Source organism: Embiotoca jacksoni, unplaced genomic scaffold (genome assembly GCF_022577435.1).
Source record: "Embiotoca jacksoni isolate LCO1_2020_lvr unplaced genomic scaffold, fEmbJac1.0.p SCAF_14, whole genome shotgun sequence".
NCBI lineage: Eukaryota > Metazoa > Chordata > Actinopteri > Embiotocidae > Embiotoca > Embiotoca jacksoni.
In genome coordinates, this window is record NW_027185274.1 from 17244550 (window position 1) to 17388728 (window position 144179).

The 144179-nt window shown below is 40.0% G+C and overlaps 5 protein-coding genes across 5 annotated transcripts; 4 read left to right on the plus strand and 1 right to left on the minus strand.

Annotated features, from left to right (window-relative positions):
* The first annotated feature begins 1668 nt into the window (after positions 1 to 1668).
* On the plus strand, positions 1669 to 71737 carry ncam1b (neural cell adhesion molecule 1b). Its single transcript, XM_069148365.1, is given in 21 exon segments — positions 1669 to 1946; positions 31431 to 31505; positions 32255 to 32464; positions 33715 to 33858; positions 34834 to 34971; positions 35329 to 35446; positions 37874 to 38034; positions 40430 to 40572; positions 53085 to 53235; positions 53393 to 53580; positions 53908 to 54004; positions 55362 to 55532; positions 56516 to 56644; positions 57797 to 57829; positions 60894 to 61018; positions 61467 to 61647; positions 64073 to 64271; positions 65809 to 65925; positions 66708 to 67698; positions 67700 to 67770; positions 69559 to 71737. Coding segments are annotated over 21 exon segments (3609 nt in total). The 5' UTR covers positions 1669 to 1894; the 3' UTR covers positions 69674 to 71737.
* A 4128-nt stretch (positions 71738 to 75865) lies between these two features.
* On the plus strand, positions 75866 to 95122 carry LOC138197491 (zinc finger and BTB domain-containing protein 16-A-like). The gene is made up of 7 exons (XM_069148366.1): positions 75866 to 75965; positions 77306 to 78550; positions 81054 to 81151; positions 83523 to 83609; positions 89930 to 90100; positions 91191 to 91358; positions 92578 to 95122. The coding sequence occupies exons 2-7, from the start codon at positions 77379 to 77381 to the stop codon at positions 92805 to 92807; spliced, it is 1926 nt and encodes a 641-aa protein (XP_069004467.1). The 5' UTR covers positions 75866 to 75965; positions 77306 to 77378; the 3' UTR covers positions 92808 to 95122.
* Positions 95123 to 105374: 10252 nt separating this feature from the next.
* On the plus strand, positions 105375 to 113509 carry tmprss5 (transmembrane serine protease 5). The gene is made up of 13 exons (XM_069147340.1): positions 105375 to 105430; positions 106239 to 106377; positions 106742 to 106822; positions 108009 to 108122; positions 108501 to 108636; positions 109335 to 109448; positions 109556 to 109599; positions 109724 to 109886; positions 110033 to 110217; positions 112306 to 112404; positions 112522 to 112664; positions 112783 to 112935; positions 113398 to 113509. The coding sequence occupies exons 1-13, from the start codon at positions 105428 to 105430 to the stop codon at positions 113404 to 113406; spliced, it is 1383 nt and encodes a 460-aa protein (XP_069003441.1). The 5' UTR covers positions 105375 to 105427; the 3' UTR covers positions 113407 to 113509.
* A 323-nt stretch (positions 113510 to 113832) lies between these two features.
* On the plus strand, positions 113833 to 116699 carry pih1d2 (PIH1 domain containing 2). Its single transcript, XM_069148367.1, has 5 exons — positions 113833 to 114110; positions 115160 to 115280; positions 115362 to 115601; positions 115720 to 115988; positions 116115 to 116699. Exons 1-5 carry the CDS (start codon positions 113928 to 113930, stop codon positions 116250 to 116252), a joined length of 951 nt encoding a protein of 316 aa, XP_069004468.1. The 5' UTR covers positions 113833 to 113927; the 3' UTR covers positions 116253 to 116699.
* dixdc1a (DIX domain containing 1a) lies at positions 116678 to 118617 on the minus strand (the record flags this gene model as incomplete). Its single annotated transcript, XM_069148403.1, is given in 6 exon segments — positions 116678 to 117226; positions 117490 to 117598; positions 117963 to 118071; positions 118267 to 118333; positions 118455 to 118565; positions 118567 to 118617. Coding segments are annotated over 6 exon segments (531 nt in total), but the record flags the coding sequence as incomplete, so codon positions are not given.
* Between the last annotated feature and the right edge of the window lie 25562 nt (positions 118618 to 144179).

A 144179-nucleotide genomic window follows, 5' to 3' on the forward strand; every position in this document is an offset into this window, starting at 1 on the left:
CACTTAAATGTTTCAGATCATCAAACAAATTTAAATATTAGTCAAAGATAACACAAGTAAACAGAAAATGCAGCTTTTAAATGAAAGTTTTTATTATTAAGGGAGAAAAAAAAAAACAGAACACATGGCCCTGTGTGAAAAAGTGTTTGCCCCCTCCTGTTAAAAGATAACTTAACTGTGGTTTATCACACCTGAGTTCAATTTCTCTAGCCACACCCAGGCCTGATTACTGTCACACCCGTTCTCAATCAAGAAATCACTTAAATAGCCCAAAGTGAAGTAGACCAAAGTGAAGTAGACCAAAAGATCCTCAAAAGCTAGACATCATGCCGAGATCCAAAGAAATTCAGGAACAAATGAGAAAGAAAGTAATTGAGATCTATCAGTCTGGAAAAGGTTCTAAAGCCATTTCTTAAGCTTTGGGACTCCAGCGAACCACAGTGAGAGCCATTATCCACAAATGGAGAAAACATGGAACCGTGGTGAACCTTCCCAGGAGTGGACGGCCGACCAAAATTACCCCCAAGACCTCATCCGAGAGGTCACAAAAGACCCCACAACAACATCCAAAGAACTGCAGGCCTCACTTCCCTCAGTTAAGGTCAGTGTTCATGACTCCACCATAAGAAAGAGACTGGGCAAAAATGGCCTGCATGGCAGAGTTTCAAGACCAAAACCACCGCTGAGCAAAAAGAACATTAAGGCTCGTCTCATTTTTGCCAGAAAACATCTTGATGATCCCCAAGACTTTTGGGAAAATGCTCTGTGGACTGACGAGACAAAAGTTGAACTTTTTGGAAGGTGTGTGTCCCATTACATCTGGCGTAAAAGTAACACCGCATTTCAGAAAAAGAACATCACACCAACAGTAAAATATGGTGGTGGTAGTGTGACGGTCTGGGGCTGTTTTGCTGCTTCAGGACCTGAAAGACTTGCTGTGATTAAATGGAACCATGAATTCTACTGTCTACCAAAAAATCCTGAAGGAGAATGTCCGGCCATCTGTTGGTGACCTCAAGCTGAAGCCAACTTGGGTTCTGCAGCAGGACAATAATCCAAAACACACCAGCAAGTCCACCTCTGAATGGCTGAAGAAAAACAAAATGAAGACTTTGGAGTGGCCTCGTCAAAGTCCTGACCTGAATCCTATTGAGATGCTGTGGCATGACCTTAAAAAGATGGTTGGTGCTCGAAAACCCTCCAATGTGGCTGAATTACAACAACTCTGCAAAGATGAGTGGGCCAACATCCCTCCACAGCTGTAAAAGACTCATTGCAAGTTATTGCAAACGCTTGATTGCAGATATAGATTCTATCTATCGATCTATCGATGTGTGTGTATATATATATATCTATATATATATATATACATGTATATCTATATAGATAGATAGATATAAGGGGGGATGGTTCACCAATGATGTTGACAAGATAAAACATATAGCCTAAAAATATATTTTCTCACAGAAAACAATTTTAAATTAATATTTTTGTGTGTGTGTCTTTGTTAGTGTATCTTGGGACAACGTTATGATTATTTTTGTTTTAAATGCTTAAGTATGCAGCCTATATTGCGGCGCTTTCCCTTGAGACCCGCGCACTAGTTAACGCCAGGTCCTTTAGTCCGCCCGCGCGGAGTAATCGACGCGTGCGAGCAGGCTCGGCTTGTCAGTCAGACTTTGAACTGAGCACTGGCGCTCATCACCGCTAATCTCTGACCGCTGCTCGTCTTCAGCGACGCCGCCGCCGACACTCATCACCGACGAGCTCAGCCGTACAGATTAGGATGAACAGTTGCTGAGAGAGGGACACGAAACCCGAGCGGCGACACCGTGGGGAGCGAGCGGAGACTTGACGTTTGCTACGCCGTTTAAAACCGCTCTCGGGAGTTGCGATGGTCCGGTCAAGGGATGTTTTTTTAGCCTTGCTTCTCGTGGGCTTCACAGGTAAGAAAAAAAAAATCCCACACTTTCACTCCGAGGACGCGTTTTTATTTTTTTTTTCTTCCAGATTCCCCCTTTTTTTTTTTTTCTTTATTTTTTTTTATAATGTTTTCGCTCTGCTGTGAGTGAACGTCCCGTTAATTTCCACCCTTTTTTTTTAATTGCGGTGAGGAGGACCGCGGGCATCGCCTCCTCCGCCCGCAGGCACGAACCAGCAGGTGCGCTGGTTACGGTGCCACGACGGTTTGCTAATTAGCTTACTGTCGAGCTGTTGTTTGTGAGTACGGCGTCTCTGCTAATGTGTGACGGTGCTATTATCCACACACACACACACACATAAATACACACACACACACACACACTCTCTCTCTGCGGGGCTCTGCTCTTTTGCCTGCCCATCCTGTACGCTGACTTTGCATTATTGCACATTTTAAATAACATGTGATTCCCAAAGCTTTGAACGTGGTTTTAATCTGGATAATTTTGTGTGAATAGAAAGATGTCGTGGGTATTACATTTTTTTTTTTTTTGCTGCGTTTGCAGTCGTGTTGATGTGGGCCGTTGGTGCCTGCTTGGATGGGATGTGTTTTCTTGTTGATGGGGAGTGATGCTCCTTGTATTTGTACACACACACACACACACACACACACACACAAACAGCCCTCTGGCCGGACTTTCAGCCTCTCCGTTAAAGATATGTTACGCAAACTACAATTGGCATGCACCTGTCCGCGCCTGTGTGCAGGTCCGACGCTGCTCCGAGGTCCGGCGGTGTTGACGACGGACGCCGGCGTGGAAGTCCGCGGAGGGTCCATCGGGGACATTTGGTGCTTTATCATTTGGTCCCTCTGGCACGCTGATGCACAGCAAAGCACAACTTCCACTCTGAATCATCTGTTATGTAATCAGATGCCCACGATAAAGGCTTTGAAATCAGATCCTCTAAGTTGGTGAAATGTGTCGTTACGCAATTGAGGGGATTTTGTGTGAAATTGCGTTTTAACAGCATTTGCACGCCCATTTTTTTTTTTTTTTAATTTTTGATTAACGTCGGTGGCTCGACATGTGAGGTGCTTTAACGTTTGATGTCCTCTTAGCCACGCTCGGGTTTAGGTTTTGTTTTTTTGTTTTTTTCGTGGGATAGCCTTTTAATCCTTTATGTACGGTCGGATGTGTGCAGGGGTGTTCCTCGGGCAGCAGAGGAAAACGCAGTGGGAGTGGAGCCCTCACTGCATTGTAATGGTAATGCAATCTCTCCTGCGTTCATTGGGAAATATTCAGTAAAAAAAAAAAAGAGTTTGCATGACCTCAGGTATTGGGATTATGTTTTCTAATGTGCTGTAATCTCATGTAAGAACACTGCAGTAGATCTGACACTTTAAAAACAATTTTTTTTTTATTGCTTTTTAATGCATGTACTTTGAGTTACTTGTAGTATAGCGTGGTCAATTATGGGCTACTTGTAAATAGCCTGTGATCTAAAAGTGACGAGAATAAACGGAGAAGCTTCAGCCTGTAAAAATTCTCTATTCTGTTTGAGAGCGAACATCTTTCTATGTTTTTGCTTGCTGATATTCGTGTCTGAAGCTTTGAGAGATGTGCAGGGTTTGAGTCTCTCCAAATAAAGTATCTTTATACATCTGTGGAATATAGCCCGACAGAAGCTAATATTGATATTTGTAAATACAAAAATATCATGTAATAATATTGTTTTTGATCAGGATTCCTAAAATGTATTTGTTTTATTGCCAATATCAGGGTTTCTCCCAGTCTCAGGAAGGCCTGGGTGCTGTAGTAGTGTTGGAGGGCTTGGTGTTTGTACTTAAAACTCTACTTTACTTTCATGTAATATTATAATTACAGAACTAATTAAAAAAAAAATGGACTGTCTGCCTTAAATACAACGCTGTGAAAAGAAACCCGATTGGATACTGCTCCTAAGTGTCATGAAGGTCGAGAAAACTTTGAAGAGTTGTAATTAAAATTTTACTTAATAGGACATTTTGTAGTTGAACAATATAGTTGTCAAACTATGTAACCTAATGGTGACACCATTTCTAAATGTCCTCTGAGATATCTTTGGTATTTTTGTACTGCAGTTTCTTGTTATGTTGGTCAATATATCAGCCCCTCGGGTGTAAGAAGATATTGATGTGCTTGAGTATCAACATATGTTTTGTGACAGTATTGATCCTCTTTATGGTATGTTCTTCATACTGTGACAATTTTCCTAAAATTAGATCTAAAAATCACAACATATTGCTTTGCTTGCAGCATTGCAATATATTTCATTGCAACAACTGAGTCCTAATTCTTTATGTATTCTTGCAAATTCACAGTCCAGCCAGTTAATTGCATAATTTGGAAGGAAAGTGGAGAATTTGAGGTTTGGTTTTGGTTCATATTATTCATGATAACTTGGTAGGCTTAAATATACAGTTATGCACAATATTGGACAATGTGTTGTTTTGTTAAATACAGATATAACGGAGCCGCGTCGTCCACATACTGACCTTTAACGAGGGAGACTACCTTTAATTAACTGATCACTTTCTCACATAATCGTCACTGAAGCTAAAATTTAAAGGTTTTCTCTTAACTAATTTGACCTTTTTAGGGTTTGCAAAGATCGTCACAAATGTCAGAAATGGCACTTTAGAAAAGGCACTTTTAAACCTGGAGTCGTCGAATGGCCGGAGATCCTAATGTATAGATGATTATCATGGTAGGGTAGCAGTTTTAATGACCGATCTGTTACCGAGGAAGGATTAACCCTCTTTCTCTCCCATCTCTCATTCCTGATAGCTGTGTGCTCACTGAACCCGGTAAGCCTCCTGACATCATTATTAATTGATCCTCTTTGAACTGATAACTGGAATATGAAATCATTTCAGAAAATGAAATATAGCCTGTGGGAGTTAAAAAGGGAGAGAATTGAAGAAAAGCTAGGCGAGATTAAAAAAAAAAAAAAAGATGAGTTCCAAATGTCCTCCAAAATGTGAGATTGGTGAATGAATCCTTTGAACAGGAAAACGTGTTTTCTCTACATTACAGTGGGATTGTTTTACTCATGGTGTTACATCATCAGTCAGGTCAGGTTGAAATCATGACGTAGCTCCATGCTGCTCCACTTGCAGAGCAAGATGGAGGCATGGCTGACCGCAGGGCAACACACAAAGGGCTCCAGACCTTTTTACGTCTGACTTAGCTTTATTAGGATGGAAGTCAACACTGCCAAAAGCAATGGCTGCAAATCCAACAGCCCCAGCCTAATAAAGCTGGGCCCTGTGTACTGGCAGAAGTGCTTCCAATATGACGAATTTACTCGGGAGCTCCACCAAAATGGATTTCTCTCGTCCAAAACACACTGCTGTAAATAATGCCGATTTCTCCTCAGTCACAGACAGAACCACAAGCAATCACTTTGCACAATTACTGCATCCGTTTGAGCATGAAGAGCTTTACACTTTGTCCCCTAATGAGACTCACAATATCTCTGCTCAACATGTTTAACCTTGCAGAGAGGCCACAGTGGAAAAGCATATAATTAGCGCTGCAGCTTATTTTTTTTTTATACTTTATTGATTAATCTCTTCATTAACATTTGTGCGACTGATTGACCATGTTTAATTTACCTCTGTTGTCAAGTAAAACACCCAAAAGGTGTTCCATTTACAATAATATAGAACAGGGACAAGCATACACCACTCACATTTGACAGCACATATGCTCACGGCTCGGTGTTACACACAGCTGCCACAGTGTTGTATCGGACCACTTAAGCGAAACACATTTCACCATCCTATTAAAACCACCGGGGACAGAAAATGTGTTTGTGTGCGAACACTTAAAAATTAAAGCAGCAAACACGAATGCATGTTAACGTGCACATTCAGAATTATGCTAAACCGCACCGGCTTCTGACGTCTGGTGTCGAGCAGCACTCTGACAAATTGCATTAAAACCTTACACTCGGAGATCCAGCGGAGAAATCCATCCAAGAACATTTCTTTTCACCTCCAATTACTTTTATTTTGTCTTCTCAAATACCTAAACCTGCCAACATCAGAGTGTCTACTGACAGGCTACTGCAGCGCTTTAGAGGAGATTTATTGAACCAGGATTTGTTTCAGACTGTAAAAGAAACACACAACTACTGAACCGGGAGACGTAGATCAGCTTTTTATATGTCCAGTGTTCAAGTACTTCATCTATTCAGACTAGTAATTTCCCAAAATGTAAATGCTGTGAAACAGTGAGTGATAAACCCATTTTAGGGAGAGAGAGAGAGAGAGAGACTGTGGTTGTTGTCACCAGGACTACTTGACTCTTTGGTGATGGGGAGTGGATCAGACAGATCCGGGTCTGAGAGGACGGAGCAGATTCACCGCCTAAGGAGGCTAAAAAGATGACATTACACGTGCACGTGACCCTGTGAGGCTCTGGAGGAGCAACATCCATCAACATCCTCTCCCGAGGGCTGGCTCACACTGGGGGCTTAGCAGTGCTTTTCTTACTGATTAGCATCTGCCGTGGTGGTTGAGTCCTGATGCTGTTCCCGTGAGGTTTGACTTATTGTATGAAGGACTGACGTTAATCAGCCGTAATTTAAAAGTATGAAACGGGTTAAATGCACAGAGCCCAGACAGCCCTGGGACACGAGCTTGGTTTGTGTTTCTGTCGCTGGTGTACGTGAATACTGAAAACCTGCTTCAGACGCTGCTGTTTACCCAAAAGTTGCAATAACTTCATACTAAGACTGCTTCGAATCTGAAAGCACGCTGAGATCCTAGCTCTGTTAGGAAATTAGAGCAATGTGCCCTTCATCAAATTAAGGGGAAAAAAAAGAGGCCATCGCTGTGACTACAGGCTCCCTGCGGACATGTAACCCTAAACTGACAAACCTTCAGGCTTTTAATGGCGTCTCACAAAGCTTTCGCTTTGCGGGACAAAAGGAGTCAAGGAGTGTTGCAGACTGTCAAAGGCCAGACAGCTTAACACGCCAACACTGTAATTGTATGTTTTGAGTGCTCCAGTTCTACTTTAAGCACGATAAGATTTTCTGTTTGTAAACAGCTGAGTTTATCTTGTGATTAAATTGACAATGATGGAAACAACTTTGAGCCATTTAAATGTGGCTGTTTTCATTCCTCTCTCTATTTTTTTTTACCAAAGGTTTGACCGGTCCCCTTCAGTGGCGCAAAGGCCCGTGTCACCTTTTCTCCAGGCTATTTGCTTGCAAATAGAGTGATTTCTCTGTTTGCTTGTCGGCCCTGAAGAGAGCCGAGAGCACCTCCTGGCTCCTTTTGGCCTTTCTGTGTCTTATTTGGCAGAGAGAGAAGCAGGGAAAAAAAATCAGGGCTGCTGTGACCCAAACGAAGTCATCACAGCCTTGTCTGAGGCTCATGTGGGCCCTGAAAGAGGAAATGATCTTATAATCCTGTCACTTCCCATGCTGGAAGGAGCTGTGTCCCTCTTTACAAGAGACACAGATGAGTCTTCTCAACTCCAGCTTACCGAGTCTTTTTGATCGTACAGTACGTCTAATTTAAGAAAATGAGTATCTCATCTCGCCCCGATAAAGCAACATGCTGTTGGCGAGGGTTTAGCTCTCAGTTTCTTTTGTGAAGAGTGAAGAGAAGCAGTGTGTGTGTCTTCTCATGCATCCATGCACATTATGGTGCATTCATTACTGAAACCCTGTAAGGCGCATCACCATCCGTAGAGCAGGGGAAATTCAGATTGCTGTGCTTCAGGCTTTCTTTTTATGCAGTCACCATAATGTGTCATCGTTGTGCTCCTCTACAGGCGGAGGTACTGCCGTCAACTTGTTGTACTATTATGAACAACAACAACAAAAAAATCCATCGTGGGGGGAGGCTGCTGAAGGTGTCTAAAGCCTTGTTCAGACTGACAGCACAAATCTGGGCTTTTTTTCATACCCAGATTGAATCCCAATTGATTTTTGAATGTTGGCCAGTAAAAATAAAAACGCATGAAATGGGATTTTTGCAAAACGCATTTAAAAGTGGTTTGAAAACGAATAAGAAGGAGTGCCTTTAACTGACAACACCGAGATAACCGGTGTAGATCTCTTGCGTCACTTGCAACACGACACACAAGAGACAACGTCATTTTCAGAGAGACGGAGTGAGCAGAATCTGTGCTACCGCTATCAGAGCTATCACAGAACGGAGACTTTGGTGCTGTGGAGGACAACAACAACAACAACAACAACAGCAACACTCCACAGACAGAAACCCAAATATATTGTCAGCTGACACTTTTGTGCGGGCAGCTTCCGTGTTGGAAAGTGTATATTTTTACCACAGCTACCCATACAGATAGGTTGGTGATGTTTGGACACACCAAGTCTGATCTGCTCCCTTGTGAATAACAGTGCAGACAGTCCGTCCTAAAGATCTGATTGGAGAGACAAATGTGACTCGCCTGCAGTCTGAACAAAGCCTAATGGAGCATGGCAATCTAAAACGGGGTCGTAAAATTTGAAGCTAAATCCAGCACAATTTTTAACTGGAGATGTATTTGACCTGTTTAGAGATGCACCTGACCGACCAATCAAAACTACCGCTGGCTGAACCAGTGACGCTACCGACACCCAAGACATGCTGGGAGTTGTAAAGGACGTGATCTGAGACGACGTTGGCTTCCTTAAGACGAGAAAGCAGCTGGTAATTGCAGCGGTAGCAGCCAAATGAGATGTAATTGACAATACATTGCCCGCTAATGGCACTTAAACTCCCTGGCTGCTCGAGTTTATTCACTGCTACATTCAGCTAACTAGAGACGATGCCAAACTGCACATCAAAACGTACTGCTGGAGAAAAGCCTTCAGCTTCCGACGAGCCTCGTATCCCCGCCATTTGATCTACCCTCCGTGTATCTGGAGAATGCCAACACTTATTCCTTTGTAAAGTTCACTTTTTACAAAATGCAAAAAGAAACAATGAAACTTCAATTTCAATGCCAGAAAGGGAAGTTGAGCTATAATGGCAACGAGATTTTCAGCTCCCTCGAGTACAGTGCAGATTTGTGGAAGAAGTAGAAGACAGACTTTTTAGCTGAAATTGGGGTACGTATGATTAGATTGTGAACGGGCTGCACTGACTACACTTCTCCAGTTTTAAGTGTATTTTCATCAACTTCACAAAACTAAAGAGAAGTTAGATGTTGCCTAATATGAGGTCCCTGCGTACAAAAATCCAACAGGGACCCAATTGTAGACGTTTTAGATTTTGCCCGTCTCTCGATGAGATCGCTCACAACCCCTCTCCACGAACAGCAATATTCAGAGGAGCCGTTGAAGAAGCTAATCTTAGAAAATAAAAAGGATATGGTATCGCCTTTCTGTCACTGATGGCTTGATGAATAATTCTTCTTAAGTAGGGGATGAAACACCACCCACCCGTACTCAGAGGATTAGAGATCTATTGCAGATTAACTCTAAAGGGTATCTGCTGACTAATTTTATAATGCCTGACAGTTACAAATTGGAAATACCATTTAGTATGATAGTATCTGGAAATGAGCATTTAAGAGTTTATCTGTTATCATTCGTAGCATAAGACGTCATGTGTTTCGACACGTTAGAACAGTTTTTTTTGTACTACTTTTCCAATACGTCTCATATTTTCTTTCTACTTTCTTATTTCGAACTATATATATATATATCACTCATCACTTAATTATTTGATGGATTCACTCTTTCTTTTACAGTGATGATATTAAATAATATTTTTTGTGACTGTTTTAGGATTAGAAACCAGAATGTCTCCAATACAATAATCCAGTATTGAAGTAGTGCAATGACACCCATTCAGTTAAAAAAAAAAAAAAAAAAAAAAAATAGCGTTTATTTTTAATCTCTAATTAGATCATGGTAAAAACGACACTTTCTCTTGGGGAGCGTTAGCAGCTATAGCTCTGTCACATCCATTCAACATGCAAGGGTCCACTCCGAAATGAAGGCAGTGATTCCCACAGACGAGCGATCCTTAGCCGGGCGGCAGAAGTCTTTATAACAGCCTCTCAAGTGTCGTTGAGCCCATTTAACAATTTTACATGTGACAGGTTTTGTCTGATGCAAGGCCTTACCTGTGGTAAGCACTGCATGCGGAGTATTCTTTAAGGAACTCGGACACAAGTGACTCTCACAATTTGCATAGAAATGGTTAGCTCTTTCTTCTCATAAAATGTGCCTACTCGCGACAACATGCTGCTTAATAATCACCTTTTTGCAGACTTATTAGCCTACAGCGACAGGGAGGATCATTATGGAGTTGATTATATTTTATGGTCAAATGTCTCCGCATCAGGATTTCTAGGGAAAATTTAGAAGGGGATATCAGTGGGGCTGGAAATTAACCTCATTTCACTCTCATTCATGCACAGCAATTTCAAATTATGTAATGGGCATGTCCAAAGATAGAAAGAAGCCTGCACGTTAACACGGAAACTCCTTTAATTTGGGAGGAAAACTCCTTGTAGCATAACCGTTTCCATATTGTGTTAAACATGAAATATTTAGACCTATTTTTAGAGCCGTTTGTACAACCTAATTGACCATTATTGCTTTATCTTCTCAATTGCTGTAATGCTTTGCTGATTCCTCTCATTGAAAGTGGAACATTGTATGAGTGTAATCATTTTGACACGTAACATCCCCTTTGACCTTTGTGATCCAGGCTGCTGTGATTGATACCAATGAATAATGAATGAGGAACGCTTTGGAAACATTCAACCATCTCTCCCACATTTGCCTTCTCCCTGCTGGCACATGAGCGTCTCGCCACACACACTTTGATGGGCTCGTCACTTCAAACTGAGCTGTTTGTAACTGCTAACTGGAATATGTTCAGACATATTTCCTCTGACATTCAAAGTCATAACGACCTTCCCCCCCCCCCCCCCCCCCCCCCCCTGACAGAGAAGCTTCACTAGGAAGGTGTAACGCACATAAAGAGATTCAGTCCATCTCATCCCACACACTGTAGCCAATCAAAAGCAACCACTGAAGTTTGGGTGTGGAAGCAATTTTCTGATGCTATAAAGGACCAATTTGGGTAGTTATTTACAGAACTGCATTCCTGACATTAACTGGCAATATCTTGGAGAGCTGAACAAACCTCTGAGTGTAATTTCTGAGCCGGACACACGCACACGCACACGCACACACACACTGGACAGAATGTGTAACTGAAAGATTGAAGAGTCCCTCTCTGAGTCAGAGGTCACTGGAGTACCACGGTCAACTCGTCAGTGGCCCGGTGCAGCTGTTGGATTAGATTTGTTGTGAAATGTTTGGATGTCATCGGGCTTGGTAACAGCTCACCACTACGCCTCCGTTTCTGGACCGTTTGCCATCGACCATGTAATAGCAAGTTTGTCTTTCTTGACACCTTGTTTTAGTGTGCTGGACATTAATTCCAGGCCATTGTCGAGCCTCAGATTCTGCTGTGTGAAACAGTTAATCTGCATTTAACCCACTGATGGTGTTTGGGAAGGTTCATGGCAGTGTGAAAGTCATACTGCCCTTATGAACTATTGTTACATTTTCAGATTTGCCGTTAAACCTCTTGCTGCTGGCCAAATTTTTTTTAATCTCGAGCAGATACACGATATTCTTCAAAATCATAGTAATTTTAAAATAATGAAAGAAAATGAGTTTTTTTTTTTTTTTACGATTATTATTATTATTATTATTATTATTATTGTAATAATACATAAGTTTGAACTGTTACTTTCTTAATACCTGGCTACCTGCCAGCATATGTGTGTGTGCATGTCCGTAGGCTGGTCACTTTCTCAGTCGCCATCGAGTCAGCGCAGCGAGGCAATTCCTCGATAATTTTTCTGACAGTTAGCATTTTCCAGCCAGTCATTTTGACCTCAACACCAGTGACACTGCTACGGTAATTGTTGGCTCTCTTGCTGTTTCCTTTCTCCAGGGAAAGAAGCTATGAACTTGTTGTCACTCACTATTAATTTACTTCCTCTGTGTCAGCAAAAACACCTGACACGAGTCCTCAGAACTCCTGCAGGTTAAAGTCGGCTCACGAAACACTTTTAGGCTGATTTTCCAGAAACAGACTTGAAATTACATGCTTTGAGGATCCGTTTTGGTCGCCAAGGTGCACCTGAAATGTCACCGGTCTGCACAGCCACCAAATGGGTTTGCAGACTGTCCAGTTGAAATCAGAGCGTTGCCGTTAAGTGGCACACAGAGAGGGAGCTGGTCAGGACTCGGTGGCCGGCAGCAGAGCTGTCTGTGGAAGGGTAAACAAACTTGTGTTGGTAACTGTAAGTTCAGGACAGAAGGTTTTGTCAGCAGTTGTGTTTTAGTTCCAGTGTGCAGGCCAATGGCAAACAATAAACTAGCGTAGCGATGGCGGTGTTTCTGCTATCAGGGCTCTGATCGGCGCAGAGCTGAATGAGCTGCATAAACTGAAAGTAGCTGTACATTTTTATTGTGATCAGCATTTCATGATAAGAATAAATGTTGTAATCTGTTGAAAGGGGAAGTAAAAGTGTGTCCGAGCTTTTCAACCAGCTGTGGAGGGTGAAGGAGAACACAGTTTGAATATTCAATAAAAAATTTTGAGTGCCAGTGCCACCAATGTAAAACTTTCGCCTGGGTACAAACAACCCATAATGCAATGCTCTGGTACTCTCTCCTTATTCAAAAAGAATATCCAATGTCATGGACACGTGGTTGTCTTGTTCAAACGTCTAATTTCCAGAAAAAAATGGTTGGCTTACATTTGGGTCAATACGCTATCCAAGTGTAGAGCAGTAGAGAACTATCAGCACAGTTTTCTCAGTTTATTCAGGTGCAGAAACACTAACAAGTTTTATCGTAATAGCCAGTGATGATCACACATCATTCTGCGGCCTGCAGACACTCAGAGGGATGCCAGTGGGGAGGAAATTGGTCAATTTTGGGAGAAAAGTGGGAAATATCTCCTGCATACGCATACAATTGCATAAATCATTGGGGCGGGAATCTTTGGCAAGCCCATGAATAGATTCAGATTCTTGGTGTCACGACTTAATTCAAAAGTATTCTTGATTCAGAACTGTTCTCATTTCAGTACAAAGAGCTGCAGTGCAGCAAACCATTTTTGAAATTGAATTGTGCCACAAAGCTCGTCAAAGCTTTCTATTTGGTATATATTTAGATTTGGATTAAGATTTTAGACTTTATTAATCCCACAGTGGGAAAATTTGGTCGTCACAGCGGCATATGTTTCAATTAATGTGACCAAAAAAATAATCTTACTACAACTAAATGATAGCCGTAAAGGTTTATTCATACATCTAATTTAGTATTGAATAGCGAGGTCCAAAGATCAACTGAATAAAAAAGCAACAAAGTGTTGGAGTCCTCCGTAGTCTAGTATTTTCAGGCAGTTTTGTCATTGAAACTGATGTCGTTACATTTCATATCTAAAATTGTGCCTATTCCAAGTTAAAATAAAATAAAATAAGAGGATGAAGGACAAATGAACATGAGCAATTTTATAAATCTGACAAATGCTCAGTGAATACATTATGGTTACCACTCTGTTTTTCTTCAAAAGAGCAGACTGAAAATGAATGCCCAGAATGTCTATAATACAGAGCCATCTCTGAGTCTAACTTTTTTTGTGGGAATCTGGCATCTTGTCTGCCTGGGTCTGTTTTACCATGTCTCTCACGCTCCTCCCTGAAGGATCTCTCAGTATGACTCACTGATTCCACTGACTGAAAGCTGTCATCCTTTCTTCGCCAGCAGAAGCCGGATGTGTCATGAACCCCGTCGTGCATCTTTTCCATAGAGTGCAAGAGCAGATGACAAGCCCTCTGAACTAAAAAAAAATAAAAAAAAGTATCCCACATCAGCACTCACAGTGACTAGGCCAGTGTCGACCCAGGTTATCGATGCACCCCCGAAATGTTTAAAAATGGGATCTCAACTAGGGATTGGGCACGAATTTCTACTATTTGAATAGTCGTTATAATCTACAATATCGATGCATCTAAAAGCTTCCTGCCAGCCGTCATTAAATAAGATGGAGAGAAGAAGAACACAGTCCGGAGGTTTGCAGGTAAAAGATGTCCCGGTGAGGACATGGGGAAACATGCGAAGACGACTGCAGCCGTCACAAAGTTCGGAGTGGAACTCTTTCAAAACATAAATAATGAAGAGTTGCAGTGCAAATAATGCAGGTGAATATTCGATTAAAAATTCATAGTTTAATGCGAATTTCGAATAGTAGTTTTTCTTAAAAATGGCGATCCCTCATCTCAATGTCTGGATGAACAGATTACCTTCATCGTTTTACTAGTGTCTTAAATACTACAAAGTATTTCATCATTCTTCTGCAGCTGCAGTTTAAAACAGTTCAAATACTTGTATTCTAGGTGGTGGTCAAAATATTTACAAAGCAGTAAAATACTGTTTATTTACTCAACCAAACCCAGGCAGGTTACCATGGTAATATACCATTCTTCTGGTTTCTAGTCCTTCTCAAGCTATAGACATACCGAAGAACTGTGACAAATAAAATGCATTGTGTAAAGCATGTTTTTAAAAAAAAAAAATTTGAGTAATAAAACATGATTACAGTGAATCCTAATCTAAAAAAAAACATAAATCTGTGCCTGTGCTGCTGTTAGAAAACAGTAATTATCCACTGTATCCTCCGTGGTACTAGTGGCTTGCGCACATACACCCACTGGAGATTTCTTCACAACAACCACCATTAGTGGAGAGCGGGGATATTCCTGTGAAGGACTGCTCTCTACCTTCCGACAGCGCATGGCTGCTTTCTCTGCCTGAGTGGCCTCAGTAACACACAGTTAAAACACATTTTGACTGAACAGGGTCAGAATACTGTTGTAAGCCACCATACCGGAGCATTAAGGATGTTTGACATCACTTGTTATGACATTCAGAGCATTGGTTAGTTTGAGCATAATGGAAAAAATTATTCACACAGGCTTTCTGGTGTATGGTTTTAAAAGGAGCGGCAGATAGATAATCAACTATTTCTGTCATATTGTGTGTTGCATTGACTTTAAAAGGTTTTATTTCATTCATGCTTATCACTCTTCTCAGCAGTATGTTTGCTGTAATGTTAGCGGGCCGGCCCAGCCTCTCCCAAAACAATGGTAGGGGAAACACTGAACCTGGCGGAGGGGTGTAGCATGTACCAAGAAACAACCCATTCAACTTTAGCCTACTAAATGTCATACATCTTTTGAATCCAGTAGAAGGAAGTCAGGTTCAAAAGTGACAAAACATTGATCATTCTAGAAATACAACTTCAGTAATCCTCTGGTATATACAGTACATGTACTTGCAGTGGATGCAGGGACTGTGGTCTCATAGAGGAGAACCTTCATTCTTACAATCATTCTAATAGTTTTTGAAACATATCCAGTCATATAAAGTGGTTGTACTTGCAGATTTGCATAGAAGAGTGGACTATCAGCCTCAGCAGAAGTATGCGCTCTCTGAGTGCACTTCTGGTTCCTGTTGATATTGTACTTGGTGTCCTGATCTCAGTGATTTAACACCTGACTGCTGGGAATAAATGTTGTGATTGTCAGTATAGTGATATACTGTATGTTTTCTGTCTATGTACACAAGATGTCCAACACATACAGTCACACTAAGGTGCTTCCCTCATCATGTAAATCTCTTTTCTTAAAATTGCTGCATATCACAATTGAGTATAATATTATTTTGGTGAAAAAAAGATTGATTTCAATTGGATTGCAGTATCTGTCTGAATCATGGTAATTTAATGTGTTGTTCACAACAGGTAGCCCTGTTTTCATCCACATTTTCTCAGAACTTAATTAGGAAATTAGCATGGGGGAACACGGTGTTGAAATTCTTCTGCAACATGAGAAATTGTAAGTGGAGGGCTGCACCGTGGGAGCTGCTGTATACCTTGAGGTTCTGGGATATTTATTCAATGATAGGGTGACATTTTTTCCTACCATTCCAAAAATACTGTGGGCATCTGTGGTTAGTTTGCTGGTTCCTCAAAAAGATCTTGTTTAAATAACCCTGAGGACAGTTGCTACCCTATCCTACCCCTGGTTAATCACTTTACATGCACCTTTGATAGGCTGTGACTGGGTCCCTTCGCCATCGGTCTACTAATACTTGCAGAGTTCTTTCTTGCAGAGAGGTGCAGTAACCGTGAAAAATGTGTAGCCACTGGCTACTGCCCCTCACACCGCCCTGCCCCCTCGCTTTGAGCTGTTGCTCTAAAATTTTGGTATTAGGCATGAATTCAGGGGGTAGTAATAAAATAATTTGTTTTCACAGTGCCACAGAGAGACTGCACACATGATCTTATGCGGTCTCCTGAAGGAAACTCTACACTTGTTGCAAACAGGTGATGGCTTGATTGAATATACTCACAATTCGTTTTTAGTAAATGATTATACAAGAGTGTTGGTGTCAGCAGCTTTCTCTGATGTCAAGGTCAACCCACTGAGTCCTAATTTTCTATGAATTTCCAGGCTTTGTTTTTTTGCTTGCCGTTCCTTTTTCCCCCTCAGATGAATCTTCTATTCGACCTGGAAGGGAGCCTCGTACAAGTTCAACATTTTCGGTTTTTGAAAATGTCATCTGTCGTGTTACATGTTAAATTGTGTTCTAGAATTTGTAAACCAATGATACATGAAAAGTGAATTCCTCTGAATCCCTTCTCCTCTTTAGAAGAAAGACAATTTCTGGAAAAAAAAAAAAGATTAGAAATTACTTGAATTTCTGACTTCATGCTTTTTACTCCTGACAAATGTATTCCAATAGTGCAGCTTACAGGATTTGTAACAGAACAGTCAATGAAATGCGCAGTGTGTAATGTCTTAGCTCTGACTCACTGAATTTCATGAATTTTAAGGGAAGATGAATCTGTAGCAATCAGATACCTTGACTGGTCGGTGTAATTTGAAGGTCAAACACATGAGATCCACCAACAACATATCAGTATATGCACCGCACTTCAAAAACCAGTCAAGATTATTTTGACCTTCAAGACAAATATACGCCCACTAACATTGAAATGAGTCCATTCCACTTAGCCGAAGCTAGAACGTGTTGAGAGTCCTACATGTATGATGAGCAGGCATGAAAGCAGAAAAGGGCTTAACCCTGTCTAATTCACCATAAACCAGTTTTCTAAGTGCCTGGATTAATGGCAGTGGGTCTCTTCCCTCTCAGTAGATGTCTCCAGAGATCCCAGTCCTAAGAAATAGAGTACTCGACTCTCTGGAGGCTAATGATGTCCCTGGGTCTATTTTTACACTCCAGCCTCTGATTAGCCAATTGTGTGTGTGTGTGTGTGTGTGTGTGTGTGTGTGTGTGTGTGTGTGTGTGTGTGTGTGTGTGTGTGTGTGTGTCATAAGGTGCCTCCGTGCCATCTGTCACCCTCAGTGGAGCTGTTGGGAAGAACGACCACACCTCGTCAGTCTGTCTCAAAGAATGCAAAACACAACCCTGGGCCTGCTTTGCTCTTTGATACCGATATCTATGACGAGAATGCTGGAAATGAAAACAAAATTGTTTTCAAGTGGAAAAAGAAATTCCTTCCTTTGTTGTTCTTTCAGGCAGATAACTGTATGTGGTGTTAAATCAAGTGCAGTGGAGTGTTTTTCTGAGAGATTTCTTTAACGTGCATTAATGCGTTGAATTTTCAGAGAAAGGAGCACTTGGCATTACGTGCTAACAGTAAACATGAACAGATTCCCTTAGCAGGTGTAGCAACAGGTTGTTCATGAGTCACTGGTCATCTGGTCGATGAGTAGAATATGAATTTGTTGTCTCAGAAAAAGTGCTAAATATCTGAATCACAGCAGTTGTGTTATAGAGACTTGGTTGACTGAAAGATAACACGAAACCGTGGACTTCATGAAGTTCACTGACCATAACGTCCTTTCTGCCTAAATCGAAGCCACATTTACAGTAAATAAAACAATCTGTTACTAAACCTGTATAGATTGTCTGAAAAACAAACAACAACAACAACAACTTGACACGTTCCAGCTTTGTCAGCAGCACCGATTAGTCAGCAACTGGAAATATTTTGGAGGAGCTTGGCACTATTGCTTAAGAATGCAAATCTCCCATTGTTATGGCTTAGCACAATTAGATGTGGCGTGGATTAATGAGGGACATCAGTGATGGCCTTGAATAACACAAACATGCTGCTGGAGTATCAAGCATGTCCTTGTCAGAGGGCGCAGTAGGCTATTTCCAATTTATGGTTACAAGCAATAAAATATTGGTGCTCAAATATTAAAAACACGTAAAGTATTTTTTTCACCAATGTTTTCTTCTTTAAAGATATTTCTCACTCTTGCCTCACAGTAAACAGCACGGTTTTCACGCTCTTCTCCTGTTGCCATGCGTTTCCTCTGGCTGGTTTCCAAGCCCACAGACATGCACATTAGTTATTAAGCTATACCTGCTATTGCCCCTGACCATGGTATTGGCCTCAGGGCTGCACTTGGTCCACCAAGGCCCCCTCCAGTGTGGTTGCACAGCCCTCATAATTGCATTAGGATGGGTCACATTCAGAGGGCAAATTCCCTGAGGGGAGTAAAGTACGTTCAATTTTAAATGGGATAAAATAAATGAGGCTGCGTCTTGTGCATAGATGACTCTTGTGTTGCGATCATGGGGTTTTTATTTTGATTACGTGAGCGAGAGGCCTGCAGGGAGATGTACTTCACGGACTCATCGGATAGATTTAACCAAACTGAAGGCTTTCATTCAGAGGTAGCTGTCTGGTTAGAAAGATAGGGAGCGATCCAATGTATATAGATCCTATAACGGGAGGAAACATCGTGTTGCATTCCCTCAACTTTAATATAATTTTTTTTTTTTTTTTTTTTTTTTTTAACTGCCACCAGAAAAACCTGATAAACAGACTATACATTTGTCTTTTACTTAATGAACACTGAAAGTGTTCAAGTGTTTATGATAATTACCCATTTAAAATGTCACTGATTAGGTCAAGGCTGTCTCTTTCTACAGCGCCTGTCATGCTTTTTCTGTCTTTTTTTTTTTTTTAATTATCTGTCTCTTTGATGAGATGACTGTAACACTACTTACTCACTTTCAGTGCTGTTTCATGTTCTGTAAAGTCAGGAACGTTGTGAAAAATTTAGTAATGAGGGGCGCAGATAGCAGCTGTCATTTCTAACTTGATTACTGAGCTCCACGACGGATCTTTCAACTAACTTCTTTCTGTATTTAATCATACTGGCTGTCTTTGTGTGGTTTTCTTTAAACCAGCGTTTGGCTGGTTAACCATTGTAATCGTATGGTAAATATTAGTTTGGCAGTGTTTTTGTGGAGACCGTTGATCAGAGACCTGTTTGATACAGAGCCACTGTTTTGCTTTGGTTTGATTGGGTCGTGGTCGGAGAAAGTCTATCGTGGTCAGCGGGGATATAATCTGAGGACAGGAAAAGGCCAGCTGGGCATCATCATCTTGGCCACTGTGGTGGGTGACTCTTGTTTATTTACTGGCAAAGACAGATTTTTACTGGCATTTGATACTTGGCAGGTGTTTCGGACTCCGTTAGTATGGAAGGCGGAACATCCTCATGTGATTGACGGCTGGTGGGTGATGTCCAAAAATGCTCGGCTGCAGCCAACTGTTTCCATGCCAGCAAGCGAGGGGGGGGAAAAGATGCCCACGGTCAACATTGTCCAATATGTATCTGGTCATGGGATGTCGTGTGTGTCCCCCACCCCGCGCTCTTGGTGTGCTCACATGATTATCCTCCTCAGCTCTGTAACCTTGATGGAGACGGGCTAATGCTAGTTTTTATTTTCATTAGTGCTTTAATCCAATTACAGTGTGATCCGCCCTCATCTCCGGAGGGGGCGTGGGGGGAGGGGGAGGGTTCGCGTCGTTCTCCTGCCATTCATAGATAACTTCAGAAGTGGCTGCACACACTGTGTCATCCTACACAACATAATGAGTACTCAAGTGCAGCTCTGCCTCTCCGCCCTGCCCCTGTCTCTGTCTGGCCGTATCCGAAATGGTGCATTCCCTCCTATTGATCCTCTTCCTGGTGGCGTCGCAGGCAGCCTTATCCGGCTCGTCCCAGCTTGTCTGCCTTCTGAATGGACACACAGAGAGAGCAGTGTGCAGCGTGCCAGGCTTCGGGGTTCTGTGTAGTCACAGGCATCTTGTGGCTGAGTGGTGATTTTGGCTCCCTCCCCTCCAGTCCTCCTGCCCTCCTGCCCTCCCAGTCCCCCTCTTTGCTGGTACAGTAATTATTAGAAATGCATGGAAGTCTGCCCAGTTAGCACAGTCTCAGTGCGTTATATTCCGCTAAACCTTAAAAAGCTTTCAAGCAAGTAGCGGGGCGGCTGCTTTGTGGGCTTTTTTTGTTGTTGCTGTTTTCATGGGAGCGTGTCGTGACTAGCACTAACAGGGAAGTCACTTGGGACCCACTGTAATGATTAATCTGGAGGAATGAGCAGGTTTGTCTTTTGTGACAGACTGTGGTGATTCATTGTGTTTGCAGAGATGTTAACATTTCAGTCATTGTTCATGCCACACAGACTCTCTATTCTTGCATGTAGCTGCCACCCAGGATTCAAGCCGAAAATGAAAAAAAAAAAAAAAAAAGAACCTTTGCAGGGTCCTCCGATTTCAGCCTCCAAGAATATTTCCATTTCACGGATTATGCATGTCTTTTTTAGACATAGTGACAGACTGCTATCCCCGCACAGGTTGTACAGCACCGCTAGAGCCCTAAGCTGGCTTTTAGCCATAATTCTAAATTCAGGGCAGGACATTATATGTGTGTCGTAGACCACAAAACATTCTTTGTTCTGAATTGTTTTGGGATTTTTTTTTTTTTTTTTTTTTTTTTGCCTCCGAATTGTTACAATTATTCAATAAGCCACATTAAACTCCTCCCTGTGATTATCCAGAAGCTTCGTTCCCCCCATAGTTTAAGTGTCCCTGGCAGCCCAATGTCTATATTTCTGTGTGGCCTTGTTTTCCCCTGAATACTGACTCATTACAGGAGCACACAGCATGGTATGATGGGTCACAGACGCTCAGCTCTCCGCCTCCCTAGGCTTTTGTTATGTGCCGCACAGCTGAGGCAGATGCTGAGGGGCACTCGCACTAAATTGCCTGAATGAGGGCAGATTCTGTCGGCCACTGAAGTGGAGTGCACCGTAGCTCATCGAGTCACGCGTGATCTCGAGCACAGAGAGGCAGAGCAATGTAGCTCAAAGAGGCATTAGAAAGAAATCGTTTCACCTCATATTTTTAGTGGTTTGACTCATTGTTTGACTTAAACATCTCATTGTATTTTATTTGTTCTTCTCTGTTCTCTGTAAAATGCATTTTGGAAATGCCAGTCGTGGTAGCATGTTACATTCATGTGCAACTGGCTAAACTGGAAAAATAAGTTCTCCAGTTGATCAAATTGATGCACTGCGCTCCACTTTATGCCATGTTTGTCTTTAAATGTATTATAATCCTGCATTGCAGTGACTAATACAGGCATCTTAATGTTGCAGAGGTCAGTTTTGAAAACCCAAGAAAAATGTTTGGCACACTTTTTATATGGGGTACATGTAATTTCTCATTCATATTTATACAGATAATCTAGAAATATTAATGTTTTAGTTGAATCCTGTCGTAGCGCATGAGAATAAAGAGATCTTTTTGGCCCGATGACAATATGATAAAAGTAGTGTGGCACGAAATGTGGCACATTTTATGATGCGTCATTATCACAGCCAAGCACCTTCAAACAGACACTCTTTAACAACCGTTAGGAACCTGAATCATCTCCACTCTGGCAGCTCAGCTTCTCTTGCCTTGCCCTCTTATTCTAATGTGTGTTGCCCTATTATATAACTCATAAGTATGACCATTACGTCAGTCTTTCAAGTGCTATTTTACGCCCTCGTTTTTCCAACATGTTGCCCGTCATTCTGCTGCCATAAAATAAACCCTGTTATCTGCGGACTGGGCTTGCAGAATATTTTTATATCTTAATCAATCAGTTAAAACTTATGAAAAGGATCTAAGTACACATAAATTATGTTCTAAGCCTACTTTAGTGTTATAAATGCCACAGAAATAAGATTTGGGATTAAGATTTAAATATTACAAGGGTAATTTGGACTGAGAGCTTTGAAATACATATTATTAAGAAGCAGAGTTTCTCTGCTAGTGGTTCCATTTTTAAATTTTTTTTTTTTTTTTAAAGATAATGCACAGATTTAGTGTGAGCTGCTGGCCATCTGTTATGCAGTCTTATGGTTAAAAAGTAATGCCCAAATGTAATGTCTGAAGCCTCGCAGATATTGAAGCCGCAGCTTGGGGCTATAATTATAAGACCAGCACCAGATGAGTTTCAGATGAATAGTTAAAATTCATTGAATACAACTGTATAGAGGGTTGACTTCATAACTTTTGTCTATATACTAATACACCTTTCCCTCACGCCTCCAGGCAAATCTGCAAAGAAGTGTGTTTTTAGCTTCGTCTTTGAGAAGACCGTAGTTGTTTGTGCTGCACGCCCAACATCAAACTTACTTTGTCTGGCCATTGATTATTGATCTGTTGATGGATCGTTGCCCGGTGCTTCACTTCAATGACTGTGCATATCTATGGTACACTTATAAGCTAGCTCTACCTGCAGAGTTTGGTCTGCACCTCATCTTTATGTTTTGAAGTAGTTCCACACAGAAAGTTTTGACGGCTGCGATCGTCTTTGCATGTTTCTCGTGTTCACACCGCGGCACATAATCTCCCCGCGCCACACAATTTTGCTCGCCTATCTGCCTGGTAGCCAAAGACTATGTAAAAGTGGACGTAGTATCCGACTCTGAAAAATGAGGCAGATGCAGAAGTGCCTTAAGCTGCGATACCACCGGGTGCCACTAGAGGTCGGCGCCAAAAAGCCTTCGGCACCATAGACTCCCATTCAACTTCTCTCATAAAATTCTCAGTCAATAAACTTTCCCCAGCAGTTATCTCGATGTTGTTGGCTAAAGTCGCTCCTTCTTATTAGTTTTCTGGAGGTCCATCTGAAAATAATCCATCATTAATTAGAAAATAAGGCTATGTCGTTCAGTCAGGTTACAGCTATCGGTGGATGGGATGTTGTAATGCCGGGTTTCCAATCAGATCAGTCAGATCCACTGCTGGCTCCTCCCCCCAGCTCATCCAAATATGGTCACTTCCTGCTCCAAACTGCTCCCAATGGCGCCGGACACATTCCAGACTCGAGGCGTCCTAACGGCCGTTCACAAACCGACGGGTGACGTCACTGTTGGTTGCCTTTCTTGTAGAATGGTGTTCTTCTCCCCATGTTGTGTAATGGCAACTGACAGACAGCTTTTACCGCCACCTTCTGACAAGAGTAACGCATTACAACCATGTGCCGGTAGGAATTGGGGAAATAAGGCAGGATAGTTGCACATATATAATTTTTTTTAAATATCTGAATGACTATTCGAATATTTGAAAATCATGACCCATCCCTATATACAGAATGTGATTAACTGGTGAAGACATTGGAGTATCGTATCACCAATGGCCCAGCCACAGAAGGCAGTAACGGTGATCGGTTTAAAATGTGCATTGTTTTGACAGCCTCATCAGTGTTAACAGTCACTTCTTCGAGTCTGCACTGCTGCGTCCAGACAGCCATAAAGAGGAGGATGAGGAGGAGGAGGAGCTGTGATGTCAAAATAAGGGGAGAGGGGAGCTGGGAAACACGTTTCCATAGCAACTGCTAGAAATGAGTATAACTGCGGTTGAGAGGCATGAGCAGCAAGCAAATACTCACTTCTTCATTAAAGCTAGGAGGTCCTGAATGCAAGGACTGATGGTATGTATTGTCACTTCAAGACAAAACTAGGTTTGTTTGTTCTGAATGAAATGCTTCCCTGTTAGTTTCTCGCTGCGTGTAGATTTTCCACCGTTACTGAGGCACTTCCTTCCCACAGACATTTGCAGTCATTGGCTTTCCATTTGTTTCGACTCTACCAGTTAAAAGCTGTTTTGATAGTGGAGCACTGGTTTCACATACGTGTTCATGTTTCTGCTTTCATTCATTTTAGCACACACTTTGTTATTTCAGTAGCCCTATAATCTACATGACACTAAAAGCTCTTAATGCAGTAAATGAATACGGTAGCAGTTTTATTCCTGCTGAGTAAAAAACAGTTTGTCTTCTAAGAGGCAGGTTTCGATAGAATTTATTTTCGGCGTATGTAAATTTGGAGAAACCCCTTCATTGTTTCAATACTGCCGTTACCTTGGCCAAAATATAAATATGTATAGTTTACTCCAATATCTTGTGTTGTGTTCATTTGAAGGACAGATCCGATCTTTTGTTTGTTTTAGATCACAGATAATGAGCGGCGGTTTTTAACTGTGACTGTCAATTTGGCAGGCTTAAGGTTTAACTGGTTGTGAATGCGCGTGTTTGTTTCACATCAGCAGAATAGATAATGAGCTTAATCCTACATGGCAGGCGAGGCGAGTCACAGCTTGAGTCGAGGTTTACTACAACAGCACCACAGCACCCGAGGTGTTTCGAGATAACTCCAGAAGCAAGAGGAGAAAGACCCGGCTTGGCAAAAATTCCCCTTTACCTGGCATCCCTCGCCCTTCATATCTTATCTGTTAATTCCAAAATAACAGTGTATTCCTGTGGGGAATTTACGTGTAAGATATAACCCAAGCTGGAAAGGATGGTTTCGGCTCCATGAGACTATTTAAGGTCCTCCAACTGTGACCACTGATTGCTGCAGCCCAAGCACATTAATGTACATCATTTCCATTCATGAAATACCTCCCATTCCCCCACCATCATTACACACACAGACACAACACAAACACACCCATGCACGTGCAAGCACATGTGCACGTGCTGGTGTCAAGTAGTGTAGTACAATGCCTCATGGTTGTGCAGAGGAATTTAAGAGCATGATGCTTAAATAGATGCACACAGACTACTGCACGGTGTCCACTGGGAACCGTTCAGTCACTTCTGCTGCTAAAGAACAGTTATAGACAGATAAATGATGCACACCTTTTTTTTCATTTTACTGCATCCTGCTGTGATCTGCATCCAGAAGCAGCAGAGACATCGACTGTAATAAATGATATACTACCTATGATAATGTAATATTTTTCTCCATGTTACTATAAATTTAATGAGATTGCTCGAAGACTACTAACGCTAAGGTTTTTTTGTGTGTTTTTTTTTTTTAATGAACTACAGAGACATGAATTATTGACACTGCAAGCTGTCTTCTATAGTGACAATCAGCCTGCATCCAAATGTGACATTGCCCACAGCTAAAGTAATTGTTACATCACAAATAAACTGCTAATGTCAGAGCTACAGTTCCTATGTTGCATTCAGAATTGCTTTGTGCTTTCCTACTTTGACGCAGAAAAACAACAGACCAACAACTAGATTTATCACTGGTGGGATTTCTTTTAGTATTGTGGTGTAATTTTGTCTTGCACTGCTCATATATCATGTCAGGTTTATTTTTTTTTTTTTTCATGGAAATAAGGCTAGTTTTCCATCTCCGATTTCCTTAGTCCATTTTTTTGGCAGCTGACCTGCATATTCTGCATCCATTATTGGCAATGTGTCGAATTTCTTGAGTCCATCTTCTTTGATCGAAAATGTAATTATTGAAGTGAAATTTTTGACTTGCATTGCTACCTTTCTTTCCCGGTTTAATTAGTAGGAATAGTAGGCAGGTTGATTTTGATGGGACCCTCCCCATTGGGGAAATTATCATAAATATTTTTATCAAAGCTATAAAAAGTTCAACTGCAGGGAGATTCATGTTTGCCCACAACTAGGTCACGCTTAGGCTATCTGCTTGAAAAGTGAATGTCTCTGTAGGTCTCGCGAACTAAACACAGGTTTGGATATGTTACTCCTGTTTGTATGCAAGTTTTACGCGCCTGAGGTTAGGTTTGCCAATTAGTGGCACGTAGCACCTCCTCATGCTCTTCAGGCCATCTTCCTCTTTCCTCATTTCTAGGTGTTCCAGTTTTAATACACACCAGCCACACTTTGAGTCTTCTTTCTTTGAACACTCTTCTGCAGTTCGATGATTAGCAGTTCACAGCCTGAGCAGTATAGTTTTAAGTTTAATATTTCCAATACTACAATAAATAATAGATGTGAAAATATACTTATATAGGTTTTTGCTTTTATGCATCAGTGAATTTTGTTTTAAAATATGAAAATGTATATTATTCTTTGTGCAAAGCCGTTTTGGAATTGATAAATAAAAAAATAGTAAAGAATGAAGTAGTAGTAGATAAATATCAGGAATGACATGGGGAAACAGCAATGCTTTCTTAACTGAGCTCAGCAGAGTCACTGACACACCCTGAGTATTGATTGACATATGAGTAATTAATTATTTGTCAAATACTTAAGCAGAAAGACCAAGTGTCTCGCCATGTTAATGGCTTTGTGGGACTGTACTTACTTTTGCACAGCACTGATCGAGTTAAATGCTTAAAAAAAAGCATGCTAACAAGCTCACTGTGACGATGCTAACATACTGATATTAAGCAAGCACAAGGTTTAGCATGTTCAACATATTAGTTTAGTGTGTCAGCATGCTGACACTGCTTGTTCACTTGTTTTAAAGCTTAGCTTCTGTGACTCATCACATTGTTGTACACCTTTATTAAGTCAACATTTAAAAGACGGAAAAATTAAAGCCGAGGTTGATGGGACTGTTATACGCTTCTCATCTATTATTCATAAACCAACGTATTGGAGATATACAACTTTGGATCTGATGGTGGTGTTATATGAAATGTTAAAGGATCACTAACAATATCTGCGCTAAATTTAATGGCAATCCAAAGTCGGTGAGGGACGTTCTTCACTGAACGCTACGAATGCAGTGCTACAGGAAAGAAATGACCCAAAAGAAAAATGTCAGATTCCACGTCCCTGGAGCCGGTCTACGCCACCAGGGATCGGCACCCCAACCCGGCCTGCCACCTGGCTTGCAAAGACCCCCATCCCGTTAACTTGTACCTGCAGGTGTTGGGCCCACAGGGTGATGGCTCCATGTCGTCCCTGTGCTCCGCCTTGAACCAAAGTCCGGCCACTAGATCCTCGTCTTTGAGCTCCCCTCCCACGTTCGTCTCCTAGAGGCTGTCCATGTCTCCCTAGTCGAGGCGAGCTCTGACGAGTGCCTTCCGTCAGGGTGTTTTGAATCTCTCTCAGTCTGGCTGAAATGAGTTTCCTCCTCCCTTTCCAGGGTGGCCGGGCTCAGCCTTAGAGATAAAGGTGAGGAGTGTTGACATCCGGAGTAGAGCTGTTGCTCATTTGCATTGAAAGGAGCCACTTAAGGTAGTTCGGGCATCTGATTACGATACCTTCAGGGCACTTCCCATCTGAGGTGTTCTGGGCATGTCCAACTGGGAGGAGAGCTCGGGGTACACCCCAGAACACGGTGGAGGAATTATATATCTCATCTGGCCTGGAAAGACTTTGGGATCCCCCATAAGGAGCTAGAAAACGTAGCTGGAGAGAGGGAAGTCTGGGCTAACGTGTGCAACCTGCTGTCACTGCAACAGACCTCGGATAAGTGGCAAAAAATGGATGGATGGATCAATAGATAAAAACAGTTTTTTTTCTGCCTGCCCGCTGACAAAAATACCTTTTGCGCCAATCCTTCGTGTGGAGATTTTCCACCGGATAAGTTATAACCTGCTGGTGGCACTAGATTTAGAGTACAGGAAGTAGTCCGTGGGATTCATCCTCTGAGCATAATTCCATGACAATTTACCCAGCAGTCGTTAAGGTATGGACCACGGTGGCGGACTGACCGACTAACACACACCCTGAACCCTGCTCGCGGCATGCTGGGTTGGTTTCAGGGGTACCAGTTTATCACATTTATCAGGATACCATACTTGAAATTTGTGCTACAGGCAAAATTGCTTTTCCTCTTTGAAAAAGCCATTTTTAATGGATTAAGTTTAAAAGTAGTGTCTTACTGTATTTTCCACTTACACTTTTCTTATCTACAGTGCGTCCTCCTTTAACGTCTATGATGTGGAGATCCCCAAGCAGCTTTACTTGGTTTTGAAATGGACATATCACCAGGGATACACATGCAGATTAAAATTTTTGGACCACACGTTTGTCTTGTAACGTGAACACCCCCTGATTTGAGAGGGATTTTTCCCTTTAACAAGTCTTGAATTACAATAGCTTATTAGCCTCTTTCATATTTGAAGAAGTGAGCTGTTGGTGGTAGAGCAATTACCCTGTCGTCATAACTCAGCAAAGAGGTGCCATGGCTCTGCCTTCATTGTGAAAGACCCAATTAGTGCCGGGCCTACAGGATAATTAAATTTGGAAAACTCTCAGAGTGTGCAGGTGTCTTGTTGTTTGTATTGTAATCCTCTAATGAGGGAAGAAACATTTGGGGAGGGGGAGATGGAAGATGATATGGGGCGGTCCTCCCTCAGCATGTCGGCTTGCTCGGAGGATATGAAAACGGTTTTGCATTGTTGGTTTTAATGGGAAAAGCAGTGATGTGAGGTACACTGACAGGTTTTAGAATCGGGCTCGCTGCTTTCTGACTTCATGACGTTGGTATAATGCATCCAATTGATGCAGTCATATGAAAGTATGTAATAACCGTATGAAAAATCTCCCATGTTAAGAGTTTAACAGTTAACAATTTATATTACCTGTTCCTTCATTTATGTAGGAAATATACTGCAGACTCATTTTCCAGTACGGCGGCTGTGCCCAATTAAAGAAAGTCTGATAAATGGCAAATGGTTTGCACTTGTGTGTATATTCTTTTTTTTTTTGTATTCTTTTTTTTTTAATTGCTTCCCATTCACAGACTCGGACAGAGCATCCATGCCATTGGGAGCTATTTAGGATTCTGGCAATAGCAGTAGATCCTACCATCATGAGGGTTATAATTTGTGTGAAGTGTTGATTCAACTTTACCAACATGTGCTGTGCTGTCAACACTCTTTATTTAAATGGGAGGGTCCAAAAATATTACAGACAGCTCTCCGTATAACCTGCTGAAGTCCATCGGCAGCAGAAATCACAGCCTCTAAAATAACCGTTGAAATAAATCAACACCTATCTACCTCCAGATTGAATTACAACTAACTGTTATAAAGATCATGAAGGGAGGATTTATCCCTGGGCTGTTGTATTATACTTTAACTCCCAGTCATTTAAATTTTTATAGCTGACTGGTGGACAATTCATAGTCGTAATAAACATTAGAAGTCACTTGCTTTTGCTTTTAATTTGCTCCTCGAACACAAAGCTATGTCAGGAATTTATTATGGATGATTCGGAAGCCTCTGCATTTCTGACATATTAAAGTTAATCCTGAGATGATTATGGGACTTCATTTTTCACAGTTCTGTTAATGTCTCTTCCCAGCTAAAATGTCATAGGGCATAAGAGTCGGACCAAAAAGCTCTGCTTTAGATTTCAGGGGTACAAAGAACCGCAATATTTCACTAATTAACACTAGTAGATGGTAGTGATGGAAGTGTAGCTGTGACTTTTGTGGGAATTATTTCACTCAACCTTTACTCTGACTTTACTTTTACTCAACTGGTCTTCTTATATGGTTTTACCACATTCGTGCTGAACCCCTGTTTTTTTTTTTTAATTTTCCTGCGGAGTTGAAAATGGTTGCATTTATCGTTTCTTAGAAAGCTGCTACTCTCCACTCTGGCTTAAGACATTATTTATGTGTTTAGCGTGTTTCTGAAGCTGTCTTTACTGATATATCTCTGTCTGGTTTGGAAACTATTTTCGATGTAAAACCCTTTCATACATTGGACGTGATAACGGGCCATACAAGTAAACACCTCTTGACTTATGTTCAGCAGCAGCATACCTCCCCTGTAGATGAGTTGTCTATGTTTGACTAAATGAGTATAAACTTTTTTTCTCGGCCCAATTAAAACAAAATCCATTAACTGATCCATAAATTATCTTAACATTGTTTTGTGTTAGTAGGCTGTCGAAAACGGTGTTGATGTCTGCGTTTGATGTTCCATCACTTTGAACATCAAATTCTGATGATAAAATGAAACGGTTGGCTCATTTAAATAAATAAAATTTTCAAACAACTGAATAAATGTCAATTATAGTGCTTTGAGCTTGGTGTTAAATTGACTCAAATGACAGCAGACACAGTGCAGTGATTTGTACCTGACACTTCTGGTCTGGTTGGATCACAGTCTCTGGAAAACATCTTAAACACTCGTTTGTTTTTCAGGTTTATTCTTTACAGTATCAATAATTTCATCTTGTATGCAAGATTTCGAGGTTGAAAGTTCAAGAGCTTAAGTGATTTATCGATCAGCAGAACAATTATCAATAGCTGATCTGTTATTCAAGTAATTTTCAGGCAAAAATATCCAAAATTCACCAGTTCCAGACGCTCAAATGTGAATATTCCGTCTGCCATCAACATATCAGAAGTTAGCGGCCTATGTTCCCCCTCTCGCCCTGACAACCGCTGTAGTGCATTCACATTCACTCAGCCTCACTCAGGCCCATTTAGTCACACTGCTTAGTCACCCGCTAGAGCCCCGACTGCCCCCTTTGGGACGTTCGACAGGAAAACAAGTGACGCTCTGTTTCTAATTAAGCACAGCCGTGTCCATATAATATAATAAAAGTCTGTCTTTGTCATCCGCTCATCAAAAAGCAGGAACACGCTGAGGTACACGCTGCATTGTATTTCCTTCTCACCAGACAGAATGATTTCTAAGCATTTTAAAAATAATTTATCTTAAAAGATGCTGAGAGAATAGTCTCCTTAGTAGCAGCAACTGAATTTCAACAGCGTAATTAAAGTGCTGGCTTGATGTTATTTCTCTTGAAGGAACAGGAAGACTGCAGGCGAGAGAGCAATAGGAAATGTCCAACTTTTCTCTAATAGGGCTGCTTGACCAAAATGGCATCGTCAGTGTCTTGATGTGCGTGTACATTCCTTTTGCAGAGATTTCTTGTTCCCTGCTGCCTTTTCAGTGGCAGTAAATATATTGATATATGTTTAGAGATGTGCGTTTCATCACCTACAGGCATTGGATATTGGAGCTGCTGCAGGGCGATGTGCAGGAAATGAGAAAAAATAAAATAAAAGCTACATTGTTCATTACTTGTACCAACTGTTAACTAAAATCAAAAAATGAATGAATGATTTGTTTCACACCAACTTCCAGTGTGTGGTAAATATTCAAATAGAAATATGTAAGTCTCCTTGTGACAATAAAAACTGTGAGTGCAACTGCAAGAAGACTCTCAGTCCTGGAGGTTTCCAATAATTAGAAAAGCTTTCTTAATCAGTGCTTCGCTTTGTATGTTGTTTCTGATCATGTTTTGTGCCTTTTTTTTCTGTTGCAGTTTCACTGGAAGTGCAGATCATACCAACTCACGGCGAGATTAGCCTCGGAGAGTCCAAGTTCTTCATGTGCGAAGGTATGTTTATTCTACTTTTTTTTACCTTTTAAACCTGCACCATGTTTTCGGTTTTACACTGACATTTTTGACGTTTTTGTAAAGATGTTCCATAAAGTGATCACACAAAAAGATCTAAATACAATAATTTGTTCATATATAAAAATCAACTTAAAAAATGAAATGTGGAAAAGGTCTTCTCAAAAATTGTTTTTTTTTTCCCATCTGTTTCAAGCTGGCATGTGAGCTCTATTTGTGCACACTGCAGAGATATAATTATAGATAAATGATTCGCAGTGCGTGAAAAAACAATAGAATTATATAAACCACTTCGTCAACCACACGTTGTGTTCTTCAAGGGTTTAATTGTAAAACTACATCACTTCACAAAGTGGTATCCTGGTTACCCAAAGGTCCAGTATGTGTATCACATATGTATGTAGCCAAAATGTTCTGGTTTTCAGTTTCATTAATTCATTATCTTTGCCAATGATATGTTATTTGATGTCCTTTTTTTTCCTTTTTTTTTTTTCGGTTTTCCTTCATGTTGAGACCAAAAACATTTTTGGGGGATTATTATTAGCTTTCATTTTTTCATTTGGTTTCTGCAGACAGCTAAAATGCATAAACTGCTGGCTTCCGTCTATATAGGAGTGTGAAACACCCACAGTATTCAGTCTGTGGGCAGCGGCTGACTTCACAGATGTGAAATGAGGACATTATGGATACCTGTTTTCTTACATGCTGCTCTGCTGTGTCTCTGCTCTTAGTTGTAGGCGTTGCTAAGCACATAGACTGGTTTGGACCGAGTGGGGACAGGATAGAGCCGAATAGACCAGACATAACGGTAACCCGTAACGATGAGTCATCCTCCACCCTCACACTGTACAAAGCTGGGACTGACAACGCTGGGACATACAAGTGTGTCGCTACCAACGGTGACCAGCAAGTGGAGTCAACCGTCAAAGTGAAAATCTTCCGTAAGTTTTTTTTTTTTTTTAACAGTACGCTGTCTAAATTATTGAGTCTAAACAGTGTAGAAGAATCCTGTTTATTCAAGTCATACCATTTTATTGACTGCTCAAGGGCAACACATTACTCTTTTTCTTTTCAAGTGAGGATGGATTTTTCATCTGTTCAATAAATGGTCGGAAGACCATTAGAGAGCTGCTTAATGATCCTGTCTGTTGTGCAGTTCTTGTGAGTAATGGCTTTTATTTTCCATGAATGTCAAGCAACAGTGTCCCATCAGAGAAAAAAAAAATATTTTCCAAACAGAACTTTTCTGCTACTTCAGTGCCTATTCTTGGTCTTTTTGAAGTGATTCCCTGTGAAGACACTGCATATTTAAATCAGGATATTGTATTTTGTACAGGATTTTACAAAGTAAGATTGCAGCTTTATTTTTTTGGCTTAGTAAATGTAGGAATAAATGTAACCGTTTTAAAAAGTATAGCAGCTCATGAAAGCGGCCCGCGGCAGTCTCTTCAAGTCCCAAACTTCCACCGGCAGCAAGCTACTCCCGTTGTCATCATAGTCATACACATGCCAACTTCTGCCATCTGAAGGAATGGAAAGCAGCAAAATGCAGCAGTTTCCATACATAGTGCAGTGTCACCCCCTGCAAAGAACATAAATCATACCATATACAGGAGCAGGTTTTACAGTAAAACTTTTACCTGTCATTGCAAGAAGATAATCTCTACGTGTTCATATGTTCAGCCCTGATGAGATAGTTTCACGGCCGGAAAGTTGAATGCGATTCTGTAAGTCGAGTCTGTCCAGTAACGGTAGGGCTTGGTTCCATGTTGAATAGAGCTCCCAACATATTCCATTAGCCAATTAGTTTTAGAAATGGCTGCTTCAGTTCTGGTAACTGACACCATTGGGGGAGTCATGGGAGCTCATTCGGAGTGATAGTAAGCCTTTGATTGTAAAGTAGTTCAGAATTGGATTTTTCAAAGCTGAAAAGAGCCTTGATTGGTAAAACTGATATTCATTGTTGCAGTTTCAACCTTTTTTTTTGCTTTTAAATTGTGAGTTATTGGGATAAAAATGACTCGTGTCATTTTGAATATACTCTGTTGCTTGTCGAGCGCTATTTCGGAACACATGCTTCAAAGATGCTGTGAATAGAAGTGTATTTTACTTAACAGGAACACAAAGCGAAGGGCGTTTTGACGAGACTAATTACATCAGGGAGTGAAATTTTTTTTTTCTTTTATTGCAGAAAAAATCACTTTCACAAACGCACCCTCACCACAAGAGTTTAATGAAGGCGACAACGCCAACATCGTCTGCGATGTCGTCAGTTCACCTCCACCCACCGTCCTCTGGAAGTACAAAGGCACGAAAATACAGATGGAGAAGGATGGTAAGATTTGCGTGAACAGCACAGGGATTTCTATCTCGGTCTCAGCTGCTATCATTTAATCTGACACATCATTTCTAGTTTAACAAATCTAGCTACATGATGTTGAATAATGAGGCCGAATTAGGACAATTATGTTTCATTTATGCTGTTGTTTGCAGAGTGTTGTTCATTAAATGTCTATAAATTGATCATTTTTGTTGTACAGTGTCTAAGTCGTGAAGATGGTTACACTGTCTGGTGCGTAAAAATGGTCAGAGTGTGATCAATATGTAATAATATCATCGTAGTATTAAAGAGTTAACAGCTGAAGCAGAGCATTTAAAAAGAAAAAAGTTCAGCCTAAAAGGCAAATTGGAAATATTAGTTATTTAATGAAACTGTAGTGAACATTGTTAGAATGAGAGGACAGAAAGGCTGCATAATAATGTACATGCAGATTTACTTGCAGTAAGACTTGAATATTGCTCGTGCTCTGCTTTTGTTACCGTTCTTCTCCGGGGTTTACCCCCACGCTTCCACAGGAAACATTAATTTGGTTTTGAATTTGAAAATACAATTGACTCTCTGTTATTCACCCTTGACACTGAGCAATATAATATTGTGTACGGTAGTACTGGTAATACTCAGTGAAAAATAATAATAACACGCTCATGTGTGGGTTGTAATAGTATTTTGGATTATTACATGATTGAATTTATTCGCTTCACATTTCATCTCAAACTGAAGGAGTTCATGTGGGCTTCGTTTTCGTTTTCTGGAGCTGGTGAAGGACGTGCTGGATATACTGATATGAAAAAGTGGAAATAACATGATTTTAGAAATGTTGCAGCACTATCTATCAGACTAATAAATATTGCATAAAGCTCATCATAATCTTTTATTGGTCAGTTAATTCGGACAAAGGTTTCTCTTTTCTTGTTAGCACAACAAATGCTTGCTCACCTGATGATGCATATCTCTTCTGCTTCCTTGCAGTTCGGTTTAAGGTACTGAGCAATAATCACCTTCAGATCCGCGGCATAAAGAAGACAGACGAGGGCTTGTACACCTGCGAGGGTCTCCTCATGGCCCGCGGCGAGATAGATCTGCGCATCATCAAGGTCGTTGTGAATGGTTAGCAACCTTCTCTCCCTTCCGCTATTTCCCTTTTTAATGCGTGTTTGAGTGCATGATTTTGTGCGGCAGGTGTCCCATGACGCTTAAATAAGCCACACATCCTTAGAGGCGGCCAAGCTCAGCATTAATGTGGAAACTGTTGCCCAGAGCAACCGTGAATCAAAGATGTTCCATGCTAATGAAGTCTGTTTCCTGGAACTTCTGAGGCTGGCTCATGAGTGTGCCCGAAATAAGTGTTCTGAATATTCCACTGCTTCCGTTTCTTGTTGTTCCTCCTGCTACTGTACGTCTCTTTGTATCCGTGTGGCAGTCTGCCTGTATGTTCCATGATTTATATACCTCTCTGTGTGTCAGTGCTTCCGACCATCAGGATATGGCAGTCTGAGGTAAATGCCACAGCAGATGTTGGGCAGCCTGCCATGTTGACTTGTGCTGTGGATGGCTATCCTGAACCCATGGTGACCTGGACAAGGTAAGACTCTGCTAGTTGGAGAGTAGAACGCTTTCAGCATTTTAAATATCTCTTGGATATCAGTGCATTGTCCTAATAATCAGTTGTTATTCAAGTCACCCGCAGTTAGACCTGACAATATATACACCGAGAACATGATCCTTCATCTAGTGAGAAAGTGATTGCTGTTGCATGTAAAGGAATATTTGCTGCGTTCAAATGGAACTCATGAGCTCGTGGTCACAACATGGGAAGTTGCGTGCACCGCATGCTTGCCGTTCAAGTGGATAAGTCTTAAAAACACTGTTGCCAGGCAACAGCAACATGGATGGTGTCTAGAAGCCCCAGAGGCTAACGGTTTATTAAACTAACAGGTGGGTAACGTAAGCCTAACCTTGATTAGATCAGCATATAAATGATTATTTTGGCATAAGGGATCGAAATAGACTAGTAATGCCAGCAGGATATACACAGGGAGGCTGTAGCTCAGTCGGTAGATTGGGTTGCACACTAATCGGAAGGTTGGTGGCTCGATTCAAGCTCCTCCTGTCCACATGCCTAAGTGTCCTTGAGCAAGACACTGAACCCTAAAATTGCTCCCAATGGTGTACCATCGGTGTGTTGTAAGTCGCTTTGGGTCAGCTAAATGAAATGTAATAACAGGCGTGAATACACAGTGGTGTTTTAGCTTAATTGCAAGCATACTCACAATGACGATGCTAATATGCTGATGTTTAGAAGGTTTAATGTTTACCAGCTGAGTTCAGCCTGTTTCGTGTGCTAATATTTGGTAAAAGTACATTTGATGCTCTGAATGTCTTTAGTTTTGCATACATTTTGTCATAAATCAAAGTATTGGACAAATTGAAGTTTTGACTCAATGACATCACCAGATGACGTTCATCCTGAGGGTGACTTTAACGTACAGCAAATTTCATGGCGATCCGTCCAATACTCATCGATACATTTTGGTCTGAACCAAAACAAAACGTCATCTGAATCAGTTGAGATATTTGAGTTGGAATTGAACTGAATGGCAGAGTGACCGAGTGGTACACCAACGTTTCACTCAATAGCACACAGTGTTGCGAGTGCACCTAAGAACTAGGGTTACACTTTGTAATGCCCATTATTGCAAAAAAGGCAAATGATTGTTGGCACGTAGCTTCAGTAGAGAAACAGACTAATGACACAGGGCTAAAATAAGTGAACATGGGTTCTACATCTTTAGATTTTCCTTTTTGATAGTATTTCTTTTCTCAAGTGGCTTATTTCACAGCATCATCACAAAGAAATAAATAAGCATAACTGTAACCTGTTATATTTCTGTTCCATTGTTGCCATAGCTTTCTGAAATGCAGCAGGATTGCATGACAAATATATATTTACTCTAAGTAATTTGCAGCTTTAATAGCGTAGTTTGACTTATTTGTATAATCATGTAAGTATGGCAAGAATATTACATAATCATGAATAGTAAATGGTAAACAGAATAAATATGCTGAGCATAAAAAAACTGACATTTCAACCTGGTTGTTCATTTTCTTGTCAAAATATTATATTATTTAGTATTATATAATTCTTTAGTGTACTGCATATCCCATCCGGAGCTCGTCAAAATAAGAGGGATGATGTTGTCATTAATGGGATAAAATCACATTACAGACATTTAGATACTTGTGAAATATCTATGCAGTATCACACCTGCCGTAGTAATGGTGTTGGGATATGTGCAACAGTTTACTCTCTGTCAAACTGAGGGTCAAAGTGTTGGTGCTCTGTTCTACCCGCACACAAGACACTTAGTTATTAGAGATATGCTGATTTATTCATTGCAATAGGACACTTAATCACAGGGTATCAAAGGTGCATGTAAACAGTGAAACCTGAGCACCATTGTAGCAACAAAGGCCACGCTATTCAGTGTATTCGAATAGGGCCATTGATAGGCTCCTGCTTTGTTAAACTGTTCCTGTTCTTCTTGTTTCCAAGACAGCGGTTCACTCCGCAGACAACAAGAATGGGGGTCGTGAAGTCCAAACCGCCCAGGAGCAATTGTTGGCCTTGTTTTTCTGCATTTTGTTAGCCTCGCAATCATTTTTATACTTCTGCTGTTAAAGAACAAGAACAAGTGATCCCAGTCAGTCAGGTCAGATCGAAGAGAAACCCCTCTGTCCTTTATAGGGCTGCAGTGGTGACAAACAAGTTTTACTCTCCTGGAATAAAATGAAGATAAACTAGACATTTGTGTTAAAATCGACCGTAAACACCAAATGTCAAACGGCCTGCAAAAAGAAAAACATTACTACCCTCATTTAACAAAAACATATTTTGCACTGTGATTTTCAGCTTTGATCTCTTGTTTAAAAAAAAAAAAAAAAAAAAAGGATCTTGTAAAATGGTGCAGGAAAAGACTAATGCAGTGTTTGACACTTGTGTATTCTGCAGGAATGGAGTGGACCTGGAGGCAGGAGAGAAGTACAGCTTTAATGAAGATGGCTCAGAAATGACATTAATGGATGTTGCCAAACTGGATGAAGGAGATTATACCTGCATTGCCAGGAACAAGGCTGGGGAAAGTGATGAGGAACTCAGTCTGCGAGTGTTTGGTAAGGCTGAATGTTGACATACAATACATACATTAGCTAAAGTGGTAATAAAAAACTGCTCCAAGTGTGTGGGCATGAAGTATATGAGCATGTAGGTGGGGAAAGAACAATAGTCGGGTTTTGTGTGTGTTTTCTAAGGCATACAAGATAAGGTGTTGTTTCAGTGTGGGTTGTCACTGTTTCATGTCGGGATGGAGCTTAAGGATTTAGAGAACTGGCCAAGTGGGATGAGCTCAGCTGAACTCTTTGAAGTTTTCTTTGGTTTTTTTTTGCCTCAGAGGTTGTTCTCATAGTTTCAGTCCCCATCATAGTATCACTTCATTTCATCATGGTGGAAAAAATAGAGAAATCTACATTGAATTATCTGATGCTGTTTATTTTGCTAAAAAAGAAAACGAAGCATCCATTACGAGTACACAATTACCATAAAATGACTCAACAGCTTTCAAAGCACACTGTTTACCTCATTACTTCAAAAATGTTCTCACACTCACAAAGCTCTGGCTGCCTTAGATCGATGTGGAAAAAGCCACGATCACAAGTTTCTTTGTGAAAGTCAATTTCTGCATATAAAAACTGTAAAGTGGGATTTTAACTATCATTGTTCACATTTTGCTGATCCTGATTTCTTCAGTATTTAGTTCATGTCAATACTGTGTTTGACTGAAGATTTATTTTTATAACATGAGACGGCGGCACAGTGTACACCTTTAAAGTTTTGTATGTTTCTACAACATTTATCAATAATGGTAATGTAAAAACAAAAAGAAGATCATATGTTTATTCATCAAGACTTTAAAAGTAAAAACCCCAGCTTCATGCAGATTCTGTGTGTTGTTTTTGATCATTTGGATTGAAGTTTAACCTACAGCAAACACAAAAACAATTAAATCAGTGAGAAGAACACAGATATAAAGAACAAATTAATTTGTCATTTAAATGTGAAATAACTAAAACTGGTCTGTCTTTAGAAGAAGACTTTGGGTTCATGTACAACCTCAATGAATCTGATTGAGAAAATGTTTTCAGAGCTTTTAAACTGGGTTACACTAAAATGAGTTGAACTAATTGCTTTGAGTGCTCAAGACCTCAGAACACATAAAATATGAAGTACTATATTTTAGTCGTGGCTGCAAAGTTGAAGGAGAATTTAATTAGTTTGTGTTGTTCAAGGTCCTTTCAATCACAGTGCTGTATTCCAATGTTGTAATTATCAGGGTTTACAGAGCTTATACAGTCTGTTTACAAAATATCAGCTCTGATTCCAAGCCTACTGATTGTCTTGTGACATCCATGGCTGTAAATATAAATAGTTACATGTTCATTCCCGAATTAAGAAATGACTAGAATCACCGCCTCCAGGTTGTCTGCCTCCACCAAACAGACAAATCCTATTTAATAAGTGAATGAATGAATTGTGGATTCATGGCCACAAATGTGTTTTGTGACCTCTGACCTTTGGCCACAAAATTTGATCAGTTCATCCCCGTGTCCAAGTGAATGTTTATGCCAAATTTGAAGAAATTCTGTGAAGGCAATCCTGAGATAATGCATTCACAAGGACAGACTTATGGGCGAGACATGAGGCCGCAGTGCCCTTTCACCACCAAAACCGAATCAGCTCATTCTTGTGAACATTTCTGCCAAATTTGAAGAAATTCCCTCGGGGTGTTCTTGAGATATCGCATTCAAAAGGCCGTGACGAATGGACACCCTGAAAATATAATGCTTCCCACTGTGCCTAGCGCCGCTGCGAAAGCATAACACGGCAACACAGTTGTTCCTTTGTTCATGTAAAAATTAACAATTGAAATAACAGCAGTTTAAAACAAGGCTGCAGTTGGTTTTTGTGCAAAATTTAAATGATATTCCCTACGCTAAAAAGGCTTCCATTTATCAAATGTATTGCTTAATACTTCTCCTTCATGGAGTGAAATGAAAAAGAGGAGAGTACAGAGTAATGCTCAGTCACATGCTTCAGAAGTAGCACTTCAATTTGCTTCGCTCTGCTCCTGTCATGTTGTGGCACCCTGCTGTGCTTTCAGGTTAACTCAGAGGTGTGCTGAAACGCGACAGTTTCCTTCAAATGTAAACAAAAATGCGGGCCGGCTCCTTTGAGATAGGCTAAATAAATGAATGCACAAATTACTTTGGGAGCCACGCATAGTTATCACAACTTCACCACTGCGGGAACTGGGGAAGCTTAAATACCGTTTAAAAAAAAAAAAAAAATGATGCCATACAAATTCTCCAAACCCGTCAACTACTCATCCTCCCTTTGAACTCACCCCAAATCCACAGCGTCGCTCTGTTACTTATTGTTCTCGTGCTGCCAAAGCACCTGGCTGTCTAGTTATGCCGGAGAAGTTGGGATGACTGAGTTTGTGTTTTACAGTCAAACCTAAGATCACATACACCGTAAACCAGATCATCTCGGAGATGGAGGAGCAGGTGACTCTGACTTGCGAGGCGTCAGGAGATCCGACTCCCACCATCAACTGGAGCTACGGCGAGCACGTCTTCACAGAAGGAGAGCAGGTAAAATAATCAAATCCGTATGGATTAAAAGGTTAATAACCGAGTATCTCAATGCTGGTCCTTCGAGGGCCGGTGTCCTGCATGCATTTTTCCTCCTGTATTTAATGAGCCACACCTGATGCAATGGATGCTCATCGTCTGTGGCCCCGTTGCATACTAGCTGTAAAGCTATAAATTCGAACCTTTATGTTTTTATATAACTAGTACACACTGGGTTGAAAAAAAGTAACGTAATTGCACACGGGAAAAAAATTAAGGACAATGGTATTGTAATGTCTCTGGTGACACTAGTGTTTGTATTGTATTTATTTTATTTCCCTAATTTATGAGCTCCCTTTTCTTTTCAGCTCGCTGCGAGAGTCTCTGCTGCGTTTTGCAGTCATTGATAGTTGCGCTAGTTTCTGGCCTTTGATCTCTGTGTGCTTAACCTCCATTGACGCGGTGCAGAGCACACACAGCTGAAGGAGAGCGAGGGGAGACTGTCAACTTGTTTATCAATCGCGTTGATAGGGTCGTTCTCTGACAGATTAAAAATAAATGAATAAGAAGTGCTGAAATGGATCACCCAACATACCCGAGCGGCCCGCCCACGTGTGGGAAACACTGGGTCACCGCACAGAAAATGATTTTCCTAAAACATTTTTTTTTTTTTTGCAGTTTGAAATATGTCCAATTAGTTATATAATTGTGACACGGGTACCACTTTATCTCGTATATCCTTTAAGTATTCCTGTGTGTACAAAATGACAACAGACATTTCTTACATACATGTAGCCTGTCTTGTATTGCATTTGTATGCGACGTTAAATTGGGACACAATGAGTCGTAATCACCAGGGAGGAACCGGAACCTGCAGGACACCGATGCCTCGAGGAGAAGAATTGAATACCCCTAAACTAAATTCAAGTGGTGTATTGATCATGTGCAGGTGGGGGACTTGTGCACTTCAGTTGCAAAACAGCCTCAACAAGGTTTGTGTTGTGCTGATTATTTAGCCCAAATTAGCAGCTCCTCTGAGGTGCCCCAACGGATCTCATGTAATTAGCTCAGAGATACTCAGCCGGTAATATAGAGTAGACTCAGATTTGACTTGAGTTTTCCCAAATGTCAGGAAAATCAGCACAAGAAACCCAATTATAACATTCCCAGGATAAGCATGGAAATGAAGGCCATAATTAAACTTTGTCTGCTTCATATCGTATTTGCTAAAATGAACACTTGAACGATCAAGTGTTTGTTTGGCATTTTCAATCACTTTTGCCATTATTCTGCTCATGCCAGTGATTGAAAAGTTTTTATATTAAGTGTTATAATTTATATAATTTTTATGAGGGGATATTCTGCTGCCATCTTGTAACTTTGTTTTGGCGCTGTGGCGCTTCAGAGCCAGCGTTTTACTTTTCATTACATCCTGACACACCTGTACGTTCCCTCTGTAATATATTCCACATTTTCCCATGTGCAAACCATCAGAAATAATGAATACCTGATTGGTATTCTTGTGCATCTCCTGGCCTTGTTCTCCAAGGTTTTTGTGTCTTGCTATAGTTGAGCGGTAATGAGGGGGAAAATGCTTCAGAGATATACTTTTATTTCATCGCAAAACTTTGGAGCCTGTCCATTACATGCGCTACATTTTCTTCCTACAGGCACATCTAAACAGGATCTATCAGGTATGAAATCTGTGTGGCACAGAAATGTACTGAAGTAGCGTCACAAAGTACGCCTCTAGATATCCTCCCCAGAAAAGTCCCACTGAAATCAAATCATCCCTTTTCATTGAAATTTTTCCCAGCTGCTTTTTGAAAAATAAAACCCCAAGGAACGATCTCATCAGAGTTTATGAAATTGATTTGACTGCTGCATGCTTTCCAAATACAGCTGGAAAACTTCACTGATCTCGTGTTAGAAAGTGTGTGAAGCTCATCTCACGAGATCAGATGAAAATGTGGTTAATATCTTAATAAAAGTGAAGCTCCATTTCTGTGTCGCTGTTGCCTGATCATTTCAATCTTTCCATCACAGCATGAGGTTGCCTGGATTCAAGCCCGGCTCAGTCTGTCTGTCATCTCCATAATGCAGTAGATTGTCTAACATTTATGTCGGCATCTCTTGAAAACTGAGGGGAGGAGTGCGCTCCACCTAAAGTCTATCTTTTGAGTATCAAACACTCACCCCCTACAGACAAAAATGAAAATACGAGTGTGAAAAACACTGATCATACAGGTGGCCAGTGGAGAGGTGGATTATACTGCAAGAAGAGATTTAATGGGCATTTTTCCAACTGTCAGAACTGCTATGATTTCAAGCAGGCTGCAGCTACTGCTCTCCACAAAAAAATTTAACTTAGCAGCCACCTGTCAGGCATACAGACTGTTTGATATTTCAAAATACATTTGGAGTGGAGCCTCTCAAGTGCAAAACACACGACCACGATATGACGCACGTCACGACAGGCCTGTGTCTCCCCTCCCCCCCTTGCATTTCCAAACACCCACACAGGCAGGGCACACTGACACAAGTGGACGCACTGCCTCCAAACAGTTTATACTTCAGACCTGTTCACAGGAACGACTTCCAACGAAAGGCTACCATTATTTTGTAGAACATGTTTTCCAGGTGCTAGATTTATACTTCTGTCTGTCATAATAGCATAAAAAGAGGCTCCTCAGTGGGTTAGAAAAACACTCAGAGCCCGACAACCTACAGTTTCACCATTATATGCCAACAGTGATTTCCTGCCATGCCAAAGTGGAGGTGTGAAGACTGACTAATGGTGCAGAACAGAGGAAATGACACACAAAGGATTCTAAAAACAAACAAAAAAAGACAGGAAACGACAATACACCCTCATTTTTTATGTCGCGCTTCACCGTCGGTCATGGCAGTGTGTTTTGTACTGTAGTTGGCAGTATGCTCCTTGATCTGTGGCATCTCTTCACAGCCATCTTTAAAGAAATGATTAGCAGCCTCATTGAATCCTGTAGATTTTTTTTTCTTCAGTTTATTTATTATCGGGGAATGATTTGTGTGGTGGGTCTTCAATGAACGCATGAGGAAACTGCTGCTAATTGTTTTTATTTGTCTTGTTCTGTCTGCTCGTCTGGTGTCCGTCCGTCACGCTGCCCGCATTCATCACAACAGCTGCATTTCATCAAGGATGTGTAATAAGTGTAACAGCATTCATGTGGAGTGGACATGGTGAATTTAAAATATGAAAAGGATGTCAAGGGAAGCCGGTTTCCATTTGATATAATGATATGAGAGTTTGACATTGGTCAGAAAACCAGTACAGATCTGTATTGTGCCTATTAGGATGTGTGATGGTCGTGAATAGAAGTTTATTTAAGCATGCTTTCAGGTCTCTGTCTCCCTTTCATTTCTCATTGAATAGCATTAGTTATATGAAATGAAGGACTGAACATGGACGTTCATGCAGAACCCTCTGTTCACAAAAAGATTAGTTTTACTCATTCAGTTCTTTATTCATACGCACTCTCAGTGACTTTTATATGTTATAAGTTTATCTGGTAGTTCTATGTGACAGGAATACACTGGCAGTCTGTTAAATAAGCATTTTTGTCATCTTTGCTGTACAGTAAGACAAACAGTTGCACTTTAACTGCAACTACTCACAGAATATTCTGCTTTAAAAAGTGGATTGATTAACATTTTGCATTGAAGAGAAGCTGTACGTTATTGTCGTGGTTCAACACGAATAAATGCAAACTTTGAAAAGTGTCAGAAGACATTTACGTCTTTATGTTTCTTCGGCGCTCATAAAACAAAACAAAAAACAGCCTTGCAGGACCCTTTAGGGGTCGTCGAAGGTGCGCTGGGGAGTTTCTGTTCCCATTGAGTGCTTGTCACCCAAACGCATTGTGTCACCTGAAGGTCTCACGAATGCGTTGAGTGCATCTCCTTCCTCGTAAAATTATTCAAAGGCCGCTTTTTCTGAAAGCGTGTGTGGTTTACAGCCATATTTTCTTGGTTTTGTTGCCGTGTTACTGCCACCTACGGATCAACGAAGCGGCAACCAACGGTGACGTCACCTGTTGGTTTGTGATCTGCCGTTATGGCGCCTCGAGTTCGGATATTAGCCGATGCCATCTTGCTAGCGGTTTGGAGTGACCATAATTAGATGAGCTGGCGGGAGCGAGCAGTAGCTCTAACCTGACTGCACCACAGGCTGGTCAATTAAAACAGACACGTCCCAAAAAAAAACCCACAGATTTCTGAAGCTTATTTTCGAATTAATTACAGATTATTTTCAGATGAACCTCCAGAAAACTGGAAGCGATTTTAGCTAACAACACAGAGATAACTGGTGGAGACATTTTATTAACTTTGTGTTTGATGAGAGAAGTTTAATGGGAGTCTGTGGAGCCGCAGGCTTTTAAGAGCCAACCTCTATTGGCACTCGGTGGTATTGCAGCTTAAGGCACTCATTTTTCAGACCCGGAAGCTATGAACACTTAATATACAGTCTATGGGATCAACGGAATAACAGCCATGTATATACTGTCATCTGCATGCCTAAATGGGTGCGTGTGTCTTCAAGCGTGTGCGCGCACACACACACACACACACCGTTGGGGCCATTAGTGGTTAAAAACTGCACAGTGTAGCTTTAAAGCCAACAGTGACACTTTCATCATATTAAGCCTCTCAGTTACTTTAAAGGAGACTTTTCTGATAAAAAAAAAAAATTACTATTAAACACGAGGAGATGAAAAGAACAGAGCACAGGGGTCAAGTTTATAATCGCGTTTCACTTTCCGTGTGGAGACTGTGATCTTTGTAACGCAGCAGCTGGATATAGTGAACTGCAGTATAATGTTCAGGATTAGAGAGGACGTTTCGATACCGTTCAATCATGCGAGCAACCAGGACGGGCTGTGCTGGGGCTTAAATATGCTGTCGCAGATTAGCCATGCTTTGTCTCTTTGATGCTACAAAAATTGTAGCCTGTCTCGGTTTGGATCCGCCGCCATCCTGCCGTGGTCTTTCGGGGGTTTTAAAGGTTGACATGAAGAGCAACTTAATTCGCTCTGAATAACCTCCCACTCAAAGTGTTAAGCGTCGGCAAACAAAAGCGCCGTCTGATAACCGCTAGTGAAAGGGGAGCACAATGTCAGGATTGAGGAAGATTACTGTATTTATACAATTGAAAGCAGCGGTACTGTACATGAAAAAGACGGGATAAAAGGAGAGTGTTGAACAAACACTGTAGACTTGTGGGCGTCTGCCTGCTTCGAGTTAGTTCTCATATTCAGACTTGTGCTCATCAGGGGATAGTTTCTGTTTATACATCTATTTAAAATGAACTCTTTATATTTTTATTTCACTACTTAAATCAACTTTACATGTGGCGTTTGCTTCTCTCAGTCCTTTGAATGCATTTCCTCCAAGTCGCTGCTGATAAGTACTTCTGTTTAATAACTGAAAAAATGTAAATGAACTATTTAGCCGCGCTTTTGTCCATTATCATCATAATGAATGTTTTTGCTTATTTGAATACATATTAAACATTCTGTTGGATGAAGACTTTTCCCGGCTGTAATTATCTGGAAATATTCTGAACAACACAGAGGGAGGATGTTGGCAAAAAGGAGTAATTATAAAAAGTTAAAAGCACATTAAAGTGTGTGGTTGATTGGGTGTCGGCGTTTCATGTGCGTAATCTGTGCGTTTGAGTAATAAATTCAAGTTTAAGGACAAATCTGTTTTCAGGCGCGCTCTGACTAACGTTCAGATTGCCAATTAAAAGTAAAAGAAAAGAACGGTGTGATTATTGTTTAAGTAGTGAGATGCTTAAAGAACAATTGTAATTCATGTTGCGTGTCTGCGGTGTAGGCAGGCTTTAAGAGTTGCAATGCAACACAGAGAGACAGAGTGAGGGCACAGTTTACTCCGAACACAAAAGGCTTACTTATTTACAGCACGCCTCCAGTCGCGAAGTGGTGGTGTGACGTCAGTGAAAGGCTCGTCAAGACGTGTTCCAGAGATTCCTCAGCTCAGCTGTTAATATGCATGTGCAGTTTCCAGTCTGGCATCACGCAGACAATAAAATACCGACAGGGTTCTGTATATTTATGTGTTTAGTGTATTTGTCTTAGCGCGCCACCTTATTCTCTGCGGTGCCCTCTTTACGCTGACATTACCATTCATGTCGGAACAAAGAGGAGGGATAATTCTCTATGGAGGTGAATAACAATGGGCGGGAAAAAATGATAAGTCCCAGGGGAACATCACCGTATTGTTCTTCACGTTCTGCTCGGAGACGTGATCACGTTCTGGTGTCTCCTGTTTTGAATTCTCGCATCTGCTGTTCTTCACTGTCCTTTTGTCTTCAACAAACACCTGTCACAGATATGACAGTGCTACTTGTCAGCTCTCTTACTGCAGAGGCAGTGAGTGTGTACGAGGTGGGGATGTTCCACACTGTTAGGTTGCTTGTTTTAATTGGGCTACTGGTCTCTCTCAGCACTGTAATAATGTGCCGCCAACTGCTGTTTGTAATGATATAGTGCCTGTTTCACTGTGACAGGGGGCTCACTATACTCTTCAGAATGGATTTACACTCGTATAGAAACCTTTGCGTTTTAATCTCTTAACAACACGGGTCAGGGAATTTAAAAAAACTCTTTTCCAGACAGGGAAATTCAGGGAATTTGATCATTTATTTTGGACAAGTCATGGAATAACAGGGAATTTTGTTTGCATGTTAAAATTCCAGTTGCCATTTATCAAAATATAATATTTTCCACGTATGTAGCTAGTATGAATGAGGCACGAATTTTGAAATATTTGAATAGTCGTTATAATCTACAAAATCGATAATCGTTCTTCCTCATTTCCCCTGTTTGTACCGGCACCTAGCTGTAATGCGTTACTCCCGTCAGAAGGTGACGGTAATGCGCCCTACAAGCTGCCTGCCAGCCGCCATTAAATAACAGGCAGAAGAAGAACACGCTGCTTCCAGGGTTCTGGAGGTTTGCTGGTAAAGATGTCCCGGTAATTAGACATCCCGGTGCAAACATGGCGACACATGCGAAGACGACTACAACCGTCAGAAAGTTCAGTGTGGAACTCCCTCAAAACATAAATAAAGATGAAGTGCGTTTTTTTTGTTGTTTTTTTTTTAATTTTTTTTTAACAGAAACACTACTGCTTCTAGTCTGCTCAGCACAACAGCAGCCAAGGATTTTGCTGTCGCCTCTTTTTTTTTTTACCGTTCCCATTTTGCTTATTTCCATCTTAAAGGATGATGAATGTTCGTATGTGATTTTAGGTATTTAACTATAGTAAAGCTCAAAAGTAATCAAACACGCCGGATGGCCTTTCTCAGCGGATACTGTAGGGCTGATTTAAGATGTCAACGTTGATGGTTTGATTGTCTTGTGTTCTCCCTACTATTGTCCCGGCAGATTGCTTCCATTTACTTGCCGTTGCACCTGATGAAATTGCTTTATCATTTCGCTTGTACTTTCCAGCTTTGTCGGCCCATCACATCCCATCGTCATTGCTTAACATTTTCTCCTCGGCGTCATGAAATCCACCGAGCATGCTGTCATCAAAACTTTCTGTCTGGTCGGGTTGGGCTTTTCGGTGTCTTTGTGATTTGACGTGCTGTAGCATGCTGTCCACTACAGTTTAAAGTATTTGTTACGCAGAGCTTTTGATTCGCTCTGCCATGACGTGAAAACATTCTGTCTCCACTCGGATGTTTCACTGTATTTGAGAGTTTTACACGAACCTGACGATGATGATTATCCCTTGTTTATCTGCATAGAGGTGATTTTATTTCCTCAATAACTCATAATACAACACGAGTAACTTTTAAACTCGCATTTATCTCAAACAAAGGATCAGATAGGCTTTTATTGTTTAATGAATAATAGACTATAATAATGTTTAATATGGTTTTATGTAAATGTGTGGATGGACAACTGCCATGCATTGATGTAAGAACTCTACCTGAGAAATAATTACTTAAAACACTGGACAACAGCAGGCATAGTTGTAATTTAGATTCTATTATTGTGGTCAGTTTGTGGCTCTTTGGCACATCAATATTGTTTTTTAAAGATTTAAAATTCAGAATTCATGCAAATCCCATTTTTGTGTCTTTTAGCCTTCACACTAAAAGGTGCTGGGTTATTTCTTTCTACCTGAACGCTGGGTTTGGGCCTGTTGGGCCATTTTTCTGGGTTATTTTATAGCGGGTTGGGTATTAATGAAGTCAAATGAACCAACATTTGGATAGAATATTTAACCAATTCATGTGGGAGAATTAACCCAGCATTTAGATAAAACATTCAACCCATCTTGACTGTTTTGGGGTGAAAACTAACCAAATTGGTTTGCTTTTATCCCATTGGTTGTTTTTTTTTTGGCTGTTGAATTTCGATCAAACCATAACAAATTACTTAATTTGAGACTGCAGTCGAGCATTAACATTTAAAGCAGAGCACACAACACAGGCCGCCTGTAGGCAGAGATTTATTTGGGGTGAAGAAAGAGCTGCAACAAAACTTATTTAAACACTTTATTGCTTATTAGGAAACACAGCAAGTGTTGTTCAAAGACCTGATTGATGAACTGTTGATTTATTTAATGTACCCAAGTCTTTTCAAAATAAACGTACAAAGACAACAGTTGGAGAGTAAATTCTGTTTAATCGGCTTTTCCAACCTCATCATCGCTTCAAGCCTCACAAACTGATCGCGAGTCGATAATTGCTGCATTTCTTTTTGCCGAAGGAGGCCGGCATATCTCTGTTGTTGCAGTGTAATGGAGTCACCCCTTCCTGATAAACCAATAACCTTCTTATCGGCAAACGTTTGCGCTATCGTGATGCCGACAGACTCTATTGTTCCGCTGTGCGGTACAGAAAATAACGCACCATAAAAACAATCCCCCCCCAAAATGTACCTTTTTAAAGAAAAAACAAACACCTGCTGTCACGTAATAGACCTCGCCTCACAAGAAAAACCAAAGCAGACTCCTCATTGTAGCCGCAGACATTTAGATCAGGTACTGTGGAAATAAACTGGAGAGTTAATACTTGCATGCGATGTGCAGCAGCCCAGCTCTGCCCTGGATAAAGATTGCCTTGTAAGAATTGCTGTGCCCTTTGTTTGTTGTCTCTCTGTCTTCTGCAGGCATCGTGGACTCGGCCTGAGCAGCACAAGGTATTCTAAATGCATGACATTTTCCTACACCCATCCATCTTTCATGTCAGGGGAGTCTGGTTCAATTCTGGACAGACGCGGATCAAAATTCTTGATCAAACACGGGTCAGGCAGAGTAGCAGCGACGCAGTAGCACAACAGGCCGGTGCGAGTCTGCCTGCCTGTGTCTGTCTGCTTTACTTTTTCCAGAACATGATGGAGACTTCTTCAGCCTGTGTGGTTTATTTTTCAGTCCCGTTAGAATTTGAACGTGTGATTTTGCATGATTCTGTAGTTATATGCAATTTTCTTTCACCTGTCTTCTCCAAGCATTGATTTAGTTGAAGTAAAACACTTCTCGCATCCTTCTGTCCTCCCACCTGCATCTCCACACATCCCTTGGCAGATCTTGACGATAACTTCAAAGTCTATTTTTGACAGCCATATAGTTTGTGTTGGACTGAAGATGGCTGAACATGTAGGTATGCAAGAGGAAATAAAAGCTGCCTTTGTGCCGTATGGAGGCGCCACTCCTGAAAGAAGGTGAAAATTGGCAAAAGAAAGAGCTGCCCACGTCATCTTTTTCTCTTCATCACAAATGTGTTTTACATATGTGAGAAAATTGGTGAGAAATACTTTAGATTTATTTTAGATTCAGATTCAGGTTTTCTCCCATTGACAACCAGTCATTCTTTGTTCTAAGTGCAGGATCACATGAGGGTTGCCATTTCTATTTTTGCTTTTGCACCATTTACCAACAAAAAAATTATTTTTAGTCCATTTGTTTCCTCAAAAAGCCTTTTCTGTTTTTTAACTGCAGGGAGCACTGCACAACCAGAGTCGGCCTTTTCCTTTTTATTCAATTATTTTTTTATTCACTGTTTTCAACAATCGATGTGTAATCGTGTCAGCTGTCAATATTTAATTATCATTCGTGAACCGATATGCGTTCATTATAGTCACACCTGCAAAAAGTTCTGAATAAATGTATCTCATCACGCACTCATCACTACGGGAGGTGAGGAAGAGCCTTTCTCATCAGGCACACGCTGACAATAATTACCAGGATTGTGTAAAAGTGATTCACACATGGTTGCACCGGTTTCTTCGTTTGTCAAGAAGTCGTCGTCAAAGTGGTAAATTGGAGATTTTCTGTCTCTGCTGTCTGTACGTGCTTATATTAAAAGTACGGCTGAAATATTACGCAATGAACATGTAGATTAGCGATGAGCTGATTGTACTTTAATATATGGTTTTAAGGCTCACCTGCGCTCTGAATTAATCAGTGTACGTCTCTCTGTGAGATGTCTAACTATGAATCGCGCATCGGAGGAGCGTGAGCACGGAGCTGCGTGAGCATGCTGAGCATGTTTGCCGCAAATGTGCAGGCAGCTGCGTGTTCATGTGACAAGTCACGGAGGGGACGATGCATTTGTATGCCGGCCCAGTTTGAATTTGGTGAGACATGAGTTGAACATGTCGTCGGTTTTAAGCTCCGATGTTCACTCGGTGTCTTTTCTGCAGCAGAATAACGTGTTAAAGAGCTCCACTGTCAGTCTACGGCCGACATCGGAAAGTCCTTGTTATTTTCCGTTTTCTTTTTTTTTTCTTTTTTTTTTTACTTCACACAGACACGCTAAGTAGTTTTATATCTTTTTGCCAGATGAGGGGACGTGAGCTAAGAATGATCAAGGATATTTCCAATAAACAACCACGCTGGTGCATTGTGAATTCTTTCTGAAAAGCTATTGTTATAAAACATGCATGAGGCACAATATTGTATTACAGTGAACACATAAATTTCCTCTGGTTGATGATGTGATTCTTTATAGACTTCATATAAAACATGAGCGGCTACAGCCCCTCAGAAACTTCATATGTTCTTCTGGCTCTGGAGACATTTTGATGCTACCTTCCAAAAAAAGCAAAATCACAAAATGAAAAGACTCTACGCTCGCTCTCTTCAACGGACTTCCTGCTCATACGTAGTGTGGCATGGTGCACAGATGCAGGACTCGGAAACAGTAGCACAGTAGCACAAGGGTTGAGAGAGGCTGCTTTCTGGGCAGGGGTCAGAATAAAAGGGTAGTGTGTTATGTAAGTGCCTCCCTGGTCCTGCTACCCGCCATGCATAATGAATGCCCCAGACATGCTTTGTCTATTGAATTTGAATACAGACTAACAGGGGTTTTTTCTTACATGGCTTCCCAGACTGGGCCCTAATTCAATATGTGTAAAAGCATTCAGCCATTGTTTCGCCTGCAGCTTGGATCAAAGCCATAAAAGCAACTCAGACTTAGCTGCTCAGCTCTGCAGCACCTTGTCAGAGAAACAATTCACACAAAACTCCAAAGCCCACTATAGAAACATTTGCATGTCCCACATCCATAAATTAAATTTGAATTAGTCTGAGATATAGTGAGTTTGTGTTCCTCCAGATGACATTTGCTGTGTCATTAGCAGTCTCACTAAAATGTTAATTTGAGGTTCAGCCCAGTCATTTGTGGTAAGAAAATAATGTATGAAATGATTTAATTAGTAATATCCTGTCGTGGAAAAATTGTTCTTTGAAGAGAGTTTGAGAGAGAGTTTTCCTTTCTGAAACTTTACACTCTCACAGTTTAGTGTCGCATGACAACAACAACCACAACAACACAGAGTTGTTGACCCTGAAGGTCAGGAAGCTGCAAATGCTGGCATGTTGTAGCTCTGCATATCAAGTGAATGAAACCAGGTGTGTCCTGAGGAGGAAGGTGGTTTCATCATCTCATTAGCCGGCTGGCTGTTGGTTTTACACGCTGCTGTGACTCTGCATGTGCCCGTCGTCGCTAAAACTGGGGCATGTGCAGAATATAGGTCCAGAGAGCAGTGCGATGGCATCGAAAGCCAAGTTAACCACAAGTAATTAAATACAAATTGTATTCCGCTTAGATGTGCTTGTGTGCGGTGACACCAAGTCAAGTGTCTTCAGTGGAGAAGTGCAGGCTACTGTCATGCATCAGCATATTTCACAAGTTGGTAAACCCTTCGTGTGAAAAGCTCTGGATGCTTTCTGGTGCCTTCGGACATCAATTATTGATAAGCTCCCCTGCACTGTCGACTGTGTCCTTATGTTTCCACATCTTCACCGAGCACAGTGTTCCCGTTTCATCATGTACGGTTCTGTTGATTAAATGCAGGCGCTCTCGAGTTTATTTTCCATCTTTCTGCTGAATTCATCTCTCTCTCTCTCTCTCTCTCTCTCTCTCTCTATATATATATATATATATACATGTGATATAACGATTAAAAATAACCGACCTGACCTAAACCGAGCTATTTTCTGCTGCCGTTTAGAGCCTGGATGGAAATGTCGTAGTGAGGAGCGACGCTCGTGTGTCTTCCCTCACTCTGAAGGATGTCAAGTACACGGACGGCGGTCAGTACCTCTGCACGGCACGCAGCGCCATCGGGGAGGACGCTCAGATGGTGTATCTGGAGGTCCGCTGTGAGTAGATCTCCTTCTCTCCCGATAGGAGTGTTTAGGCCCGCTAAACGAGCACAGCATCGCCCGTCAGCCAACTATTCTCACTGACGTGCTAAACACAGTCCGGGATGGTTTTTGGCAGGACGTTTGTGTCAAATGGCGTTTTTAATTTTCCTAGATCCCCCAAAGATCCACGGCACGGTGGCGGTGTACACCTGGGAGGGCAACCCCGTGAACATCAGCTGCGACGTCAAGGCTCATCCCAGCGACGTGTCCATCGTGTGGCTGAGAGACGGACTGCAGCTCCCCAACTCAAACACCAGCAACGTGAAGGTCTTCAGGACTCCCTCCGCCAGCTACCTGCAGGTACACAAACCCTGGTGTCAAGCCGCCATTTACACCGTGAAACACGGTCCACACAAACACACACATATGCACATCAAGATTTCATGAGCATGGACTTGAACTGAAGGGTTTTCTTTAAGCTACATTGTAGGAAAAAAAAAAAAATCAGATGAATAATTGAGCAGAAGGAAAGCTCACAGCAACAAAATAAAAATAGGCTACTCTAATGGACCCGCTGGAAGGTCACCTTCCTCCTGTTTGACACACAAGTTTGCTCATCTGCTTTGTTACACTGCCCTTCATATATTTACTGCTTTGTTTTTGTTTTTTGTTTTTTCACCCCTCCAGATAAACCCGGAGTCTGAAAATGACTTTGGAAGCTACAACTGCACCGCCTCAAACGAGATGGGCACGGAGTCCAAGGAGTTCCTGCTCATTCAGGCCGGTGAGGGATGAAGCTGCGATCCATAATCCCCTTTTTACTTTGCAGTGTGTGCGCGCCTGTTTCTTTTTTTTTTTTTTTTCAATATAATCAAACTTTAAAGGACTATTGATAATACGAAAAGTCATGCATGTTATTCGTGTTGAACAGGATTCAATAAGTGCTTAAAACGCTGCACATTAAAAATAAATAATCAGTAGTACATGCTAAATTTCATTCCAGCACACAAACTGGGAGCAATGAAAAAAAACATGTTTTTACTTCAGGACCTGTATTTTCAACCATATTCAAAACACATTAGAGCAAAACATCTGAAACAATGTGAGATTACTCAGAGCACTGTTTGTTTAGAGGGATGATAGATTTAGATGCAATAGCAGTGCAACCAACACAAGATCATTTAAGGCTCCTTCCCCTCTGGCTGTTCTGCATCTAAGCTTTACACTTGGTAGAAATATAAACCATTTGACAGTGTGTAGTGCAAGATAAAAGACAATTTATCAAAGTTCCAGCTTCCTTTTGTGACTTCAGATTAATACCAGCCTGTATAACAGGACGTACACTCAGCCGTTAGACAAATGGATCAGAGAGCTGGGAGACAATGCCGCTCTTCAGCCACAGTCAGACCTAAATGAATTGAGAACACCACATTCTTCACTCAGATCACAACATGGACAACCAGAGTAATTGCAGCCAGACTTTTTCATTTCCAAGATCAAAGTGATATGATACAGAAGTGCGCTCACACCAGAGTGTGTGAATTCAGAGCAGCAGCCAGCACACGGACACACACAACCTCAGCAGGTCAAATAGTTTAAGTCGTGTCATTGTATTTAAATTGAGAGATTATTCATAGGTGAACCCCAATAATTAAATGAGAAGTGAGGGAATGTAAATGAAAAGCTAATTCTCCATTCAGTTTCTAATTTAACCAAAAGTCGTTCAACTCGTTTCCACATATTCTTTTATCGCTGCTGTTCACAGTTGTAACATATTTACATCATAGTGAAATAAGAGGTCGGCTGGCTGCAGCCTGTTTGAATGCATCTGAAGTCTTTGGTCCAATCGAGCCGTTTTCACTGCTCGTCTTTGTACACTTATCATCGAGGTTGTCTTGGGAACAGCTTGTGCTTGAATCAAGTGGTTTTAGAAGCTTAAATATTGTTGTTTTTCTAGCCGCTCGCAGCATCGACGGCTTTACTGTGGTGAGTCAGAGATTTCTTGCGAAGATGAAGCAGTTTCTTTAGATGCATTTCACAGCTGTTAGGAGCTGTGAGCTCAGCCTGTTGCTGTAGGGAGCAGCGGAGTATCACAGGGCTGGCGTCTCACAGCTTGTGTGGTAATGATACTCCCTTCACAGAGGTGCCCTCGGCTCCGTCCATGGGTGCGGTGAAGCCCTTCTCCACCACGGCGCAGATCCAGTTCGAGGAGCCCGAGTCCACCGGAGGAGTTCCTGTCCTGAGGTACAGAGCTGAGTGGAGGATGCAGGGCCGCGGCGGCTGGGTGGACAGAGTCTTCGAGGTCCAAGATGGTAAATACGCACAACAAAACAGAAATTATGTCACGGTTTTTTGTTGTTGTTGTTTTGTAAAGAAGAAAGATTTCAAACATTTTCGAAGTCAAAGCTAAAAGAAATAGTTATGTTGGGTAGTGATGTGGAACTGAATATCTTTATTATATTTTGATATAATTTGGGCGGCCGTCGCTCAGCTGGTAGCGCGTGTTGCTCACGAATCGAGAGGTTGGCGGTTCGATCCCCGGCTCCTCCTGTCCACATGCCGAAGTGTCCTTGGGCAAGACACTGAACCACCACTTGCTCCCGATGGCGAGCACCTCGCACGGCAGCTCGGCTCCATTAGTGAGGGAATGGGAAATGGTGTAAAGCGCTTTGAGACCGCTATGGTGATGAAGCGAGATACAAGTGGAGACCATTTAACATTTTTCATTTTGTGTGTGACTTCAGATATTTAGATAAACAAATACTGGGGAGGTATCCATTTCAATAATGTGATATTTCCACATTAAATGGTCCCTTTTAACTTAAGAAAATGTTCGTGCAGAAGTTTTTTAAATTCATGCCCAAGAAATTGAAAAACTGAACGAAATACTTTCTTTGAAAAAAGAATAACAAGAAACAAGCTGTTTAGAAAAAAAAAATGGAAATGAATATTTGAACATAATAGCAACAATAATATAAATATTTAGGGATGAAATGACCAGCAGTAATGATATGTAGAACGTCTTCCTCTTCTCTAAAGTGATCTGTACATTGAAGTTGACACTTGGAGATAATTCAACTCAGCTGCTATTTTTATTTCTGTGTTTGTCCAGTTTTAGATCATCTCTAAACAGATGCCTCAGTTGATCAAACATCGTTGATCTAATCAGTGTTTGCTTGCGATTGAATTAATTATGCCTGTATTGTTGAAACAGAGGATTTTGTTTGCGTTAGCGCTCATCAAAGTTATCGAGGTGTTCTCAACGGGGATCGCGCTGCCTCTGATATTGTAACAGGCTCCGTCGGTGAGGTGACGATAACGACTCTGAAGCCGGAGACGGGCTACGAAGTGAAGATGTCGGCCATCAACGGAAAGGGCGAAGGGGAAAGCAGCCCCGCCGAGTTCTTTAAGACCGAGCCTGTCCGTAAGTGGCCCATGTTGCACTGTTTGCAGAACACTGTACAGCTTTTATCCGACCTGTCTGACCTCTGTCCTCACAGCACTATTATCTGTGAACACTCGGGGGAGAGTGGAGTGTTTGAAGCCCTCAGAGTGTTTGGACAACGTTACAAAAGCTTCCCATTGAGTCGTTTCACTCAGTCCGTCGTCCTTGTGTCTGCAGGAACTAACTGTTGGTTGTTGTTTTTTTATGGAGGGAAATCTTGAAATCTAACAATTCATGAAACATTTTTGTCTTTTGGAATAACTGTTTTAAAAAGCAGCTAGCTATTTTAAACATGGAGTTACACACTGATTTCATCACTGACATTCACCTACACGGCTGCTTAAAATTTCATTTTACAGCATTGTTTCAGGCTCCTTATGTCATATTGCACTTGACCATGCAGTGTGATTTCTTGCCTCTGAATACATCAGTCCTGCAGACCACCTTAAACCCATTATTTAGTTTGTAGCGCCCTCTGTTGGTTGGGGTGTGTGTGTGTGTGTGTGTGTGTGTGTGTGTGTGTGTGTGTGTGTGTGTGTGTGTGTGTGTGTGTGTGTGTGTGTGTGTGTGTGTGTGTGCTTTTTGGAGAATCACTACTCTTGTTTATGGTTTCATGATTTTTTTTTTTAATTTTAGAGTTTTAATCACACATTTCTTTCATCCATTTGCTCATCTGTGTGTTGTATCCATCAGGCCACACTCACAAAAGTAAGTGATTCATCTCTTCTGCCGCTAATGAGTTGTATGTTTTAATATGCTTATAGATCTTTATCATGACACCACAAAGGTATAAAGAAATCCCGATATAAGAAAGCAAACCAAAGGTGGATTCATTTATTAATTATAGACTAATCAGAATATCTAGAAGGACTTTGCTCCAAAACCATATTTCCCCTCCTGCCGTCCTTGTAAACTGTGTATTTAAAAAGCCTTTCGGTTGAATGTTTTCTGTCTCTGTCTCTTTTGTCAATCGTTTAGTAAAATGCTTTGTTTTTCCCTCCTTTCTCTGGAGCAGTCGGCCAGAAACGACTCCTCCATAATTTCTCCAGCGACACGTTGTTACACAGATTCAGGTGGTCATTTGTGCGGACAGACGATTCTGATTGCCTTTCTTCTCTTTCGTGTCCCTAGACGGCATTTTTCATTTTTTCCCCGAAGACACAGGTTTGTTGTGTAGTGGGGACGATAGAAAATTTGCATTAGATTAGATCAGCGTTTGTAGAAACTTTAAAGCAACAAGTGTGTAGTTCTTGTAGAAGCTGTGACCTTGTATGTCCTGATCATCTGCTCCATAGATTAGATTCTATTTCGCTTACATCCCACGAGTTTCCATCTAATTTATCCCAAATATTAATGTCATTTTGATTTGCAGCTTATACATTAATTGACTTAGTGACAGAGAGATGAATCGAAGTCCAAAAAAATCTCTGCTTTTGAAAAGCTGCACGTTTCCCTTCTGGCTTTATCTCCTTTGCTTGGCGTTTGGGAATGTTTACATTTGGATTACAGCAGTCGCCATTGATTATTCAGCTGCTTTGCAAATTGTAAAGTCCCTAATGTGGAGAGGATGGAGCTGTTAGACGTCTGCTGCACTTTTCACTTTGACAAACCAAGCTGAAGGATTCCTCAGCGGTTTATCAGTGAGTGTTTGTGTAGCTTTGTCGGGATTCATTGTATGTTTTAGTCTCCAGTCTACCTGTGTTCTGTTGTCTGTTATGTCGTTTCTGTTCTTCTTCCTCTCCCAACCACTCACACGTGTCCTTTCATGTGTCTGTGCCTGGTATTTGACTTGCATGGTGCCCGATGGTTCCCTCCACTCCGAAGAAGGTAACTTCCTGCTTCAGACGCCTGAGAGCAGATTCCTTCTTTAACCAAAGAAGCCCACAATTAAACGGCACTTTATTTGCTTCGACGCAGTCACGTAACACATTAATCAGTCATGTAGACGTTTGCCCTCAGCAGGATAAATGAGCGAGAGCCAGAGCTGTCTTCGTGGTATTATGTACCAGTCAGGAGTGTTTAATATCAGCGTCACTGGTATTGATAGCCTGTCACCTGGGGGATGTCATCTCTTTACTTATAGGATGTGTGACTATCAATCAAGTGTGTAATAAACATACTTTCCTCTAATCACAGGGGGAATTATGGTCAGTATCCTCCCGCCGATCCACCCAAACACTCCTTCTTCCAGCTTCTCGCTCTGGTTTTCAATCAGAAACTTTTACTATTCATGCTGAGATCTGCTGCTAATATAGACATGAAATTCCCCATCCTGTTTTTCATGGTTAACCTCAGCTTGGATTCAATGCACTACTGCTTAAATCAACTAACATGGAGTGAGTTTTAAAGGCCTTAAGATGAACACTAACCACTGTACACGTCACCTGTCAGTAAGTTCCTGCAACTTTTAGAGCTGCAATGGTGATCCGACGGAGAGAAAACTCATCAGCATCCGTTCTGGTATTGTTCCATCTCCGGAAACATAAATGTTTTCTTCATTATCTATGAAAGTTAAGATTCTGGACAAAACAAGATGTACGAAGACGAGCCTCAGACAGACATTTCTACAGTTGTCAAACATTTCTTCGACATTATGATCATTTATCATTTACATAATCATTAGTTCAGGGTTCCCACGGGTCAGTGAATGTCATGGAATATCAGGGAATTTTAAAACTCTTTTCCAGATGGAATTGATTGTTTTTTGAGCCAACTCCTGGAATATCAGGGAATTTCGTTTCCATGTTTTACATTTTAGTTTCCAGTTATCGTAATATTGCATTATTTCCCGTGTTTCCTGTACTGCCTGATTAGTTATTATTATTCAGTTCATCAACAAGTTGCAACACTTCAGTAAATATGTGTTTTCTCGTAGCTGCTTAGGAAGGCAAACATGCAGGAAAATGTCCATTTTTAAGAACTTTGGCTACGAAATGATGACTTCAAAGACCGAGTGATAAAAATAAACATTGAAATGGGTTTTTTGCACAAGGCTCAGTGTATTTATGAGGCTGCACATAATGTGTCTGTTTCTCGTCTGCTCAGCACAACAACAGCTTGTTTTTCTGTTCATTATAGGTCACCGAGTTTCAGCTTTTTAGTTGGTGAAAGTCAGCAAGTTTGATTTGGAGTGGGAACCCTGTTAGTTTCAGTTTTAAACCAGAGACACCAAATGTTTCACATGTACAAACAATATCCGTAAAATATTTTTGTTGCCAGCATTCATGCAGCAGAATTATAAATGATTTGTATGTTAATTGTAGGTGCTAAAGCTTCTTAAAGAAGAATACAGTGAGTTTCAATAGTTAAAATGTAAGGCCACACAACAATGGAGGACTTTGTTTGATCTGTTGGAAAGTTGACAAGCTGCGTACTTTAAGAAATATCTTATGTCAGTTATTCGGACTTGTTGTTTTTTAGGGAGGAAAATGGCGCCTGAGTTTAAGTTCGAAAGACACCAAGCAAACTTGCGTTCGGCTCTGACGTGAAATATAACTGCATAAATCTCTGAGGCATTCAGGCACTGACCTCCCAAACACAAAGATAGAAAAATTAAGTTTATAAAGTTGGACATCCACGTAGCAACGACACCAGACAGCTGAACTGACAGATATGTACCCTGAAATAAAACCAGGAAATCCACCTGTCAGAGACTGACAGGTATAAAAAATAAAAATAAATAAATATATATATATATGTATATATGTATGTGTATATATATATAATATAACGTTGTGAGTTTAAGGACAAAACATCGCTCAGTGTATCATAAGTGATCTGCTAGAACTTCACCTCGTGGTTATCTGCACAGACGAAACCCTTCATGATCCTGTGAAACACAAATCTACATAAACATGTACGTCGGTGGGAAATAGGCCTTTACCCAGAGGGCTCTTGACACTGCGAGGATGTCAGTCAGCATCGTTTACGCCAACTGAACGTCACTCGGATGAAGCAGATCAGCGGGCGGCTGTGTCATTTTCTAATTAGTCAGACTTTACCGTCTGGCGGCGAGCGGATGAGGAAGGTCACAGGACCTGAAAACACAACGAGGAGGAGAGTTTCAAACTTTTTTAAACATCTGATGAAGGTTCACTTTTTAATTTTCTCCACACGTTTAAAGATCCACTGACAGAACTGACTCCTCCGACAAAATAACCTTCTAGTTCTCCGAATCTTCGAAATGAGCCTTTGAATAACTTCTCGTCTTGCTCTCTTGTGTCTGCAGGGAATCCCAATCCTCCCAAACTCGAAGGGGCGGTTCAACCTAAAGGCAACTCACTCAAAGTGAGCTGGATGAAGCAGGACGACGGCGGCTCCCCCATCTTACATTATCTCATCCGTTATAAACCAGTGAGTATGAAACTCTTACTCCGTATCAACCGAGCGATGATCATCAGTCGATCATTGAATATGAGAATTTTTTTTTAAATTATTATTATTTTTTTTTTTATAGTTGTTTCATAGGCTGAACACTGAATTCCTGATTCCCTCAACCCTTTACGTTAACTGTGTCAGGATTTACAGGACTTTAAGGAATTGTGTTTACTGTGTGCGAAGTTATTTTGCAGCACTTTTTGAATTTTTCCCCTCATTGGTACTTTTTTTTTTTATATTCATCGATTTATTTATTGATGGGTTAGTTTTAGTTATCCTTCTGTTGTTAACCCACTATTACCCCCGACCTTTGAACTTTGACATTGTACTTTCTTTTAAACCTCAGTTGTATGTGTGAGCTCCTGGACGCATGAATGATGAATTAAAGTATGCATGTACTGTACATCCGTGCGTGTGTCCGTAGATTCAGGCGTCGCTGTGGAAACCAGAGATCCGGATGCCCAGCGGCAGCGACTACCTGGTCCTCAGCGGGCTGGACTGGGACACTGAGTACAACGTCTACGTGGTGGCAGAGAATCAGAAGGGCAAGTCCCAGCCGGCCACCATGTCCTTCAGGACGACCTCGGAGCCAGAGGCCATCCCAGGTACCCCCCCCAAAAAAATTAAAAAAATTAAAAAAAAAAAAAATCCCTCCTTAACTGGAACTAATCAGCCAGAAAGCTGAGGAGCCAAACTCAAAGCTGAAACACCAGAGAGTCACATTCTATTTTTAAACCTCTGCAGCTCTGAAAGGTGAATGACAACTAAATAAATCTAGCGGAGAAAAAAAAAAAAAAAAGATTTCCTGGTCGGCGGCGAGCCAGAAATGATTTTCCAGCTGAATTTTCTGACTTAAAAGTTTTGACAGCGCTAAATGAGTTTGAGTTTGTGCTCGCAGAACTGAGACACTTTCCACAGAGAGTGGAACGACTTCCTCCCAACGACTGTAGTTTGATTGCTGTAAATAAATAGCAGTTTAGGAGGATAGTCTGATTCTTTAAAATGACCCTTAATAACCACTTTTCATTAACACCTACTGTACATGGAGGTCTTAACCGCAACTGAAGGCTTTTTCACTAACCAAACAAGCCACTCGGCCTGCCTGCTTCCCTTCAGGTGCTCGACGTCACGGCAGGTCATTACATCTTCCCGCTCACTTTTTTTTTCTTCTTCTTCTTCTTCATTCTCCACTAATTCTCAACTGAAGCATCGTCCACTCACCCACCACTGAGTCAGCGAACATGGTGTAGCTCTCCCTCTCTGTGCCTCTGTGCTTTTTGCTTTGATGTGTTGCTGTATTTTTTTTTTTTCCTCCCTTTAATACGACAAATTAGTTTCTTCTTTTTTTATTTTCACTTTTGGTTTTTCAGACCTGACACATTTTCACTTTCTCTCTTCCTCTGTTTTCCCCACCCTTCTCTTTGTTTTCCTCTTTGTTTCCCCTTCATCCCCCCCCCCCTCCTCTCCCCACCCTCTATTGTCTCTCTCCCCCTTCCTCTCTCTCTTTGCTCCCCCCCCCCCTCCCCCCACTCTCGTCTCTCAATGTTCCTGCTCTCTTGCCTGGTCCCGGACATTGCTGTGGTGGACCACGTGAACATTTCCGTCCCGACCTGTGTGCATTTTGGTGTGGTCTGGGTTTGTGCTGTCCTCACCTCAACAGCCACTCAGGGCTGCTCATCTGTGACATGCACTTTGGTATCACTCATCCTGTCCCTCATCACTGTGCTCCTGCTGCTCTCGTAGTTTTTCGTTGGGGGAAATTCACACCAGAACTGTAGAGGAGAGCTCTCGCCTTTTTTTTCCCCCCCCCTCTGGCCTGGCTGTCTCTCTCTGGACGCGTTCACTCCTTAAAAAAAAAAAAAAAACGGACTCGGCCCGCGACAGACACGTCTTCTGTTGCCGCTGAGAAAAAGGGTGCCATGTTGCTTCAGAACAGCCCAGACAGAGCTGTTGAACCAAAGGCAGTGGAAACCCTCCGCCTCTTACAGATTCACTCCGCTCAGCGTTGGCACAGCTTGTCATCAGACAACAGATTTACAGTGATGAAAAATAGAAATATGGAGAAAAAAAAATTAAAAATAGCTCTTAGACTGGAGTGAAGGCTGAATACTGGACCTGTCCGTTTACATATAAACACTGTATCATATCCTTTAATGGCTCACAGAATTATGCATATTTCCTGTAAAGGTTTGTAACATTAACGTTTACATCATTGAGAAAAAGAAACAGCTAACTGAGAAATAAATGTTTGTAATGTTTCTACTGCCACCGATTGACCAGCTGCGTACAGAATTATCATGAGGAGACTTATTTTTGTGCAGATTACTAAGACAGATGTCCAGATATTTCTTATGCATGTAATGTTTATCAAATGTCACTGAGAATTCTATAGTTGTTTTTATACATTTATAATTGGAGGGTGCTTCACTCAGCTGCATTTTAGTATCTAGTAGACCTTGATTACCTGTTAATTACCGAGTTAAATTCATGTAATATATGTAACAGAAAGAAATTGTAGAGTTGTGCAATCTTCTGACAGAATTAAAATGGATTTTACAAAAAGAAAAAAGTGAAGATACGTCACAGCTTTTTGTGGAAAAAACCTGACATTCATTTTATGTTGTTTTTTTTGTCCACAAAATATCCTGCATGTGTGGGTAACTAGCAGCACACTGTACGCTTTGGTTTGCTCTTCTTTCTAATACCAAATAAAAGGGTTGTATATATATATATATATATATATATATATATATATATATATATATATATATATATACACGTTTGTTATGAATTCCACAACACGCCTTATTTAAAATGAAGTGATATGAATAATTGAACGCACGGCTTCAACGTAAAATCACGCTGAAAACACCGAGAAGGTGTCAGTGCTCACAGCAGGTGAGTTGTTTTCGTTCTATGGCAGTATTTGTGGTTGCGGTAGCGTAGCAGCACTTTCTGCAGCCGTTTCTTTCAAAGCGTTCCCCTGCACTAGTTCAGCGCTCTCCCTTTTCCTGTCTCTTTGTCCGGCAGACGTGGGTGACAACGCCCAGCTCCCCATGGGCGTCGTGTTCTGGTCCGGCATCCTCGTCGTCGGGTTTGTGGCCCTGCTGCTGGCCGTGGATGTCTCCTGCTACTTTGTCAACAAGTGTGGCCTCATCATGTGTCTCTGCGGAAAGTCGGGCACGGGGACCAAAGGGCACAACCTGGAGGAGGGCAAGGCGGCCTTCGTGTGAGTTTCGGAGGCCACATTTTGCATACGTGTTGCTTCAAACTGTCGGGTTGAAATTCAGATGCAGTTTTGAGGTTTATACCGTACACGCTGCATTTTAGGTTGAAGAGATGTTGCTGCGTTTGTTTTTAATCAATATTTTTGTTCAGATAATGGATCCGATGAAGGTTTGTGATGTGAAAGCTTTTGCCTCTTCTGACAAACCTAGAAAGGATTATCACAATTATTGGACGCTACAGTTATCCCTCAGCTTTAGTATGCGGTTGTTGTTGTTGTTGTTGTTGTTTTTTAGCATCCTTTAGCTCATTGTTTTCGTTTCGCAGCCCGCATCTTTGCTGCTCTGGTTCAGTGTCGCGTTTATCGCTGAAGACCAGGCGTCCGTGAAAGAGCTCAGAAACGCTGTTGCGGCGTTCAAATGGGCTCGTATTTACCGCGTACACAAGAAGAGTTTCCTTGGACCTTAAGCTAATGAGAAATAATGCGTCAGGAAAATGCTGGCGTTCCTACAGCCTGATCTTCTCCCTCCGTCGTCATGTCTTGCGTGCCCTGCATTACGCTACCCCGCCTGCTAGCTTGCTAAAATTGGCCTGTGTAGCTTCTAGACGCCGTCGTTGCTCAACAGGCTGCCGTTGCTTTGCAGCGGTGTTCTCACGACTTAACCACTTCAACGACAATCATACGGTGAGCACGACTCCCCGTGCTGTAACCACGAGCTCACCCGTCCCATTTGATCGTATATAATAATAATAATAATATTAATAATAATAAACTTTATTTGTATATGATCTATAGCAACTAGCTGGTGTAAAAAAAAAAATGGAGCATTAATCAGCTAAAGAGTGAGATATTTACCTTAAAAAAAAAAAAGGGTGTTAAAGATGTTATTTTTTTTTCAAATTAAGTTGTTCTAATCTGTTTTATTGTGGCTTACATTTTGCCTAAGTCTACCTCAACTTAAGTACTTTGGCTTTAATTAGCAACTGCCTACATTTCCCAGAAGGCCATTCAGGTCCTGGTATCTAAGATGATTAAGAGTTTTAGCTGAAGGTTTTATTTTCAAGGCTTATACACAAATAGATGTCAGCGGAATAATTTTTCATTGATAACAATAAATTGCCTTTTCAGTGAAATAAAAGTCTCTTACGCTGCAGTGCATTATGGTCCACTTAGTCTGTATCTAAGCATCGGGGAGAATACATGAATCAATAAAATGGGCCCATAAATGAGATGAAGTTTGTAAGAGTTGATGTTGTGTGTGCGTGTGTGTGAAGCATCAAATGAATAATCTAATGTGCACATAAAAGCATTTTGTATCGGTTGAAGTGAGATGTTGCATTGTGTATTGATTTGTGTTACTTTTAATGCTGCCAGTTTCACAAATACACAACCGCATGGATTTCTTCACTCCAATTTTCAGAGATTGAGTTGATCCATTCACAGTAGACATATTTTCTGCTTTTACCGCTCATCGGGTTACAAAGAAAAGCCGCTGCAAAGCTGCTGCCGTGTTACTGAGCTTGTTGTCTCCGTCCTCCAGCAAAGACGAGTCCAAAGAGCCCATCGTGGAAGTCAGAACAGAGGACGAGTGCACAGCCAATCACAACGCAGCGGGGCCGATGGAACCCAATGAAATGACACCTCTCACGGAGCCAGAGTGAGTAGAAGCTGACCAACAGCACACGGCCTTTTTTTTTTTTTTTTTTACACGCCCAAGTCTTTTTTAGCTGTCGTACATTGCACTCCACTTTAAAGAATACCTGTTATTCGGCCAGAACGAAAATTGACCCTTGATATTTGGTAAAAGTTCCCGACCATTCTTGAGTGGAGTCCACTGGACCGTGTTGCTTTTCTGTTTTTTATTCCCTTCCAGGGGGATTACTGTACTTTGTGTTTCCTCTCCGACCTTTGGAGAATTTCTGTCTCGTTATATGAAGGTTGAAGCAATACCAGTCCAAGACACAGAAAGACTTTTGTCCTCTCGAGTGTGGTCAACTCATAAAGCCATTGGACGACCTCAGCGAGCCATCTCACATCAGGAACAATTAGCCCTATGAGATTGTCACTGGTACTGTTTAACCCTTGTGGGTGGTTCTGCGTGGTGCTGTAGTTTCCTGCAGGAAGGCTGGTGCCTCTTTTAGCACATTAGTTTTCCTCGTCGGTGTGCTCCATGTTGGTGTGTGTATGGGACGTATCCTTGAATGTCCACTCACAGCATGATGCCTTCTTTTTCTCCTTTCTTTTTTCTTTCACTAGACTTTAACAGTTGCTGGCGTTTTATTTTGAGTTGCTTTGTCGATGTTTGTGTGAATTTTTGTTTAAAGCCAACTAACCCTTCTGCATGCTGTCCATGACCGGACCACCCCCCCCCCCCCACCCTCTGTCACAGTCACCCTGGTGTCTAGTCTGTGTGTCTCTGTTCTCTCCCTGCTCTCTCAGGCTGGCGCGTTACACTGCTCCTCTGGCACTGGACACCCTCTCCTCCGTAGCCACCAACTCCGACACGGCCACCGCGACTATTGACCTCGCTCTGGACAGCCCCTCTAGCGAGACCACCACCCTCACTTGTAGCCTGTCCACCCCGGCCAACGAACCCTCGCCCACCGCTCTCCCGGCTCCGGCCCCGACCCCGGAGTCCACCACGGCCCCGCCCGCTCCCCTCGTCTCCTCGTCCGCCGTCGAAGCTAAAATGGCCCCGTTAATAGAGCGCCGCGCGAGTAACCCGCCAGAAGAACCGGAGAAACCCACCGCTCCTCCTAGCACCCCCGAACCTGAACCCGAATCCGAACCCAAGCCTAAGCCTCAAAAATCCGGGACGCCGATACCACCGAAGCGTCGACACTCCCCTAAACTTGCCGCTCTGAACGCTAAAGGAAGCCCCCCCGTTTCCCCCCTCGCGTCGTCTTCTCCATCGTCCTCTCCCAATCTAGCCACCAGGAAACCCGCTCCGCGCCCGCCGGTCGCCAAGCTTCCCCCACAGCCCAACACCGTAGCCTTAAACACAGAGACACCAGTAACAAGTGCCCCTCCGAAACCAGAGCCCGACTCCAAACCTACTGATTCCAGTGGATGCAGCCTTACTGCCTTCGGCACAGACAATAACATTCCCACTGCCAAAGCCGTTGCAACCAGTTCCCCCTTGGTGATGCACCGGGATGCTGGGAAACACGCTTCTCTAGTTGCAGGCGTTCCCTCTCCGTTACCCATCACTGCCGTCCCCGCGGGTCTCGAGGCGCCGGTTCTAAACGACCCCTTCGGTTCGGCGCCAGACACGTACGACTGCCGGACCCCCGACGTAGGACCCAGAAACCCCAATTTGGAGTTAGAGCTGACAAACGGGACAGAAACACACTCCCTGCCCGGCGAAGACCTCATTAGCTTAGACGGCCCGCCCGCCGCCCCCTCTCTGCCCAACGGAGACGGAGCAGACCGCCCCCCCCTCAGGCCCAGTTCTGGAGGCGTCAGAGACTCTGGCCGAGACCGCTCCTCCTGTCAACGATGAGTACGGCTCCCTCTAGAGGTTTATCTGTGTGTGTGTTTGTGTGTGAGTATGTAACTTGTACGCCCATTCATTCACCACCGCATCTTGCCATTGACCACACAATATATGACATATTGTAATGGATAGACTGTGGTAATGACACTGGGATAATTAGCAGCACAACCATGCGGTTAGAGGAGCGATATGACGGCTTTGCTTTTTGTACTTCCTGTGCGGAGCACTTTCTCCACTGTGGGGTCTTTACTTTTGCAACATTCACCACAAACGTTTGTAGTTGAGCCCCTTTTCAGACATGCAGCTCGTTACATAATGGTAATTTTCCACGTCGATCTCGCGTCTAAATAAACGGCGGAGTCTTTAAAGAGATCACCGGTTCGAGCCTCGCACGAGTTCTGTAAAACTTCAAACTCTGGCTGTCACAATCAAGAATTTGTGTTGATAATTATCATACAAATACTTGCAAATAACTATTAAATTGTCTTTTTCTGTCCATTTTATGCCACAATTAAAAAAAAAAACAGGCGGAGCGATAGTTTAATACTACATCTTATCCCAACTTTTTTTTAAGACGTGCTGGCATCAAATTCAAAATAAGCGTATTTTTTTTTTTTTTTAGAAAACAATTACATTTCTCAGTTTCAACAATTAATATGTTGTCTTTGGTCTACCTGCAATAAAATATTAGTTTACGTGATTTTAGTTTCATATTTGATGGTAAACTGAATATTTTTAGGTTTTTAAATGTTGTGGGAAAACAAGCAAATTAATGACATCACCTCGGGTGTTAGTAAACAGGTTTGACATTTTATAGACTAAACAATTAGTCAGGAAAATAATCGCTGATTAGTGGTTGAGTCATGGTTCAACGCACCCTTGAAATACTTAAAAAAGAAAAGCTCTTAAAACAACAACAATATTCAGACCTGCAGTCTCACTGTCAAATATCCAGAAAAAAACACTTCTAAAAATGTGAAGGTAGATCTGGAGGAGAGACTCAGTTTAATGTCATTTTATTTGTTTTCCTCGTCAGACATTTTATAACAGACAACAGAATTCTTCCCCAAAAATGAAATTAGTAGGAAAGTATATCATTGGATTGTCCCTTGTGCTCAAAATGGTCATTCATTTGAGGCTTCAGTGGCAAAATCTGTTGTAAAGACCGATTCCTTTTCTTTACTTTTGACCTCCACCGCTGCGCCACAAACCGAGCAGCAACAAGCAGCCGCGCAAACGCCGTCACTTTAACAGCAGCGTTTCATATCCCATGTCTGAGACGGGCCTTCCATCATCATCACAGCGTTTTCCGTCTCGGGGTGTAACTACGAGTGTCGCCGAAGTCCTCGCCAACTCTGCAGCTCCTCCAAAAAGAGACCATAGGTTGGACTGTGGTGCTGAAGAGAAGAGCTGACGGACCCACGTAGAAACTTAAGTGCTTTATGAGGAACTTGGAGATCTCAAACTGAAAGCCCGGAGCTTATCTGCTGTCCTGTCACAGGCTCTCTGAAGGAGAACTAAAGTGATTCAGTGTTTTAGTGTAGGTATACCAGGATGAACTATGTATGTCATTATCTCTTTGTTTCTTTTATCTGACTGTTGTCAAGGTGGTGAAGACATATGTAAGATGACCTCTAAACACACAGCGTCTTCTTACATATTGGGGTGAAGATGTCATTGAGAATAAATGGTTCAAACTGTTTGTTTGCTGACATTTGTTTTCACGAGTCGTCCGGATTTCTAACTTTCAACTTTCTTTTTTTTTTTTTTTTTTATTATTATTTTCCGTTGCAGGAAGATTTTTCCCGATGAGAAGGGCAAACTGGAGGAGGCGGCCTTACCAAACACCTTGATCGCTGCAGATCACAACAGCCTCACACAGACAAACACCACCGAGAGCAAAGCATGATGGGCCGGGGAGGAAAAAAAAAAAAAACAACCTCAGCCCGTTTCCCCCCCCCCCCCCAAAAAAAAACATTTTTTTGCAGCGTCAGCGAGCGAGAAACACTGCAGGAGTTTTCATTTCCAGTGCCCTTAACTACATATTCCAAACACCACCCGCGTGTCGATTGGTTAGAGCGCACTGCGCCTGTGCTTTAATTTCTGAAATGTTTACTACACCCACGGAATTTACCTTTAGGTCATAAGAGATTTATTTTATTTTTTTATTCTTATTTTATTTAACCAGTCAGGATGATTCAGAACAATCTCTCATTTTAATGATTGCTTGGTAAATATGTGAAATTAGACTTTATATTGTGCTTATAGTTTGAACTGCAATTGTGCAAAAATATTGGATTATTGAGAAATGTTAAAAAAAAAAAAAAAAAAACGGACTATATATAGAAAATATTTTTATTATTTTAATGTTCTACTGTTCAAATGTAAAGCTGTTTGCATTTTTTAAAAAATCTGATTTCATTTGTGGGCTAGTCTCATTAAATAGCTTGTTCTGCATGTCTGACCTGCAAGTGGTTGTAAAAGTTCTGTTTACAAGGTTTTATTGTTTCACTTTTTGTCTGTTACAGGGATGTTTCATCTCTGATACGCTGGCAATGATTAAAGACAGGCCCGAGTTCAATGTTTGGATTATAACCGTATTGGTTACGGTTATAAAAAAAAAACAGGATTAACCCACAGCCAGCTGCAGGGGGAGAGAGACTGACACAGAAGGCCAAAAAAACACGCCGACAGTGTGTATGATGGGATCGGATTTGGAGCATTTTGGGATCAAATTTATTCAGTCTGTCACTGCCTTACCACAGTGCTAGTTAAAAATACTCATTAATGAAATATATTTGATTAAAAAAAAAAAAGAAAAGGAAAAAAAGGCAACTCATTGAACACAAACATTCACAGAGACAAAATTTATGTATAAATTTTTTTTTTTTTTTTTTTTTTTAAAGAGTTAATGATTCTCAGCCAAAAGGTTGAAGAGCCGCGGATCAAACGAATGTCCTTCTGATCTCGAGCTAAATATACACCACGTACCTGTTTGGGGGGGGGGGGGCAACAACTACACTTCCCTTCCTCACGTGTACGCAGGTCAAAGGTCTGGCTTCATAGCTTGAGTTCTGCGTTTGAAGCAAAAAAAAACAACAAAAAAAACTCTTAAAAAGCATTTTTGTACTATTTAAATACTACAAAGATTTCTTTTCCATTCCTGCCTGCGAGCTTGTGCACCGTGCCTGTGTGTCAGTAGACTGTCTCGTCATCGGTTTCTATGATAATCTGCATAGCTTCGTCGTGAGAGGTTTAATCCTGTTCTCTTTTTTTTTTTTATTTTATTTTTATTTGGTGTATTATTAGAAGAAAAGTACAATAAATGGACTACTGTGGTCATTATAACGCGTGTAGTGTATACAACTGTCCGTCTCGGGTCACCGCACTATATATCGCCAGCTATAGTGAAGGAAGGTGTGTTGAGCCTCGGCATGAACTCAGTCAGTACTTCATAATGTGTAACTACAGGGCCGAAACACGTGCCCGTGTTTGTATGGGACAAAAATAGTTCTTTTTTCATGAGTGTTACCTTTGGGGGCTTGTTCTGTCATAATTACACATTGTTTTTATTTCAATCTCTCCGCCTCCCTCCACTTGTTACTCCAGTGTTCTGTACTGTGGAATTTTTGTTTGTTTGTTTGTTTTTTTGTCTTTTTTTGTACAACAATCACTCAGCAACTGCTTGAGGATCCTGTTGGAAGGAAGCAGGGTGGTCCGCCTGAGACGAGAAGATCAAAACTTTCTTTTTAAAGCTTTAGATAACAGATGTAACGTCAAGAGAACTGAACACAAGGAAACAGAGGAGCTGTTTGCTGCTCCGCCTGCTACCAAGACCACCCTGCTCCCTCGGCTCTGGACGCTCCTTTTTTTTTTTTTTTTTTTTTGGTTTTATTGGGTCAAACTCAGAAAATATCTGTTGTGTACAGTCTGAGTGCTAACCCATTTACAAAATAAAAAAATGGTTTCCGAATCTAATTTTGTCCTGGCCCATTTTGTCATTACTTTCATTTACTTTTTCTTCCTCTTCCTTTTTTTTTTTTTTTTTTTTTTTAAAGACTCAGCGCATGCAATGACATACTTTGGACAGTAGATGGCAGTAAACTCCTGTTATTTGGAGTGCCTCATTGTTTTGCTATGTCATAGAAGCTCAGGACTTGTATGTACTGAAAGGTTACGGTGCAAACAGGTTGCGTAGGGGCTGGAGATGGCTTTGGGCCACTTGTCCAGACAGATGGAAACCAAAGTAAACACGTGGTTACACAAGGCGTGTTTGTGCAGGAGTAAAGTTGATACTTCCAGGCTCGGATGTCAAAGAACTATGTACCAATGAGGACTTGATATTTTGATCTGTGGCATTCCTGGTGTGACATGAACCTGCAGACCGGTGCTGTGTCAACAACCACACTGACCCGGCACGGCGTCCGGTTTCAGTCACCCCACCGGGCCGACCAGTCCTCTCTCGCCTCATTTTCATGTTTCTGTGGAGGAGCCCTGGTGCCCACGGGGCTGCCGTGAATTAATCAGTGTCTGCTTCTTATTTCAGGACAACAAAGTGCTCCTCACCCCCCGCAGCCCGTCACTAGTTCAGATGCCCTGTAGATGTCTCTGATTGCAGCCCTGATGAAGAGACGAGCAGCCGTGACGTCGCCCCGGTGATGCTTTGCAGCCGGTCAAGTCAGCAGCGGGCAGACGCGGTGACACAGGAAGTTAGGCGACGGGACCTTCAAAGTAAAATGGTAAACGAGAAGGGATGAGCGAAAGCGATAGTGCAGGAGTTGTTGTGTTTGTATTCACAATGTGGCAATTCTACAGAAATGTCTACTGTTGTTTACCACACTGTGCAGCATCCCAATAATAGAGGTCAGCAGACTGGGTGTGTGAGCCAGCACCACACAAGACCATTTCCTGTGGATCTTTAGCTGTATTTACTCACGGTGGGAGTTCGGAAGGTTACTTTTATATAAAATCTATTTGTTTCGACCTTCACATGTAAAAGGCCTAACCTGTAGCCTGCATATCATTTTGGGTATGTATATTTTTCTAAGCTTAAAATGTTACACTACTTTTTAGCATCAGTAACTTGCCATGTTGCCGTCACCCTTGGAAACATTTGAATTAGTTGTCCGTCATTGTAGAAAAACAAACAAACATTTAAGCAGGTTGTTTAACATACCGTCAACAACTTTGAACTATACGAAGTGATCAATTTCATCTCCCATTTCATTTTTATTTCAGCACTCTGCACTTCCATCTTTGCAATCTACGGCATAAACATCCTTCCATCCACTAAAGATGAATTCAATTAAAACTACAAATTCTACATTCAAAATCGTCAACATGTGTTTAAAGTATGATGCAGGCAGAAGCAACAATTAATAATAGAATAACAGTTAAGGAGCATTTAAGTGATGCAGCTCATCCAGGTGGAGCTAATTTCCGGTATTGAATTCATTTAACAGTTTTATATAAGTAGATCTTATATTTTGTATGCAAAATATTATTCTGCAAGTTTTAAATAACTCTAGTAGAGTAAATAATGTAACATTTCTCTATGATCTGTAGTTCAGTAGAAGTGTAAAGCTGCATGAAATGGAAACGTCAAGCTTGAGGAGATGCAGTTAGTTATACAAACCCATTTGCGACGCTGTGTAAAATGTAAATAAAACAATGTGATGATTTGCAAATCATATAACCGATATTGTTACACCCTCCACACTGATATTTAATTGAAAATAGACCATGCTGAAACTGAGAAATGTTATTGATTTGTGAAAAATATATGCTCATTTTGAATTTAATAGCAGTAACTCATTTCAAGAAAGTTGAGACGGGGTCAACAAAAGACTGGAAAAGTTGTATATTGTTTAAAAAAAAAAAAAAAAAACACCCAGTGGAACATCTCACAACTAATTATGTTAACTGGCAACAGATCAGATAATATTATTGGGTATAAAAAGAGCATTTCAGAGAAGCAGAGTCTCTCAACAGTGAAAACGGAGAGAGGTTCACCACTCTGTGAAAGACTGTGTGGGAAAATAGTGCAAAAATGATAAATAATGTTCCTCAACATAACACAAAGAATGTGGGGATTTTATCATCTGCGGTTCATAAATTCATGAAAAGATTCAGAGAATCTGGAGAAATCTCCGTACGCAAGGAACGAGGCTGAAAACCAATATTGGATGGTGGTGATCTTCGGGCCTTCAGGCAGCACTGCATTATATACAGACACTATTCTGGAGTGGAAATCACTGCACGGGCTCAGGAACACTTCTGAAAACCATCGTCGGTGAACACAGTTCATCGCTGCATCCACAAATGCAGGTTAAAACTCTCCAAAGAAGAAACCAGATGGAAACATGATCAGTGTGGGTTTACGTTGTTTGCAAATCATCACCTTCTGTTTTTATTTACAGTTTACACAGCGTCCCGACAGGGTTGTGTATTTCACTGCTGCATGCGACAGAATAAAAGGTAACACATGATTGTTTTACTTGCCAATTCCGGTATTTTTTTGACTTTCATGAATAAACAACCAAATGTTGAAGGGTTTTTAAGCTAATTATACATTGTACCCTTTGAGGCTTTAGGTGGCCTTTGACCGCCGTATTTTAGTGGTATTTTTTCCCCTTATGTAGCTCTCTGGAAACAAAGAGAGCAAAGGACGACATGCATCAAAAGACCTCGGTTGGATTCAAACAATGTGGCCCGCATGGATCTTAGAGCTCTAAATCACCGGGTTGCCACGGTCTCGGTGTCTGTGGGCCTGTTTCTATCAAGCATTCATCTGTTGAGATGTCATGGATTGGATCAACTGCAGTTAAGGAATACAGGCTCTGTTGTAACATCTCATGTCCTCCAGTCAAACACAAGTTGTGAGTTATGTCACTCTTGCTCCCCTCCCCCCAGCTTTTGCACACAGAAGAGCCATTCCCACATTTTTACTGACTTCAAAGAGAGCTCTCTAAGTTTAATGTGCTCAACCTTTCTATTATCTACAAGAAATAGAAGAAATCCAGAAATCGGACCATTGTCTTAAAACGAAGCTGCAGCAGATTTAGGATTCGAATTAAAGACTTGACAAGAAACTTTTTCCTGCAGCGGAGATTTTTGTACTCGGCTATAGGAAGCAGCTGTAATTACTTTAGACAGGATTCCCACTGGTCATGGAATTCCTGGGTTATTAAAAGGTCTTTTTCAGACGTGGAAGGTCAGGAGATGTGATCACTTTTTTGTCCCAGTCATGAAATATCGGGGAAATGTGTTTGTATTTGTTGTTTCAATTTGAGTTCAAAATGTAATATTTTTTTTTATCCCGTGATTCCACGTTACTCGTATTTTGTACGTGTTTTATGTCCTTTCCGCTCATCAACAATCAGTTCAAGATGCTTTTTTATTGCAGCTGCTAATAAACGCAAACATTCCAGAAACAGGTAAATTTTACAGCTAATTGTAAAGTTCAGCCAGTTTTTTGTTCATTATAGATCACAGAAATTCAGCTTTTTAACTCAGGGAAAAGTCAGGGATTTGACATTTGACTGGGAACCTCGTTTAAAAAATATGCATCTAAACAAGAAGCGGGAACTGCTAAAAATGTGCTTCAGAGATTTAAGAATATGGAAATTAAAATCACTGCTCACCTTTATGATTCCTAATTCAATGCTATGTTTGCAGCGTTATTCCTTCTGGCAAAAATCAACAAAGACATGGACATGTTTTTCTTTTTATTTACAACACTGTCCACAACAAAAGGTATTGATCAGATCTCTGGTAACTTCATCAAATAGAAATGAACTTTAGTTTAGTCAAAAATGTCTTAATCTGACCATGAACATGTTCTTTTAAACGAAATGTATTCCAAAAAAACAAAACAAAAAACGCTTCGCTCATTTCTTTAATTTAGTTGCAATACACTGTAATTATTTGTTTTTACTGTGACCTTCCACTTTCTCTTAAATCCTGACCCCTAACCACGCGCAATCCTTCACGCCTCTCCCTTTTTCAACACGTGGTTTCTCGGGATGGATTTTATTGTGAAAGCCGTGGCCGGAAGTGTGGGTTTTCCCCCTGCTGGTTTGACCGTCGCTGCTGGGTGATGATTTGCTTACTTGGAGCAGGACTGAGTTTGGAGCGGGTACTGTGAAATGTGTAAGCATGATGTTGCCTGGATAAACCACGGAGGACGTTAGGAGACGGAGGTAAGAGACACTCTGACAGCCGCCTCTCTCCATCTCAGCCCGGCACAGGGTTTCAACCAGCTCATTCCGCTCCGGTGAACTACTTTTCTCTCTCAGACTTATTTTAATTATTCATATTTAGAATTATTCCGGCTCTGTGGCGGCTCCTGGTCATTTCCTTTCACATGTGGAAATCGACCCAAGTTGGTCCGCAGTCTGATTTGGGATTTTACAAACTTGATTGCGCTCCGACTGAATCAGCCTGTTCGGGTCACCGTCATATCCACCGGGCTGTTTTCACAGGAATTGCCTCTTTTATTCAGGGTTGTCTCAAACAACCGTGCAGACGGTAAAATAAGCGCGCAGTGTCGCAACGTGTTTGGATAATAAAGGTGGATTTTTTTTTTTTTTTGGGGGGGGGGGGGGGGGATTTTTATTTTTTTTATTTTTTTTTTTTTTGCACGCGCGCGTGTGCACCTGATGCGCTCTGATGTTGCGGTTAGTTGAGGATGCAGCCTGTCAGCATCCCCTCGAGGTGCTGCTCAGCGGTCCCACAATAGCAAACATCACACACAGCTCAACCATCGTTTAGACAGTCACACAGCTATTCAAATGGAGTCCAGAAAAAAAAACAACAACAAAAAAAAAACCTGTGCGCGAGGCTGGAGTGCGCTTCGTCCTCACGCGTCCGTCATAGTGATAGTTTGATAACTTATTGGAGGTGGGGTTTTTTTGGGGTTTTTTTAGCAGAGCGGCTTAATTGTCTTTAACGCATCTAATCACGAACGTGCGCAGCCTAAATTAACTAATCAGCCCTGAAAGGCGCGTGATAATAGCCGGCCTACCTGTTGAGGGCACGGATCTGTGTGTGTGTGTGTGTGTGTGTGTGTGTGTGTGTGTGTGCAGCTTGACAAATTGAACCGTCACCTCTCAGTATGCAGACGTTATTACGGCGACGTGACCGATTTCACCGAGACCTCAGACTAATCACCTGCAATGGAAACTGTTGCTTTGCGCGTATCGACCTGTTGTCTGCTGTTGGCTCTTAATTAAAATGCATAAACATGTCGGGTGCATCAAAAAATAAAATTAAAAAAAGAAAAATTTAAAAAATTAAAAATCCTGAAGAAATCACGCTGGGGTTCTATTTAATATAAAAAAAAAAAAAAAAAAAAAAAAAAAATCTTATTTCATAATATTTTAGAAATATTACTTTTGATTGAGCGAGGATAAAAGTGTTCACTGGAGTGTGATGAACTGCCTTTTACATCATATTAGAAGTGAAACACGCTCTAATCATCCTTTATGCCCCCCCCCCCCTTCACTACACTCCTCCTCCTCCTCCTCCACCCAAACCTCAGACCTACCACCAGCTGAAGCCACACCTCATGCGCGGGCTCAGTGAAGGTCCGAGTGGATACGGGTCTGACAAACATGGGTGTTCTCCAGCTCCACAATCCCACTCACTCCAGCACGCTCCTGCAGCGGGCCAACCAGATGCGTCTGACCGGCACCCTGTGTGACGTCATCATCACGGTGGACGGCCAGGAGTTCCCGGCGCACCGCACCGTCCTGGCCTGCACCAGCAAAATGTTCGAGATCCTGTTCCACCGCAGCAGCCTGCGCTACGCCCTGGACTTCCTGTCGCCCAAGACCTTCCAGCAGATCCTGGAGTACGCCTACACCGCCTCGCTGCAGGCCACGGCCGAGGACCTGGACGACCTGCTGTACGCCGCCGAGATCCTGGAGATCGAGTACCTGGAGGAGCAGTGCCTGAAGGTGCTGGAGACCATCCAGGCGGAGGAGAGCGAGGAGGCGGCGGTGAGGAATCACAGCTCCGGAGACCACGGTGACCACGGCCGGGCCCGGCACTGGAGGCACGTGTTGATGTCCAAGAAGCATTCCATACAGGACGGATCCAACCCCACCACCCCCACGGCTCTACACCACCTGGCGCTGTACCACATGACGGAGAGGAGCTCTCCCGGGCCGGAGGCCGACGCGGCTCCCGGATCGAGCCCCAAGCTGGACGCCGAGGTCGACATGGAGAGTTCCCAGCAGGCTCAGCAGCGCGGCGCAGAGCTTTCCCGGGACTCGTCCCTGGATCCGGCCGCGAGCATCAAATCAGAGCACATGCAGGTGGACGATGCCAACGGCTACGAGGGCAGATCCTCCAGCGCCGGGGAGGGCAGCGTGTCGGAGCAGCCCAAAGACGAGGGCCCGGGGACGCCCCTGAGAGGCAGCGTGATCACCAGCGCTCGAGAGCTGCACACGGGCCCCGACGAGGGAGGGCCAGCGGCGGGGAGCCCTCTGGACTGTTTTCCCGGGATCGCCGACAAACACCTGGCCTCCCTGTACTCCGTGGCCGCCAACCACACGAGGGAGGGCGTGCCGGTGTCCGTGTCGGTGGCCCCGTCCCTGGGTGTGGCGCTGGACCCCAGGGCCTACAGCGGCCTGCTGCACCAGGGCCTGCTGCACAGGGAGCTCCTGAGCAGGCTGGGCCAGTTCGCAGCAGGGATCAGGCACGAGGGCCCGGCTCAAGGCCAGCAGTGCTGTGGCGAGTGTGGGCTTCAGCTGCACAGCCGGCAGGCCGTGGAGCAGCACAGGTAACCGCACCAAACAGCCGTCAACGCCTCCTTTTGTATTTTAAATCTACTCGAAGTAACAAAACAAAAAGGACCAAATTTTTAATTAAAAAAAAAAGACTTCATAGTTTATATTCTGAGGAAGGCTCTGCCGAATAGACAACACGTTTTCATAAGGGACGGATGTTTGATTGTGCAGCATGATGACACGTGTCTCTTGAATTCACCTGTTGGTTTGTCTTTGGGACTTTTTTCCCTTGATGCTGATGTTCCGTGCGAGTGAGAGGCTGCAGGCGGCAACAGCAAATATGTTAATTTATTCTCAGGGACACCTGCTCTCGTGTCCTAACAGTGAGACGTGTGGGCAAGTTTTGAATCGGGTCTTCGCGAGGAGTTTGATATGAGAAGGCCTTGGTGTCACATGACCCTGTTATTTACAAAACCTTGTTCTCCTAAATTCTGTCTGATGGTTTGTTGTGTCGTCTCCCGGGCTGTTTGAGATGCATTCCTGCACATCGGCAGAGAGGAGCCTCTCGGGCGGGGAGGGGAGGAGGGGCGGGGGGGAGGGGGGGGGAGAGAGGACTGGACGCCTCACCAAGATGATGGCTAACTTCTGCTCCACCACTCGCTCTGTTGTTGTTGTTGTTGTTGTTTTTTTAGTTTTTTTTTTTTTTTTTTTAACCTGTGTTTGTTTTTTTTATTTCCGAGCTCATCCGTTCGTGTTTTGTCACCGTGCACACAAAAACCAGCTCGACGACAGCTCTCATTAACTGCGACTGCAGATGTTGGTAATTGTGCGTGCTCGGCAGCATTTGACTCACCGCTGATCATTAGAAACGAGACGATCCGGGAGCGCGGAGTGGGGAACAACGCAGCTGAACCGTGATTAGGATCACAGCGTTTTCCCGGCCGGCGCCCGTGGCTGACATTTCAGCCTCGCGCCGCTCCGGAGCTCCGTTGAAACGGAGCATCCCGTGGGATCTTTTTAGTGATGCGCGCTGCTTACTCACGGAGACAGGCGCACGTCTGCAGGTTTTAAAAGAGCCGCTTTGGTGGCTCAGCTTGAGGATTTAAAGAAGTTGCTGTGGGTCTGTAACCAGGTCACTGAGCATCCACCTGGTCTGCAGACTGACATTTTCTACTGTGGATCGGGTTGTATCTCCTGGCCAAGTTTAGAGTGAAACTACAGAAACTAGACCTGGTTTGGAAATAAAGGAAATTTCATTCCAAAAATGAGAAATATGCATTTTTTTTGTGTGTGTGTGTGTGAATAGGTCATGCAATTTTAAATTATAACTACAGTATTTCAGTGAATTTAAAGATCACAAAGCATCAGCTAATAACTCCAATTATAGGGCGATTGAGCCTTTTAATTAGAGGCAGTTCATGTTGTCCTATTATTCCTAGGTTAATTAACTTCAGATATTTTTTTTTATCTATTGTATCAGTGACTTGATTGGGTGAAATGAGGGGAAACAGATGGTGAGTTAAGTGAATAGGAGTTGCAACAATGACCCCCAGTTGGACTGAAACTGGAAACATTTTGATTTCATGGTCAGCTCCTCAAACCCCTGGGCCGCCAGGACGCTCTGTTTTTAATTCATGCTTTTTTATTGAACAGCTGACAGCGGTGAGAGAAAAAAAAAAAAAAAAAGAAAGACATTGTTCACACCTCAGACCGTCTGACCAACAGACCACCCGAAATAAAAAGCATTATCATTAGAAGTCGGTCAAATCTTAAAACTTCGAGCAAATAATAATAATAATAAAAAAAAAAAAGGCAAAGAAAACAAGCCGGTGTGCGTTTCTGAGCCGGAGCGCCAAAATGATTCACTTTTCGTCGGTGCGTCGATGCTGGTTTCATGTGTGTTAAATTACATCCTAGCACTCGTTTATTTTGACTACAGAGTGTGTCTAACCGCACATCTTTTTAGGCCGTTTTCTGCGCTGTTAGCGGGGTGATGTAAGGATAGCTGTACAGATGCCTTGCATGCTTGGATGTGTGTGATATGATATGATAGGTTTGGCTGCCGGCGGAACTCCAGCGAATCATCTCCTTCCCTCCTTTTCAATGCCGATGCAGGAGAGAGTGCATGTGTGTCTGTGTGCGTGCCCAGTGTGTTGCAGTGCTGGCGGGTGGAGGGGTGTGTGTGTGTGTGTGTGTGTGTGTGTGTGTGTGGGAGGTGGTGGGGGAGGAGGGGGACAACCGCGTATGTCTGCACTCTGAAATTAGCCAGATATCCTATTGTCTGTGCTCTTCCAGCATTCATGCGTTGTGATTCACAACTCCAAGGGCCTCTTGCACTAATGATGTTGCACACAACGAGGGATTCTTTGCCGGAATTAAAACACGCTCCTCTTGTTGCGAGGACAATGATGCTTCTAGGTTTGGGAGACCGCACTTTTATTATCGTCACGTGTGCGCCCGCCGCTCCGTCGTCGTCTGCGCTAACATCGCTCACATTAGTGTGTGTGTGTGTGTGTGTGTGTGTGTGTGTGTGTGTGTGTCTCTTTTTTTCCACAGGCGGCTGCATACCGAGGAGAAGGGAAATGGCTGCGAATACTGTGGCAAACACTTCCAGGACAGCATGCGGCTCAGGATGCACATGCTGTCTCACACAGGTACTTCGTAAACTCGCACATTATTATATCACAGAGCTGATCAACGCTCATGATGGAGCAGTGCAGCCTTTCAGATGCACCTGTCCATCCCCCTCCCCCCCCCCCCCCCCCTCCACACACTCTTCTTCCCATAGCAGTCAGTGCTGCTCCGAATACTTGGATCATGCTTTCCGTTCCATGCTTCGGTCTGTGTACCTCTCCCTTACTCTCTCTCTCTCTCTAGTCTCCCTCCGTTTGAGTCCTTTCTGTGTATTTTATTTATTTTATTTTTTTTCCGGAGACTCTGGCAGCTCGCCAGCTCTGCCCCTTCTGAGTGATGACATCATCAGCTGCCGGCAGGCCTGGGTGTTCTGCCAGTGTTCCGAAGCGTGTGTGATGGCTCGCTCGCAGATGTGTGTCCAGGAACACACTGTACCCAAATGCAGACTTAATCAGACCTGACTGCTCTCCCAGCTACTTTATCCAAAATAGAGAAAGAGGAGGGAGGGATGGGGGGAGGGGGGAGGGGTGGGTGGGTGGGGGGGGGGAATAAAAATGAAACTAAAACAGAAACCTCAGTTGGAATATGTGTAGAGACAAGGCGAAGTCCCTGTCCTCCCTCCGCCTGCTCTCTGAGGATTGTTGGGGGAGTGACAGACTGCTGACAGACGACAGAGAATCTGCTTCTTTTAAACTTCACCTGAGTCGTCCCCTCTTTTTTTTTTTTTTCCTCGGCGTCACCCTAAACACGCATATTGTCTGGCATCGCTCTTTAGACCTCCACAACACGCTTTGATTTTTTTCAATCCGAGACAGCAGCGCCTTTAACCTAATTTGATTTTTTTTTGCATAACCTCTCCCCATCCCGACGTGTCAGACCGTAATACTACAAAAAAGAGAGACGTGGATCTCATTTCTTTGTCGCTGTGTATTTCGGTATAGCAGCCTCAGATCCCGCTGGTTGCTAAGGAGCGAGTGCTCCACCGCTCTAATGGGCTGATTTGGTATTCAGCTCGATGCTGGCTCTTATTTTGGTATGCCAGACAAAGTGTTTTGATGGAGGACGATTGCAGCCGCGTCTGGAGACAGTTTGATGGTTTATGGATGAGAGCACACTCCGTGCCTTTGACTGCACAAGACAATGCACTATGTTCTCCTCTTCCCTTATCACACAATCTCACACAACACAACACAGCACACTGGACAGCGTCACACAACATCAGCATCTACAACGCTGCTTACTACCGTACAAGACTACTCCCGAGTTTTATTTTTGTGCCGTGTAACAAAACTCAAAACCTTCCAAAGCAGAAAGAGTTTGTTTTCAGAAACTGTTGTTTTTAGAACTGAACAGATCGGGGCTTTTTTGTGTTGCCTGCGTGCAGCGCTGGGAACAGTGGCTCAGTGTCTGTGCATGGAGGCATCGTAAGAGTTGAAAGAGGACCACATTTAGGCTGCAGCGCTCAGAGTTCCCAAAGCTTGTGGGTGTTTTAATGAGTCATTTTAACTTCATTTAAAGCCAGCTGAGCAGAAAATAGATCAGTGAATGAGCCCTGGGCCAGTATGGATCTGCAACCGATTTACATCTCTGTGAGAGCCAACCCACATCCAAACAGCTGTGAGAGAGAGAGAGAGACAGAGTGTGTGTGTGTGTGTGTGTGTGTGTGTGTGTGTGTGTGTGTGTGTGTGTGTCCTATGTGTCTGTCTGTGCAGGTGTGAGGTGAGTGCACAACAAGGGCTGAACGTTTCTGCAAGCAGTGTGCATACTTGTCTCTTTCATGTCTTCATCACAATAGACAAGGGCATTCCAGAGGTGAGCTGGGAAGTGTAGTTACAGTGTCTGCGATGGGATTCGGGGTGTTGACTCTGAAGTGTGTTTTTTTGATAAAGGGATGTGCCGCAGGCGGGAAGCGTCTGCTGTACAGAGAACACCCAGTCCTTCTGTGGCCTCTCAGGCAGACAGCCTGCTCACTGTTCAGAGACTGATAACAGGCCACGGTAAATAAAACTCTTCAGCTCGCCTCTCTTTCTCTTTTTTTTTTTTTTTTTTTTTGGTCTCTTGAAGAAGGAGGGCCATCGCACCCAGTCTGGTGCTTTGGTTTGTCCCCCAGTTGTGTTTTTTTTTTTTTTTTTTACGGCGCTCCTTCGTGCTCTGCGTTGTGACTCTGTGTGTTAACATCTGAAAAGCACACGGCTCTTTGGTGACTTCTCCACCTGCTTGCCTTTTGTTTGTCCCCCTCTCTCTCTCTCTCTCTCTCTCTTCCTCTTTTTTTTTTGTCTTTAAATGCCAAATTAAATGATAGGCTCTACAATTATAAACGCATATATTAACGCAACGTAGTTGTGTTCGTGTCTGACCTGCTTATGAATTTGATTTTTGTTTCGTCTGCAGCTCCTGCAGAGGCGCTGGTGTGTGATCAGTGTGGAGCGACGTTCTCCTCCGAGGATGCTCTGGAGGCCCACAGGCAGACGCACACAGGTACTTTACAAACAACTCAGACATGCGCAGCATACACCACGTCTAACCTGGACAGCGGCGGCTGAGCTGTTGAGTAAGCCGTGACTACGAGGGTTGTGATCGCGGGTCTAAACTTGCTCGTCATGCTGGCTGGGCTAAACTGTTCCTGTCATGATGCTCCATAATTTATCAACAGGGAGGCGGGAGGTCCTCTCGCATATCACCCACTAATATCTCTTGGCATCCAGACCTCACCGCGTGCCACTTTGCCACAGCCGGAGCTTTACAGCAGCAGTTACAGCCTCACAGACACCCTCACCTCCTTCCCCCTTCCTCGCAGTCACACACAAACAACAAGACGAGCACCTTTCTGCATCTTTCGGTGATCTCAGATCGAGAAAATATTTGTGTCACAAATGTCCTTTTTTTTTTTTTTTTTTTTTTTTTTTTTTTTTTCTATCCAGGGAATGTCTGGAGTTAACAGTTGCCACGAGGGATGTGTCACAATACTTTGTCTAGATGTTTTTTGTGGGGCCGAGCGCCTGCACGAACCTGAATGTTGTTTTGCAATCTCTGGGTTTTGGAACAACCTGCGAGAACAGCGGGAGTCATTACCAGAGTTTGAAAGTGCTTTTCGGAAAGGAAAAGCGCAGGAAAATATGACAGTAACTAGAAACAAGTCCAAGAACAACAAATTGTGCTACCAAACAGATAAAAAGTCAAATCAAGAGAAAGCAAAAGAAAAAAAGACGCTATCTCTCCATAAATCTGTACTTATGTGAACAAGTCCGACTTCCAAAGGGTTGTTTACTTATCAGAAGTTACCTAATTAATGATTAACAAGAAGTCAGTAACTGCTCTTTTCATCTGCTTCAGTGTGAATTGATGGTGTTTGCTAAAAATACAGCAGTGATGCTGTCGGATGGTGCATGTGTCTGAATCCACACCTTTTCTGCTACTGTCAGAGAAAGGTGATAACCCTCTCAGGAGCACTGGCACGTAACTGTAACTCCAGGTGGCACACACAGTATGAATAGTTAATGTCTGTGGACATGGAGGGGTGTTAACGATGCCCAGAAGTTTCTACCCTCATCTTCCCCCGACTTGTAAACATCCAGAGCTCAGTTTTCAGCCTGGCAGCGGATCGGCGGCGGCGGGGATACAGGAGGGCATCACTCCCTCAGCTCGGCCCGCCGTGACGCATGACCCTTTTTATTGACTCTTATTGTCGCGCTCGCGGCCTGTCGACGTGAGCGGCAGGTAATTCAATCAGCCGCGTTGAGGTTACGTGAAGGGGGGGTGAAGCTCCCAAAGATTGTACGTTTCATAAATCACCTGGATGATATTTGCTGTGGGAAAAAAAAAAAGCAGGCGGGATAGCTCGGTGCAGCCTCGGCTTCAATTTGCCATGCGGCATAACCAGTGAGCCAAATGAGTTTCCTTTCAACAGATTAACACTTGTCAGACCTCAGCAGCTGCAGCGCTGCTGTCCACCTCCTCTGCAGGGGAAATAATGCTCCTTTAGGGAGACCTTAGTCTGAAGCAGTCTGGTCATAACGGCTGCAGGGGCCAGTTTACAGTGAAAGTCTCTGTGGCCGTTTTGATATGTCAGAGGTGAACGACCGGAGGTTGTTAAAGATCAAAGGGAGGAGGGGTGAACTGTGGGAAAGGGGAGGACGGGGGGGGGGGGGGGGGGTGTATGTGAGGACTTCCTGAGGGCGAGAGGATTGCTGCTGGAGTCCGATGCCAAGACGGAGAGGAAAACAACATCATGTGCTGCTGTTTACTCCTCACCACAGCGCTGTCATAGTCTCCTCTGACCTACTTGTCGGTGCCCAAAATAAAAGAATGGATCTGTCTCCGAACTGCTCGCACAACAAAGGGGTTTGTTTTATCACAACAAGTCGACGCTCTGGGGCTGAGGCTCTTAAATTTTTTGGGGGGAAAACGCGACGCCACTGCTATCAGAGGTCGAACGTATGTGCTTCGGCCGACCTCGTCGCCACCTAGCCTCCAGGAAAAAAAAAAAGGCCGTAAGAGTGCTGCCTTTGTGTGCTCAGAGCAGCTGCACTGTTTCCACACATTACAGGCTGCTTCATCAAGTGAATAATATCACCTTCTGTCCGAACCCTAATTAAACAGCCCCGCAGTCCGTTCAGACACAGAACAGGCTTTCTAATGCGGCCCTCTTTTACCGCAGACCTTTTAGCTCGCCTAATTGCGTGTCCATCATTGCGCTGCAGCCTCATGTTAATACCCAGTTGTAATTCACATAAGCCTTAAACTGAGCTGAACTGTGCTCTGTTCGGCCATTGTGTCCCGACTCTTCTTCCACACAGTGTCCTCAGATGGACCTGTCATAAAAGTGAAGGATACAAGACACAGTAAACATTCGAGGAATGGAGGCGAGCGTGACCTCGATGAGCCGGTCCGTGGAATGGTGCTTAAACACGAGCAACGTATCTCTTGTTGCATTAATTATTGAGTCGGTTGTTCCTCACTCGGGTAGATTAGCAGTCTACTGATGAGCGCCCGGGGTTGTTTAAGGTACTGTAGCGAGCGTGTGTGTGTGTGTGTGTGTGTGTGTGTGTGTGTGTGTGTGTGCGCGCGCGTGCGCTCCTTCAGCCGACACACACATCTACACAGAGCCGTCTGCAGGAACACATACGGAAGCATGAATGCACAGGGGTCGTGTGAGGTCTGCCAGCAGGATAATGTGGCCTGCATGACTGTGTATGTTCGGCAGTGAGCGAGCAGACGCTGTGTGTACACGCCGAGCACGCCCGAGGACAGAGTAACAGCGGCTTCACACTGCATGCTCGTGGACACGATCGGCACTGATGCAAATCTGTGCCAAGTTTCTGGCCGTTTCAATCCCAGCAGGTGATTTGTTTAGCTTTGATTTAGCTGACTCATTCACGATTTAACAAATACTAGAATAGCCCGAATTCTGAAGGCATTAATCAAAAACAATGGCACTTATTTGCTTCGTTACAGTTCAAATGTAATGTTCTGTTTCCTCGTACTCCAGCAAACTTTCCACAAGCCCATCGGTTTACTCGCTTCGACTCTGGACTCTGAAGAAATCGTCCAGATTTTGCGGTCATCACTGACACGATCCCTTGTTCAATTTGCGGCGGGTTTACTCCCAGATTCTCAGGGTGGGAAAACTTTTGTTTGCTGCCTGAAAAGAAACAGGCTGCGCTTATTTGTGAATGAAGGGATTAGCTTGAACACTTCACCCCAACAAGGACCGGTGATCCTATCTGGTTGCCTAGACACATGGTTTTTGTCTCCGAGGCAGCGTGAGAGCCCCGGCTGGTTCTCGCCTTCGGTTGGGCTTCAATAAGTGACAGATGCACGAAGGCAGACCATGTTAAATCATACGAGCACACACATCGTCTTGGTGCATTTCAACCTCAAACCGGCCTCGGCTACAAACCAAACTGTGCATTCGACAAGCGGCTCGGTTGATATAACGCACAGTAAATGTTTTATGTTTTGTGCCTCGTACCAGGATTGCTGAAAAGTAAATGATTATTCCGACTGTCAGAGCTCCCTCCAGCTCAACACAATGCTCAGTCAGCTCTCCGGCCTTTGAGAAATGCCATTGATTACATGGTATTTACCCCATTGAGGGCCAAAGGTCACGGGGTCATCCTGTGCCTCAAAGCCTAAATCCCAGGCCCCATTGTCTGGTTATGGGTGAGAAAGCAGGGGTCAGTGACGGCCAATTTTAGGGCTTATTCTCTCATAAAGAAGCTCCTCTTGCACTTATTACCGAAGCTTACTGGAAAACTCCACGGCCTGCAAATCCTTTTTTTTTGTTTTTTGTTTTTTTTTGTTTGAAAAGTTAACCGAGGCGCAGTGAGTCAAAATGCCACCACTAACACACACACACACACACACGCGCGCGCGCGCACACACAGAAAAAACACTTCCTCGCCCTCCAAAAAGGCTTTTTGTTTCCACTTCAAGATATTATTTGGTATTTTTATTTTGGGCTGCGCTGGGATATAAAACGGAGAAACGACTGCTGAGCTGTTGTCACTGTGTGTCAACCTGAGATCAAGACTGAGACTCTTGTGACAGAATGTTTGTCATGTTTCTTTTCTCTTGTTCGGGTGTATCTTCAGTGACAGAAGGATCAGGATGTTTGTGTGTTGGTGTGTATGTGTGTATGCGTGTCTGCGCGTGTCGGGGAGAAACCAGGATGTTAAAAGTTTGGGAAAAGCACGCGAGTTGCATTGAAACAGACATTTACAACATATGATGGTTTACAAAGAGAGCGTGCAAGGAGGATAATTAAAGAAGCTTTGAAGTATCTACAAGGTGCAAAATAGTGTTCTGTGGGTTGAGGGCTCTGCTCTGCCTGAAGCTCACATTACAACACAAAGTACTCCCCCTGCTGGCTGCAGACAATATTACAAGAGGTTAAAGCAGATGAGGGCTTCACATAGCAGGTCATGCTCACACTGCATTTACGCTTCTTTAAACGTCTCCAGCCATTTTTGGATGGATCATTATCTTCACTGCGTCACCGTGCGCGCGCACACACACGCACGCGCACGCACGCACGCACACACACACACACACACACACACACACACACACTCCGAGCTGGCTTTAGTAAGGTATGACTCGGGCAGAGTGAAGCCGGTTCGACACTGAAAGGATTTCCTGTATGGTCAACAGATAAGGGGATCGTGGGTGGGGTTGGGGGCTGCGGAGGCGTCGAGGACGTTGGCTCTTTTGTATACAACAAAAATATTGTGATCCGTGGGTGAGACAGGGGCTCGGTCATTAGGAGACGGCATAAAGACGAGGAATTGTAGGAGTTGCGTGAGGAGCCTATGACTAATGGACTCGTCAATGAGGGGGCCTGAACCTCATTGTGTTGCTCTTTGTGCTTAAAGTCCACCAGGCTAAAGCCTCTGAAACAGGTGCAGCTCATTCCACCACATCGCCTCCCCTTGCAGGACTGTTGGGATCATCCTTCATCCCAATCTTCTTCCTGTTAATGATCACACACAATCACTTCTCTTAGCTGAATTTCAAAACTGGCTCTATTCATGTGAAATGTTCAGTCTAAAAAAATAAATAAATAAAAAGTGACTTCCTTTGTGATCTGTGGATTAGTAAACAATGGATTTGATTTGTCCCTGAGAATGTGAAATCTGCCTGATTTGTTCCCGTTTCTTTTGTTCTTTGAACGGGCATTTCTGTTAACTTGATTGAACCTAAAGCGAGCGTCTGACACTCTTCCTCCTTAGTATGAGTGTGCTGTATCCCTCTCCCTGCGTTAATTCCAATTTAATTGCCAGTTGCCTCAAGGCACTTCAATAACAGTAACAAATGATTTGATTTAGTGGACCTCATCAGACTGCATTTTAAATGCGACACAGCAACCCCACTTGAATTCCAATGAAGTGCTGGCACAGTCCTCTGTTTACTAATGATCCTCCGCTGGAGATGTCTGATTGAATCTGAGTCGGGAGCGATGGGACCTGCTAGCATTGTAAATGATCCGCAACCTGCACAGACAGAGAAATAAGCAGCTCATAATCTCACATTAAGGCGTCACTCTGCAGGACGTGCACATTATGTCCAGTCCCTCAGTCGCCTCACCACACGTGTGTGAATTTGTACGGGCATGAATGCCAGGCAGGATTTGAGGGGTGGCATACGCAGCCTGTAGATCAAGTGTTCGACTGTATGACAGCCAATGGATCTTCCTCAAATAGACGTTTTTGACTTAAAGTACCCCGCCAGCGACTCCCTATCTGTATTCCTCTCCACACTCTGTGCAACAGGAAAGCAGCCCCAAAGAGATGCCAGGTCACACACAGGATTAAACTGGATTGTGTTTTTTCCTGCAGTCCTGCCTTTAATGGCTTGATATCACTACTTAACATTCTGCACGGAGCGCGCCGTGTAGGCATCATTTAGGGTGGAGCTACTATCAGCTGCTCTTTGAGCACAGAGACAGAGGACTTCACAGGCTGGAGCTGAGTCCTGATGGGGAATGAAGGGAATAATTACACATCTAACACACCAGGAAGGAGCCATTGATTGTGTGATTGGCATGCTGTGCATTGTGTGGGAAATTCTTAAAGAAAACAATGACTTTCATGGTTCTAAAATAGAACGTATAAAGACTCCGAGTTGAAAGTGCCTCTGGGCTTTTAGGGGAGTTAGTTTAGGTAGAGGCACTTGCTCTTTGAAAGAAGCTTTTCCCTCAGAGGACTCACACAAAGTTGAAGTGACCCAGTTTCCCCACTTAAGGCCCTGTCTGTGTACGGTACTGAAATAACTGCGTCTGTGTCTTGTGCGTTCTCCAGGGACTGACATGGCGGTGTTCTGTCTGCTGTGTGCGAAGCGCTTTCAGACCCAGAAGGCCCTGCAGCAGCACATGGAGGTCCACGCGGGCATGCACAGCTACATCTGCAGCCACTGCGAGCGCCCCTTTCCCAGCCACACCACCCTCAAGAGACACTTGCGCTCGCACACGGGTAAGAGACGGATTATTGGCACCTTTTTTTGTTCTCCACGGTGTCATAAAAACCTGCACATGTTGGTGTCGAACCCGTGCATGTGTTGCAAAAGACACAGACAGCTGCATTTATTTTTGTATATAGGTTAATTTCCTCAGGTTATTAGCTTTAAGGTTTTAGTCGATTTGCATGCATCCTCTCCCACCCTCCTTTTCTCCCTCCTCTATAAGATGACTCACCTCTCTGATGACAGCACTGTACCGTTATGGCCGGTGCATATTTTGGGCAATTTCATCCTGTTTATATTTTGGGTTCTTAGACAGCCTTTGGGCCTGTGCAATTCACGGCTGTCAGTTCTCGTGTGGTTCACCCGAAATGATAGAGGAAACCCAAATAAATATTGAAGGAAAAGCAAATGGAAATGACTTGTCTGTGTGTTCCACCGAGGGTGAGTCTTAGTGCCGCGGGAGACGGAGAGATATTTACTCAAAAGATGTCCCCCTTTCTTCTTTTACCTTAAATAACACTCGCAGCTGTCAGGACGACTTGATGTCTAGACAGGAGAAATACATAATTGATGTGAAGAGACAGAAGTGAAGGGAGTTTTGGCCATGGCAGCGTATCTTGTTTGTATGCCATTCTGCTTGGAAGTAACATTTTGTAAATGTCATCTGCTCCACAGTGGGGTGGGGGATCGGGGGAGAATCGGCCTGTAATGAGGAGCGCAATGTATCCTCTGACTTGGCTGTTGCTGTGGACACTGAGATAATGAGGCACATAGGTCATTGGAGATGAGTCAAACCCTCAGCCTAGGAGAGAAATAGATTAACTACAGTATAGAAAACAGAGCGGCACATGCCCGGAGGACTTTTATTAGCTATCAGCAGACAGCTGAGGGGAGTATCCACGTGTCACAACATTAGCGACGTCTGAGAGCACATTGTTTCCCGGCTCCGTGTGCATGTGCCGAGCGGCCTGCGCGCCTGTTTGACCTACGCGGCGACACGCTTGCGCCGCCTCTCGCCGGGGACGGACTTGGCCTTTTGAAACGCGTCTGGCGGTTAACGGGGGCCGTGTGTCGGTGTCGGTGACGCGGCTGTGCTTTCAGGCGATCACCCGTTCGAGTGCGAGTTCTGCGGGAGCTGTTTCAGAGACGACGGCACGCTGAGGGGCCACAAACGCATCCACACGGGAGAGAAGCCTTACGAGTGCAACGGCTGCGGGAAGAGGTTCAGCCTCAAACACCAGCTGGAGACGCACTACCGCGTCCACACAGGTGAGGAGGAAACGCCCCCAAAAAAACACAGGGGAGACGGCTTCACGGGGAGCTTCCGCTGTTGTTACAGCTGCTGGTACTTTACATATTTTTTTTACTCTCAATCGAATCCCACAAAAAGACCAAAACTCAAATTGAACTTCTCATACATACATACATAAACCACACAGTTGCTCTATAATCACTCAAATGTTTATTAAATCTTCCCCATAAATTGATTTTTTTTTTTTACTCCTGTATAAGTGAAAAAAACAATGTTTATATTTGTGACCCGTTTTTAAAGACTCCCAGACAGGGCGGGAAGTCAGAACATATTGCATCTGAATAATGCATTCGAACTTGTGTTCTTTTCAGTTGAGTGCTGACAAAAAGAAAATCGTTTTAAAATGAGATGTATTTTACAGATAAAAAGACAGCGTGTCCTGCAAAGATGTAATTTTTTTTTTTTTAAGTATGAGCGGAGCGCTTATGATAAATGGCATTAGGAGTTTTATTCAAGCTGAGACTAAATACAGCACCTAATCACACAGCTATCCTTTTTATTGGCTCTCTTTAATGATGTTGGATCTTTAAACACGTCAAATGTGTACGCCAATTTCAACCGGAAAGCTCCAGCAGCACCACATGTGCGGCGCTACGTCATCTCACCTGTTGGCGGTGCGAATGCAAACGGCAAAAGGCCTTAAAACATGTTTAGAATGGGGGGGGAGTTCCTCTCAAGAAAGTCTGAAGAGCTGTTTGGTCCGAAAACGCCTCGAAACGCTCAGCCGCAGTGTCGACTGCTTGTTTTCACTCATGAAATGTCTTCTAGCACATGAAACACATGCTAACAAGATAAAAAAAAAAAAAGGGGATTAAACACTGCATTCACTCTTGCTGTGAAGCACTTTCAGCTGCATTTTTTTGTATGAAAGGTGCTATACAAATAAAGTTTATTATTACTATTATTATTTTTTTTTTTTTCCTCAGGAGGGGTCTTTTAACTAAATCAAATAATGTTTGCAACAAACTCTACATTTTCTTTCGGTTTACATTTCAGAGTCCTTTCTGAAATGTCTCTGGAGTCCGATAGCTAATATCAACGTCAGGCAAACTGCTAGAAGTCTAATCCTCCGGCACGGCGGTGAGGTAGCGGTGAGGTAGCGGTGACTCTCTGCTCCCCTGGCCGGCCTCCGGCTGCAGGTCTACAAGGTTAATGCCCTGTTGTTGAATTTTTTAGGTGAGAAGCCGTTTGAGTGCAAGCTCTGCCACCAGCGGTCCAGAGACTACTCGGCGATGATTAAACACCTGCGCACTCACAACGGGGCGTCTCCGTACCAGTGCACCATCTGCCAGGACTTCTGCCCGAGCCTGGCCGCCATGCAGAAGCACATGAAGGGCCACAAACCCGAGGACGTGCCGGCCGACTGGAGGATAGAAAAGACTTACCTGTATGTATGTTACGTCTGAGCGGGACTTGGACCCCACGCGCGCACGCACACACACAGACACACACGGAGAAAACCTGGTAAGATGAGATAAGATTGTAGAAGGATTACAGTGTTTCTGTCGGGTTTGAAAAAAGGAAAAAAAAAAAAGAAATCGAACTCCTTTTGGATAAACGGAAACAGAGGAAAGTTGTCTTTCTAGGAGATACCGAACACGGACGTGAATAGAAATGTTTGCACACGACACGGCTGCAACTGATGATTACCGTCATTATTAATGTGGTTATTTTCGCTCAGACACGATGTCCAAAAGTAAAAGATGACATTTTCAAATACAGTATTTTCTGACCAGAGTCAGTATGCAATTAGAGAAATCTCAAATTCTCACATTGAGAAGAAGGAAACAGTTATTGTTAAGGACATAAACTGATTATGTGAGTGCACGCACGCACGCACGCACGCACGCACGCACGCACACACACGCACACACGCGCACACACACACACACACACACACACACACAGTTTTGATACTAACTGTATCTCTAATGGATCCACTGTGGTTCAAATCAATGCCACAGCGGCAGTAACTGCTGACCTGTATGTGTAGCAGGGGAATTTGAACAGATTGCTAAACCGTCAGACAACCCGAGTCGTCTTCTATGATTGTGCCGTGGACGTTGAAGATAATTCCACGAAGGCTCGATCGGCTGAACTTTGCAACGTTTTCTCTCCTTGTTTCCTGTGATTTCGTTGTTGTTGTTTTTTTTTTCCCTCTCCTTGCTGTTGGATTTTTATTTTGGAGTTGTTTATTTTTCTGCATGTTTTACTTGAATGGCTGCCACGTTTTGACCTCATAAGCTTGATCTCTTTAATTGCCTTGTCTTTCTTGCAGTGGGTGATATTGTTTCGAGGTAGCTGGCTCACAGTTTGAGTTCTTCTCTTGTAATCGTTTTTGTTTTGTTTTGTTTGTTTTTTTGCTATTTATATGTTGTTTATTTGTTACCAAATATGTGCTGGTTTTCATCACACAGTCTGCGTCTCCAGGGATGATTTCTACTAGAGCGAGCGCTACCTCTCCTCACTTCTCACTGCTGGTTTTAAAGCCACTGCGAACCATTCATCCGTCGCTAGTTTTGATTTTCTAACAAACACATCACAACTCACTTGTTCAAACAGTGTGTAAAAAAAAAAATTAAAAAAAAGCCTAAACATGGCTTTTATGTGTAGTTTTTTATCATTAATTATATATAGATGTCTTATAAAATCACAGAATCAGAATTTTCTTGAAGAAAATTGAAGAAAACGTGAAAAGAAGTTGTTTTTTTATAAAAACATGAAAAGAAAATTCTGACATTGAATTACTATGAGCAGGTTATTGTCAGTCGTAGTGTAGCTGTAATGTACAAACTGTCATGGTATGTTATTCCCTTATGTGAGCCTAACACGGGCCTTATAGATTTAAACATGTTGTATTTTTGTATTACGGTAATTTGCTATCTGTTTACATTTGGTATGATTTGAGAAACATCTTTAATGTGTGTGTTTTATAAGTCTCTGATTTGATTAAGATCCCTCCCTTGTGCCTCTTTTATAAGTAGAGCATTGATGTGCTTGAGTACATGGGTCTTTGCTATTTGGTAGTTGTTTCTGGGTGTTTGTTTATTGTTACTTAATTAAAGATAGACTGCCATGTAGATCCACTTTTGTCTGAACATTGCAACTGGAAGCAACATACTGTGATAGTGGCTGATACTCTGATGCAAGTTCCAAGCAATTTTGATGTAAAAAAGTACACGCTTGTCTCCAATTGTTCCCTTCAAAGTGACAATAGACTGAGATCTCTGGATAAAAAACAGTGTGTATTGCAAATCCTGGCGTCTGTGGGCATTTCCAATGCCTTCTTAAGTAGCCAACAACACTCAGTGCCATGAAAACACACATTCACTGTATCTATTCTACATGAACATGCACTATAAATGGATTTCCTCGGTGGACCAAAAGAAATACAGCACTTTTGTTTGAAAAGGGTTTTTTCTTTGATCTCTCTATGTTGTGATAATGCAGCTGTCTTTTTTTTGATGTGTCCTAGAAGGATGTGATTAGCATTGTTTAGATTATGTCAATGTCTGTCTACCTCAGGGCCAGATCAAAGCTCGACCTGGTGTCCAATCAGGGTTGTTCTTCTTGCCATGTGTGCAGTAAAAATCCCTCTTCATTACAGCTTTGTAACACAGTGTGTGAAAGTGTTTTTCTCAGTGTGGATTCAGGCACAACTCTGTATGCGTCAGTGTTCAGTGGCATGGTTAAAAAAAGAATAAAACTATTTACTATTTTATGCATCCTGTCTCATTCGCCTGCTGTTTCTGTTGTCTGTATTCAATAGTAAAACTCCATACGGCAGCGCTTCATCTGGTTTGGTCTGACGTACCCGAGACACCTTTGAGTTGGAAAGACGTGACATTATCGTGTGACCCAAAACCGTCTTGAGTGATCACTTGTGATCGGATCTCACTTCCTCGCTCTGTATGCTAATGACACATAAGTGTCATCGTGAAAATATACAAGTAGCCAACATAATCACGAGAACGTGAACAGAAACGGGAGGGGAGACGTCGAACCGGCGTTCAAGAAAACACTAACCGACGCCTCATTTTAACGCGCGGTCCGTTTGAAACGGCTGCTCCCGTTGGACGTGAACAGTGCGCAGTACGCGCTCTTGTGAGTCGTGGTCCATCTGCAATTCTTTACATCAAATTTTGTTACAAATTATTGGGGAACGGAGAGAAGCAGCGGGGAGACAAATTGGGTGAGAAGCTACGATTGTGATTCCAGACGCTGTGAACGTCCCATTGCGCCGCAGTTAGTTAGTTAGTAAACTGCTGTTCTGAAACCTGGAGTTCAGTATTTCGGCCTCCGCCATCTTGTTATTTTGGAGCAGGAAGTGACCATATTTGGACGGGCTGGGGAGGAGCTAACAGTAGATCTGACTTTATCTGATTGGGAACCTGAGGACACTACGTGCCGCCCACCTATAGCTGTAACCTGACAGCACCACAGGCTTGTCAATCAAACAGACACCCCCCCCCCCCCCCCCCCAAAAAAAAAAAAAAATACCACTTTTTCAGGCCTCATATCTAATTAATGACGGGATTATTTTCAGGTGGACCGCCAGAAAACTAATAAGAAGGAGTGACTTTAGTGAATGGCACCATGATGACTTGTAGAAACAATTATTTGATTATTATAATTATTCTACAGCCCTGCTGCAGCCTTGCCCATCATTAACACCACGACAATGCTGCTGGTCCCTCTGAACGGTTTATTGGCTCCGGCCGCAAACTCCACAGTCTCAAGCTGTTAATGTACATCTGGGCTGCTTGCAAGCGGCTGGAGCCGCTCCAGGTTCAGTGGTGACCCCTGATGGCCCTTTGCCAGAGCCACAGCTGGCCTGTGTTTTATCCCAGATGTGAAAGGAACTACGAGTCGATGTGTCACGACTGCCGCACGAAACGGTGAAAGTGAGATGTCTTAATGAGAAGCACTGGCAGCGTTTACCGTACATGTCTTGATGTCGGTTTTGTTTGTTGCCCTGATGGCTGTGGGATTTAACAGGTTATCGTGTCAGATATAAATATTTCTGCAGTTTCCCGTTCAATCTTCTCCTCTTCCCATAACGTCGCCTCTGAGTGGGATGTGAATGTTTTATTGTTTAATCTATTTTCTAGCTATACGACTTCAAACTGGTCTGCTGAATTCCAGCCCGTGGTGTTTACAGTTTCTCTTTGTAATGATAACAACTGATATTTACTTGCGCTCTGTGTTTTCTCAGCTCTCTCAGCTTCACCACAGAGATAATTTACGTTGAATATAAGCTACAGTTTGACTCCGTTCAGCTCCAAACAGAATAAACATTGTAATTGAAAATACTCCCGACAATAAAGAAGATAAACCGATTATGTTCAGTAAAATATTCTGTAAACCGACTCATCAGATAGGTCTTTAACACTTCATTTTTTGCAGCGTAAAGGTTTCCAATAAGAGGTTCAGGACCACATTTGCGGTCACGAGGTCCATCTGAGGGGGTCACATATTTAATTTGAAATAAATATTATCCTCCTGCTGCTATACCCTGGTTATTTTCTTTGTTTTGTTTTCTGATGAAAGTTTGATCTCCTCAGGTATCTAGAACTTTATTAAAGTTTTATCTGCGGTGCAGAACTTTTGTTTTCCCCTTCAGCCAATGAGAATAATTACAAAAACACTGTCCATAGACTCCACCCCCACAAAATAACATATTACTATCAGAATTTCATTCATTCAGACTGATAACATTTGGAAAGTCTAGAAGAGAGACCTGATTGAATTATTGTATCTCTATTGAGGATGGCATGGATTAACCGTAAATTTGCTGGCTTCGGCCGGTGGAAGTCTTTGGTGCGCATTCCAGTGTTTTCCCTCCCTCCCCCCCCTGAACGAAAAAAAAAAAGTACCACCGTACTCATAGAGCTACACTTACATCCAATATCTTCTATGTCACTGACTGAGTCCCTGTGCATCCAATAAACAAAGAAAGCAGCACGGCAGTTGGACATAGGAGTCTTTTGTCAGACAGTACGTAACAGAAACCTGAACAGGTAACAGCTTAGTAGAAGAGGCAATAACAACCGACAGCTCACTGTATAAAGTACACTTCATAGACGTTCAGCTGAGTTAGCTAACCAGCGCCACCTTTGTTTTACTACTGACAGGTTCAAAGTGTGATTATAAGTGTCTGATTGTTTAATGGAAAGGATTCCTGCTATGCTATGGCATTTTTTTTTTTTTGACATTTTGGACAACATACAACATACAGTGTGACTTTTTGGTTTACCTTTTGGATGACATCTTTGTTAGCCAGTGTTATCTATTTTTCTGGATATATTTTTCAAAATCATGAATTAAAATATTTAGTAACAGATTTATTCATTTATAATTATTAATTCATAAAACTTTTCCTGCCCTGTTAAATTTCTCTTTATACCTTTATCGTTTCAGCGATCATTCTATTAACTGCTCCGTCTGCAAGATTTTCTTCCATCATATCTGAGAGATTCATCCAGTTCCGGAAGCTGTTGACCTTTGACCCAGAACAGAGGAGGGTTTAGTGCCTTGCTTATGAACTGCAGTTGTATTTCCAACATTGTGGTCTAAATTTGATTTCATTCCGACCTTGTCTAACCTTCATTTTCTTGGAAACAAATCCGAAGCAACCGTGTAGGTCTGTCTGGGTGTGAAACGGGGATCCCCCTCTGTCACCCCTCCACCTCGGGTAGAACCCCGCCTCCGGTCCAGGGCCACGCTCAGTGGAGGAGCAGATTGAGTGGAAGCCGGTTTTTAATGTAATCTCCTCTGTTTAATTAGAGTGAGCGTAGTGGGCAGCTAAAGCAAACCACATTACTCACCATCTGGTGGGGAGCAGCTCTGCTCTTACCCGCCCTCGCTATCATTAGCTTCTACAAGACAAGGTACAAACACATACATGACAGCCATTTATTCATCCTGCCATTTTCAATACAGACGCGGCTGCATTCCATTCAGCGACTGCGATGAGGTCGTACTCGAGTTTAGATCTGTCACAGATGTGTTGTCCTGTAATTATTAATGTGCTGCAAAACAAAACAGCCACGTTTAAATTGTTTTGAAAAATAACTTAACAATAAAAGCCACAAAGTGTCTGACACACAAAACATTTCTGTTCCACTTTTCATCAGCTGTGACCTCCAACAGCAACAACAACACATCCGACCCTCAGAGGAAGGAAAACAAGTCATCACCATGCACTTTATATCTTAAACTTGATCAAGAGACTTCAAAATATTGATAACAAAAAGGAATCGAGGTTTTACTTTGACTTTAACTGCAAGGTTGATCAGATCTCACATGGAGAGCTTTAAGTCGACCACAAGAGGGCAGTGTATTACTGCAGCTGACACCCAGCTCGACCTGCAGGAGGGGCTCCAGCATGGAGGATTTACTGCTCCACACAAGGCCGAGCTCACCGGCAGCCAGCAGAGCAGTTCAATTATTGAAACACGGGGAGAGCGATCCGGGCAGCGTGCGTGCGTGTGTGTGGTGTTTGGGGATTCATAGATCTGCCCTCACCCTGAGCTGCTTCATGACCTGGACAGCTTACACTGGGAACACATGATTGTGCCATGACCCAACAAACATGCAGAGCCAGCAACCTCAGCCAAGCTTTAGGAAAGCTAGAAGGTCCCTTCAGTTTGATTTAAGCATTTCACCCCCCCACAGCCATATCATTGTTGGACATGGGTTTTTTTTCCAGGCACTCTCAAATGCACATGGCATCAATCCTGTTCCCTTGACGACCTTATTTCAGGTGAGCTGAAGTCACAGCTTTCTTCCTCGAAGACTAGCCCTTCTCAAGGGGAAAAAGATTGTCTCATCATCTCAAACGCTGGCGAACAAAATAATGACAGACGTCAAATTTGGGCAGCTAGATCATTCGACTTAAAGACTGATCAGAAAACCCGGGACATTTTATAAGAGTGGAAACCTTTTCTGTCCTACTTTCAAAACAGAGTCCTCATTCATGTGTCCGGAGACATTCCCTCTCTTCTTTTACAGTGTACATTTTGTGTGTTAGTACAACCCTATTTCAAAGCTGTGACTAGATATATATATATACATGACAACATTGATAATGTTAGTTTCGCACATGCAAATTGTCCGTTAATGTGAATTAAAAGAGCTTCTCAGTAGGGGGTAGCTCTGCAGTTCACAAATTCACACATAGACTTACAAATGTGTTCTAACTAACACCACATGCTGTGACTGAGAGCATAAAAAAGAAAACATTTTCACAAGCAAACATCCAAAGTAATACATTTATATATACGGACCTGGCCAAAACCTGCGGAAGAATTTTTTTTTTTTTTTTTTTTTTTTTTTTTTTTTTTTTTTTTTTTTTTTAAGTATTAAATGAAAATGCGTGTTTTCTTAATATTTAACGGAATTTATTTTTTCAAATAAGGAGTTTGACATTGTCATAATTTACTTATTAGCTTCCTAAAACTACGATTAATCGTAGTCTGTGTGTGTGTGTGTGTGTGTGTGTGTGTGTGTGTGTGTGCGTGTGTGTGTGCGTGTGTTAAGTATTAAGCAGGAAAATTGTTTTGGTTAGCTTAGCATAAATAGTGTAAACATGGAGAAAGCGCTAACCTGGCTCAGTTTATTTCACGAAATAATTAATCATCTGTTTATTCAGCAGTATCACTTATGGACAGTTATAGTTGCTGACACATATGTTTACTTATATTTCTTTATACTAGTTCATAAACCATTTATTACGTGTTTATAACATGCTGCATACTATAGAATATTATATACATTTCATACTATGCTTTCTATACATTTTGTATATATGCACATACAAATATATACAAAATATATATATATATATATATATATCTTTATTTATATATACATATATATATACACACACACACACACACACATATATACATATATCTTTATTTATTATATATATATATATACATACATACACACACACACACACACACACACACACACACACACACACACACACACACACACACACATATACATATATCTTTATATATATGAGGAACCAAGCTCTCTGGCTGCTGTTTAGCTGACAGATATGAAAGTGGGACAACATGTTTCACCCCTGAGAATAGGTGTCAGTTTAAGAATTGTTCAAAGGAACACATATTGAATATGACAGATAGTATTCATCAGAAGGTATCTGAGCTCATCTCATAGGTCTGTGGAGGTGCGTCAGACAAAGAGAGCCATCCATGTACTTCTATATTTGGACCGTGTCGTTAACAAGCTCCACTCGCCCCTACCTGCACCAACCTTTGCTGCCTGTCTCTTCTGTGAGGTCGCAGCCTTAAGCATTAATGGCACAGCTCTTCTGACAGCCCGCTCATAAAAGGCTCAGCTTTACATGTGCTGGTGGGCTGGACTGTGGTTAAAAAGCTGTGGAGGCAAATACTGTCCAAACCTTAAAAAGAAGGATCCCTCCCTCGCTTCTGTTCAATGGACTGTGGGGTTTCTGAGGCGGGACCAAGAGACCGCATGTGGTGATCAAGGTTTGGATGCTGGACAGAGACTCACAAACTAATGGCTGAGATAAGAGCGGAGCTGATCGGAGCTCAGCACACAGAGAGATGGATGCAGCTCCAAGCTGGGCTGCAGCCAGCCTCCTCACAGTGGAGCCTCATACTGTGATACATTAATAAATGAATGAATGGGAGCCCACACTGGGCCCACTGTTATTGTTGTGGTCGCATTTACTCATGAAATTTAATTTCTAGTCAGTTACCCAAGATATACTTTAATTTCGGGATCATTTCTTACAATATTAAATAATATGCATGCATGCATGATAACCATAACTCACTAAAATTATATTAATAAGTTATAATTTCTACCAGCATAAAGCTCCTATTGCTGTGTTTTTATTGAAATTGTTTTAAATAGCTGCTGGTGGAAGCTCTGATTTGTGGTAGTTTTGTGTTTACCCCATTGACAAGAGTGTAGACTAAATATTAAAAATATTCAAGCATAATTAGGGCAACATACGCTGGTTATTTATTTACAGATTTTTTTGATTATCTGTTCATAAATGATCCTGTAAAATTTCCTTCACATTTTTTCCCCAAATCCCTGCTGACACCTTCAAATTGATTTTGTTTGATCAACAGCCCATAGATGTTTATTTCAAATCCTCTTATTTGAAAAATCAGGAAACACAAAATATTTGGAATGTTTGCTTTATAAATCTCCTAAATGAGTGCTTGCTTCTGAAAATTACTTGCCATTTTCTGTTGATTGATTATGGATTAATTAATTGTTTCAGCACCAATTAAACTGCAACTTCAAATTACAGAAGGACCATCAAACTTCATGAACACCTCTCAAAGAGTTTACATCACTACCTGTATATAAAAGTGGACGTAACTACCGGCTCTGAAAAATGAGGCCGATGCAGAAGTGCCTTAAGATGCAATACCACTGAGGGCCCTCAGTGGTATTGCATCTTAAGGCACTTCTAGTCGGCTCCAAAAAGCCTGTGGCTCCTTTCAAATTATCTCATGAAATTCTAAGTAAATACATTTTTTCCACAAGTTGTCATGGTGTTGTTAGCTAAAGTCACTCCTTTTTATTAGTTTTCTGGCGGTTCATCGGAAAATAATCCATAATTTTTTAGAAAATAAACCTCAAAAAGACCTGGGGTTTTTTTTTTTTGGGGGGGGGGGGGGGGGCGTGTCTGTTTGATTGACAGGCCTGTGGTGCAGTCAGGTTACAGCTATCGGTGGGCGGGATGTAGTATCGTCAGGTTTCCAATCAGATCAGTCAGATCCACTGCTGGCTCCTCCCCAGCTCGTCCAAATATGGTCACTTCCTGCTCCAAACCGCTCCGAACTAGCAAAGATGGCGACGGACAGAATCTGAACTGGAGGCTTCTTAATGTTCACAAACCAACGAGTGACGTCACCGTTGGTTGCCGCTTGGTTTCAACGTAAACTAAACATCATGTATTTTATTTGGTTATTTAATTGGGACCATATAGTTGTATTGGAACATACTGGAAAGTCATTTAACAAATGTAATGTGAACAAGATTAATTTCCATCCCTTTTATTGTTTTAATATTAAAGTTATTATCTTACTATTAAACTATTTTCAAACGAATAGAACTTGATTTAAAATAGTTTTAAATATTACATAGCTTATGTATTAGACGCTGTATTAACACAATGGCGAGGGGTGCAACAGCTCCCCCTATCAACAGCTTCCCTTTACTGCAGCAAACTACTGGTGCGTAAATTGACTTGACTTACATTTCTGCCTTCTAGTTTACTTGAATATTTCCTTATATAAATAATATGCTTTGACAGCCTCATGATGGGACTGTCAGACATTATAAACCTCATGTAGACATCACGTATTACATTTTGGAAGTTTTGACAGACAGTGTCTAAGCATCGAGTTATATAAACTGTGTCGAAATTTTTTCATTTTCTCCCTTCCTTTGGCCTCACGGTCTTTTTCACACCATTTAAATGTGTGATATAAGACTGAATATCCAGCCGACATTTAGATGTGGTCTATAGGCTACAACGTTCAAGGGCTTTACAGAATGACATTAGACTTTGCTCTTTTTATTACAGCACTTCATAAAGATTTCATGACTGATACTGTATAATGATGCACGACATTGGCTGTGAACCCTTTTTTTTTTTCTTTTTGTCCGAACATTAAAAGATGCTTTGTTAACATCAAAATCCTACTTTCAAGTTTGTGCTTTTCTTTAATAAGGAAGATCTGTTTCTTCACGTTTTCATCCTTATCACCCTGTTCTTTTCCTGCTGCTCTATATTCTTCATCACTTCTGCCCAATTATAATCTTCTTGCCTCCATATTTGCTTGGTGATCTTTCTGTCCACGTTTTTTTTGAGCCGATCACTTTCTCGTCCCCGTTCTTTAATTAGCAGCATAATTCTGTCCTAATGCTTTTCCGACCTCTTGATGTTCAGCCCATCATCGCCTGATCTGTTTGCTGGGAGCCTCCACTGAAGTTCATTCATTAGTCATTCCTGGTCCTCCCTCAAACCCCGACCGGTCGAGGCAGATGACCGCCCACTCTGAACCTGGTTCTGTTGGAGGTTTTCTTCCTGTTGAAAGGGAGTTTTTCCTTTCAGCTGTTGCTCATGTAGGGAGTGTTAAATTGTTGTGTTCCAGTCTGAAATGCCCTGCGTTGCCCAATGTTGTGATCTGTTGCTATAGTCAAAAACAAGGTTAAAATCCGCTCCACCACCTCCAGCGTCTCGACTCCAGAGGTCCTGGAGCGGCCTCGTATCAAGTCAAACTGTCGTGACTTCAGGAAATTGTTATTCACTTCTAATGATCTGTACTTTATTGAAACAACTGTTTACCTTTTAATTGATTTGATATTTGAAATGAAAGCTCTGAGTTGGGCTTGTTGATAGCTCAGTGCAATGAGTGCTGCTGTGTTGAAGAAATGTGGGGCAGCAGGAAAGAAGTGTTTATGATGAGAGCGGTTAAGTAGTTTATATGTCTTCATGTATTAGACTATTTGACTGTCAGTTTATTAGCTAGGTGTGCCTAATAAACTGACCTAACAAAATCATAAAGCACAGTGTTGGAGAATATCCATAAAGAAGCCTATGTTTAGCTTCTTTCATTGCATAATGGAGGGCTACAAACTGTGGCATAAAACAAGAATTCTTTCAAGAAAAAAAATAAGATGCAGGTAAGTATTTGAATAAAAATGTCTTTCTTCATTCTCCTAAAAATAACTCCTAACAGAATGAATGGCAGCTCTGTAAATCACTGTTTACAGCTGTCTGAGAAAACATGTTTAACCAGAAGAGGGAGACATGAAAGCCTTGTGAAAGTCACCAAACAGCAGCAGCTATGTGCATGCCTCCTGCCCGTCTGTTTGCCTCTGCAGGAGAACAATTTAGCGCAATGCTAATATTATCAAACTATTAACCTCACGATCCCGGCGGTATGAATCTCAGCTGCTGCTCCATCACATGCAATTCAAGCCACCGCCGCCACCCTTATTACTTCGTGTTGGATTTCCAAATAATTCCATATGACACCTGTTAGATGAGACAAACAGATCGGGGCCACATTTGTCCTCGACAGTCAGACGAGGAGGAATTTTCCTCCCGACAGTCGTTCCCTTCACCTGGACTAATCCCACACCGCGCCTGCATGTGTGGGAAACACGTAAATAACTGTCGTATCGAATCTTCCTTTAGCTGCATCTAAATTAACGACAGAAATTCAAAGCGTCATTCGGGAAATGAAGTGATGGCAGCCTTTGATCTCTCATCTGAGGGACTTCAAGATATTTCCTCGCCATTTTCTCATTTCAGTTGTTAATTATCTGTTTTCTATTTTCAAAGATAATGACACGTCAATGCCACTCAAGTCACGTTTTCCTAGTGTAGTTAAAGATATTTGAAATACAGAAAAACAATCCTGATGAAATTAAAAAGAGTGGAGAGGGAAAAGAGAAAGTCTCGTCTGTCAGCGGGCCGACAGGAGACAGGAGAGACTTCATTTCGTTCTTGAGTGTTGAGAGATGATAGCTTTGGATTTCAAATGATGGGGATTGACGTGATATGAGACTTTTCAACAATCCGCAATAATGACCTTTTCTCAGAAGCTGCAAACTGTCAGGTAATAACACGTCTCGGGTAAAAATGGACAATCTTTTGGCACAGGTAAAAAGTGTTACCTAGCAACCCCCCAGTGTCCTATCAATAGTCAGCTTGGAGGTATCTCTGGAGATGCTCCCCCCCCTCTCTTACAAAGACCTGGTTCAGCTTGCTTCCACAGGCCCCATGACCCCCCCTGGACAAACAACAGCCTCATTCTCTACCCCACTGCTGACCTCATTGTCTCTTTGTGAAGGGAAAATCCAGAGTTGCATTCTGTTAAATGGCAAATGGTGCATCCACTGCGAGCGGGACAGACCTCCAGACCTCCAGCGCGGGTCTGCGGATGAGCACGGACACCGCGGCCTTCGCCTCAGGACCGCACGCAAGGAAAACATGGTGAGAAGAAGGGAAAGCTAAATATTCACGACACTTTTCTCCATCTGTCACACCTCGCTTACACTCTGATCTTCACCTGCACTCTCACAATTTACAGCAGCTGATAACACGTGTAGTGTCGCACTGGTTTCTGTCATGTTTACTTCTGTTAATTCTTTTTATTTTTATAAAATTTACATGCATGTTACAACCTAATGCTGTATAGCTGTGCTGCTGCTGGACTATATATAATATCATAGCTGATTCCAAAGTCCTAAATTACATGTTTAGCTACACTCAAGTGCTACAGTATTACATGAGAGCAGATGGTTTGGGCATTTTGACTTTGTACTGTAATTGTATAATACCAAGTCTGGAGCTTTATTATAATTACTGCAATACTCCCAATATGTTGCTTATAGAAACAGCTGCTCCTCAGAGAGTAAGCTCAACACACACACACAGACACACACGTCACAGTAATCCAGTCTCTCTGAAAACAGATAGAGGAAATTTGCTTTAGCCTCAAATTGAAAAGAGTTCCACAAGACATATGAGATATGCCAAGGCTCCAATTAATTCATTGTACCCCGGGCACTGAGGAGATATACGACACAAACACCTGGACATGCCTGCAGCTCTGAATTCATACATGTGGAGTGGTCAGTGGTAGCTGATATCGAGGATTACAGTGCTCCTAATTAAATCTGATGAAGCCCGACAGGTTGACTGTGGATGAGCAGCAGATGGTCGGCAAACGTTCCCAAACTTTATCAGACTGGCATGATCTGTGGATGAGGTCTCTTGACAGCTCCCTTGTTCCTCGCAGAGTCTCGATGGAGACACATTATCAGTGATTGAAAACCCGGCGGCCGTCAGTCACCCCTTTCACTCAGGGAAAACAGCAGGAACTGCAGGAACCAAAGGAGTCCAGGGCTGGTTGAAAGGCTTTCATTCGACGGCTCACGGTGAGCTCCGGCGGTGCACCACCTGATGGGCATCACACATCACACCCTATCTTCTCTCATTAGTGCAATGCTAGCTGTTAAAAAAAACCGTTGTAAAATGTAAAGATCAAGTTGAATTAAGACTTTGTACTGAATGAAAGCTTCTGCGGTGAAGTGCAGCAGTGATTCCTCGTGAAAACGCCACCGTGTACATTTGCTTTCAACTCTTTAGTGTCGTGCATGTAAAGCTTATTAATTTCCGACCGGCTCTGTGCTGTGTGCATCATATGTAGACAGCACATGTAACGGCTGACATGAGATGATTCTTCTGAGCTGGTGTCAAGGATGAAAACAGAATTAATTCCAGTATGAACTGTTGCTCCAGCTCACAGGCTGCTGAGGCTGCTGGCAGCGGTGTGCGCGCTCGGTCTCCTGGGAGGCTTCGTTGTAGGAGTCTTGTTTCTAGGTAAGTCACCGTGTCAGAGAGAGAATCACTAAATAAGCTCAACCGGAACCGGGAAGTGGAAACGAAGGGCCAAAGGGTCGAGTTAGAGCTGCTCACGCTGCTGCACATTTCTATGTCAAAGCTAATTTACAGTCTGATACAATATCAGCATTTGAAAACGTAAGAAAAAAAACTGTTAAAGGGCAGCAATTATCAGTGGTTTTAAATACTGATTTATATTTTTGATAAATTGTTTGGTCGATAACAAATTATACCTTCAAATTATTAGTACAGAAGGGAAAATGTATGTTGTTTTTTTTTTTTTTTTTATAAATGACTTAAATGATTCATTTATTATCCAAATAGTTGAAGCAGATTGACTTTTGACTCTGTAATTAATTAAGTAGTCTTTATTTTATTGACAAATATTTATAACAAATCATTATAAACTAAATATATTTGTAAAGTACAAACTCTCTTATAATAAAAAAAAATTGACATGTCAGTTCTTTGTGGTGGACAAACTATTTGATCCTAATTATCATATAACTTTGGCATTTCTGTGTTGCAATTTCTTGTTCCATATATATGAATAAAGATATATCTGCAAAAAATGAATGTAGGCTTATACAGTGTTCTGGCCAATTCATCTGTCCTGCACTACTGATATGTATTTGAATATTTAAGTGATTCATTATTCACATTTTTACATTTAAATGATTCAGAACTTTGAAACAAAATTGAGGGAAAAAAAAAGGATGTTTAATATTTTGAATTTTAAACTATTTTCAAGGACAACATCCAAAGTGGTTTTAATTATTAAACGGATCAAGTGGTTTTGGAGCTTCATTAACACTATGGACTTAAAGTCAGGAGCGTGTTGGCTGCTGCTGCCTCAATTCAAAATCATTTATAAAAATATTCCTTTTAAAAAGTCTTTTAAAAGTTCACTGCAAGTTTCAGAGAAAAGACTTTGGAACAAGCAAAGACAATTTAAAATAGAATTCTTGCCAAGTCTTTTTTTTCACAAGCTTGTATTTTTTTTTAATTAGCTGCATTTGTAGACATGAAAATATTTAATTACATCCTTTGATTTTATTTGTGATCTAGACGTTGGTCTGTTCTCGGTCCAAGTTCAGATAATCTATTAGAAAACTGAAAATGATTTTGCTGCCTGATTATTAACTCTCTCTTTGCCTGCATGTAGTCAAACTTCTGCTGAGGCCTTCATCTTCCCAGAGTCCCGTGGGGCTTGGGGACACGAAGGAGACGTCTTTCTGCAACGTGACGGAGGATGTTTCTATCTCCGACCCCAGGAAAGGTGTGAGTTTCCTCTTCTCTCTGCTGTTTGCTTGTTTCTCCGCTTTATGAATTATCAGCCGGGAATGTGTGGTTTCTCAGCTGATTATTATGTGACTCAACAGATGGGGTCACGGGTCACCTCTGAGGAGCTTTTTAAGTCAAATTAATATCCAGCAGCTGCCTCTTGTTGTCTCTTATCCAGTCCTGAGAGGAGCCTGTTGACTGACATGAAAACATCACACACAATGATCTGTTTGGATTGACTACATTAGCATAGATGCTTGTGTTTTTTTTTCTTTTTTTCCCCCTAATTATTTCCCCACTCGTAGAAGAGGCTCGTTCATTACTGTTGACTGAGAGCTGCTCTCTGAAGGGATTTTCAATCAATCAGCTTCAGTGTTTTACAGAATCAGCGCTGAGAACTCCCTTCTGGAGATCCAGCTGGGGAAGCTGCCCACCTGGCTGCCGGTGTGCTACGAGAGGTGGAACTCCTCGCTGGGAACGCTGGTCTGCAGGCAGCTGGGTTATCTGAGGTTTGTCTGCACTCCTGGCAGGATCACACGCCACCTCTTTGTAGGACTCGGGACTTTAACACTGACTGGCCCGATCTCAACATTTCTCCATCCTCACGGATTGACTGACTTTGAGGTGGGTTTAAGGCTGTCCCACTGTCAGATCCTCGAGTCTGTGAGGGCTCTCTGACGGACATTTGGAGCCCTTTAAGCACCCTTTTAGTAAGTCTGTATTTCTGCAGACTTAACCTGAGGGAATTACCCACAGTTTGTAGCAATATTGGTGACGTATTGAACGTGGTTGTCCCGTCGCCTACAAAATGTAAACAAACCAAGCATGGATGGTGTTATCTGTGAGTGACAGAACCTGGTGCTTATTTACTGCATGTTTGTAAAGTTGTTCGTATTTGAAGTCAAATGTGTGCATTGTATTTACTAATGTTAATACCCTTACGGAGTTTTGGTAATTTGCTAAAATGAATACACATTAAACACACACAGATCTGAGACATCAGATAAGTACGTGAGGGTTTAGGGTTTAAGGTTTAGGGTGGACATTGGGATTGGGCCACTGACACCTGGGCACCCACTCACCAAAGTGAAAGGCTTGGCTTATTTATGATCTGCTAATACCTCATTTATAATCTTGTTTCACGCATTATGCGCCTAAATTATCTTAATACTCTCTCCCACTCACTTTGCACACGTTCCCCTACCAGACTGACCAAGCATAAAGGAGTGAATCTGACCGATATCGGGCCAAACTACGCTGATGGCTTCATACAAATTACCTCCGATCACAAGAGCAGCCTGGAACATATGTGGCAGTTCAGGTGAGGCAATTTATCTCAGGACATCATACTCACAAGTGTGCAGCGAAGACTGTTGCTACTCACACATTAATTATGCATCATTAGTTACGACATTTATTTTCATTTAGGGGGAGCTGTATCACAGGGAAGGTTATCGCTTTGCAGTGTTTCGGTGAGCAAATGCAACTTTCCGTTTGACTTTGCACCCTCACACAAAGCCCTGTAGTTCTCAGTGATGCCATTCGCTGCAGCACTTTCTGACCAACTCCTTTTCTGATGAATGGATCTCTGTGTAGAGTGCGGGACGCGAGCGAAGCTGTCCCGGATAATCGGGGGAGTTGAGGCCACCCTGGGCAGGTGGCCGTGGCAGGTCAGCCTCTACTACAGCAACCGTCACATCTGCGGAGGCTCCATCATCACCAGCCAATGGGTCGTCACAGCGGCCCACTGTGTGCACAAGTAAGACTGCCGACCTTTCCGGCATTAAAAAGGTCAGAGGTTAGAGCCGCGTGGAAGGATAATAATCAGACATTAACAGCTGCACCACTCTGGACACATGACAATTCTCTTTTGTCTGTATCTGCTTTGTGTCTCTCAAATGTCAGCTACAGGCTACCTCAGGTGTCAAGCTGGGTGGTCTACGCTGGCATCGTGACCCGCAGCTCTGCTAAAATGGCCCAGCATACAGGGCATGACGTGGAGAAGATCCTCTACAACAAGAACTACAACCACAGGAGCCACGACAGCGACATAGCCCTGATGAAGCTGCGGACCCCGCTTAACTTCTCAGGTCAGTCCTCTCACAAGCTCTGCATACAGCATACAGCATACAGCATACAGCATACAGCGTGAGCTGAGATAGCAGCACAAAAAAAAAAAAAAAAAAACACAAAATGTCAATATTATATCCTCAATTTACTGTTTTATTCTCTTATGCTGACACATTTCAGCGGTATTCTCCTGAAGAACATGCAGTCACTTCAGGTGTGTTGGGTCTGTAATTATAAAGAACAATAAGAAACATGTTGAGTCAAAAGGATATAAACACATGTTGCACCATGGCATTAAATCCCTCTCTTCATCCACAACATCAACAGTTGTTCAAATCTAAGCGACCAACCCCTACAAAGATAAAACGTGAATCACCACCTCTGTCAATCATGTTTCCAAACTTGATTTTCCAAAGAAAACTGTTTATGCAGAACCAAACATCAGGGTGTAATATCTAATTGACGATGAAATAATTTTCAGATGAAGTTCAACGGAAGTCGATGGAGCCAACCCCTAGTGGCCCTCGGTGGTATTGCAATCTCACTTTTTAGACCCAGAAGCTACATCCACTTTTATAAACAGTGTTTGTGTAAAACATTGAAGTTGATTAAATGTCATCACTTCATTTGATCCTTTTTGATATTTGTGTGAGATTTTGCCATAAATAGCACATGAAGTCTTGAGTTATGGCCATAAACGTATTCTGTAAGGTTACAGTGACCTTTGACTACCAAAACCTAATCAGTTTGTCCTTAAATCCACATAAATGTTTGTGTCAAATTTGGAGAAATTCCCTCAAAGCTTTCCTGCGATATCTTGTGGAACGGACGGATGCATAACCCTCCCCATAAAAATGCTTCCATCCTCGTCTGTCGCCTGGAAGCATAAAGACATCCCCTCCAGATGATTTAAGATATGCAAAATCACTCTGCCTCCGGTAATATTTCAATAAATCCAGAATATATAAATGTATAAACATTCTTCATTTCCAAAATGTTAATGCTGCACACAAGATGTCTCCTACTTCAGTGCATACACATTAAAGGTTTCCGGTCGTTTTAAAAGTAGCGTCCTACTTGACATTGTTAAGAGAACGCTGTCACACACTTGGTGGTCTTTGTTTATTTCGACAACAGCATATAAAAAAATAAGAAAATGAAACCAACCTGTAATTAGCTGATCGCTGCAGACCCTATATGCAGATAGAACAATTGCAGAGAAACGACAAGTTAGCAGTAATGTACTGGAACTTTTAAGCTCAGCTGCCAGCTTAAAAGTAATACTCTTCAAAATAGCAAGGAACAATAAGGGACATTTCAATTCAAAAACATTACACTCACCTCTCCCATAGGAAAAACATTTAAAAAAAAAAAAAAGGAGAAGTAAAGAACTTATATTGGCTCTCCCATAGGAAAAACATTAAAAAAAGGAGAAGTAAAGAATTTATATTGGGTACGCTACCATAGAAGAAGACATTAGGGAGGAGGGGCTTTGAACTTCAATGCTGCGTTCAAATGGAACTTGTGAGCTTGTAGATACGACATGGGAAGTTGCTTACAGCGTAAGCTTGGAGTCCAAGTCTTAAAAACACTGTTGCTCGGCAACGTGGACAGAAGACACAGAGGGAAAAGATGAGAAAAGATGAGGCTGTTGGGAAGATCAACATTTCCCTCAGACATAAGATATCATCTAAGTTATGAAGACAAACTCTCCATGACTAAAGTTACAATATATTAGCTGAACATCCAACCAAACATAAATTTCCACGGCCTCCGTCATTTCAACAAACGTCAGCAAACACGTCACAACTCGTGAACTCGAGGCTCATAGAAAATTTTGAACCTCTGAATACCACAGGAGGGCACCGTTCATATGGACTCGTCGCGTACACACAGTAAATACGATCCAATTTGAACGCAGCATCAACAGACAGTGGTTTCAGAAGTGTGACAGATTTTGTGTAATTACATACAAATTACCCATATTGACTCGTATTCAGAAGACAGCGTGGAGTAATAGTATCATTACAAAAAAAAGATTACAAATTAAAGATGAAACCAAATGGTCATGTTGTAACCTGTCCGATTTTTGTATCTCCTTTAACTAGATATAATCAGGCCCATCTGTTTGCCTCAGTACGATCGTGACCTTCCAGGAGGCACACAGTGCTGGATTTCTGGATGGGGATACACACAGCCTGACGGCGGTAAGACGCACTGCTCTGAATCACACTTACCTCTGCTACAAGTCTTATCCAAACACGGTGACAGCGTGTGCCAAGTGTATTGACAGAGCAGCTTTAGACGTGCGTTCTGTCTCCTAGTTCACTCACCTGACACCCTGAAAGAGGCGCCAGTTCCAATAATAAGCACAAAGAAGTGTAACAGCTCCTGCATGTACAACGGAGAGATCACGCCACGGATGCTGTGCGCCGGATACACGGAGGGAAAAGTTGATGCCTGTCAGGTCGGATGATTGTTTTGAAAGCTACCTCAAAGAGGCGTTTTAAAGATTCATTCTCTCTTGTGTCATTTGTTTACAGTTGTGGTGAAGAGTGTGGTTGTGTGTTTGTTTACCTCTGCAGGGGGACAGTGGGGGTCCTTTGGTGTGCCAGGATGAACACATGTGGAGGCTGGTCGGGGTCGTCAGCTGGGGGACGGGCTGCGCTGAGCCCCACCATCCCGGGGTGTACACCAAAGTCGCTGAATTCTTGGGCTGGATCTACGACATGATTGAGGTAAACAGGCTTTTTAAAAAAAAAAAAAAAAAATCAGATGGAGGAAAGAAACCAAGTATTTCTTCAGTAGGGGAGAGTTTGATCCAGTTTTTAATTCAGGCATCCTAAAAGTGAGACAATGACAGTAATGCCTCCAACTAAAATATGTCCAAATATTTCAAAGTGGTGTGCCTTGTGGGGATAATCACTTTGGATGTAAAATAAACATCTGACGAAATATGACTGCAAAAAGAAAGTGGTCTCCTGGGAGTCACATGAGAGTAAATTAAATGATGCTTCTGTTCAAAACACTCTAATGCAGCATTTTTCCTTCTAATAGAGTATTTTTTTTCAACGTGCCCTAATTAATTTCATACACTGCCATCATCATTTTTGGATCAACGACAGGAAGGAAGTGGAAACCGCACACAGAACATAATTACAGTTTACACTGATTGCTAAAAATGTTTCTCCTTTTTGCAGAATTACTGAGGTCGGCTCATGAAATACAACAAGCAGAGGATGCTGCTGATATACCTGTTTGAAACATTTGAAAACTATGGTTTAAATTTTTACTTTAAATGTCCGTTATATAATGTACACAGACTGGAAACATCTAAATGCATTTTTTACGTTGTATTTTTCATGTATTGAACATAAATCATGCCTCTTAAGACCGTATCCTGTGTGATTATTGAGCTGCAGCTCTGCCCCCCCTCCCCCCTCCCCCCTCTCGCCCCTCCCGCGCGCGCCAGACAGCGCCTGTGTGGCATTTCATATCGTTTCCATAGCAACTAACAACATCAGCCGAGTTACCGCTAGTTTTCCACATTACTTTGACAGAAATTAATTAGTTTAATGTAGTTTTGCGTGATATTTCTGCCTGTTTTTTTTTTTTGTTTGTTTTTTTTAACATCTAGAGTGTTTTTAATCAGTTAACTTTGAACGCACAAACTTCCGTCTTTTGTTTCCTGGACAAACAGCTGAGTTTGAGTGAGTCAGTCACCTTAAAAATGTCCTCCACTGGCAGCACGGACGATGTTTTGCAGCAGCTCGACCGCTTTTGGTTCATGCTGGACGAGCTCTCTGAAAACGACCCTGCAGCCTACCACAGGTTGGTGGAGAAACAGCTGAAGGACGGAGCTGAGTTTAACGCAGCGCCGGAGCTCCACTCGTGTCTCTGCACTGAAGTACTGGTAAGTTTAAGAGTCGCTAACCGGCTGGTTAACAAAACATCCCGCATCCATGCCGTGTGTTGCACAGGTGTTGCACAGGTGTTGCACAAGGTGTTGCACAAGTGTTGTACAGGTGTTGCACAAGGTGTTGCACAGGTGTTGCACAAGGTGTTGCACAAGTGTTGTACAGGTGTTGCACAAGGTGTTGCACAGGTGTTGCACCAGGTGTTGCACAAGGTGTTGCACAAGTGTTGTACAGGTGTTGCACAGGTGTTGCACAAGGTGTTGCACAGGTGTTGCACAAGTGTTGTACAGGTGTTGCACAAGGTGTTGTACAGGTGTTGCACAGGTGTTGCACAGGTGTTGCACAAGGTGTTGCACAAGTGTTGTACAGGTGTTGCACAAGGTGTTGCACAGGTGTTGCACAGGTGTTGCACAAGGTGTTACACAAGGTGTTTACACAAGGTGTTGCACAGGTGTTGCACAAGGTGTTGCACAGGTGTTACACAAGGTGTTACACAAGCTGTTGCACAGGTGTTGCACAAGGTGTTGCACCAGGTGTCAGATATGTGGAAAACGTGGTTTTCAGTGATGCTTCTTTACATTTTGAAAGTATGAGTAACCTGGGCATGCTGACTTTTTAGAGAAACATAGTTATTATCTAAATGGACCATGTACTGCACAATTAGCACTGATACTCTAAGTGTTTTTTTTTTTTTTTTTCTAATACTACTTACGTAATTCAAAGGTTTTGAATGCAGGACTTTTACTTGTAGTAGTGTGGTATTAGTGGTTAAGTAAAGAACCTGAATACATTTTGGCTCTCTCAAGAGGCAAATTTAATTAACTATGATAGCAGAAATTTAATTGCAGTTTAAGGTCAACACTCACCTGGCAATATGAGGATAATTCTTTGGGCTTTTTTTTTTAAATTTTTTTTTTTTAATCTAATTGTGATGTGAATATCAATTATATAAAAATAAAATGTGATCATTTATATAATTTAGAAATACGGTGTGTTTCCAGAGATGTTTTTTTTTTTTTTAACTGTGCGTCTGTGTCCTCAACAGGAACCGAGGAGAGGCTCGTTGTACGTGAACATATGCAGCTGGAAACGTGTGCCTGCTCCTCAGGATCCCAGCAGGCCTTTACCTGTGTGCGCAGGGAAACTGGAAACAGGCGTGAACGAAGGTCAGGGTGCGTCACAAGCGGCAGCGCCGACCTTTCTGTTACACGATATAAACAAGGACACTCATAGTTTTTCCTCCTCAGGCTGGTACGCCCTGTTGGATGTGGCATTAAATCCTGCCGTGCTACAGGAGAGCAAAGAAGACAAAACAGAGATTAACCAGGTCTATATGCTGGCTCTGAGCTTTGCCCAGCAGCAGCATGGGATGAGGTTATCTCAGCAGTACACTGTCGTCAACTGCAGCCCAAAGAGTAGCCCAGATGAGCTGCAGCGCCGGCTCGGGTTTCAGAAGTGGCCCAACACCTCCAAACAACCAGACACAGGTAGAGCACGAACTCTTTTACTCTGATAAGCTGCTACATGTCCCCGTGTTGGAACTATTTCCCTCTCCTTTCACCTCAAACCACCGACTCTAATGATCCACACGCCTTGCTCTTACAGCTAGTCAGACTCCAGCTGCCCTCCTGCAGCAGATCTCCTCTCTGAGATCAGAGAAACAAGACGAGGCCGCTCAAATTATGTGTCGACCTGCGGAGCACGTAAAGAAGGGTTTGATACAGGTCATCTCCACCACTTTCATGGAGCCTCAGAAGCCGGAGTACCGACTCGAGGTGAAGACTGATACAGCAGGAGTTCCTCACAGCGTGGAGCTGACAGTGGAGCTGCCGAAGGTTTGCTCCATGTCAGAGTGCCAGCTGAAGATTTCTAAGGTTAGCGGTTACACACTGCCCTGAACAGTTATAATGAACCACTTTAGAATCCAGTGGATGTCATAAATAATACAATATGGGCCAGTAGCGAGTCTTAGTGTGCTGAATGTATTTTTCCTCCTGCAGGACGACATCTTGCTGGAAGTGGAGGATGTTTACTATTTGCTTCTGGAGTTCCCAGAAACTGTAAATGAAGAAACTGCATCCGCCATCTTTAATAAGAAGAAACGACTGCTCACACTGAAAGTAGATGTTTTGTGTTAAATTGCCTTAATGGAGAAATAAATGTACGCAGAAGGGACTAATCTGGAGAGTCAAATCTGACATTGACAAAACACAAAGCAAAATTCCTGCAATGCATATGAAAAGCATCCCATTGGACGACGGAGCAAGAGACTCCCGCTCCGCCTCAAAACTAACAACAAACAGCTTGCCTGCAAATTAATCCATTTTCCAAAAGCAAAATGTTTTGTGAAACAAACATGTACCGTCGTCCCTTTGTGCCGCGTGGGCTGACCCGATGCAGCAAATGTAATTCTTAACCCTTCAAAAAAATTAATTGACTTTAATGACAATCTGTGGACTTTGTTTATTAACGCGTGGGTGTGCGAGTGGAGGTGTGTAATGGCTGGGAGCCGGTGCACACTGTCATTACCGTATGCAGGGGAAATAACTGACATACAAAATGATCCATGCAATAATTTCTGTTTATTAAAACATCAAAAATTATGCAGAACAACAACATCAATGTTTGGCAATCTGGAACATGTGAAAAATGTCAGTAAACACTTTTATTTGACGGTTTTCCAACTGTACACTGATTACAGCTTTTAGAGTGCGTTATTTAACATCAAACTAACATTCTTTTATTATTTCATGTGTGTCATTAAATGCTGGTCCCTCATATGAATTTAAGAGCCGCAAACAATGTCTTACATGCGTTCCATCAAAAAAAAAAAGTGGTCAAATTCTTCATATGAAACTTTCACTTTTATACAGGGTTTTGTATTGAAATGCATTAGCTCCATTGGTCCCGGTTAATTGTATTACAACTTTTCTCTCTTATGACAGCATGAGTATTTTCAGTGGCTTCTTGGTCCAGTGGGAACGTCTGAGGTTTGTCGTGGTGATTTCTGTTTTTTGGGGGGGGGGCTCTACCTCCGCTCCCCGTGGTCCTCCTCCACCCACGCTACAATCTTCCCCTCCCAGCCAGGCACGACCGCTCCATCCTGAAACACCTGAACAGACGACATCCAGCATTTACACATCTGAGAGACTCACATCTATAATGCACGGCACAAAGGTTGAGATGGAAAGTGAGAATGACTACTCAGGGTTATCAAATTCTCCGGGATGGAAATAAGTCACCCCACAGTGTTTTAAAGTACAGAGCAGGCCCAGCTATTATTAGCATATCTCACTCTATAACTGGCATTTTACATTTGCCTGCCGAAGCTCACGTGAAAAGAAGTAGGGGCTATAATTTCCCTCCTACGCCTACCTCCTCTTTCACTGTGCCAAACTCTGGGTCAAGAGCTTTGAAGTGGTATCGGAAACTGCCTTGTCTGTCTACGGCGGCCTTGAAGTCTCGCAGTGTCACCTCACCCAGCCTGTAAAGCACACACTGTCGGTCAAGATCCGTGCACACACACTCCCACATAGGAACTGGGCTTTTCTAGAGATAAAAAAAAAAAATCAAACCTGCAAAGCCACTAAAGCGTCCGTATTTAGCTCTGGTTAGGCCAGAATTACGGTGGCCCTCAGGGTCAAACCGCAGAAACATTTCACAAAACGCAAAAACATTTTACAAAACACAAATGTTTTTGCAGTTTGTGAAACGTTTTTGCCGATTGACCCTCAGGGTCACAGTACTGAATCCAGCTCCAACTCAAACATCAAATCATGCACGCTACGGGAAACGGATTAACAAGAACTCTGCCATACAAACCCACCACAGAGTGTTTGTATTTTCACCTTTTTGGGATGTTAATCAGAAATGGAGTGAGTGAGCGATCGGTGAAGTAGAGCACTTTGGTGGAGACGGCGGTGTCCAATCCCGGGCTGCTGTGTGAGTGCGCCATTTCTGAAAATAAACGACAACAAAACAGCCCATGTCGTTCATCACAACCTGAAATATCTCCAGCCGCACATCTCATAACACCCTCTCCTCACACAGCAGTGTAATCGAATGGCACGATGTGATTTAACAGCCAGGAGTTGAGATGTTGCAGCGGATGATGACAAATCGGAAACCAAACAAGGATCGTGTTTGTCTCACTTGAGCTCGGTGGCCAGGAATCCCGGTCTGTCGAGTTGGCTCTGCGTCCCGGTGATTTAAATTCCTCCTGGAAGAAGAAGAAGCAGTTACTCATGATGAATTGTCACTTGTCATTTGTTGTTGAGTCATCATTACTCAAGTGACAGACGTGCTACTACTTCATAAGTTTCCGTGAGAAGGCTGCGTACCCCTCGCTCCTGTCTGCGATGGGTGTCCAGAGAGTGCAGCCGGTCCATGAGACTGGACACGCCCTGCTCCAGAGTGTCCAGGGTGTGATGCTGGGGGTCGTGGCCCGAAAAAACCGTCCCTCAAACTGCGCAGCGCTTCCCTGACGAGCTGCAGCTCTTCACCCTAGTGACAAACAGCCCGTCGACAGTCACACAGTTTATATACATGTAAATTTGTTTTTCAGTTCAGGGCAGTAAAAATATGCAAGAATAAAAAACAAAAGTCAATAATTAGATTTTGATCGATTCCAAATTTTGACTTGGTATCTTGTTATTTAGAGTTTTTAATCTACAATATCTTAGTATCTGATCATTTTGACTTTCTAATAATAATCAAATAACTGTAAAATGTTAAGTTGGTATCTAAATTTTGACTGAATACCTCATAATTCTGTTGTATTATCTCATATTTTTGACTTTGTAGCTGATAGTTTTGACTTGCAAGTGCTTAATTTGGTCTCATTTCAAGTTGCTTTCCCTTAAATTTGCCTTTTTCTTCCTTCCAGAAATGTATTACAAATAAGCACAAGGCAGTTACAGTAGTTGACATTATCAATAATAAAATTAAAACTGCAAGAAGTGATATGCGGGCCCTCGCATGCTGCACGTCGGGGAGCCAGCGGATCAGGGGCCACTTGTAGTCCGAAATATGAAAAAAAAGTCATACAATAACATGTCGTCCAAAATATGAAAAAAAAGTCATGCTATAGCATCTCGTCCAAATTATTAAAAAAAAGTCATACTATAGCATGTCGTCCAAATTATTAAAAAAAGTCATACTATAGTATGTCGTCCAAATTATTAAAAAAAAGTCACACTATAGTATGTCGTCCGAATTATGAAAAAAATTCATACTATAGCATTTCCTCAAAAACACAAAAAAAAGTCAAAGTTTCACAGACACCATGGTGTAGTGGTTAGTGCTGGTGCCTCTCAGTCAGAAGGTTGTTGGTTTGATTCCGACTTGAATGTTATGACCGTGATGCAAAAAACATTCTTTTTGTCAGAAATTTTGAAAAAAAAGTCATACTATAGCATGTTGTCCAAATTATAAAAAAAAGTCAAACTATAGCATGTCGTCCAAATTATTAAAAAAGTTATGCTATAGCATGTTGTCCAAATTATTAAAAAAAAGTCACACTATAGTATGTCGTACAATTTATTAAAAAAAGTCATACTATAGCATGTCGTCCAAATTATTAAAAGAAAGTCATACTATAGTATGTCGACCAAATTATTAAAAAAAAGTCATACTATCGCATGTCGTCCAAAATCTGACAAAAAAGTCATACTATAGCATGTCGTCCAAATTATTAAAAAAAAGTCATACTATAGTATGTCGTCCAAGTTATAAAAAAAAGTCATACTATAGAATGTCGTCCAAAATCTGAAAAAAAAAGTCATACTAGAGCATGTCGTCCAAATTATAAAAAAAAGTCATACTATAGCATGTCGTCCAAATTATTTAAAAAAAGTCATACTATAGCATCTCTTCCGAAATATGAAAAAAAGTCATACTATAGTATGTCGTCCAAATTATTAAAAAAAGTCATACTATAGCATGTCGTCCAAATTATTAAAAAAAGTCATACTATAGCATGTTGTCTGAAATATGAAAAAAAGTCATACTATAGTATGTCGTCCAAATTATAAAAAAAAAAGTCAAACTACAGTATGTCGTCTAAAATATGAAAAAAAAGTCATACTATAGCATGTCGTCCAAAATATGAAAAAAGTCATACTATAGTATGTCGTCCAAATTATTAAAAAAAGTCAAACTATATTATGTCGTCCGAAATATGAAAAAAAAAGTCATACTATAGCATGTCGTCCAAATTATTAAAAAAAAGTCATACTATAGAATGTCGTCCAAAATCTGAAAAAAAGTCATACTATAGTATGTCGTCCAAATTTTTAAAAAAAAGTCATACTATAGCATGTCGTTCAAAATCTGAAAAAAAGTCATACTATAGCATCTCGTCCGAAATATGAAAAAAAGTTATACTATAGCATGTCGTCCAAAATCTGAAAAAAAGTCATACTATAGAATGTCGTCCAAAATATGAAAAAAAGTTATACTATAGCATGTCGTTCAAAATCTGAAAAAAAGTCATACTATAGCATCTCGTCCGAAATATGAAAAAAAGTTATACTATAGCATCTCGTCCGAAATATGAAAAAAAGTCATACTATAGAATGTCGTCCAAAATCTGAAAAAAAGTCATACTATAGCACGTCGTACAAATTATTTAAAAAAGTCATACTATAGAATGTCGTCCAAAATCTGAAAAAAAGTCATACTATAGCATGTCGTCCAAATTATTAAAAAAAGTCATGCTATAGTATGTCGTCCAAAATCTGAAAAAAAAGTCATACTATAGAATGTCGTCCAAATTATTAAAAAAAAGTCATACTATAGCATGTCGTCCAAAATCTGAAAAAAAGTCATACTATAGCATGTCGTCCAAATTATTAAAAGAAAGTCATACTATGGTATGTCGTCCAAAATCTGACAAAAAAGTCATACTATAGCATGTCGTCCGAAATATGACAAAAAAATTCATACTATAGCATGTCGTCCAAATTATTAAAAAAGTCATACTATAGCATGTCGTCCAAAATCTGAAAAAAGTCATACTATAGCATGTTGTCCAAATTATTTAAAAAAGTCATACTATAGTATGTCGTCCAAATTATTAAAAAAAGTCATACTATAGCATGTTGTCCAAATTATAAAAAAAAGTCAAACTATAGCATGTCGTCCAAATTATTAAAAAAGTTATGCTATAGCATGTTGTCCAAATTATTAAAAAAAAGTCACACTATAGTATGTCGTACAATTTATTAAAAAAAGTCATACTATAGCATGTCGTCCAAATTATTAAAAGAAAGTCATACTATAGTATGTCGTCCAAGTTATAAAAAAAAGTCATACTATAGTATGTCGTCCAAAATCTGAAAAAAAAAGTCATACTAGAGCATGTCGTCCAAATTATAAAAAAAAGTCATACTATAGCATCTCTTCCGAAATATGAAAAAAAGTCATACTATAGTATGTCGTCCAAATTATTAAAAAAAGTCATACTATAGCATGTCGTCCAAATTATTAAAAAAAGTCATACTATAGCATGTCGTCCAAATTATTAAAAAAAGTCAAACTATATTATGTCGTCCGAAATATGAAAAAAAAGTCATACTATAGCATGTCGTCCAAATTATTAAAAAAAAGTCATACTATAGAATGTCGTCCAAAATCTGAAAAAAAGTCATACTATAGTACGTCGTCCAAATTTTTTAATAAAAGTCATACTATAGCATGTCGTTCAAAATCTGAAAAAAAGTCATACTATAGCATCTCGTCCGAAATATGAAAAAAAGTTATACTATAGCATGTCGTCCAAAATCTGAAAAAAAGTCATACTATAGCATCTCGTCCGAAATATGAAAAAAAGTCATACTATAGAATGTCGTCCAAAATCTGAAAAAAAGTCATACTGTAGCACGTCGTCCAAATTATTAAAAAAAGTCATGCTATAGCATGTCGTCCAAAATCTGAAAAAAAAGTCATACTATAGAATGTCGTCCAAATTATAAAAAAAAAGTCATACTATAGCATGTCGTCCAAAATCTGAAAAAAAGTCATACTATAGCATGTCGTCCGAAATATGACAAAAAAATTCATACTATAGCATGTCGTCCGAAATATGACAAAAAAAGTCATACTATAGCATGTCGTCCAAATTATTAAAAAAGTCATACTATAGCATGTCGTCCAAAATCTGAAAAAAGTCATACTATAGCATGTTGTCCAAATTATTTAAAAAAGTCATACTATAGTATGTCGTCCAAATTATTAAAAAAAGTCATACTATAGCATGTCGTCCAAATTATTAAAAAAAGTCATACAATAGCATGTCGTCCAAATTATTAAAAAAGGTCATACTATAGTATGTCGTCCAAATTATTAAAAAAAAAGTCATACTATAGCATGTCGTCCAAATTATTTAAAAAAGTCATACTATAGAATGTCGTCCAAAATCTGAAAAAAAGTCATACTATAGCATGTCGTCCAAATTATTTAAAAAAGTCATACTATAGAATGTCGTCCAAAATCTGAAAAAAAGTCATACTATAGCATGTCGTCCAAATTATTTAAAAAAGTCATACTATAGAATGTCGTCCAAAATCTGAAAAAAAGTCATACTATAGCATGTCGTCCAAATTATTAAAAAAAAGTCATACTATAGAATGTCGTCCAAAATCTGAAAAAAAAGTCATACTATAGCATTTCCGCAAAAACACAAAAAAAAGTCATTCTATAGCAATCTCGTCCGAAATATGAAAAAAAGTTCATACTATAGCATGTCGTCCAAATTACTAAAAAAAAGTCATACTATAGCATGTCGTCCAAAATCTGAAAAAAAGTCATACTATAGCATGTCGTCCAAATTATTAAAAAAGTCATGCTATAGCATGTTGTCCAAATTATTAAAAAAAAGTCACACTATAGTATGTCGTACAATTTATTAAAAAAAGTCATACTATAGCATGTCGTCCAAATTATTAAAAGAAAGTCATACTATCGCATGTCGTCCAAAATCTGACAAAAAAGTCATACTATAGCATGTCGTCCAAATTATTAAAAAAAGTCATACTATAGTATGTCGTCCAAATTATAAAAAAAAGTCATACTATAGAATGTCGTCCAAAATCTGAAAAAAAAGTCATACTATAGCATGTCGTCCAAATTATTAAAAAAAGTCATACTATAGTATGTCGTCCAAATTATTAAAAAAAAAGTCATACTATAGCATGTCGTCCAAATTATTAAAAAAAGTCATACTATAGCATGTCGTCCAAATTATTTAAAAAAGTCATACTATAGAATGTCGTCCAAAATCTGAAAAAAAGTCATACTATAGCATCTCGTCCGAAATATGAAAAAAAGTCATACTATAGCATGTCGTCCAAATTATTAAAAAAAGTCATGCTATAGTATGTCGTCCAAAATCTGAAAAAAAAGTCATACTATAGAATGTCGTCCAAATTATTAAAAAAAAGTCATACTATAGCATGTCGTCCAAAATCTGAAAAAAAGTCATACTATAGCATGTCGTCCAAATTATTAAAAGAAAGTCATACTATGGTATGTCGTCCAAAATCTGACAAAAAAGTCATACTATAGCATGTCGTCCGAAATATGACAAAAAAATTCATACTATAGCATGTCGTCCGAAATATGACAAAAAAAGTCATACTATAGCATGTCGTCCAAATTATTAAAAAAGTCATACTATAGCATGTCGTCCAAAATCTGAAAAAAGTCATACTATAGCATGTTGTCCAAATTATTTAAAAAAGTCATACTATAGTATGTCGTCCAAATTATTAAAAAAAGTCATACTATAGCATGTTGTCCAAATTATAAAAAAAAGTCAAACTATAGCATGTCGTCCAAATTATTAAAAAAGTTATGCTATAGCATGTTGTCCAAATTATTAAAAAAAAGTCACACTATAGTATGTCGTACAATTTATTAAAAAAAGTCATACTATAGCATGTCGTCCAAATTATTAAAAGAAAGTCATACTATAGTATGTCGTCCAAGTTATAAAAAAAAGTCATACTATAGTATGTCGTCCAAAATCTGAAAAAAAAAGTCATACTAGAGCATGTCGTCCAAATTATAAAAAAAAGTCATACTATAGCATCTCTTCCGAAATATGAAAAAAAGTCATACTATAGTATGTCGTCCAAATTATTAAAAAAAGTCATACTATAGCATGTCGTCCAAATTATTAAAAAAAGTCATACTATAGCATGTCGTCCAAATTATTAAAAAAAGTCAAACTATATTATGTCGTCCGAAATATGAAAAAAAAGTCATACCATAGCATGTCGTCCAAATTATTAAAAAAAAGTCATACTATAGAATGTCGTCCAAAATCTGAAAAAAAGTCATACTATAGTACGTCGTCCAAATTTTTAAAAAAAAGTCATACTATAGCATGTCGTTCAAAATCTGAAAAAAAGTCATACTATAGCATCTCGTCCGAAATATGAAAAAAAGTTATACTATAGCATGTCGTCCAAAATCTGAAAAAAAGTCATACTATAGCATCTCGTCCGAAATATGAAAAAAAGTCATACTATAGAATGTCGTCCAAAATCTGAAAAAAAGTCATACTATAGCACGTCGTCCAAATTATTAAAAAAAGTCATGCTATAGCATGTCGTCCAAATTATTTAAAAAAGTCATACTATAGAATGTCGTCCAAATTATAAAAAAAAAGTCATACTATAGCATGTCGTCCAAAATCTGAAAAAAAAGTCATACTATAGAATGTCGTCCAAATTATAAAAAAAAAGTCATGCTATAGCATGTCGTCCAAAATCTGAAAAAAAAGTCATACTATAGAATGTCGTCCAAATTATAAAAAAAAAGTCATACTATAGCATGTCGTCCAAAATCTGAAAAAAAGTCATACTATAGCATGTCGTCCGAAATATGACAAAAAAATTCATACTATAGCATGTCGTCCGAAATATGACAAAAAAAGTCATACTATAGCATGTCGTCCAAATTATTAAAAAAGTCATACTATAGCATGTCGTCCAAAATCTGAAAAAAGTCATACTATAGCATGTTGTCCAAATTATTTAAAAAAGTCATACTATAGTATGTCGTCCAAATTATTAAAAAAAGTCATACTATAGCATGTCGTCCAAATTATTAAAAAAAGTCATACTATAGCATGTCGTCCAAAATCTGAAAAAAAGTCATACTATAGCATGTCGTCCAAATTATTAAAAAAGTCATGCTATAGCATGTTGTCCAAATTATTAAAAAAAAGTCACACTATAGTATGTCGTACAATTTATTAAAAAAAGTCATACTATAGCATGTCGTCCAAATTATTAAAAGAAAGTCATACTATCGCATGTCGTCCAAAATCTGACAAAAAAGTCATACTATAGCATGTCGTCCAAATTATTAAAAAAAAGTCATACTATAGTATGTCGTCCAAATTATAAAAAAAAGTCATACTATAGAATGTCGTCCAAAATCTGAAAAAAAAGTCATACTATAGCATGTCGTCCAAATTATTAAAAAAAGTCATACTATAGTATGTCGTCCAAATTATTAAAAAAAAAGTCATACTATAGCATGTCGTCCAAATTATTAAAAAAAGTCATACTATAGCATGTCGTCCAAATTATTTAAAAAAGTCATACTATAGAATGTCGTCCAAAATCTGAAAAAAAGTCATACTATAGCATCTCGTCCGAAATATGAAAAAAAGTCATACTATAGCATGTCGTCCAAATTATTAAAAAAAGTCATGCTATAGTATGTCGTCCAAAATCTGAAAAAAAAGTCATACTATAGAATGTCGTCCAAATTATTAAAAAAAAGTCATACTATAGCATGTCGTCCAAAATCTGAAAAAAAGTCATACTATAGCATGTCGTCCAAATTATTAAAAGAAAGTCATACTATGGTATGTCGTCCAAAATCTGACAAAAAAGTCATACTATAGCATGTCGTCCGAAATATGACAAAAAAATTCATACTATAGCATGTCGTCCAAATTATTAAAAAAGTCATACTATAGCATGTCGTCCAAAATCTGAAAAAAGTCATACTATAGCATGTTGTCCAAATTATTTAAAAAAGTCATACTATAGTATGTCGTCCAAATTATTAAAAAAAGTCATACTATAGCATGTTGTCCAAATTATAAAAAAAAGTCAAACTATAGCATGTCGTCCAAATTATTAAAAAAGTTATGCTATAGCATGTTGTCCAAATTATTAAAAAAAAGTCACACTATAGTATGTCGTACAATTTATTAAAAAAAGTCATACTATAGCATGTCGTCCAAATTATTAAAAGAAAGTCATACTATAGTATGTCGTCCAAGTTATAAAAAAAAGTCATACTATAGTATGTCGTCCAAAATCTGAAAAAAAAAGTCATACTAGAGCATGTCGTCCAAATTATAAAAAAAAGTCATACTATAGCATCTCTTCCGAAATATGAAAAAAAGTCATACTATAGTATGTCGTCCAAATTATTAAAAAAAGTCATACTATAGCATGTCGTCCAAATTATTAAAAAAAGTCATACTATAGCATGTCGTCCAAATTATTAAAAAAAGTCAAACTATATTATGTCGTCCGAAATATGAAAAAAAAGTCATACCATAGCATGTCGTCCAAATTATTAAAAAAAAGTCATACTATAGAATGTCGTCCAAAATCTGAAAAAAAGTCATACTATAGTACGTCGTCCAAATTTTTAAAAAAAAATCATACTATAGCATGTCGTTCAAAATCTGAAAAAAAGTCATACTATAGCATCTCGTCCGAAATATGAAAAAAAGTTATACTATAGCATGTCGTCCAAAATCTGAAAAAAAGTCATACTATAGCATCTCGTCCGAAATATGAAAAAAAGTCATACTATAGAATGTCGTCCAAAATCTGAAAAAAAGTCATACTATAGCACGTCGTCCAAATTATTAAAAAAAGTCATGCTATAGCATGTCGTCCAAAATCTGAAAAAAAAGTCATACTATAGAATGTCGTCCAAATTATAAAAAAAAGTCATACTATAGCATGTCGTCCAAAATCTGAAAAAAAGTCATACTATAGCATGTCGTCCGAAATATGACAAAAAAATTCATACTATAGCATGTCGTCCGAAATATGACAAAAAAAGTCATACTATAGCATGTCGTCCAAATTATTAAAAAAGTCATACTATAGCATGTCGTCCAAAATCTGAAAAAAGTCATACTATAGCATGTTGTCCAAATTATTTAAAAAAGTCATACTATAGTATGTCGTCCAAATTATTAAAAAAAGTCATACTATAGCATGTCGTCCAAATTATTAAAAAAAGTCATACTATAGCATGTCGTCCAAATTATTAAAAAAGGTCATACTATAGTATGTCGTCCAAATTATTAAAAAAAAAGTCATACTATAGCCTGTCGTCCAAATTATTTAAAAAAGTCATACTATAGAATGTCGTCCAAAATCTGAAAAAAAGTCATACTATAGCATGTCGTCCAAATTATTTAAAAAAGTCATACTATAGAATGTCGTCCAAAATCTGAAAAAAAGTCATACTATAGCATGTCGTCCAAATTATTTAAAAAAGTCATACTATAGAATGTCGTCCAAAATCTGAAAAAAAGTCATACTATAGCATGTCGTCCAAAATCTGAAAAAAAGTCATACTATAGCATGTTGTCCAAATTATTTAAAAAAGTCATACTATAGAATGTCGTCCAAATTATTTAAAAAAGTCATACTATAGAATGTCGTCCAAAATCTGAAAAAAAGTCATACTATAGCATGTCGTCCAAAATCTGAAAAAAAGTCATACTATAGCATGTCGTCCAAATTATTAAAAAAAAGTCATACTATAGAATGTCGTCCAAAATCTGAAAAAAAGTCATACTATAGAATGTCGTCCAAATTATAAAAAAAAAGTCATACTATAGCATGTCGTCCAAAATCTGAAAAAAAGTCATACTATAGCATGTCGTCCGAAATATGACAAAAAAATTCATACTATAGCATGTCGTCCGAAATATGACAAAAAAAGTCATACTATAGCATGTCGTCCAAATTATTAAAAAAGTCATACTATAGCATGTCGTCCAAAATCTGAAAAAAGTCATACTATAGCATGTTGTCCAAATTATTTAAAAAAGTCATACTATAGTATGTCGTCCAAATTATTAAAAAAAGTCATACTATAGCATGTCGTCCAAATTATTAAAAAAAGTCATACTATAGCATGTCGTCCAAAATCTGAAAAAAAGTCATACTATAGCATGTCGTCCAAATTATTAAAAAAGTCATGCTATAGCATGTTGTCCAAATTATTAAAAAAAAGTCACACTATAGTATGTCGTACAATTTATTAAAAAAAGTCATACTATAGCATGTCGTCCAAATTATTAAAAAAAGTCATACTATAGCATGTCGTCCAAATTATTTAAAAAAGTCATACTATAGTATGTCGTACAATTTATTAAAAAAAGTCATACTATAGAATGTCGTCCAAAATCTGAAAAAAAGTCATACTATAGCATCTCGTCCGAAATATGAAAAAAAGTCATACTATAGCATGTCGTCCAAATTATTAAAAGAAAGTCATACTATGGTATGTCGTCCAAAATCTGACAAAAAAGTCATACTATAGCATGTCGACCGAAATATGACAAAAAAATTCATACTATAGCATGTCGTCCGAAATATGACAAAAAAAGTCATACTATAGCATGTCGTCCAAATTATTAAAAAAGTCATACTATAGCATGTCGTCCAAAATCTGAAAAAAGTTATGCTATAGCATGTTGTCCAAATTATTAAAAAAAAGTCATACTATAGTATGTCGTCCAAATTATTAAAAAAAGTCATACTATAGCATGTTGTCCAAATTATAAAAAAAAGTCAAACTATAGCATGTCGTCCAAATTATTAAAAAAGTTATGCTATAGCATGTTGTCCAAATTATTAAAAAAAAGTCACACTATAGTATGTCGTACAATTTATTAAAAAAAGTCATACTATAGCATGTCGTCCAAATTATTAAAAGAAAGTCATACTATAGTATGTCGTCCAAGTTATAAAAAAAAGTCATACTATAGTATGTCGTCCAAAATCTGAAAAAAAAAGTCATACTAGAGCATGTCGTCCAAATTATAAAAAAAAGTCATACTATAGCATCTCTTCCGAAATATGAAAAAAAGTCATACTATAGTATGTCGTCCAAATTATTAAAAAAAGTCATACTATAGCATGTCGTCCAAATTATTAAAAAAAGTCATACTATAGCATGTCGTCCAAATTATTAAAAAAAGTCAAACTATATTATGTCGTCCGAAATATGAAAAAAAAGTCATACCATAGCATGTCGTCCAAATTATTAAAAAAAAGTCATACTATAGAATGTCGTCCAAAATCTGAAAAAAAGTCATACTATAGTACGTCGTCCAAATTTTTAAAAAAAAGTCATACTATAGCATGTCGTTCAAAATCTGAAAAAAAGTCATACTATAGCATCTCGTCCGAAATATGAAAAAAAGTTATACTATAGCATGTCGTCCAAAATCTGAAAAAAAGTCATACTATAGCATCTCGTCCGAAATATGAAAAAAAGTCATACTATAGAATGTCGTCCAAAATCTGAAAAAAAGTCATACTATAGCACGTCGTCCAAATTATTAAAAAAAGTCATGCTATAGCATGTCGTCCAAAATCTGAAAAAAAAGTCATACTATAGAATGTCGTCCAAATTATAAAAAAAAAGTCATACTATAGCATGTCGTCCAAAATCTGAAAAAAAGTCATACTATAGCATGTCGTCCGAAATATGACAAAAAAATTCATACTATAGCATGTCGTCCGAAATATGACAAAAAAAGTCATACTATAGCATGTCGTCCAAATTATTAAAAAAGTCATACTATAGCATGTCGTCCAAAATCTGAAAAAAGTAATACTATAGCATGTTGTCCAAATTATTTAAAAAAGTCATACTATAGTATGTCGTCCAAATTATTAAAAAAAGTCATACTATAGCATGTCGTCCAAATTATTAAAAAAAGTCATACTATAGCATGTCGTCCAAATTATTAAAAAAGGTCATACTATAGTATGTCGTCCAAATTATTAAAAAAAAAGTCATACTATAGCATGTCGTCCAAATTATTTAAAAAAGTCATACTATAGAATGTCGTCCAAAATCTGAAAAAAAGTCATACTATAGCATGTCGTCCAAATTATTTAAAAAAGTCATACTATAGAATGTCGTCCAAAATCTGAAAAAAAGTCATACTATAGCATGTCGTCCAAATTATTTAAAAAAGTCATACTATAGAATGTCGTCCAAAATCTGAAAAAAAGTCATACTATAGCATGTCGTCCAAAATCTGAAAAAAAGTCATACTATAGCATGTTGTCCAAATTATTTAAAAAAGTCATACTATAGCATGTCGTCCAAATTATTAAAAAAAAGTCATACTATAGAATGTCGTCCAAAATCTGAAAAAAAAGTCATACTATAGCATGTCGTCCAAATTATTAAAAAAAAGTCATACTATAGCATGTCGTCCAAATTATTTAAAAAAAGTCATACTATAGTATGTCGTCCAAATTATAAAAAAAAAAGTCATACTATAGCATGTCGTCCAAATTATTAAAAAAAGTCATACTATAGCATGTCGTCCAAATTATTAAAAAAGTCATACTATAGCATGTCGTCCAAATTGTTAAAAAAAAGTCATACTATAGAATGTCGTCCAAAATCTGAAAAAAAATTCATACTATAGCATTTCCGCAAAAACACAAAAAAAAGTCATTCTATAGCATCTCGTCCGAAATATGAAAAAAAGTCATACCATAGCTTCTCGTCCGAAATATGAAAAAAAAAGTTCATACTATAGCATGTCGTCCAAATTATTAAAAAAAGTCATACTATAGCATGTCGTCCAAATTATTAAAAAAAGTCATACTATAGAATGTCGTCCAAAATCTGAAAAAAAATTCATACTATAGCATGTCCGCAAAAACACAAAAAAAAGTCATTCTATAGCATCTCGTCCGAAATATGAAAAAAAGTTCATACTATAGCATGTCGTCCAAATTACTAAAAAAAAGTCATACTATAGCATGTCGTCCAAAATCTGAAAAAAAGTCATACTGTAGCATGTCGTCCAAATTATTAAAAAAGTCATGCTATAGCATGTTGTCCAAATTATTAAAAAAAAGTCACACTATAGTATGTCGTACAATTTATTAAAAAAAGTCATACTATAGCATGTCGTCCAAATTATTAAAAGAAAGTCATACTATCGCATGTCGTCCAAAATCTGACAAAAAAGTCATACTATAGCATGTCGTCCAAATTATTAAAAAAAAGTCATACTATAGTATGTCGTCCAAATTATAAAAAAAAGTCATACTATAGAATGTCGTCCAAAATCTGAAAAAAAAGTCATACTATAGCATGTCGTCCAAATTATTAAAAAAAGTCATACTATAGTATGTCGTCCAAATTATTAAAAAAAAAGTCATACTATAGCATGTCGTCCAAATTATTAAAAAAAGTCATACTATAGCATGTCGTCCAAATTATTTAAAAAAGTCATACTATAGAATGTCGTCCAAAATCTGAAAAAAAGTCATACTATAGCATCTCGTCCGAAATATGAAAAAAAGTCATACTATAGAATGTCGTCCAAAATCTGAAAAAAAGTCATACTGGCATGTTGTCCAAATTATTTAAAAAAGTCATACTATAGCATGTCGTCCAAATTATTAAAAAAAAGTCATACTATAGAATGTCGTCCAAAATCTGAAAAAAAATTCATACTATAGCATTTCCGCAAAAACACAAAAAAAAGTCATTCTATAGCATCTCGTCCGAAATATGAAAAAAAGTCATACCATAGCTTCTCGTCCGAAATATGAAAAAAAAGTTCATACTATAGCATGTCGTCCAAATTATTAAAAAAAAGTCATACTATAGCATGTCGTCCAAAATCTGAAAAAAAGTCATACTATAGCATGTCGTCCAAATTATTAAAAGAAAGTCATACTATAGTATGTCGTCCAAAATCTGACAAAAAAGTCATACTATAGCATGTCGTCCGAAATATGACAAAAAAATTCATACTATAGCATGTCGTCCAAATTATTAAAAAAGTCATGCTATAGCATGTTGTCCAAATTATTAAAAAAAAGTCACACTATAGTATGTCGTACAATTTATTAAAAAAAGTCATACTATAGCATGTCGTCCAAATTATTAAAAAAAGTCATACTATAGCATGTCGTCCAAATTATTTAAAAAAGTCATACTATAGTATGTCGTACAATTTATTAAAAAAAGTCATACTATAGAATGTCGTCCAAAATCTGAAAAAAAGTCATACTATAGCATCTCGTCCGAAATATGAAAAAAAGTCATACTATAGCATGTCGTCCAAATTATTAAAAGAAAGTCATACTATGGTATGTCGTCCAAAATCTGACAAAAAAGTCATACTATAGCATGTCGACCGAAATATGACAAAAAAATTCATACTATAGCATGTCGTCCGAAATATGACAAAAAAAGTCATACTATAGCATGTCGTCCAAATTATTAAAAAAGTCATACTATAGCATGTCGTCCAAAATCTGAAAAAAGTTATGCTATAGCATGTTGTCCAAATTATTAAAAAAAAGTCATACTATAGTATGTCGTCCAAATTATTAAAAAAAGTCATACTATAGCATGTTGTCCAAATTATAAAAAAAAGTCAAACTATAGCATGTCGTCCAAATTATTAAAAAAGTTATGCTATAGCATGTTGTCCAAATTATTAAAAAAAAGTCACACTATAGTATGTCGTACAATTTATTAAAAAAAGTCATACTATAGCATGTCGTCCAAATTATTAAAAGAAAGTCATACTATAGTATGTCGTCCAAGTTATAAAAAAAAGTCATACTATAGTATGTCGTCCAAAATCTGAAAAAAAAAGTCATACTAGAGCATGTCGTCCAAATTATAAAAAAAAGTCATACTATAGCATCTCTTCCGAAATATGAAAAAAAGTCATACTATAGTATGTCGTCCAAATTATTAAAAAAAGTCATACTATAGCATGTCGTCCAAATTATTAAAAAAAGTCATACTATAGCATGTCGTCCAAATTATTAAAAAAAGTCAAACTATATTATGTCGTCCGAAATATGAAAAAAAAGTCATACCATAGCATGTCGTCCAAATTATTAAAAAAAAGTCATACTATAGAATGTCGTCCAAAATCTGAAAAAAAGTCATACTATAGTACGTCGTCCAAATTTTTAAAAAAAAGTCATACTATAGCATGTCGTTCAAAATCTGAAAAAAAGTCATACTATAGCATCTCGTCCGAAATATGAAAAAAAGTTATACTATAGCATGTCGTCCAAAATCTGAAAAAAAGTCATACTATAGCATCTCGTCCGAAATATGAAAAAAAGTCATACTATAGAATGTCGTCCAAAATCTGAAAAAAAGTCATACTATAGCACGTCGTCCAAATTATTAAAAAAAGTCATGCTATAGCATGTCGTCCAAAATCTGAAAAAAAAGTCATACTATAGAATGTCGTCCAAATTATAAAAAAAAAGTCATACTATAGCATGTCGTCCAAAATCTGAAAAAAAGTCATACTATAGCATGTCGTCCGAAATATGACAAAAAAATTCATACTATAGCATGTCGTCCGAAATATGACAAAAAAAGTCATACTATAGCATGTCGTCCAAATTATTAAAAAAGTCATACTATAGCATGTCGTCCAAAATCTGAAAAAAGTAATACTATAGCATGTTGTCCAAATTATTTAAAAAAGTCATACTATAGTATGTCGTCCAAATTATTAAAAAAAGTCATACTATAGCATGTCGTCCAAATTATTAAAAAAAGTCATACTATAGCATGTCGTCCAAATTATTAAAAAAGGTCATACTATAGTATGTCGTCCAAATTATTAAAAAAAAAGTCATACTATAGCATGTCGTCCAAATTATTTAAAAAAGTCATACTATAGAATGTCGTCCAAAATCTGAAAAAAAGTCATACTATAGCATGTCGTCCAAATTATTTAAAAAAGTCATACTATAGAATGTCGTCCAAAATCTGAAAAAAAGTCATACTATAGCATGTCGTCCAAATTATTTAAAAAAGTCATACTATAGAATGTCGTCCAAAATCTGAAAAAAAGTCATACTATAGCATGTCGTCCAAAATCTGAAAAAAAGTCATACTATAGCATGTTGTCCAAATTATTTAAAAAAGTCATACTATAGCATGTCGTCCAAATTATTAAAAAAAAGTCATACTATAGAATGTCGTCCAAAATCTGAAAAAAAAGTCATACTATAGCATGTCGTCCAAATTATTAAAAAAAAGTCATACTATAGCATGTCGTCCAAATTATTTAAAAAAAGTCATACTATAGTATGTCGTCCAAATTATAAAAAAAAAAGTCATACTATAGCATGTCGTCCAAATTATTAAAAAAAGTCATACTATAGCATGTCGTCCAAATTATTAAAAAAGTCATACTATAGCATGTCGTCCAAATTGTTAAAAAAAAGTCATACTATAGAATGTCGTCCAAAATCTGAAAAAAAATTCATACTATAGCATTTCCGCAAAAACACAAAAAAAAGTCATTCTATAGCATCTCGTCCGAAATATGAAAAAAAGTCATACCATAGCTTCTCGTCCGAAATATGAAAAAAAAAGTTCATACTATAGCATGTCGTCCAAATTATTAAAAAAAGTCATACTATAGCATGTCGTCCAAATTATTAAAAAAAGTCATACTATAGAATGTCGTCCAAAATCTGAAAAAAAATTCATACTATAGCATTTCCGCAAAAACACAAAAAAAAGTCATTCTATAGCATCTCGTCCGAAATATGAAAAAAAGTTCATACTATAGCATGTCGTCCAAATTACTAAAAAAAAGTCATACTATAGCATGTCGTCCAAAATCTGAAAAAAAGTCATACTGTAGCATGTCGTCCAAATTATTAAAAAAGTCATGCTATAGCATGTTGTCCAAATTATTAAAAAAAAGTCACACTATAGTATGTCGTACAATTTATTAAAAAAAGTCATACTATAGCATGTCGTCCAAATTATTAAAAGAAAGTCATACTATCGCATGTCGTCCAAAATCTGACAAAAAAGTCATACTATAGCATGTCGTCCAAATTATTAAAAAAAAGTCATACTATAGTATGTCGTCCAAATTATAAAAAAAAGTCATACTATAGAATGTCGTCCAAAATCTGAAAAAAAAGTCATACTATAGCATGTCGTCCAAATTATTAAAAAAAGTCATACTATAGTATGTCGTCCAAATTATTAAAAAAAAAGTCATACTATAGCATGTCGTCCAAATTATTAAAAAAAGTCATACTATAGCATGTCGTCCAAATTATTTAAAAAAGTCATACTATAGAATGTCGTCCAAAATCTGAAAAAAAGTCATACTATAGCATCTCGTCCGAAATATGAAAAAAAGTCATACTATAGAATGTCGTCCAAAATCTGAAAAAAAGTCATACTGGCATGTTGTCCAAATTATTTAAAAAAGTCATACTATAGCATGTCGTCCAAATTATTAAAAAAAAGTCATACTATAGAATGTCGTCCAAAATCTGAAAAAAAATTCATACTATAGCATTTCCGCAAAAACACAAAAAAAAGTCATTCTATAGCATCTCGTCCGAAATATGAAAAAAAGTCATACCATAGCTTCTCGTCCGAAATATGAAAAAAAAGTTCATACTATAGCATGTCGTCCAAATTATTAAAAAAAAGTCATACTATAGCATGTCGTCCAAAATCTGAAAAAAAGTCATACTATAGCATGTCGTCCAAATTATTAAAAGAAAGTCATACTATAGTATGTCGTCCAAAATCTGACAAAAAAGTCATACTATAGCATGTCGTCCGAAATATGACAAAAAAATTCATACTATAGCATGTCGTCCGAAATATGACAAAAAAAGTCATACTATAGCATGTCGTCCAAATTATTAAAAAATTCATACCATAGCATGTCGTCCGAAATATGACAAAAAAAGTCATACTATAGCATGTCGTCCAAAATCTGAAAAAAAGTCATACTACAGCATGTCGTCCAAATTATTTAAAAAAGTCATACTATAGTATGTCGTCCAAATTATTAAAAAAAAAAGTCATACTATAGCATGTCGTCCAAATTATTAAAAAAAGTCATACTATAGCATGTCGTCCAAATTATTTAAAAAAGTCATACTATAGTATGTCGTCCAAATTATTAAAAAAAGTCATACTGTAGTATGTCGTCCAAATTATTAAAAAAAAAAGTCATACTATAGCATGTCGTCCAAATTATTAAAAAAAGTCATACTATAGCATGTCGTCCAAATTATTTAAAAACGTCATACTATAGAATGTCGTCCAAAATCTGAAAAAAAGTCATACTATAGCATGTCGTCCAAATTATTTAAAAAAGTCATACTATATAGTATGTCGTCCAAATTATTAAAAAAAAGTCATACTATAGTATGTCGTCCAAATTATAAAAAAAAAAGTCATACTATAGTATGTCGTCCAAAATCTGAAAAAAAGTCATACTATAGCATGTTGTCCAAATTATTAAAAAAAGTCATACTATAGCATGTCGTCCAAAATCTGAAAAAAAGTCATACTATAGCATGTTGTCCAAATTATTTAAAAAAGTCATACTATAGAATGTCGTCCAAAATCTGAAAAAAAAGTCATACTATAGAATGTCATCCAAATTATTAAAAAAAAGTCATACTATAGCATGTCGTCCAAATTATTTAAAAAAAGTCATACTATTGTATATCGTCCAAATTATATAAAAAAGTCATACTATAGCATGTCGTCCAAATTATTAAAAAAAGTCATACTATAGCATGTCGTCCAAAATCTGAAAAAAAAGTCATACTATAGAATGTCGTCCAAATTATTAAAAAAAAGTCATACTATAGCATGTCGTCCAAATTATTTAAAAAAAGTCATACTATTGTATGTCGACCAAATTATTAAAAAAAGTCATACTATAGCATGTCGTCCAAATTATTAAAAGAAAGTCATACTATAGTATGTCGTCCAAAATCTGACAAAAAAGTCATACTATAGCATGTCGTCCGAAATATGACAAAAAAATTCATACTATAGCATGTCGTCCGAAATATGACAAAAAAAGTCATACTATAGCATGTCGTCCAAATTATTAAAAAAGTCATACTATATAGTATGTCGTCCAAATTATTAAAAAAAAGTCATACTATAGTATGTCGTCCAAATTATTAAAAAAAAAGTCATACTATAGTATGTCGTCCAAAATCTGAAAAAAAGTCATACTATAGCATGTTGTCCAAATTATTAAAAAAAGTCATACTATATAGTATGTCGTCCAAATTATTAAAAAAAAGTCATACTATAGCATGTCGTCCAAATTATTTAAAAACGTCATACTATAGAATGTCGTCCAAAATCTGACAAAAAAGTCACACTATAGCATGTCGTCCGAATTATGAAAAAAATGCATACTATAGCATTTCCTCAAAAACACAAAAAAAGGTCAAAGTTTCACAGGCACCATGGTGTAGTGGTTAGTGCTGGTGCCTCTCAGTCAGAAGGCTGCTGGTTTGATTCCTACTTGAATGTTAGGACCGTGATGCAAAAAACATTCTTTTTGTCAGAAATTATGAAAAAAAAAGTCATACTATAGCATGTCGTCCAAATTATTTAAAAACGTCATACTATAGAATGTCGTCCAAAATCTGAAAAAAAGTCATACTATAGCATGTCGTCCAAATTATTTAAAAAAGTCATACTATATAGTATGTCGTCCAAATTATTAAAAAAAAGTCATACTATAGTATGTCGTCCAAAATCTGAAAAAAAGTCATACTATAGCATGTTGTCCAAATTATTAAAAAAAGTCATACTATAGCATGTCGTCCAAAATCTGAAAAAAAGTCATACTATAGCATGTTGTCCAAATTATTTAAAAAAGTCATACTATAGAATGTCGTCCAAAATCTGAAAAAAAAAGTCATACTATAGAATGTCGTCCAAATTATTAAAAAAAAGTCATACTATAGCATGTCGTCCAAATTATTTAAAAAAAGTCATACTATTGTATGTCGTCCAAATTATTTAAAAAAGTCATACTATAGCATGTCGTTCAAATTATTAAAAAAAGTCATACTATAGCATGTAGTCCAAAATCTGAAAAAAAAGTCATACTATAGCATGTCGTCCGAATTATGAAAAAAATGCATACTATAGCATTTCCTCAAAAACACAAAAAAGGTCAAAGTTTCACAGGCACCATGGTGTAGTGGTTAGTGCTGGTGCCTCTCAGTCAGAAGGCTGCTGGTTTGATTCCTACTTGAATGTTAGGACCGTGATGCAAAAAACATTCTTTTTGTCAGAAATTATGAAAAAAAAAGTCATACTATAGCATGTCGTCCAAATTATTTAAAAACGTCATACTATAGAATGTCGTCCAAAATCTGAAAAAAAGTCATACTATAGCATGTCGTCCAAATTATTTAAAAAAGTCATACTATATAGTATGTCGTCCAAATTATTAAAAAAAAGTCATACTATAGTATGTCGTCCAAAATCTGAAAAAAAGTCATACTATAGCATGTTGTCCAAATTATTAAAAAAAGTCATACTATAGCATGTCGTCCAAAATCTGAAAAAAAGTCATACTATAGCATGTTGTCCAAATTATTTAAAAAAGTCATACTATAGAATGTCGTCCAAAATCTGAAAAAAAAAGTCATACTATAGAATGTCGTCCAAATTATTAAAAAAAAGTCATACTATAGCATGTCGTCCAAATTATTTAAAAAAAGTCATACTATTGTATGTCGTCCAAATTATTTAAAAAAGTCATACTATAGCATGTCGTTCAAATTATTAAAAAAAGTCATACTATAGCATGTAGTCCAAAATCTGAAAAAAAAGTCATACTATAGAATGTCGTCCAAAATCTGAAAAAAGTCATACTATAGCATGTCGTCCGAAATATGACAAAAAAATTCATACTATAGCATGTCGTCCGAAATATGAAAAAAAGTCATACTATAGCATGTCGTCCAAAATCTGAAAAAAAGTCATACTATAGCATGTCGTCCAAATTATTTAAAAAAGTCATACTATAGTATGTCGTCCAAATTATTAAAAAAAAGTCATACTATAGCATGTCGTCCGAAATATGACAAAAAAATTCATACTATAGCATGTCGTCCGAAATATGAAAAAAAGTCATACTATAGCATGTCGTCCAAAATCTGAAAAAAAGTCATACTATAGCATGTCGTCCAAATTATTTAAAAAAGTCATACTATAGTATGTCGTCCAAATTATTTAAAAAAGTCATACTATAGTATGTCGTCCAAATTATTTAAAAAAAAAGTCATACTATAGCATGTCGTCCAAATTATTAAAAAAAGTCATACTATAGCATGTCGTCCAAATTATTTAAAAAAGTCATACTATAGAATGTCGTCCAAAATCTGAAAAAAAGTCACACTATAGCATGTCGTCCGAATTATGAAAAAAATTCATACTATAGCATTTCCTCAAAAACACAAAAAAAATTCAAAGTTTCACAGGCACCATGGTGTAGTGATTAATGCTGGTGCCTCTCAGTCAGAAGGTTGTTGTTTTGATTCCTACTTGAATGTTAGGACCGTAATGTAAAAAACATTCTTTTTGTCAGAAATTTGAAAAAAAAGTCATACTATAGCATGTCGTCCAAATTATTTAAAAAAGTCGTACTACAGCATGTCGTCCAAATTATTAAAAAAAGTCATACTATAGCATGTCGTCCGAATTATGAAAAAAAATCATACTATAGCATTTCCTCAAAAGCACAAAAAAAAGTCAAAGTTTCACAGGCACCGTGGTGTAGTCGTTAGTGCTGGTGCCTCTCAGTCAGAAGATTGTTGGTTTGATTCCTACTTGAATGTTATGACCGTAATGTAAAAAATAGTCTTTTTGTCAGAAATTTGAAAAAAAAAGTCATACTATAGCATGTCGTCCGAAATATGAAAAAAAGTCATACTATAGTATGTCGTCCAAATTATTAAAAAAAAGTCATACTATCGCATGTCGTCCAAAATCTGACAAAAAAGTCATACTATAGCATGTCGTCCAAATTATTTAAAAAAGTCATACTATAAAGTATGTCGTCCAAATTATTAAAAAAAAGTCATACTATAGTATGTCGTCCAAATTATGAAAAAAAAAAGTCATACTATAGCATGTCGTCCAAATTATTAAAAAAAGTCATACTATAGCATGTCGTCCAAAATCTGAAAAAAAATTCATACTATAGCATGTCGTCCAAATTATTTAAAAAAGTCATACTATAGAATGTCGTCCAAAATCTGAAAAAAAAGTCACACTATAGCATGTCGTCCAAAATCTGAAAAAAAGTCATACTATAGCATGTTGTCCAAATTATTTAAAAAAGTCATACTATAGAATGTCGTCCAAAATCTGAAAAAAGTCATACTATAGCATGTCGTCCGAAATATGACAAAAAAATTCATACTATAGCATGTCGTCCGAAATATGAAAAAAAGTCATACTATAGCATGTCGTCCAAAATCTGAAAAAAAGTCATACTATAGCATGTCGTCCAAATTATTTAAAAAAGTCATACTATAGTATGTCGTCCAAATTATTAAAAAAAAGTCATACTATAGCATGACGTCCAAATTATAAAAAAAAGTCATACTATAGCATGTCGTCCAAATTATTTAAAAAAGTCATACTATAGTATGTCGTCCAAATTATTTAAAAAAGTCATACTATAGTATGTCGTCCAAATTATTAAAAAAAAAAGTCATACTATAGCATGTCGTCCAAATTATTAAAAAAAGTCATACTATAGCATGTCGTCCAAATTATTTAAAAAAGTCATACTATAGTATGTCGTCCAAATTATTAAAAAAAAGTCATACTATAGCATGACGTCCAAATTATAAAAAAAAGTCATACTATAGCATGTCGTCCAAATTATTTAAAAAAGTCATACTATAGTATGTCGTCCAAATTATTTAAAAAAGTCATACTATAGTATGTCGTCCAAATTATTAAAAAAAAAAGTCATACTATAGCATGTCGTCCAAATTATTAAAAAAAGTCATACTATAGCATGTCGTCCAAATTATTTAAAAAAGTCATACTATAGCATGTCGTCCGAATTATGAAAAAAATTCATACTATAGCATTTCCTCAAAAACACAAAAAAAATTCAAAGTTTCACAGGCACCATGGTGTAGTGATTAATGCTGGTGCCTCTCAGTCAGAAGGTTGTTGTTTTGATTCCTACTTGAATGTTAGGACCGTAATGTAAAAAACATTCTTTTTGTCAGAAATTTGAAAAAAAAGTCATACTATAGCATGTCGTCCAAATTATTTAAAAAAGTCGTACTACAGCATGTCGTCCAAATTATTAAAAAAAGTCATACTATAGCATGTCGTCCGAATTATGAAAAAAAATCATACTATAGCATTTCCTCAAAAGCACAAAAAAAAGTCAAAGTTTCACAGGCACCGTGGTGTAGTCGTTAGTGCTGGTGCCTCTCAGTCAGAAGATTGTTGGTTTGATTCCTACTTGAATGTTATGACCGTAATGTAAAAAATAGTCTTTTTGTCAGAAATTTGAAAAAAAAAGTCATACTATAGCATGTCGTCCGAAATATGAAAAAAAGTCATACTATAGTATGTCGTCCAAATTATTAAAAAAAAGTCATACTATCGCATGTCGTCCAAAATCTGACAAAAAAGTCATACTATAGCATGTCGTCCAAATTATTTAAAAAAGTCATACTATATAGTATGTCGTCCAAATTATTAAAAAAAAGTCATACTATAGTATGTCGTCCAAATTATGAAAAAAAAAAGTCATACTATAGCATGTCGTCCAAATTATTAAAAAAAAGTCATACTATAGCATGTCGTCCAAAATCTGAAAAAAAATTCATACTATAGCATGTCCGCAAAAACACAAAAAAAAGTCATTCTATAGCATCTCGTCCGAAATATGAAAAAAAGTCATACCATAGCTTCTCGTCCGAAATATGAAAAAAAAGTTCATACTATAGCATGTCGTCCAAATTATTAAAAAAAAGTCATACTATAGCATGTCGTCCAAAATCTGAAAAAAAGTCATACTATAGCATGTCGTCCAAATTATTTAAAAAAGTCATACTATAGCATGTCGTCCAAATTATTAAAAAATTCATACTATAGCATGTCGTCCGAAATATGACAAAAAAAGTCATACTATAGCATGTCGTCCAAATTATTAAAAAATTCATACTATAGCATGTCGTCCGAAATATGACAAAAAAAGTCATACTATAGCATGTCGTCCAAAATCTGAAAAAAAGTCATACTACAGCATGTCGTCCAAATTATTTAAAAAAGTCATACTATAGAATGTCGTCCAAAATCTGAAAAAAAAGTCACACTATAGCATGTCGTCCAAAATCTGAAAAAAAGTCATACTATAGCATGTTGTCCAAATTATTTAAAAAAGTCATACTATAGAATGTCGTCCAAAATCTGAAAAAAGTCATACTATAGCATGTCGTCCGAAATATGACAAAAAAATTCATACTATAGCATGTCGTCCGAAATATGAAAAAAAGTCATACTATAGCATGTCGTCCAAAATCTGAAAAAAAGTCATACTATAGCATGTCGTCCAAATTATTTAAAAAAGTCATACTATAGTATGTCGTCCAAATTATTAAAAAAAAGTCATACTATAGCATGACGTCCAAATTATAAAAAAAAGTCATACTATAGCATGTCGTCCAAATTATTTAAAAAAGTCATACTATAGTATGTCGTCCAAATTATTTAAAAAAGTCATACTATAGTATGTCGTCCAAATTATTAAAAAAAAAAGTCATACTATAGCATGTCGTCCAAATTATTAAAAAAAGTCATACTATAGCATGTCGTCCAAATTATTTAAAAAAGTCATACTATAGTATGTCGTCCAAATTATTAAAAAAAAGTCATACTATAGCATGACGTCCAAATTATAAAAAAAAGTCATACTATAGCATGTCGTCCAAATTATTTAAAAAAGTCATACTATAGTATGTCGTCCAAATTATTTAAAAAAGTCATACTATAGTATGTCGTCCAAATTATTAAAAAAAAAAGTCATACTATAGCATGTCGTCCAAATTATTAAAAAAAGTCATACTATAGCATGTCGTCCAAAATCTGAAAAAAAAGTCATACTATAGAATGTCGTCCAAATTATTAAAAAAAAGTCATACTATAGCATGTCGTCCAAATTATTTAAAAAAAAGTCATACTATTGTATGTCGTCCAAATTATTAAAAAAAGTCATACTATAGCATGTCGTCCAAATTATTAAAAGAAAGTCATACTATAGTATGTCGTCCAAAATCTGACAAAAAAGTCATACTATAGCATGTCGTCCGAAATATGACAAAAAAAGTCATACTATAGCATGTCGTCCAAATTATTAAAAAAGTCATACTATATAGTATGTCGTCCAAATTATTAAAAAAAAGTCATACTATAGTATGTCGTCCAAATTATTATTAAAAAAAGTCAGACTATAGTATGTCGTCCAAAATCTGAAAAAAAGTCATACTATAGCATGTTGTCCAAATTATTAAAAAAAGTCATACTATATAGTATGTCGTCCAAATTATTAAAAAAAAGTCATACTATAGCATGTCGTCCAAATTATTTAAAAACGTCATACTATAGAATGTCGTCCAAAATCTGACAAAAAAGTCACACTATAGCATGTCGTCCGAATTATGAAAAAAATGCGTACTATAGCATTTCCTCAAAAACACAAAAAAAGGTCAAAGTTTCACAGGCACCATGGTGTAGTGGTTAGTGCTGGTGCCTCTCAGTCAGAAGGCTGTTGGTTTGATTCCTACTTGAATGTTAGGACCGTGATGCAAAAAACATTCTTTTTGTCAGAAATTATGAAAAAAAAAGTCATACTATAGCATGTCGTCCAAATTATTTAAAAACGTCACACTATAGAATGTCGTCCAAAA

What these genes read in the sequence shown, in the direction of transcription:
- LOC138197491 (XM_069148366.1), top strand. Translation starts at nt 77,379, where the DNA reads ATGGGTGTTCTCCAGCTCCACAATCCCACTCACTCCAGCACGCTCCTG. An exon ending in CCACAGGCAGACGCACACAG is followed by an intron (nt 83,610 to 89,929) that starts GTACTTTACAAA and finishes TGCGTTCTCCAG; the next exon opens with GGACTGACATGGCGGTGTTC. An exon ending in GCACTACCGCGTCCACACAG is followed by an intron (nt 91,359 to 92,577) that starts GTGAGGAGGAAA and finishes TGAATTTTTTAG; the next exon opens with GTGAGAAGCCGTTTGAGTGC.
- tmprss5 (XM_069147340.1), top strand. An exon ending in AGGCAGCTGGGTTATCTGAG is followed by an intron (nt 108,637 to 109,334) that starts GTTTGTCTGCAC and finishes TTCCCCTACCAG; the next exon opens with ACTGACCAAGCATAAAGGAG. An exon ending in TATCGCTTTGCAGTGTTTCG is followed by an intron (nt 109,600 to 109,723) that starts GTGAGCAAATGC and finishes ATCTCTGTGTAG; the next exon opens with AGTGCGGGACGCGAGCGAAG.
- pih1d2 (XM_069148367.1), top strand. Translation starts at nt 113,928, where the DNA reads ATGTCCTCCACTGGCAGCACGGACGATGTTTTGCAGCAGCTCGACCGC. An exon ending in GTCTCTGCACTGAAGTACTG is followed by an intron (nt 114,111 to 115,159) that starts GTAAGTTTAAGA and finishes TGTCCTCAACAG; the next exon opens with GAACCGAGGAGAGGCTCGTT. An exon ending in GGAAACAGGCGTGAACGAAG is followed by an intron (nt 115,281 to 115,361) that starts GTCAGGGTGCGT and finishes TTTCCTCCTCAG; the next exon opens with GCTGGTACGCCCTGTTGGAT.